This window comes from Felis catus, chromosome B2 (assembly GCF_018350175.1).
Source record: "Felis catus isolate Fca126 chromosome B2, F.catus_Fca126_mat1.0, whole genome shotgun sequence".
Lineage (NCBI taxonomy): Eukaryota > Metazoa > Chordata > Mammalia > Carnivora > Felidae > Felis > Felis catus.
In genome coordinates, this window is record NC_058372.1 from 16,767,603 (window position 1) to 16,911,781 (window position 144,179).

The window sequence follows — 144,179 nt, forward strand, 5'->3', positions numbered from 1 at the left end:
GATAACTAAGTCCAACATGGTGGCTAGGATGGAATCCTGGGATAAAAAGAGGACGTCAGTGGAGAAACTTGGTGGCATCCAAATAAGGTCTGGAGTTAACAGCAATGTACTCTCAGTTTTTAAATATTTATTTTATTTTTGAGAGAAAGAGAGAGAGAGAGAGGTAGAGGCAGAAAGAGAGGGAGACAAGAGGATCTGAAACGGGCTCTTCACTGGCAGCGGCCAGCCCGGTGCAGGGCTCGAACTCGTGAACCTGACCTGAGCCAAATCATGACCAGAGCCGAAGATGGACACAACGGACTGAGCCACCCAGGTGCCCCTGTACTCTCATTTTTGACAAACGTATCACGGTCATGTAAGATGTTAACAACGGAGGAAACTGGCTGAGGGTGTGTGGGAGCTCTCTATATAATCTTTGCCTATTTTCTGTAAATCTAAAATATTCCGAAGCAAAGTTTATTTAACCAAAACAATAACTCGCTTATTACAAGTACTGTTGTTATCCACATGTTACTGAAAAAAGGAAGTCAGGGTTATAGAGGTTAAGTAACACGTCCAAATACAACCACGGATGGCCTCACAAGGACCCTCACTGCCTGCAGAAAAGATCACATCCTGAACGTCGAGACCTCCCCCGCCACCTCCCTGTCTTCCCTTTGCTCGCTTATCTGCAGCAGCATGGAATCCGGGGACACAGGGGGGGACTGCCACAAAAATATACTTGATATTTTCGTAACTGCGCTTTGTAATTCAGGCTTAAATATACATATCATATTTACGTATGTATGGTGTATATTATATATAATCTCTAGCAATTTTTCATTTTGATAAGGGTCATGTCTATAATTATGGGATTTCAGCATCGGCACAGAAGTACACTAGGTGTGTAAACCAGGTTACAGGACGCGATTCAACGGCACATTAAGAGAATGTCGCCTTTCCCATCGAAATCACTGGTTATACGTAGCCTTTTCTTTCTGTAAATAAACTGCTGACCCCACAACTCCACTCCCAGCTTTACAAGTGCCCTCTTTCTCCAAACACAGCTTCACTCCCAATGTTTACTTCCTACACTAATGTCCCTGTTACCCCAGATCTGACCAGGTCCCAAACTCACCAGCTTCTGGCTTTTTTTTTTTTTTAATTTTTTTAACGTTTATTTATTTTTGAGACAGAGAGAGACAGAGCATGAACAGGAGAGGGGCAGAGAGAGAGGGAGACACAGAATCTGAAACAGGCTCCAGGTTCTGAGCTGTCAGCACAGAGCCCGACGCGGGGCTCGAACTCACGGACCGTGAGATCGTGACCTGAGCCGAAGTCGGACGCTTAACCGACCAAGCCACCCAGGCGCCCCGCTTCTGGCTTTTTAAATACGTCGTTGGGCTCTCAGAAGTTTTCTCTAGATACCTGTTCACTGAATGAAATTTTGCAATTAAATTGCTTCTAGTAAACAACCCTTAAACCCATGATTTTTTTCCTTCCCTCCACTCAGGGCCGTACTATTCTGTACTGTTTCATTTAAGTTTCTGTTGGCGAGAGCTCGTGGTTTAATTTATGATTTTGAGGTTATCGGTTATCTCGTTTTCTTGGTGGTTCCTTTTATGCCAAGATGTCTCTGGGCATCAGTGTAAAGGAACCCAAGAATCGAGAGTCAAAGTCCGAATGGGGGCAAACTGGAGAAAGAGCAACAGACAACGAACTTAATAGAAACGAAGGAAAACGAAACTAATACTAATATACAAGTTAAGAGATAAGTAAGTGAATGAAAGATAAGAATAAGCCACGAATAATAGGACAATAACGGCTCACGGTAAACTTTAACATGTTTTGAATGCCTTGTAAATTGCAACTATTTTCATTTTTGTAAGAGGACACAGAGATTCGTTTATAGTACATAACTGGATATGCAACAAGGATTATAATAAGGCATCTAAATAAGGCTATATATGTGTGTGTGTGTGTGTGTGTGTGTGTGTGTGCATAGCGAAAATCAGCTAACCAGATGGCTGTCTAACCTAAAGACAGCGTCGATATTATTTGTGAGATTTTTTTTTCCCGTTAATGGATTTTGCACAGGAGGTTTTGTAATTATAAAAAATATTGATACAAGCAGGAAATCTTGTCTTGGCACAGTCGTGCTGTGTGGTGCTTAGAACAGGAGGAACAGGACACACACATTTATCTTCTGCTTTGCTCCTTGTACAACTGTCGTTCCCAACTGTTGTGGAACCTTCTGGTTGCAAAATTCCAGCCCTCACATAGTAACAAGAGAGTCAAAACAGTCCCTCCCTCCCGAGCTCTAATCACACAACAGTTTCGTAACCATGTTCTCTCAGAAAGTTCCATAGTCCACCCCTCTGGAACAAAATGAAATGATTTCCAGAAAGGTAAATCAGACAGTTCTCTGACGGTAACTGTTCTCTTACTTGTCTTGTTCTAAAAGCATAGTTTCTATTACCCTGCAGTCCAAGTGGGGGAAGGAATGTGGTTAGCTTCGGAATACGCTTCAAAAATATTTTTTAGCAGTCTCAATAACCATTTCTCTTAAGCATATGTTCTAAGCAACTGATGATCTTGTAGGCATTCTGATACCACTAAAACAAATCCACACAATTTTTTTCACCCAGACCTCTAATGAGATTTCTTATCAAGAAATTTTTTATGTCCTTATTTAGGAAAAAAAAAAAAGGATTGTCCCAAACGAATGAGTATTCAAAAAAGTTTTCGAACATCAGTTCTTTTATGACGTGACCTGTGATTCATATTCCCAAAAGGCCAAGCTGTTATTCTGCAAAAAAAAAAAAAAAGAAAATCACCAGAAACTATTTGTGTCTGTTCTCACAGACTCAAAGAAAGCCAGAATAAATTTGGGCGACACTTAAATAAGAAATTCTAGGATGGTGCAGAAATATCAGCAAGTGACTCAATAGTATGGATTTCTTACTACTCCAATTTCCTTGACGCTTGCCCGATTTTTCTGGTAACGTAAAACATATGACGGTGTTGAGGTACCATGATGGAACACTGACCAGTTGTGTGGCAGATAAGTCCAAGGAAACATTCTTCTGGGTTAAACTAAAGACCCTGCGTGGGGGTGGGGAGGGTGGGGAAAGAAACGATCCTGTTTCTCATCGTGGCCAAATTACACCTCAGATACATTGCTAATTAGCAAGCTGCGATCCATGCGCTAAAATACTAAGGAACAATTTATAGTATCCTCATCTGTAAAATGGGGTGATAGCCATGACATGTTTTCTAGGGATGCTTGACAGGAGAACAATGAGAGCCTGTTAAGTCCTCTGGATGTATCTACTTCTATAAAACTACCGAAGTAGCTCTTTCTCTTATCCTTTCACTATGCGCAATGTCCCCTTTATGCTGTCCTTCGGTATCTCCTCATTATACTTCCTCTCCGTCTTCACTTCCACTGTGACCGGATCCTTTTAAGCAAAGATTTATTTCCATACTGGTAACTGTTCTCCATTCTGCTGCTCTATTTTCTTTCTCTTCTTTGCTTCTGAATTTGAAGGTGAATGGTTTGTTCTTAAACCCAGAACAGTATTATTTTTGGGTGCTATGAAGTCCGTGAATTGGATACCTGTCCTTTTTCTTCTAGTTTGCGCTGCCCTGACACCTGGGTTTTTGACTATAGATTCTCTAATGAAAATCAGATTAGCTCTTTACAACTACCCATAGCCTGCGATTTTGACGTCATTTCCAACCACGTTTTTCCAATTCCCTCAATTTTTTTTTTTTTACCAACAACCCCCTGTTTTCCCAGCACCAACATTTAGAAGACTTGGGATTTCATTAATATTACCCTAAGATGTAGAGGTCAATGTCATAGATCTAAAAATATTTTCCTCACCCTTCTTCAAAAGATTGCCAAAGATGAAAAGCAAGCACGCTGTATATTACATTAAATAAAAAGCTGCTCAGTAGTAGGTTAATCCAGTGGTACTCCACTGTTGCCAATATTAACATTGGAGGGTGTCTGGAGAGAGAACACAGTTGTCCACCAATGCATCAACTTGGAAAAGATAGGGCTACAGTCCAAACATTCCTAGCTTCTCTTAATCAGGCACGCCACCCTAATTATCTCCTAAAAATAATGCTTTGAGTGTGTAACTCTCTTACTGAAGAAAGCAAGCAGCCCACTGCTAACTACAAGATGAAGTCCATATTCCCTAGCGGCTTTCAAATCGCAGTGTGATCCAAGCGTACATTTTCACCGTTACTGTTAGCTGCCTCCCCAAATAAAGTCCTCACGGTCAGCTGAATGGATCCACTCACTGTTTCTGCAAAAAGCGTCCTTTTTTCCAATCATTGTCATCACACGGCATGCCTGCCTTCCTCCTCTTTGCTCATCCAAACCCAACCAGTTCTCTAAGATCTAGTTAAATTGTCCCTTTTCTGTGATCATTTCATGAAGCGGTCCAACGGGCTCACGGAAAATTGGCATACTCTCAATCAGATAGGTTATCATGCCTGAAACTTTAAGTGCTATTATTGTTTTACTCTTTCTAGGTCTCTATTTCCTGGTCTAAACTGTTAGGAATAGAAAACTCTATCTTATTATGCTCTATAGCCCTCTCTTTAGTCTTCATCATTAATCAAAATTAATTAACAGCTAACTCTGGGTGTTATCCATAACATCTTTGCAGGAAAATGAGATCTATAGGCTATTTTACTTGGTTTTTTTTTCCTTTTTGATGAAAAACACAGTTAAGTATACCTTTCATCACTAACACTGACATCTCATTGAATTTTAGTTTCTGTTTGTAAAGTGACTCTGTTGGACTAGTTCACTATAGTCTGTTGTAGAGTGAAGAATCTATGATTTTGTTGGTTCTTCTTCCAAGGCTGGTGAATTTTCTAATCAGGTACATTGTGGTGATGTAAACTTTAATCACGGGCCTCACCTATTTTAGATGTTCTTTGACACGTTCTCATACTATGGGCTCCTTCATTTTTTTTCATTATGACCTTCAGGTGGCATTGTCCAAATTGCACAGCATTTCCGTATAGACAAACCTTCGACAATCCTCAGTTACAACATTTAGATTATGTATTCCAGGCTCTCTCCAATCTGAGATTACAGCAAGATGTAGTGGCACTCATGGTACAATATTGATTTGAAAACAAAATTAATCTGTGCATTTGGCCCCTTCCTTCGGTACTATATAATTTTGTTATACCTGTAAGAATTATGTGATCATTTCTACCAATCTTACCGCATTTCAGTAAACATTAAAATTTAAACAATCTCTTCTCATATTATTTCTCTTAGAGAATATTGAGCTATAGAGACTACCGGTTGGAAAATTTCCTAAAGGTAATACAAACATACAAAAAAAAAAAATCTTTTCTATGATTGCTTTGAAGTCCTGGTGAGAAGCAGTAACACACATGCAAGATCTAAATGTTCATTTCATCCCTTGTGAGTTTTCCTCAAATGTTAAAACATCAAAATTATCTTAGAGGTGATATAATTAAAATGGTAGATTATGGGACGCCTGGGTGGCTCAGACAGTTAAGTGTCCAACTGTTGGTTTCAGCTCAGGTCATGATCTCATGGCTTCTTGGGTTTGAGCAACACATCAGGCTCTGTGCTGGTAGCTTGGGATTCTCTCTCCCTCTCGATGCCCTTCCCCACTTGTGCTGTGTCTGTCTCTCTCAAAAATAAATAAATAAATAAATAAATAAATAAATAAATAAATAAATAATAAAAACTTTAAAAAAATTTCCCAGCGCTTCTATAAGGTGCTAATATTATGTGTATATTTTAAAAAGATAGATTAAATGCTGTGGGTCCCCTAAAACTGTACAACACGAGGAAGGGAACACTCGTGTAAACTATGGAATTTAATTAATAATAACATATCAACATTGGTCCATTAATTGTAACACAGGTACCATACCAAGGCAAGGAGGACGAGTAGTGCTCTGGTAAAACTAAAACTACTCTTAAAAAATAAAATCTATTAGGGATGCCTGGGTGGCTCAGTCGGTTGAGCCTCTGACTTCGGCTCGGGTCATGATCTCGCATTTGACAAGTTCGAGCCCTGCAGCGGGCTCTATGCTGACCGCTCAGAGCCTGGAGCCTGCTTCGGATTCTGTGTCTCCCTCTCTCTCTACCTCTCCCCCGCTCATGTTCTGTCTCTCTCTGTCTCAAAAATAAATAAACATGAAAAGAGTTAAAAAAAAATCTATTAGGGATGCCTAGGTGGCTTAGTGGATTGAGCATCTGACTTTAGCTCAGGTCATCATGGTCCGTAAGTTCAAGCCCTGTGTCCGGCTCTGTGCTGACAGCTCAGAGCCTGGATCTTGCTGCAGATTCTGTGTCTCCCTCTCTCTGCCCCTCCCCCCCCCATGCTCTGCCTTTCTCTCAAAAATAAATACACATAAAAATTGTTAAAAAATAATGAAATCTATTAATTTCTTTAAAAGCTATGGGTTCTAGTTAATGTCATATATGATAAACCTCTGATGAAACTGTCCCTTTTATCCTCTTGTCATTTATCCTGTGATATCTTTAAAGATAGGGTAGTCTAGGGGCGCCTGGGTGGCTCAGTCGGTTGAGCGGCTGACTTCGGCTCAGGTCATGATCTCGGGGTCCGTGAGTTCGAGCCCCGCGTCGGGCTCTGTGCTGACAGCTCAGAGCCTGGAGCCTGTTTCAGATTCTGTGTCTCCCTCTCTCTGACCCTCCCCTGTTCATGCTCTGTCTCTCCCTGTCTCAAAAATAAATAAAACGTTAAAAAAAAATTAAAAAAAAAAGAAAAGATAGGGTAGTCTACTTTTTTTCTGTCTTATCATCTTATCCAGTGCTTTACTTTTTGCTCTCACTTGAGATCCTGAAAGGCCTCTTCTCCAGAGATAATTTCTCTCTCTCTCTTCTTTTTTTTTTGCAAATCTTTTGAAACTTAAGCATTTTACTGTAAACTCATCTTCCTTTAATTTGATGATAGTATTTTAATTAAGAATAAGTTAACATTAAGCACCCCTGCTTTCAAACATCTCCTAGCAAGAGATGATTAACTATGGAAGCACTGGAAAGTAGGAAAGATAGCAGTAAGATTCTTGGACAACCATAAAATTCTAACTTCAGTATATTTAATACCTAATTAGCATTAGATGATCTGTTTAAAAATTTCTCTTCCCACCCAATTGTTAGGAAGTTGTGCTTGTGCACCATGAGCACAGGCATTGTATAATACCAACCCAAACGATATCTTGGACTGTATCTTGGGCAATATCTTGACTTTATCTCCGACTTGTGAAGCTTCAACTTTCTTGCTGACCAAGGAACTATTCAAGAAAAAAAAAAAAACGCCTATTTCATAACTTCAAGAGAATGATTTCCTCCCACCAGTGAGCAAATATGATTGAAATTTTTATAATAGGAGACAAAAACCTACTTGCCCCGTCATTTGGGCAAGTTATTTCTTTCTCACCTTCAGTGTTCTTATTCTGTGATATGGTGATTGCGTATGAAGACCAATGAGATCAGGGCGCCTGGGGGCCTGGGGCAGCTGAGTGCCCTTGAGTCTTGGTTTTGGCTCAGGTCATGATCTCAGAGTTATGGGATCAAGACCCAAGTTGGGCTCTGCACTGAGCATGGAGCCTGCTGAAGATTCTTCCTTTCTCTCCCTCTGCCCCCTCCTCCACTCGAGCTATAAATAAATAAATAAATAAATAAATAAATAAATAAAGACTAGTGAGATCATGTTTTTATTTTTATTTACTTATTTTTAAAACCAGAGCTTTTTTTATCTTTAAAAAAGAATTCCTAATGTTTATTTTTGAGAGAGAGAGAGACCTCGTGTGAGCGGGGGAGGGGCAGAGAGAGAGGGAGACACAGAATCCGAAGAAGGATCCAGGCTCTGAGCTGTCAGCACAGAGCCCACGACACAGGGCTTGAACTCAACAAACCCGAGATCATGACCTGAGCCGAAGTCGGATGTTTAACTAACTGAGCCACCCAGGCACCCCTGTTTTGTTTTTTGTTTTTGTTTTTGTTGTTTTTGTTTTTGTTTGAGAGAGAGAGAGAGCACAAGGTGAGACAGGGCAGAGAGAGAAGGGGACACAGGATCTGAAGTGGGCTCTGTGCTGATAGCAGAGAGCCCGACTCGGGGCTTGAACCCATGAACCATGAAATCATGACCTGAGCCAAAGTCAGACATTTAACCTACTGAGCCGCCCAGGCACCCCTGAGATCATATTAAAAAAAGAAAAAAAAAAAAGAAAAACACACAACTGTTCCAAAAACATACTATGTTGAATAAACCGTAGCTGCAATATATTAATATTTTTCTTTGGTCTCAGCGAGCTTGTGTATATTTACACTTGATGGTCCTTCTCATAGTTGGGTCTCTATCCCTGCCCTTTTGACCGGAAACCTATCTGCTACTTTCAGACTCCTAACTCCTCCCCCGACCCACCGACTTAACCTCGCTTTTAGCAGAAGTCCTTGACTAGCTCCTGGAGAAAGTTAAGGCTATTAAAACAAGACATCCTTACCCCTTACAATTTCTTTGCTACTGCACCTCTGCCCTTCCACTCCCCTCCTCTTGAGGAAGTGGAATCTATTCACTTAAAGGCAATGTGCTTCCCCGATACCAACTGAGCCACCCAGGCGCCCCCAGAGATGATGTAGGTTAAATACACCTATTACTTGTCTAGCTCTTCATAGTTTACACAGTGCTGTCTTCAAATCTTGCGAATCATAATGGATTTGTAGCTTCGTTCTCAGCTGTGTTTCGTGCCCCCAGTCTTTTGGGTTTTTCTTCTTTTATCCTGTTTATGCTGCCTTCGTGCATTTACATATCCTTGAAAGGTATCTGATGGGGCGCCTGGGTGGCTCGGTCGGTTAAGAGTCCGACTTCGGCTCAGGTCATGATCTCACGGTCCGTGAGTTCGAGCCCCGCGTCGGGCTCTGTGCTGACAGCTCAGAGCCTGGAGCCTGTTTCAGATTCTGTGTCTCCCTCTCTCTCTGACCCTCCCCTGTCCATGCTCTGTCTCTCTCTGTCTCAAAAATAAATAAACGTTAAAAAAAAAATTAAAAAAAAAAAAAGAAAGGTATCTGGTACCCTTTAGACAACAGGTAAAGGATTATTTTTAATTCCTAATTTTCCTAATAAAGAAACTGTTATTCATTACAGACTTGTTCCCATGACTTCTCACGCTCATTAAATGATAGAGAACAGGATTTAAAGTCAGATTTCCTGACCCCAAACTTGGTATATTTCTACAAAATCACGGCTAGCTTTCACAATAACTGCTCTGTGTTTCTTCCTTTCTACGTTAGTGGCTAATGGATATCACTCAGACCTTTATTTTTCATTTCTTGCTGCCAAAATTGGCATCTCTCATGTTTCCAATCTATCCCGAATTCAGCCATCAAAATTACAACCACGATAATCCTCTCCTCAAATATTTTATTACAGTCTAAACTCTAAGCGCCTTAAATGGCATCACAGCCGTCTGTTAACAGCTCCTAACTTAGCTTTCCAATCTTATCAAGCCATGCACAGGGCAAATGTTTTTGAGTATCTATTATGTGCCAGGCAATGTTCTAGATTGTTGAGGTCAAAATGGCAAGTAAGGCACCCAAGATCCCTGCTGTCTTGGAATTGACATCGTCATTCCTTGTCCTGCATTATGTGGAATGATTTGAACCCTCCAAGCTTACTGAAACATTTCCTTTATTCACGATTTTGCTCACGTTAGTACTAGTTACCTTATCTACCTCTTCCTTTGATACTCAATTCAGTTTGTTCCATCCGACAGGCAAATCCCTATCCCATTTCTTTTATGTTGTAATATGTAGTTCCTTTGCCTCCATATCCGTCATCTATTCATGTAAACATGTAAAAACGTGTTTCATGTACCTTTCTTATTTGTTTGCCAACAACATGAGGAAGAAAATCACACTGTAGTCTTCCTGTTTACTTTTTCCATGGTGTCTTACATGATATCTTGCACGGGTAGTCATTTAATAAAATGTCCATTCACAGCTTTACTATATGGATGAATCAAGAAATGGACAGCCACCTGGGTGGCTCAGTCAGTTGAGCGTCCTACTCTTGATTTTGGCTCAGCTCATGATCTCAGGGTCCTGGGATCGAGCCCTGCGTCAGGCCAGGCTCCATGCTGAGTGTGGAGCCTGCTTGTGATTCTCTCCTTCTCTCTCTCTCTCCCTCTGCCCCTCTCCCCCCACTTGAGCTCTATCTCTCTTTAAAAAAAAAAAAACTTTAAAGAAGACAAGTTTGATCTTTGTGAGATAAGTTATCCACCTTAGTCATATCTCCTGAAATGATTTACTCAAAGCTTTTAAGAGTACATGTTGTAACCTGAACTAGTTTCGTTTTTAAAAAATTACTGTCCAATTTTTCATGGAAGTTTAAAAAGTCAGGCGGTTTTAATGCATGTTATGAACGAAAGCTGTTTCCTACCATCTCCATTTTTCCCACGCCCTAGACACAAATATTTTCAGTTCAATGCTTTAATATTTACATTTGTAAACACATATAACATAATCATGTTGCCAATTTTTGACTTTTCAATTTAGACACAATTTAGACACTATCTATTGACTTCTAACTCTGAAACAAGTGGCTTTGTGTCTTTCCCATCCTCACGCCTTCTATCCTGAAGTGACAAAAGTTACAAGGCCATCCCCCTAGGTGCCCCATGTAGGTTATAGTTTTGCTTGGATTAACAGTGTTTATGTGTATGTTATCACCTTGACCACATGTATTACTATGAACACTATTCATAGCTAAACCATATAATGCTTTTTCTTCATTTCTCTGGTGAAAGTAACTGACTGATTTTTATATTTGCTTGGCTCTCCACGTACTTATTAATTCAGTCAAGAATGGGTAAATGCCATCTTAATACATTCAGACTCACTCAATATCGTATAGGTTTGCTCTCTCCTGGAGCGGTTAGACTTGCATTCTGAAGAGTAACCCCTTAGGCTTGACATATCACTGTTTCCATGGGGATCTCTTTCCCACCATTCTGGGGATTGCAGTCTCCTGTTTCTCAGGTGGGACACCATTTCCTGTACCCCATGCTTTCCTCTTGATTTCCTCCCATATTTTGGTGGCGCTTCATCCTCCAGAGGCTTCCTAAGAAAGAGTTCATGGAAAACAAAACAAAACAAAAGCCTTGAGACTCGAAACACTCGAGAATGTCTTTATTTTACCTTCACACTTGACTTCATCCTTTGTCTAGATAAGAATTCTAAGATGGAAGTAACATTTTTCCTCAGAATTTTGAAGGCATTAGTTTATTGTCTCCTAGCTTCCAGCACTACTATTGAGATATTTCATGCCATTCTTCTTATGGAGTCTCTTCCTTCTAGAAAGCTCGTAGTATATTCTCTTTCTTTCCAGAGTTCTGAAATTCCATAATGATGGATCCTAGTGTAGATTTACCATTATCTCTGGTGCTGGATCTATTTTGATCTGAAGATTTATGTCTTTCTGTTTGGGAAAGTACTGAGTTCTTCCTTTAGTGATTTTCTGTTGACCATTTTCTCAGTTCTCTCTTTATGGAACTCCTATCATATGGATGTTGGACTTCCAGAACGTGTCCTCTGTTTTTCTTATCTTTTTCCATTTGCCTTTACTTAGGTACCCCTGGGTTATTATTTTCAGATCTTTTCTTTTAGGCTGGTCAAATTCCATAAAGACTTCCCGTTACTGGCTAGGACGTGTGGTGTGTGTGTGTGTGTGTGTGTGTGTGTGTGTGTGTACCAGTGTTCTTGAATGGAAAGGGCAAAAAATACTGGGAATCTTAGCATTCATTATGTAGGCTCAACCCTTCTGTGCATCTGCCTACAGGAAATGAGTCTCTTCAGTCATCTGCTGGGGTATGTAGTTGGCCTATTGTGTGGAGTAGGGGAAGGTATCTGGAGGTGTAGCTCTTTTTTAAATGACCCCACTTGTTAAAAATGTTTGTTTATTAATTTTGAGAGAGAGAGAATCCCAAGCAGGTTCTACGCTGTCAGTGCAGAGCCCGAAGTGGAACTCAAACTCACAAACCGTGAGATCATGACCCAAACCTAAATCAAGAGTTGGATGCTTAACTGACTGAGCCACCCAGGCACCCCATAAACAACCCCACTTTCAACAGAACTTCCAGAGGTACCGGTGATGCCCATTCCTGGATCATTATTTGAAAATGATCCCAAAGATCAGGCTACTGCTCAGCTTTCCCTGCAGCAGGCTTAGAATTTAGAATTTTCCAAATTTTTGTTACTGTTATCATCACTTTCACTTATCTTGTCTTTGTTGGTTTGTACCTTTTGAAAAAAAAAAAAAACACATGATTTTCGTTTGAGTGGAGGAAATGAGTTAAATGCCAGTGGTTCGTCTCCCACCTTTAATGAAATGTCCTAGGGTATCTATTCACGATGGAAAAAGATCCAGATTATTGTTTAATAACGAATTATTTTTGGTACACGAGCTTCCATAAAAACCGAACTTGAAGTGTTGTTCTTCTTATAATTCGTATTTCCTCGGGGAGGCGGGGGGGGGGGGGTGGTGAGGTGGGTAGTGGGACCTGCTAGGCAGTTACCATACATGAGTACATTAAAAAAAATCCCCCAAATTTGAGAACTTTTTTTTAAAAAGCCAAGAACAATTTTTTTTTTTAAATCTTCAAGTGTCGTCATTAATAGTTTAACAATATGCCCTGATTCTTATTTTCGTTAACCTGTTCCCTGTTTAACTGGGCCTTCTGAGCTTATGGCCTTTCAGCTGGCTGGCATTGCTATTCTAAAATATACCTGTGCCTCTGAGGTTCCCGCAGGTTAGTTTTTGCTGCTGAGGAAACTGCCATTACTCGTGCTGAATTTCAATGACTTCCTGCAGGCAAACACCTGGAGGCAATTACCTGTTCTTGTCTGCCAGCAGACACAAATATGCTTTGGGATAGGAAAACTATATGTCTGATTTTCTTTAAAAAAAAAAAATGAGTCCAGCTCCTTTGCGTAACATTTTACTTGTGTCTGAATGAGATGCTAGGTTATCCAGCCTCAGAACTTACCCTCTGACCTGGTACGTGTTGAGCAACCCATTTCTTTAGCATAGAATTTCTGAATATGGGAGATTTCCTACTACCCTTCTCCTCCATCTAATGTCAGAACTCGTTTTTGCTCTTCCAGGATATGGGTCAGGGACAATGAGTGAAGAAGAAAAATGAGTAGCCTAGATGTTATGAAGAAATGGCAAGACATTAACTTGAGATTCCTTACGAATAGACTCCCCAGTCTGTTAGCAGAAGGGAGAATTCCAGGAAGGAGTCAGAGAACATGTGAAACTGTATTCCCTCTCTATGTATTTTCAGTTTGTTTGTTTATTTATTTATTTATTTATTTATTTATTTATTTCGAGAGCGCGTGAGAGAGTGTGTGTGTGTGTGTGTGTGTGTGTGCATGAGTGGAGGAGGGGCAGAGAGAAAGTCCCAAGCTGACAGCGCAGAGCCCCACGTGGGGCTCAAACTCATGAACGGTGAGATCACGACCTGAGCCGAAATCAAGAGTTGGATGCTTCACCAACTGAGCCACCCAGGCGCCCTTCACCCTTTATTTTAATATACACTTGAACTTAGTAATATCTTATGTATCTAGAGTTGGTCTCCAAGGATAATCTTGGTGACCACCACTACTTTAACTAAACCATGCAAGTTTTGCCCTTGAATATAAATGTAGATTTCAACTATAGGTGTTAGAAATACCTTCAAAATAGGTTTTAGAGTATTTGAATATATGTTTATGGTTTTGTAGACTGCTACAGTGAGAGTAGACGCTTAAATCATTATGTATGCAAATGGGTCTCCGTGTTTATTCAGTGTAACTTCTAAAGTTTCACTTCTTTCTGAGTTTTTTCTTATTCAGGCAAAACGAAAGATGATTAACGAACTCTGAACTTCCTTTTTTAGCATGACCAAATTTCAAGAAAAATTTCATTCCTTTTTCTCATTCTTCATTCTGTAATCTGTCATTTTTTACACTTAAAGTATTTATTATTATTATTATTATTATTTGCTGTTTAGAGGCACAGCTTCCTACAGCCTTTACTCCTTATTTCATAGATATAGTTAATAACAGTTCAGGTCCAAAATACATTTTCTAAATTTTTACCGTACACATTACTAATGCATAGAGTTGCTGTTTTGTTTATCACAGGGCCTTCCTAGAGCTCCTGTGAAGATATATTGTTGGAAGGCAAACCATATTTTCCCATAGTCTTAGTGTTCTAATTAGCTATTGCATTCCCAAACAAGGACTTGACGTTAAATAAATCAAGAATGGGACCACCAATAGGCTCTATGACTGAAACTATGAGCACAACTCTCTTAAATGATTTAAAGTACTGCAGTGTTTTTTTGTTCCAAGCCTGGCAGGATTTTAGAACCAGCAGAGATCTTAGAGATCATTGACTTTCACAGGTGAATTTCACAGGTGAAAACGTGGACACCAAGACTTCGGCATTCCCTGGTAATACAACTAGCTAGTTATCCACTGTCAGCTTGGTGTTCTCAAACTCCTTGTTGCCTCCTAAATAGAAGATCGGTTGATTCTGACATAAGGTTCCCTCTTCAGTGTCCAGGCTGATGTCCCAATTCTGAGATAGACTCCATTTTCTTCCCACCTCTCACTGGAGTCACTTGTGATGCAAATTCTGTTTTCCCTTGGAGATCAGATGATGCTCCTTGGATGAAGCATTGACTGATCCTGCTTGCGGATGGCATCCGTCACTTGTGAGGGTGTAATACCAAGATTAAAATACTTGCCTCACTCCCTCCTAGTCAACTTATTTCCTGAGGAAAGATCCTATATCTGAGTTATTTTGGTTATTTTTACATCCAACTCTTGATTTGGGCTCAGGTCACGACCTCACGGTTTGCGGATCTGAGCCCCACCTTGGGCTCTGTGCTGACAGTGAGGAGACTGCTTGGGATTCTCTCCCTCTCTCTCTGCCCCTCCCCTGCTTGCTCTCTCTCTCTCTCTCTCTCTCTCTCTCAATAAATAGACATTTTTTAAAAAGGTGAAAAAAAGAAAAAAGCTATTTTTCTCTTGGGATGTTTCCCAGGCCACCTCCTGTCCAAATGAGAACCCAACACTGGCCATTTCTCTTGCTGTTGGCTTGAACAATTCTTTAAACTTCTGTGGTCTCATTTGATCTTTCAGATCACTGACAAGGTATAGCCTCTGCAGAATGGTCTGCTGGTTCCTTGGTCCAGTTTTATCTCCATATGTACCTTGCTGGGACTTCACACTATGGGTATTTACAGAGGGCAGGGGGCTTTCTCTGATCGTAGCGCGGTGGCCACAACAGTGTAAAAACAGTCTACTGGCTCTTGGACTTTCTCCTTATTACCACTGTGTTATTGCTAGTTCACACCAAGCCCACCAAGACTTATTGAGCAGGTAGTACCATGCGGCTTTAGCCAGTTGGTGAAACTCTCCATCCATATGACTATCTTCTCACCTCACAGATTGCTAGACCTTTCCGGCCATCCAAGAAAAACATGAGAAAAGCTAAACTTTTTCTTTCTCCTTTCTTCTGAGTCTAAAACTTTTTGATAGGGACTTATGTCAGTTAACTTTTGATGCATAACAAACTACCCCAAAATGTAAGAGCTTAACATAATTATTTAGCCCACAATTACACAGGTTGTCAGTTGGGTGGGCTTATGTATGCAGTTCTTCTGGTCTTGGCTGGGTTCACTTGCGTGTATGGTCAGCTGCAGGGTTGGCTGGGAGCCGGGTGATCTAGGATGGCCTCCGCGGGGACGCCTCATCTCCTCACATGGCCTGTATCCTCCAGGAGGCTAGCTGGGTCTTCGTTTGGCGGTTCCTCCAAATTCGAGGGAAAGAAAAAATGTGCAAGAATTCATGAGCCGTTGGCTTGGAACTGGGACACGACTGCTTGTCAAAGCAAGTCAAAAGGCCAACCTAAATTGAGGAGTAAGAAAATAGACCTCAAATCTCGATAGGAGAAATTGCAAAGTCGTATGGAAAAAGGATGCACATTCAATGACAGAAATAATTGTTTCCAATTTTTGTAATTTATCAAATCATACATCTTATAGGTAACTTACAGTTTACCAGAGCAACTCACAAGGCTTCCAACAAAACTTGTCTAGATCACCAATATCAGAAAAATACATTCGTCCATAGGGAAGAGCTAATAAGGAAGAGTAAAAATCCAGACATAGGAAAAAACTTGGAAGTTCAGAAAAGGGGGTGAATTTGAGATAATAAAGTAAATCCCTCTTTCTCACCAACTTCTTTATTTACAGCAAGAAACAAAAGGCCGTTTTTAAAAATCTCTGGCCTGCATTCTCAGTGTGATCTGAGAATATATCATATCTATTCAAATAAGAGCAGGTAATCATAAAAAGGGAAGTGTCTGAGAATAGGGCAAATTGAATTAAAATGTTCTAATGTTCTTGCATTGTCCTGAAAGAGAAGACAAGTTATAAGTTAGTATTAGAATTTGATAAGTCAAGAATGCCTGAGCTAATCTCTAGGTTAATCTCTAAAAGAATAATCAAGGAGTGTATTATTTCCAAACTAATAGAGGAAAAGTCAAAGAAAAAGACTAATCAACCCAAAGGAAGTATAAAAAAAATGGAGGGTAGAAACCTAAAGTAGATGGGCAGCTAAGAAAGCACTCAATAAGGCAGTGGATTTGAAAGAACGTACTAGTAATTAGATCAAGTGAGACAGACCAAATAATCCAATTAAAAGATAAAGATAGGAGACTGAATAAAAATGGAACTCACAGCTGCTTAGATGAAATACATTTAAGCCATAAGGTTGAAAATAAGATAATAGAGAAAGATACACCACATGAACTGTCAACCCAAACAGCTAGTGTCCACAGAACAATATCGGTCAAATGAAATTTTAAGGCCAAATCTAATCTCTTTACTGGACACGAGTGGCACACTTTAGTGGTCACATTCCAACAAACAAGGAGGATCTAAAAAATTTAAATTTACATGTACCTGATACTGCCCCAAAATATGTAAAGCAAAATTGGCAGAACTAGAAGACAAACAAACAAACACACAAATCTCTTATCTTACTGAGAGATTTTAACATGTCTCTCAATATCTGATAGAACTGGTTAAAAGCCAACAAGAATATAGAAAATTTGAGCAATACAACTGAAAAATTTCATCCGACGAACACATATGAAACACAGGATCCGACTGCAGTTGGCCCATTTATTTCGATTACATGTGGAACATCTGCAAAACTTGACAATCAGGTGGGCCATAAAGTAAGACTTGAGATATTTGGCTTGAAATCGTGCAATGAAAATTTTCTCTGACTCAGTTCCATTAAATGTAACCACCCCAAAAGATAAACAGAAAGTTTTCGTGTGTTTGGAAAACTAAAAAATTGATAATGTGAATCTACATGACACCTGGATCAACAGAGACATCGCACTGAGGACTATAAAATCAAAATAAAATACTATGTATCTAACTTGGGGGATGCAGTTAAAGCTATAATTAGAAAGATCTTGATGGCTTGAAATAAGTTAATTAGAAATAAGCTAGGCTGAAATCAGTAAGCTAAACATCCCCTACAGAAGTTAGACTAATGGGGACGCCTGGGCGGCTCAGTCGGTTAAGCATCTGACCTCGGCATAGGTCATGATCTCACATCTGTGAGTTCGAGCCCTGAGTCAGGCCCTGTGCTGACAGCTCGGAGCCTGGAGCCTGCTTTGGATTCTGTCTCCCTTTCTCTCTGCTCCTCCCCTGCTTGCACTCTGTCTCTGTCTCTCTCTCTCTCCCCAGAATAAATAAACATTAACAAAATTAAAAAAAAAAAGAAGTTAGACTAATGAATAGTAAGCTAAACAAACAAACAAAAATAATAATAATAATAAAAGGGGGGTGTAGTTGGGCAGTGATAAAGTCATAGAGGTCATGAAGAAGATTTGTTTGGTACTTGTGCAAACACAAAGACAGGATCGACTTCTAACCTTCTTTTTTTCTCCAGTGAAGAGGACAGTCAGTGCCCACTCTAGGGTTGGAAGGTCTGCTACTTAAAGAATCTTTCCTTGGGAAGACTGGGTGGCTCAGTCGGTTAAGTGTCCGACTTCAGCTCAGGTCATGATCTCACAGTTTGTGAGTTCGAGCCCCACGTCGGGCTCTGTGCTGACATCTCAGAGCCTGGAGCCTGCTTCACATTCTGTGTCTCCCTCTCTTTCTCTACCCCTCCCCTGCTCATGCTCTGTCTCTCTCTGTCTCTCGAAAATAAATAAACATTAAAAAAATTTTTTTTTCTTAAAGAATCTTTCCTGGAGCAAGCCTGTTTTGCTTAACCTTTGGGGGAAGGACAAGAATCTACTTTTATGGAAGTAGATAAAATATGCCTAGGCTACCCCAAACTCTGTCGATTTCCCCTACTCTTCCCCTTTGTGAATGAATGACGAGGAAAGGTAAATCTTCCTTCCACAAACAGATTTGGGTTGGGACTGGTCACAAGGGTAAATAAAAGCCCTTGGATCCCACTCTGTCTTTTGTAACACTGGATCAGTCATCATTCCTCGCCTTCAGGATTTCATAATGGTTCCCTAATAGCCCAGACCCTAAAGGTCACGGCAGAAGTCCAAAGTTTCAAATTGCTAGATAGTGGCCTGCCTTCCCATGAGCCTCTCCAAATGGAGATAGACTGCAAAGGAGGACTCACAGCAAGCTGGCCTGATCTGGGGGGAGGGAGAGTGAGAGAGGGGGAAATACATAGCAAGCAGCCCATCCCTTGGTCCCATGTCCCTACAGGCTCCATGGTATTCCTTTGAAGGTGTCCTTGTCCCTTCCTGTCCTTACTTTCTCACTGCCACTCTTGAACCCCATTCCAAGACCCTTTCCCTGGAGTTTCCAGTATAATTGCTTTTAAAAAAATGCATTGTTTATCTCTAATGTCATTGGGCCTTTATTTTCAGGTATTTTTTTATATTGAATTTAACATTTTGCTAAAAATAAAATTAGAGAGAATGAAATAACAAAAGAAAACGCAGAGCAGATATTAATGATAGAATAAAAACATGCTATAAAGAAAATCGGCAAAACTAAATATGCTTTGATTAGGAATAAAGGAGAGAGGGCAGATTTAACCAAGGTCAAGAGCAGAAGGAAAAAAAAAGGATAAAATAGTTTAATACTGAAACATGACAATGACCATGAGACCATTAAGAAAAGCATTACCCCAACCCTTTTGAAAATGTAGAGGAAATGGACAAATTCTTACAGAAAACAGGAAATATACACAAGGAGAAGTAAAACATCTGTGTAGTCCTTTTTCTATTAAAGAAATCAAACTCATAATCAAAAGCCTTCCCACAAGGAAAACTCTCAAAAACTTAGAAACCAAATGACACTGGTTTTTACCAAACTTTTAGAACAGAGAAAGAGGGAATATTCATGATTTTATGAGACCAAAAGAACCTCAATTAAAAAAACAAATACCCCCTCCCCCCAGAAAAAGAGCAAAACATTACAGGCCAATCTTACTCATGCATGTAGAAAAATACAAATTCATTTTTAAGGAAATTTCTTATAAAACTGAAGTAGGTTACGTACTTTCCAAATGTTTAGCAGGGAAAAAAAATCACAAAGAAAAGTTGTTCAACAAAAAAATTCTAAGAAAAAAATCAGTAAATATCAGATGCAAAGCAGAAAGCATAGAAGAAGATGGCAGGAACAAGGGAATATTTATGAACGTCAAGATAAAAATGTGAATGGATTAACCTATTTTGTTAAAAAGAGAAAAAAAGCAAAGATTCTCACATTGGGTAAAAGCTAAAACGTAATCTTTTATTGTTTGCAAGATATCTGGAACACAGTGACTCGTTAAAAGTGAAAATAAAGAAATGGGTCAGTATATTCTAGGCAAAGATCAATTTAAAGAATACTTGTTGTCAGGCACCTGAGTGGCTCGGTCAGTTAAACTTCGGACTTTGGCTCAGGTCATGATCTCACGGTTCAGAGTTTGCATTTGAGCCCCGCATCAGGCTCTCTGCTGTCAGCGCAGAGCCCCCTTCAGATCATCTGTCCCTCTTTTCTCTTTGCCCCTCCCCCCCCACAGTGTGTGTGTGTGTGTGTGTGTGTGTGTGTGTGTGTCTCTGTCTCTCAGAAATAAACATTAAAAAACGGAAGAGTACTATTTTTCAATAAAAAGGCACAAAGTACGATAAATGCTACAGTATGGTTAAACTTCAAAACCATTGTGCTCAGTGAAAGAAGTCATACATATTGTATGATTCCATTTATATGAAATGTCCAAAAAAAGAAAAAAGACAAATAATTAGAGACAGAAACTGCATTAGTTGTTGCTTAAAACTGGGGGTGGAAATAGGGAATTCTTAGCATGAAGTTTCTTTTTAGTACAATGAAAATATTTTAAAGCCAAATGTTGGTGATGGCTAAAAAACTTGGTAAATGTACTAAAATTCACTAAATCGTACACTTAAAACAGATGAATTTTATGATAATTATGTCTCAATAAAACTGTTAAAATATCAATTTAAGACAATAAGCATAGGATGAGATCCAAATAGATTATTTTATGCTGATACAATAAAACTTTCAAAGTCATAGCCCAGTGCTGAGCCCAAAGGGAGGCTCGATCTCATAATGGTGAGATCACGACAGTGAGATAATGACCTGAGTCAAAATCAAGTCAGGCATTTAACTGCCTGAGCCCCCCCAGGACAACCAGTCGTAAACTTTTAATTGTAAATAGTGTTGCATAGAATGTACGCATAAAAAATACCAGGGGGCACCTGGGTGGCGCAGTCGGTTAAGCGGCCGACTTCAGCCAGGTCACGATCTCGTGGTCCGGGAGTTCGAGCCCCGCGTCAGGCTCTGGGCTGATGGCTCAGAGCCTGGAGCCTGTTTCCGATTCTGTGTCTCCCTCTCTCTCTGCCCCTCCCCCATTCGTGCTCTGTCTCTCTCTGTCCCAAAAATAAATAAACGTTGAAAAAAAAAAATTAAAAAAAAAATACCAGAAAAATTTGTCTTCAAAGCAAATTGTGGAATTAATATCTATAGCATATTCCCATGGAAAAAACACTCAATATTCATTTGTACGGATTTGTTGAAAGAGAAAGATGTGGAAGAACATAAGAATATACCCTGAACTTCTGACATTGAGTTCATACTTCAGGAGGAGACAACTGAAGGGGCTGAAGTAAAGACGTTTACGTTTTCTATTATCTCTTATGTAACTTTGACAATGAGCTTTATTACTGTTCTAATTAAAATAACATTTTCAGCTTGGTCTTTGAGTTGAGGCAAGCAATACCATCAAGCAGGCAATAATGCTAAGTATGAATATGAAGGATGTAATAATATAATTAGTAATGATTTAATAAATATAAATAAAACTTCGTTCCTTAGAAACAATATCCCTACTTTACTAGTACTTGAAGAATGGCAAAGCATTTACATCAGTCATGGTGAAGCTGGTCCAAGCGGTCTGCTATGATCCAAGTGGTCTGCTAAGAAAGAAACTGGGCTTGTTCAGTCAACACGCAAACCTCTTTCTCCCAGGTTGGATGTTAGGCAAGGAAGGACCTCAACTACTCCACCCCGATGGCACAAAATAGACCAAATAAATAATGAAATAAAAGTTACTTTTGTAATTAATTCACAGCATTTTTGAGCAGGTGTTTTTGGAGAGTTTGTATTTTTATTTCCCTTAGCAAAGCTATTTTTGAGAATATTCGTGCCCTGTGTAGGCTGCATTGTGGATGTACTTACCACCTCCCAGGTCACTCTGTCCCTGATCACTGCTGGAGAGGCATGATCCACAAGTGGGTGAGACAATGAATTGGTACCATCACTTCTGTGATACTGGTCACCAATATTTTAGCCCATTCCCCCACTCTCCACTGACTCTGCAGAAAACAAACCTGGCCTAGTAGGCACAGGGAAGATGTCTGTACTGCTGCTCTGTTCTGTTCTGTTTTGTTTTGTTTTGTTTTGTTCTGTTTTTAACTAGTGACGATTCCAAGGAAATCAGGGGCTGTCTCGTCCTGTTCTAAGAAGCAGAGGAGCCCATGCCATCGCTGATTATGTTTTTGTGAGTTTTGTCCTTTGGGAATGCAAGTTTTCTTTGAGAAGGATCTCAATAAATTATACAGCAACTAATTTCCATTTTGGCCATGGAACTTTTTTTGTTAAGAATCGTGCCACTCCTAGACCTAGTGAGAAAGAACTACAGATTAAATCCCAGATTCAGAACCCATGACAACCTTTTTCCCAATCAATAGCTGAGAACAGTTTTAAACTCTCCAAAGCGGAAGTGATGTAGGTAGACTTCGTGATGACAGTGCTAAATGTGTAACTGAAGGTTTACAATTGGAAAAAAAAACCCCAAACCTTTCTTCCACTAAACCCAACTACGTGAAAATATTAAACCACCTTTCTAAGTGGCATTTCAGTAAAAGAAAGAAAGAAAGAAAGAAAGAAAGAAAAGAAAGAAATCAAATATGCAATTATAGATTTAAACATTATTAATTTATTTAGACATTGACCATAATGAAACATTTATCATCAGGACAATGGAAGCTATACTCTGAGAAGAAAAAGTCGTCTTTAATGCTTCCCACTCCCAGCCTTATTAAGATATCATTGACCAACAAACATTCTATAATTCTTAAGGTCTATATTCTATAATAGTTAAGGTCTACAATGTGCTGACTTGATATGCATATACAGTGTGAAATGATTACTCAATCAAACTAATTAATACATCCATCACCGTATGTACATTTTGTGCATGTGTGTGTGTGTGTGTGTGTGTGTGGCAAGGACACTTATGATCTGCTCTCTTAGGATTTCAAGTATGGAGTACAGGATTATTAACTATAGTCACCATACTAAACATTAGATTCCCAGAATTTATTCATTTTATAACTGAAATCTTAACTGCTTTTTAAATCACTAAACCACAAAGACTATAACAACAAATAAATAAATATTTAACTCTGGAAGGTAATAGCACAACAAAATCAACCCAGGAAAATGAACAGAAATAATTATTAAATGTAAAAGTGTAATAATAATAGGTCAGAAGAACAAAAAACTGACCAATACAACAAATTATTTCTTAAATAGTCCAACCAAATGGATAAGTATCTGACAAGATCAACTGAGAAAAATATGAACAGAAGTACAAATACCTAAAATTAGTAACAATAAAGAACGTTCTACTTCTGAAATCAATATTGGCCTGTTTGTGAACTAAAAAAAAAAAAAAAAAAATGATGCTAGATGGGGGATGGGTATTAAGGAGGGCACTTGCGATGAGAACTGGGTGTTGTATGTAAGTGATGAATCACTAAATTCTACTGAAAACAATATTACACTGTAGGTTAAGTAACTAAAATTTAAGTAGGTAGATAGATAGATAACTATTTAGCCACAGATGAAAAGAGAAGGCTCTGCTCTGTGAGTTTAAAGCGATGTGGATGCATCCAAAGAAATGCATCTAGAGTGGTCGGCAAATAAAATAATGGAAAACCTACTTTTATGTTTTTTATCTAAAGTTTTGAGAGTAAACTTTCCTAACACCGAAGCTTGTAGTTTACAGCGGCCCCTCACTTAATCTGATGTCAGACCTGGGTCCCCCCCTGGCAGGTTAGAGGAGGTCACCGTGTTACCATGCTGAGGTGTGGACACGGATGGCTTTTCTTTGCTTTCAGTGCGTGGGCACATATTTGGTTAGCATATTCTTAGCTAAATTGTAGTCAGACTAAATTATTTAAAATAATACAATCTTTACAATTCTTGGAAATGTGCTGAGGAGTTCTTAGGAATGTATTTTGTTATCCACAGAGAATCCCCCCAGTTGCCTTTTGGCAAAGTATTTAAAAGAACCTTTTTCTTTTTTTAAACCAAGAGTCTTCACTCTGGGCTAAGCAGAGGCTTTTTAAAGGGGATACAATGTGACTAGTTTAAAGGACACAATATACAGAGGACAACTTTGTTATATTCTCTACCCTGGTGTAATGTAGGTTTCTCTTTTCTTGTCTCCCCTTTCAAAATAGCCTTGTCCCACTTTACAAAAGACAGTTGAATTGGTCAGGATGGTCTGGGAAACTTCAGAATCTCAGTGGCTTAGAAACAGATGTCTGTTTCTCACTGATGCTGTACCTTCAACCAGGGAAGGTCTGGGTCTTTGTATCACGTTGTCCTCGCTCTGGGGCCCAAGTAGCCAATGGATGAAGTGCTGCTAATCATTATGACCAAAGGAAAAGAGACCTCAGGAAGGTCTTGTAGTGGAACTGAACGCTCCTGTTTGCAAAGGACATACATCATTTTCCTTTATGATGCAGTGGCCAAAACTAGTCTATTGGTCTGAGTCTACCATGAGCATGGAAAGTAGAAAGCCTGGACAAATCCAGGGAACAGCATTACGACTACCCTGAAAGATTTACCCCCCTGGCAGTGCATGGCCCGTAGTCACGAGGTGCTTCCAGGACATCAAACAAAGGGACTTCTGGAAATATTGTCTTCCGGGAAGTCTCCTTTTTTGATGAGTCTACGAATCAATAAGTCTACAGGATTTCTAGTCTTTTCCTCTCTCATGCATACTTCTTTAAAAAAAAAAAAAAGTACAGCCAATGTATCAGAAACAAGATTCTTTCTCACTTGGGAGATTGTTTTGAAATCTCACCTTTCAGGGAGAAGAGAGTGATGGATATTGGCTTCTAAAGTCTCCCTTCTCACTTCTAACAAAGATGGTCAGAAAGTGCACTGCTCTCTGAGAGGGAAGATTAGAGCGGGGAAAGCAAAGGGGACATTGGTTAAGCCCTATTGTTGCTAACATGACTCTTTTTGCTTTCATTTGTGTAAATAACGTGAACAATTTTCTCCATCTATTCTCAACCCTCATCCCTAGGACTCGCTAGCTAGAAAGTAATGCATATATGCAAAGAACAAGTGTGCATTGGCAATACTCTTTGCTTTAGAAGTAACTGGGGTCCTTGGGGCGCCCGGGTGGCTCAGTCGGTTAAGCGTCCAACTTCGGCTCAGGTCATGATCTCATGGTTCGTGGGTTCGAGCCCCGCGTCAGGCTCTGTGTTGACAGCCTGGAGCCTGTTTCAGATTCTGTGTCTCCCTCTCTCTCTGCCCCTCCCCCGTTCATGCTGTCTCTCCCTGTCTCAAAAATAAATAAACGCTAAAAAAAATTAAAAAAAAGAAGTAACTGGGGTCCAAATTTTTTCTGTGACACTAATTTTTTTTTTTTTTTTCATTTTGGGTTGGGTATCTATTACTCAATTATTGGTTGGGGCTTGTTATGTCAAGTCATATCTTAAAAATCATTATTTGTCTTCCAGATTTTTTTACTTCATTAAAATTTCAAAGTCCTAAGATAGCTCCTAAAAGAATGGATTTTTTAGCAGTATATAAAACCTTGTTCCATAAGATGTGGAAATGCTTGTTTATAATGTGAACAAAATTAATGAAGCTGTTTTTGGATCTTTACACATGATTTTTCGTTAATGATTCTAGAAGCCAAATGTCAATGTCCAAACACATGCATATATGCTCCATTTAATAGACACCATGATTTTACTGTATTTCTCCTTTCATAATGACATCATTTTAGCTATATACCACGCTGTATTATTAGAAATTAAGATATTTAAAAGTGTATAGACTTATTTTTATTTTTAACTCGTAAAGTAGATACATTTTTCATATTGAATCTACACAATTTTAATCTTAATCACATTTAGTAAACTATATTACAAAAGACAACCCATAATTTACTCTGCAGTGTTTTTTTTAAAATAACATTTCTTGAAGTAAATATTAATATTTTTATTTGAATGGAAAAATGCAGTGAGTATTTTTCTGATGCAAAATAAATCTAAATCTGATTTACTTAGTAGATCTGAAAACAAGGAATAGTTTTGCTAAGGAAGTTTCATAGCAGACTTCTCCACAAGTTAAATGCCCTCAATCTATAGTTCTAGAGGTATTCATAAAATACACCTTTAAAGGCTGTGATATGGTAAAGATAAATTATACAATTTAAAAATACAATACAATTAAATATATAAGCAATACAATTATAAAAATTTTGTATTGAAAAAGGTTCTGAAATGAAAAAGAATTTTCTTGGGGCACCTGGGTGGCTCAGTCAGTTAAGCATCTGACTTTGGCTCAGGTCATGATCTTACAGGTCATGGGTTCAAGCCCTGCATTGGGGTCTGTGCTAATAGCTCAGAGCCTGGAGCCTGCTTCGGATTCTGTGTCTCCGTCTCTCTCTGTCCATTCCCCACTCATGCACTGTCTCTGTCTCTCAAAAATAAATAAATGTTAAAAAAAAATTTTAATAAGAAAAGAAAAAGATTCTTTCTCAACTCCTCATTCAAAAATAAACTCTTATTTAAAGTATAACATACTTACAAAAAAAGTGCACAGATCATGAGTGTGCATTTTAATGAATTATCACCAGTTAAACCCACCTGTCTATTTTTTTTACCACCCGGATGAAAAATGGAGCATTACCAGCGTCTCAGAAGCCTCCCTATGCCTTTCTTAGCCTATTAACCCTTTTTAAATTGTTTTGAACCTGATGCCACTAAGCAAAAACCGAATCCTAAACAAAAACAAACAACAAAAGAATAGGCATGGCAGATTACATTGGTCAGGAAGTATTCACTCCTCTACTTGATATATCATCCATGACAAGACTATTCATCCCACCGCAATGAAACTGGGCTTGGTCATTGGACTGTCTTTGGCCAATGGAACGTGGGCAGAGGGGCAGTGTTCTAACTCCGAGCTTAGGCCTTAAGATGTGCACATATCATGTTCACTGACACGAGGAGACATGCCCACTGTGCCTTCATTCTGGACCCCCGAAGGCGACCCATGGAATAGACCAGAATTGCCCCAGGTGACCTACATACTTGCCAGGGACAGAAATAACCACTTTTTGTTATATGCCACTGAGATTTTGTTGGTTACACAGCAAAGGCTGACTCACATAATAATCATTTGGTAGATCTCAATAAAGCCCAAGTGAATGAACTCTAATGACCGGGTAACACATCCATTCGTTGCTTTCAACAAAATGGAAGACTGAATTAGAATTGTCAAAAGATAGACTATTAAAAGTAATTTCATCAGTGGGTAGCTTTTTGGCATATGATCCAGAAGTGGTTAAACAAATTGAACAGCCTTGCTAAAATAAAACTTCCATTCCTATCTATTTATATGAACAAGGTTTCACAGGGCTTATATCTAGAAACATGAAACATATAAATAGAATTGTGAGCCCTGTCTCTTTCAAGGCACAAGCAATATTTATCTTTAATATGCGAAAATAACCCAAGTTTATTCATGTAATTAAGAACTTTTTTCCCCAATCATTAAAAAAAATTGTTTAACGATTATTTATGGAAATTTGTAATATAGTTAAGTTGTTTTGACCAATTATATACTACTAACAATTGTAGTGATAGCTTTACCCAAGAGGCAATTAACACAGCCTTATGCTCATTCACAGGTAATTATAAAGTTAAACATTCAATTTATGTGCATATTTTTATTATAGAAAATAATGGTGATAAACATAGATTTCAAAAATAAACATATATTAAAACAAATCCTCTGGGGGAGGAAAGAGTGGAAGCAGGAGACAAATATAAATCCAAAGAGAAAAGGGATGAAGTACAATTTCCCGCTGTTAAATAAAATCTGATTCATATATTTTAAAAAATGGATAGTAGTAGGGATCAAATTGTTGCGGCATTGGGTTGCCACTGGGTGTAATGGGATTTGTTTCATTTTTAAAATGTCAGTAGTTACCAAAGTCCATAATCATATCTTTGCAAATCTATACGCTGTTGATGAAGATGAGGAGCTCAAAACTAATGCGGTACCTGAGATTTCCTGTCTACCGAGAGGGTACCTCAAAATTTGGAAACAACCAGTTTAAGCTATTGAGTTACGCACGTTTCCTTTATAAAGACGAGTATTCTAATTCATGACGATTTCTGTGAAGGTAACTGTCAGTCAGTTGTATCCACTCAGGAGACACTGTATTAACACAATCTACCATTTAAAAGGAAAGATGAAGGGCACCTGGGTGGCTCAGTCCGTTGAGCGTCTGACTTGGGTTCAGGGCATGATCTTGCATTTGTGGGTTCGAGCCCTGCATCAGGCTCTGTGCTGACAGCTCAGAGCATGGAGCCTGCTTCAGATTCTGTGTCTTCCTCTCTCTCTGGCCCTCCCCTGCTTATGCCCTATCCCTCGCTGTCTCTCAAAAAATAAAATAAAACGTTTAAAAAAAAAAAAGTAAAGATGATATTTTTTACAAGAACTAGAAAGTGACTGTTTTTTACAGAAACTTCTACAATGGAGATAGTATTTTGAGGATCAGTTTGGAAAACATTTCTGTCATTATATGATTTTGTTGCTGAAAACGGATGTGTCACTTAAAAACTCATATCTGCACACTCTGAAAACCTAGATGCAAAATGACCTCATCTACTTCTAAAATATTAAAAATATGCAGTCTCCATGGTTTTTAAAATTCATTTGTTAAAAATGCAAAAACTTAGGGCTCCTGAATGGCTCCAGTGGTTAAGCGTCAGACTCTTGATTTTGGCTCAGGTCATGATCTTGAGGTTTGTGAGATGGAGCTCTGTGCTGACAGCATGGAGCCTGCTTGGGATTCTTTCTCTCCCAGCGCTCCCCACTCACACTCTCTCTCAAAATAAATACATAAAGACGTTAAAAGATATATACTCGTAAAACCTGACAAGTCCTGATTATTTTAAAAGACCAAACTAAAAAAAAGAAAAAAAAAACAAACCGATTGGCTTCAGGATGGCCATTTCTTTTTTTTTTTTTCCAATGCTTATTTATTTATTTTTGAGAGAGAACAGGGGAAAGACAGAAAGAGAGAGAGAGAGAGAGAGAGAGAGAGAGAGAGAATCCCAAGCAGGCTCTGTGTTGTCAGCATAGAGCCTGACACAGGGGTCAAACTCACAAACCGTGAGATCATGACCTGAGCTGAAACCAAGAGTCAGACGCTTAACCCCCTGAGCCACCCAGGCGCCCTGGGGAAGCCATTTCTTAATACTTCCAGAAATATCTATATAACTGACAAGTGAAACTAAAAAAAAAAAAAAATGAATATGATGATTTAATAAGCCTGCCATGATTTGTTTATTTTTCCCAGTTTGAACCTATGTGTATTTGTGAGGTTATTTTTATAACTGAGACAGCTTTTTAAAACTATCAAGATAAATTGAATTTTGAAAAAGTTCTTTGATCTCTGGATCACAATGTATTATATGAAGATTAAAGTATAATAATAAAGACTATTTAATCACATGACTCTTCCTAAAATATTAACATTGTTTCATGCCAGGAGGTAGGAGACATGGAAAGATGTAAGGTCAAAGAGTATAAATTTCCAGTTATAAGATAAATGATTTCTGGGGGTCCAGGGTACAGCATGGTGCTTATAGGTAATATGGTATTATATACTTGTACGTTACTAGTGAGTAGATCTTAAATGTTCTCACTACAAAAAAAAAATGGCAATTTTGTGATGTGATGAGGGTGTTAACTAATCATTTTGCAATGTGTGAGTGTGTAAAACAAATCAGCACATGGCACAGAAACTTACACAATGTTCTATGTCGGTTATATCTCAATAAAGGTGGAAAAAACAGACTGTTTTAGAGGAGCCAAAAGGTTGTTTTTACTAGAGAAGCTTTTTTATTGGGTGACAAAAATAGAAAATTACTTTTAAAATGTTTATTTCATCTTTATTTTATCCTTAAATTTTTTCTTTTTTTTTTTAATATGTGAAATTTATTGTCAAATTGGTTTCCATATAACACCCAGTGCTCATCCCAAAAGGTGCCCTCCTCAATACCCGTCACCCACCCTCCCCTCCCTCCCACCCCCTATCAACCCTCAGTTTGTTCTCAGTTTTTAACAGTCTCTTATGCTTTGGCTCTCTCCCACTCTAACCTCTTTTTTTTTTTCCTTCCCCTCCCCCATGGGTTCCTGTTAAGTTTCTCAGGATCCACATAAGAGTGAAACCATATGGTATCTGTCTTTCTCTGTATGGCTTATTTCACTTAGCATCACACTCTCCAGTTCCATCCACGTTGCTACAAAAGGCCATATTTCATTTTTTCTCGTTGCCACGTAGTATTCCATTGTGTATATAAACCACAATTTCTTTATCCATTCATCAGTTGATGGACATTTAGGCTCTTTCCATAATTTGGCTATTGTTGAGAGTGCTGCTATAAACATTGGGGTACAAGTGCCCCTATGCCTCAGTACTCCTGTATCCCTTGGATAAATTCCTAGCAGTGTTATTGCTGGGTCATAGGGTAGGTCTATTCTATTATCAAATTTGTTGTATAAGTAATATAATCCATCAATATAGCAGAAAAATATGTGAAATTATTAAATCAGTATATTGGGGTGTTTACTCTGATATTTTTACTTGATAGGTTGCAAGGATAAACCATTGGGAGACACTTCTCTATAAAACTTGATGCAACTGAGTTAGAATATCATAAAGAAATAGATTGTCAGCATGGAATATATAAATAACCAAAATTGGCTCAATATGTTGAGGACCCATCATGAATAAAATTGAAAAAGATAATTATCCCCCCAAATTTGCCAAAACCAGATGATTTTATGGATGTTATTTTAAACTCTGAAATTATAGAGTTCTTTGCAATTTAAAATGTCCCAGAGCATAAAGAAAGATGGAAATCTTCCCAGTTTATTTTAACCTTATACCAAAACCTGATAAAATTATCACAATGAAAGAAAACTACAGCTAAATTTCACTTATGATTATAGAGGAGAAAAACTCCGAAATAAAATATCATCCATGTAGATGTATTAAAAGAACAACAAATTACTACTATAGTAGAGTTTATTCTTGGAATCAAGCATCATTTAGCAAGAAATCTATTAATGTAAGAGGTACAAATGATACAATATATCAAATCAATAGATGCCCTCCAAAAATATCCAGTGTAGTTCAACATCCATGTTTGATAACATATTTAAGGAAACTAGAAAGAATATTCCTTCAGTGTTTCATATAGACATATATTCTTTCACACATACACAAATACAAATGCAAATAAATATGTAGATATGGATACGTAGATGGGTCCTTCTGTGTCTCCTTCCCTTCCTCCTTCCCTCTCTCTCGCCCTCTTTCAGAGGCATTTCTATATAGTCATAAATACTGATGTAAACAGTTAACGGCTATTTTGTGATGTTGGAATCTTAGCCAATATAATGAGAAATGCTAAATAGGCTAGAAAATACTCAGATGAAAGAAAGTATCAAGTGGATAACAGTTTGCAGTTGAAAAATTACTAAAATAAATAAGAAAGTTTAGTAAAATGGCCATTCACAAAACACGCAACACAGACATATTAACTGCAAAACAGTTTTCCAATAATAACCAATGATAACCAAGCAGAGAACCCTTCACAACGCCAACAGCAAGTGTGAATTACCTAGACATATACTTAATTAGAAATGCAGAGGGTCCGTAGGAAAACATTTACAACATTTTCCAAAGGCAACAGCAAAAAAAAAGTGATGTTGCCAGATCAGAAGACTCAATAATGTTATCGGTTTTGTTAAATTACATACAAATTTATCAGAATTCTAGTGGGCTTCTTTTTATAATACATGGCTGAGTGATATCAAAGTTCAACAACAAAAATAAACAAATTACAATAACCATGAACATTTTGGAAATTAAGCATAAGAAGAAATTTTTCTTTCATGGCTTTCAAAACATATTATCAAAATGTAATAAAAGTGGAACTGAAATAGATAGAACAATAAAACAGGATAAAAATCCTAGGATTCCAAGCATACTGAAACATTTAATATATGTGGAAGTAATCTTTATTAACAATAGGAACACAATACGTATTTTTTCAAAATTGGTGTTAAAGCAATTGGCTAACCATTTTGGGGCAGGGGAGGCAAATTTCTCACCTCATCCCATAATCTAAAATAAGTTTCAGATAGATTAAAGGTTTTGAATATGAAAGATAAATTGTTTCTAGTCAAAAAGAATTCTCTAAACATGGATCCAGGAATTGGACCTAGGTTTTGTGGGACCCAATCAATTTTAGAGTTTTCATTAAACTAAATAATATAAAAATGTGAATGCAAAATTAGAAATAATGGATTAAAATTATTTATAATTATTCATTAAAAAATACATGTTAACGTTTGGTTGCTGTTAAAATTTTAAATTATTTTGCTAATTTGCATTAGTTTTTCCCAGCTCTACTGAGGTATAATTGACAAATAAAAGTGTAGGATGCTTAAAGTGTATACATGATAATTTGATATACATATACATTATGAAAGGATGTCCCCTAATCGAGATAATTAACATATTGTTACCTCACATGTTTACTGTTTTATTTACACAGTGCATTATTTTTTTTTCTTTTCTTCTAATTTTTAAAAAAAAATTACATAAAATTAGTTAGCATACAGTGCAACAATGATTTCAAGAGTAGATTCCTTGGTGCTCCTGACCCATTTAGCCCATCCCCCCCTCCCACAACCCCCCCAACAACCCTCTGTTTGTTCTCTGTTTTTAAGAGTCTCTTGTGTTTTGTCCCCCCTCCCTGTTTTTATATTATTTTTGCTTCCCTTCCCTTATGTTCATCTGCTTTGTCTCTTAAAGTCCTCCTATGAGTGAAGTCATAGGATATTTGTCTTTCTCGGACTAATTTCGCTTAGCATAATAGCCTCCAGTTCCATCTACGTCGTCGCAAATGGCAAGGTTTCATTCTTTTTGATCGCCGAGTAATACTCCATTGTATATAACAAGTGCATTATTTCTCAAGCAGCATGCATAAAGTAGTAAACTCTGCCAAAATGATGTTTGAACTCATTATTCAAAAACGATGTATAGTTAATATGGAGTTTCCCAATTACTCAGTTTGAAATAAAGAAAGCCAATTAGCATAGACAATAACACTTCCAAAGAGAAGAGGAAATTGACAAAGTCACAGAGAGTGGATGAGGGAAAATGCAATTCAGGGAACATGCAGAAAAAGACCATCGGAGACTGGGAAATTGGAGGACGAGGAACATGTGTGCAGCAACCAACCTGATTACTTGGCCAAGACAGGTGTGTCTGACAGTGGGGGTGGGGGGGTGGGGGAGACAAGCCTAACCGAGAGTTGTCCTATGATATGTATAAGAAAGGACTTCATACAAAAAAAAAAAAAAAAGGAGAGGGGGCAATTTTGGAAAAAGTAGGACCAGCTAGAGTAAATGGTTGCATAAAGATAATTCTATTTTTCCCCCATCGATACTTAAGTTATTTCTTTTCTTGAAATTTGCTTTGTGTAAATCCCTGATACATTAAAAGCTTGGATTGCGAGGAACGTGTTCTGTGAGCGCTCCACAAGACGAGCAAACATTTCTAAGGAATTTGAATTTGATAAACGAGCGACGTCTTGCAATGCGAGTAGTGCATGATGCCGAACATCCCATGATCACCCTGAGCCAATGGTTCTTGAAATTCGCTTAGATATACAGGTGCTTTGGATTGCAAGCATGTTTCTGGGATGAATTATGGTCGCAAACCAAGGTTTTACTGTACTTCCTCAGGGTTTCTCTTTTTCCTACACGTCATTTGATGTTGCATGCAGTACAAATGCTGGAATTTAGGGAGCTGAAGTAGGACTTCTTTGATAGTTCATTGTCCACCATCTCTGATTCTGATGATGTTGATAATATTGCTTCACCCCACAGGGGCTGAAATGCTTGAAGAAAGAAAAACATCAGGCAATGCATCCTTCTTTGATCCAATTAGTTCCATCCCATTCCACAGACGCTTACTGAATCTAAGACGTGTCAGGTCCTTTGCGAGTTTCTGGGGATAAATAAGAGCCAGTCCATGCGGTGACCACAGCCGATGACCACAATGCTGTATGCTAGGAACGATAATGGAGGTATCTGACCACTGATACGACAACTGAGGTGAGGGAACTGAGAATACTTTCCAAAGGGCCAAAATGACAAAGGGATAAGATATCACGCGTCCACTGAGGAGGGAGAGAGGCATACGGGAAGCAGAAAAGTGGGGAGAACACCGAGAAATGGATGGTCATGCTACACTCAGGGCATGATCTGGTGTGGATGAAACAAAAAACAACAGCGACAACAACAAAACAACATGGGGCCAGTCTTACTGTCATCTGGAGCGGTCGTCCTCTGGACTCCTGCAGAAACCGTGGGCTCAGTGAAGCTCCCTCCGAGAAACATTGAGGCCAGCTAGAGCACAGTGTTTCGATCTCGGGGTAAAATCTCTTAAGTTAGCTTCTATCCTGGGGCAGAGGAGCAAGAGAGAGAAGGAGACTGTCATTTCCTATCCCCAACCTTCTAGGGGTTTTCTTTGCCTTCAGAACACAGCCTTCTGAACACATCATCCAAATCCTTTCATAATAGGAAGCAAGTGCAAGGTTTATTTGCTTTTTTTTTTTTTTCAGATTTGTTATGGCAGGAAAACCATCATTTCCAGAACCACTTGGCGGGAACTGAGGTAAAAACAAACAAACAAACAAAAACCTTTTCCATTTGGACAGGCTTGTCTTTAGCCTGTTTTTCAGAAGTCAAGACACTTGGCAACTTCAGACTTCTGAAGTGACTGAAATTGGAAATGCTCAGGACAAAACTGCCCAGCCTGCTCTCAGAGGGGGACAAGCAGGCAGCCGCTGGGCACTCTCGACTCCCTGAGCAGATACGAGAGCGCTGTGGCTGCAACAGGTCCCACGGAGCGCTGTGGTTGATGGTGAACTCGAGCAAAGAACAGAACTAGTATCTGTTCCTGTGTTAGTTTGGAGGCCAAGAAACAATAAAGATTTGGCAAGGAACTGGTCAAGAAAAAAAAAAATTATAACTCCTTGGAGATCCTAAGAGGTAAATGGTTGTTGCTTTAGTCCTCACAGGAACTTAAAGGTGGTCAGAGAAGCAGTAAATAGATGGTCCTCTGACCACAGAGAAGAGGACAATGTTCCATGAACACAGCTGCCTTATGCTCTCAGGGGACCAGCAGCTACCTGTGCCGAAGTCCAGACACAGCAGCCTTTGGACGGAAGTAATGGGGGAATGTGTGTGTGTGTGTGTGGGTGTGTGTGTGTGTGCGCGCGCGCCCACGTGCGTGTGTGTGTGTGTGTGCGCGCGCGCCCATGTGCGTGTGTGTGTGTGTGTGTGTGTGTGGTATACGAAAGATTTCATTTTCATTTTATAACAATAAGCCAAATGCCAAAAATGCACGCTACCATCAATGACTTTTTTTTAATATGTCAGTTTTAGGGACATTTTAAGGCGATATATTCCACACCATCTTCATAACCATTGATATCAACTCATAAATGAACTCATCACCATTTGCTTAATCTTTGCTTCTGGTGGGATATTCCTATTCCCATCTCTCAAATGGCTACATGGTAACTTGGGCCAGAAATCCAGGAGTCATTCTAGATCCTTCTCTCAAGTGTACTTTGACTGTGACCTCCAGAATATTTAACTTCCTTTCCCCCTCTCTCTCTCTCTTTATTTATATACCACTTCCTGTAAAAAATTGATAGTATGTTTCCCCCATTGGAATGTAAGCTCACTGAGGAAAAGCCTAATTCCCATTTTTGTTCTTCTAATGCTTAACGCATTGCCTTCAACACAAAGCAATAGATGCCATAAACACTCAAACAGTTTCACATTATGTTTTTTATGAAGGTCAAGGATTTAAAATGTCAATACTCAGGGGTGCCTGCGTGGCTCAGCTGGTTGAGTGTCTGACTTTTGATGTGGGCTTAGGTTATGATCCCAGGGTTGTGGGGTCAAGACCCATGTTGGATTCTGCTTGAGATTCTCTCTTTCCCTCTGCCCCTCTCCCACTTACGCGCTGTCTCTCTAAAACAAAACAAAACAAAAAACTAAAATTTCATAAAATGTCAATACTCAAAAGTTGACAAAACTGGCCTTCTATATATGAAGGTTTGTTCCCTAGTGGCTGTCCAGAGTCAAGTTCTACAGGACTCCTTCTCTGCTATCCCAGCAGGCTTCGTTCACTGGCCGGTGATCCCTCACAATGTGGTCCCAACCCACGGAAGGTGCCCTCCCAAACTGGGATGTGTTCAGAGTATCCACATTCTCATGTACATTCAGTCCAATAATTACTCAGCACTGCACATTAGAGGGTCAAATTAATCAATAACTCTTCAAATTAGTGCAAAGAAAATCGTTCCCAGATGTATACACCAAATGTCACTGTGTTTCATGTAAGTAAACCACAATCCTTCTGCTCAATAATCTTCTATCTTAAATATAGATAAGGCTGACACACCTAGAGATAGATAAAACTGTGGATAAACAAAACGAGTTCTTCTGACTTCATTCCAAAGGAAACATCTTAAACTAAATTAAGAAACGCCTAACTTTCCTCCTCAGAGCTTTGTTTTTTTGTTTCACTGTTGTTTATGTGATTATTGTCATGGAAGGCAGAGAGTCATTCATTTTGACTTTGGCTTTTAATTAATCCTATTCTTCTCTCACAGTTCTTTTTCTTCAATTATTGTCATGGTAGGAGGAGATTTGGGGAAATTTCTCAGTGCAAATGATGCTGTGGTAATTTTCCATCTAATTTTGACTTAAAAAAAACACTTATGTTATCACTTGGAACCATCCCATATTTTAGTTGTCTTTGTTTCATTGTTCACATGTTCCCCTTGAAACCAACTTATTTTGAGAAAATGAAAGCACTAAATTTCATTCTGGAATCCCTTTACTGTTATTTGGTTTGGGTAGTTGTTATTCGTTTGTGAGTTTCTTGAGCCAAATTTCATGTGTTTGGGCTTCCTGAACCATGCAAGCGCCTTCTTTCTCATGCTATGTGAAGGTTTGGATGCCAGGTTTCTGTAGGGTGAATTGCATATAACGGCAGGGTATTTGCTTGATTGTTTAAGATTGATTAACTTCCGATTAGTCACTTAGACTAGAAGCAGCTTCTCAGGACTGTGACAAAATAATGTTTTCATCCTTTCCTAATGAGTTCAATGTGGTTATTTTCCGTTCTGATGGAGTGAAATGTTTCTTTAATAAAATCAATTTGCACCATGCATTTACTGTTTTATTTTCCCTTGAATGCTTGGTCTAGCTCACTAGTAGTGTTCATGGGAAATACACGGAGACCCATTGTATAACCACTTATGGTGCGCTTAGTACCAGAGAACACAGACCCACAGGTGGCTTACTCAGACAGAGAGGAAATGATTTGCCTTTTAGATTTGCTCAGCTTGCATTTCGTTTATTCTGCAAAGAGCCAACAATGACACATACACTTTAGTTCCAATTTACTTTGCGCTGTTTGTCGTTTAAAATGATACAGTGTTGGGGCGCCTGGGTGGCGCAGTCGGTTAAGCGTCCGACTTCAGCCAGGTCACGATCTCGTGGTCCGGGAGTTCGAGCCCCGCGTCGGGCTCTGGGCTTACTGCTCGGAGCCTGGAGCCTGTTTCCGATTCTGTGTCTCCCTCTCTCTCTGCCCCTCCCCCATTCATGCTCTGTCTCTCTCTGTCCCAAAAATAAATAAACGTTGAAAAAAAATTAAAAAAAAAATAAAATGATACAGTGTCTGTGCTGTTTACCAGGGACCGTTGTACAAGGCTGACCAGTTCCTTCTGAATTCTGCACTTCCATGCTTTAGTGAACTAGCCCAGTCGTATTTGCCCAACAGTCCCCTGGTCAATGCTGTGCATCCCTCGCTACTCCAGTGAACAACTGGTCTGAGGACGCAATTCTGTTGCAAACGACAGCAAAAGCAACCAACTGGGCAGTAGCCGGCATTGTAATCCCACTTTCATGTTTGCTAAATGTCTTCCTTTGGGTTCCCTAGCACACCCCAGAGAAGAACTTGGGAGTCATTTACTGAGTCATCCCAGGAGGTGCAAATGAGGGCACGGGGAGAGGCAGAAATGTAGCGGGAAGGAATGGGGGAGGAGTAACGCCTAGGGGAGCTAGGGCATTGCATCCCCTTACTGTCACCCCTGCTGGTCGGGCATTGCCCCAGGGGTGTTACATCCCCAGGGTTCCCAGCTGCCCTGCGCGCTGGTTGGACAAGCTCGCAGGGTTTGGGCGACCAAAAACCAAAAACACTCAGGGCAACTGAGAGAAGCTGTCAGGAGCCTAGAAACTATCCGTTGCAGATAGGAACGAGCTCGGGTGCATGGAGGATATGGCGTGTACCTGCTGCACTAACGGCATCAAGCTTCCTTGAAAAATCTGGGGAAACCTTGTCTTAAGATGACTGCTTTAAAGATACTGCCAAATTGGATGTTGGCATAACGAGGGTACTGGAAACACATCTATCTTGTCTCCAAGAGATGAAATGGAGATTTGGAAGAGAAGATCATTGCATCTCCGGCAAATTACAGACATTATTGCGGAGCCGTGTGGTCTAGTGGTTGAGTGCAGGTGGAAGGGTCTGACCAGCTGGCTGTGGGTGCCGATGATAACACTTGCTACCTGTGTGACGTTGGGTCAGTTACTCAGCCTTTCTGGTTTTACAGCCCTGTGTCCTCATCCGTAACATGGAGGCAGTCGTCGTATCCGTCTCTAAGGGCTGTTATCTCTAAGGACCAACCGAGATCCCGAATGTAAAACTCTTAGCACATTGAACAGCCCTGAAGTATATGTTCACTATTGCCATAAGGACAAAATAACGTCCTCTGTTGCTTCTTAACGGAAGGAACTGGTGTTATTATCAGAAGCATATTGTTAGCCAGTCACGAAAAGACAAAGGCTTTATGATTCCACTTATACAAAGTATTGAAAGTAGCCAAACTCATTGAAGTATGAATGTAGGACGGAGGTTGCCAGAGGGTGGGGGAGGGGAAAAGTGGAGGGGGGGGGGAGTTGTTCAATGGATACCGAGTTTCAGATTTACAAGCTAAACAAAGCTCTAGAGATCCCTTGTGCACAAATGTGAATACATTTAACACCCCTGAACCGTATAATTATGGTTTTTTTACCACAATTAAAAATAAGATATTTTTAAAAAGCATGGTGTTGACAAGCTCCGTCACTTATCTCTATGAAATAGAGGCCTGTCCTCAGCCTTCCTCTTCTGTTGTAGTCATCGACATCAACATTGAAATCTGGAAGACATTTCGGATCACTCGTCTGTTTAGAATGCATGTCCCCCAAAATGCCGCTTAAATTATTCATCGTGGGCACCCCAGGGGAAGACCGTAGCCAGTAAGAGAGCTTCGTTCCCCTCCAGAGATATCAAAGCAGTTGTTTCTAATAGAAACACTGCCTCTAAACAGCAGGCTTCCAATAAGTTCAGGAGGATACAAGAAAAACATAATTCAAAGGTTTTGCCGATCGACACAGATCACTCTGCCTTCAGCTCCATGGGGATAGATTCAATTTTCTGATTGCACATTCCAGGATGTGGAAAGCGAATTCGTTAAGAAGAAAGACCATTGTGCAAAAGAAGACTTTGTATGAATCACCTGGCGTAACGTCCAAAAGTTGCATTATACCTGCCGGTCCCAGAGTGAGAAGTCTCAAGGTATTCCAGAACACTACAGTGGCCAAGAAGGAAGTAAATTTCAGTCATGGCCCACTATTATTTTTTTTATAAAATTTTTTATGTTTCTTTATTTGTGAGAGAGAGACAGACTATCTGTTTTTATTGGCAGTAGTAGATGAACGCCAACAAATTCTTGATCTCTATTAGAATACCCTGTTGTTAAGCTCCGGTCAGATTATCTTCTCTCTTAACACCTTTGTCTAGATGAGGTTTATTGATGAGGCTCCAAAGTTCACAGTTACAATCATATTCCTTCCCTGCTTTCTTCAGATGACTCTGACAGAGGCTTTTTGAGCTTGGAACTTACCCAAATTCTCCAGCCACGTATTTACTGGAAATCTCTTGGCTTATTTCTGCTGATCCCCTCCAGGCCAATCGGTCTACTTTCACTTTTAAAGGGGAACAAGTCCTTAGGATACCTCGCTTAAGATTTTGAGACTACTTACACAATGGAGTACTATGTGGCAATGAGAAAGAATGAAATATGGCTCTTTGTAGCAACGTGGATGGAACTAGAGAGTGTGATGCTAAGTGAAATAAGCCATACAGAGAAAGACAGATGCCATATGTGTTCACTCTTATGTGGATCCTGAGAAACTTAACAGAAACCCATCGGGGAGGGGAAGGGAAAAAAAAAAGAGGTTAGAGGGGGAGAGAGCCAAAGCATAAGAGACTCTTATGAGAGAGAGTCTGAGAACAAACTGAGGGTTGATGGGAGGTGGGAGGGAGGGGGGAGGGTGGGTGATGGGTATTGAGGAGGGCACCTTTTGGGATGAGGACTGGGTGTTGTATGGAAACCAATTTGACAATACATTTCATATATTAAAGAAAAAAAGATTTTGAGACTATGTAGCGACCATTCTGAAGTTTGCAAAGGCTTTCGCCTAGAGCAAGAACAGCAAGGCGTAGTCGTGAAATAAGAGAACCGTTTTGTGGTCTATGGCATTTCTGGCATTGGCACAGTGTCTGAAGCACATTCAGTATGCCCGGGCATTCAGTACAGGCATTCAGTACGCCCGATATGTCTTTACTGCTGTTACCACACTCATACAGCTCACAAAAATCCCCATTCCCCATGCGTGCAACTCTATGATGAGCTCGCACTAGACCATGGATGACAGAGCCAAGAGAAGAAGAGCTCAATAGCACTGTATAGAGTCCCTGGTCTGTAATAGGTGGTCCAGAAATCGTCATCGAAGAATGGAGTATAATCGTCATGGACTCGGTGGTGCCTCTGTGAAGGGAGGAGCCATCAGGCAGCAGCATGGCCGGGTGCCGCCAGTGGAGGTCACTTAGTCCGAATCCTAACTCTGTTGTTTTGCTACACGTATGATCCGAGAGGAGTCATTTATCCAATCTGAGTGGTGTCCATTTCTGCATGTGTCAAATGGAGCTGGTAGCAGTACCTGATCTCACAGGGCAGTTGAGAAGAAAACGCATGCGCAAAACCCACGCGATGATACTTGGTAGAACGGAACAACTCCGGAGTCACAGGTTCCTCACCCTGACGGTCCCGTGGTGCCCGGTGTGTTCGGCTTTGCCATCCACTTGTTGTTAGACCCTGACATGCCAATTCAGTAGCTCTTAGCGTTGGATCCCAATTTGGCATGCCACCCCTCCACCCCCACCCCATTCTCATTCCTCCTGCTTGGTCTAATCCAGCCCTGGCCTCTCTTAGCCACTTATAGAGATTTTGAAGTCCTATAGCCAATCTTCTCATGGTGTTTCCTGCTCAAGTTCTACCTTCCCCTTCTGAGCATCTCGCTGATATTGGCTGTAGCAACTTCCTTGCTATGTCATTGCCACAGCTCAGCACTAGTAACTGCTGAACCAGCAGTCTAGAGGCTTCTCTGCTGGGTCCTGTTGTAGGACAGCCCAGCAGGATCAGAAAAATCCTTAATTTTATAATTTTGGGATTACTAAATCTATCATTTTAGGATTTTATGAATATCTAAAGATCTATTTCTAGATATAGAACCTGAAGAATTTCTAGGTCGTTTCAAAACATCAGATATTCAAGGTAAAGAAGATAAATTGAATTTAGAACATCCAGTGTCACCATTTTGGGCTGTCACATCAATGCTGTTGGTGTTAATTCCTCTCTAAGCAAGGAAGAAATGAACCTAGTTCAAATACCCAGGTTGGAGCTCCAGGCCTCACGTGGCTACTGCGTATTTGCAGCGCTTTCCTTCCGGGAAAGTAAGGCTTGACCAGTCCCAAAAACCTCCCCCACTCCCAAACCCATTGTGCTGTGTGCAGACTGGGATTCAGAGTTTAATGAACATTAGTCTGGCTCTGAGGTGGGGAAAGGAGAAGGAGGGTAGTTAGTGGCAAGGAGCTAGATTGGTCCTTGTGTGGAATCGAGGATAAGTCAAGGAGTAGCAGCATCGATGTGAGAAACCAAAGCCCACACATGTCAAATGTCCATCTCAGGTAACAGTCAGAGCAGCAACGTAGAAGGGGGAGGGTTGACTAAGGAAAGAAGACCACAGTGACTGAGAGCTTGGAGTGGAAGATAAAGGTGGAATCTGCCTTTCTCAGAGGCTACAGGAACATTCTATAGCTCCTCTCCATAGGCTACCTGTCTTGTCTGGATGGGCATTCTTTTTTTTTTTTTTTTTAAGTTTATTTACCTATTTTGAGAAAGAGAGAGAGGCAGAGAGAGAAAGGGAGAGAGAGAATACCAAGCAGGCTCTCTACTGTCAGCACAGAGCCCGATGTGGGGCTCGAACTCATGAACCATGAGATCGTGACCTGAGCCAAAATCAAGAGTTGGTCGCTCAACCAACTGAGCCACCCAGGCGCCCCTGGATGGATATTCTAAAACCCATTTACCAAGGACCTGCCGCTACTGGCCCATGACATTTCCACTTGTCTGCTGTTAACATGTAACAGATTATCACAAATTTAGGGTTTTAAAACAATACCCATTTATTGGCTCACTAATCTGTAGGTCAAAATTATGGCACGACACAGCTGGGTTCTCTGCTCAGAGACTCATGAAGCTAAAATCAATCAGCCAGACTGAGCTCCCGTCTGGAGGCCCTGGGTAAACATCTGCTTCCAAGTTCTTACTTGTTGTTGGCAGAATTCGTTTCTTATGGTTGTAGGACTGAGGTCTCCAATTCCTTCCTGGCTGTCAGCTGGGGCTCACACGTAGGTTCTAGGAGCTGCCTGCTGCTCTGAGACGTGGCTCCCTCCATCTTCAAGCTAGCAACAGCCTGTCCGTGGAGTCTTTCTTGTGTTTTAAACCTCTGAATTATTTCAATACCAACTGGAGAAATCCATCTCATAGCTCCAGAGATTATGCGGGGTGCAAACATTTAGGAAGGAGTGGGAAATGTGAGGGGCCATCTTAGAATTCTACCTACCACAGCATCCTATAGATTTGTTTCATCAATAGGGTCCTTTCAGCTGTTACTGGTTTATGAGCCTGGGCTACAGTATACTAAACAATTATATATATGTTATCAGTGGTAATTCACTTTGCTGTTTTGAATTTGTTTTCATGGCAAAATCCCAGTTGTCACTGAATGTATCTACTCCCTTCTTGATGGGTGATAAAGAATATCCAGGCTAGTGCATTAGCCAAGTGAGCCAAATCAGGGACTCAGTTTCAAAGAGCTGGAAATAGGTTATGTAGCTCAAGCCAGCCAGGAGCTAAGGGTGGGGGGGTGGTGGTGGTGAGTCCTAGCCAAAGTTAGTAGCAAGTATTAGAATCCTACCAGGATCCAGAATGCAATGCCAATTCCCAAGGCCCAGAAAAAGGGCCAAAGTCTGAGATAAAGACAAAGCAGGAGCTTGGTGGTATGGAATGGGTAGAAGTAGGTTAGAAGCCAAACACAGACAGGGTCCCGGATGATTGCTTCAAATACCACTGGGGCGTCTATCTGTCTGGGGGGGGAGGGGGTTGATGTGGAAATATATATGCCCCTCGCCTTTTCATGAAGGAAATGGTCACCTACGGAACTGATGTCTCTCCACGTTAACAAAGGAACATTTGAAGTTACCAAGGGACAAGATTCACAACAACATTTTCTTCTGCCTGCTCTGGCCCTGTAGAGGCAGCCAGCCTTTCTTCAGTGTCACAGGGAGCACGTCAAGTGTTACAGATGGCACATTTCTGCATGTTGTTACTGCCTTTCTCCATAGCTGAACTAGCCAAGCTCCTATGTGAAGACAACCCTTCCTCTCCACTAAATCCCACTTGCTGTGACCTGCTCCAGCAATTTTCTCCTCTCTCTCTCTTTCATCAGCATTTCCCCTGCTACTGGGTTCTTCTGCTGGAATTCCTCCTAAGGAAAGACTTCTCTGGTCCCTATGTACGGTCCCATTTATTTGATCCCCTTGCAGCAAAAGTCTTTGAGTTATTGTTACTCACTGTTTCCCACTACTCTCCTCTGGTCCCCTCTCTAAACCATCCAACCAAGCTTTCATCCCGCACCCCTGCTGAATCTCCTCTTGTCGAGGTCACCAGGGGTGGCCACACTCCTGTCCAGGGCCCAGGTCTCGGCTCATCTGACTTGTTGTCCCAGCAGCATTGGACACTATGGATCACTCCATCCTGATATAGTTTCCTCACTTGCTTTCCGGGATCCCACACTCACTTGTTTCTTCCTTCCACCTCCTGATTGTTCCTTCTTCATTTCCTTTGGTGGGTCCTGCTCTTCTCCAGAGTGCTTCCTGCCGGGATGCTCCCAGGATCAGCCTTCAACTCTGTCCTCTATTCAACTCTCACTCCCTTACTGATTTCATCCCATCTTGTAGCTTCACTCTCCACATGCTGATGGCTCCCACAAGCAGAGACTTATTATGACAAATGCCTACTTGACGTCATTACTTGGATGTCGAATAAAGACTTTTAGATCAACATGTCCAAAAATGAACTCCCAATCTGTACCACAAAACCAGCTCCTCCTTCAGCCTTCCCCATCTTAGTGGGTAGCATATCCTTTTCTTTTTTTCACTCCTCACATCTGATTATTCAGAAAATACATTTGGTTTTATTTGCAGAAAGTATCCAAATTCTGAACGCTTTCCACCACCTTCATGGCCATCACCAAAGTCGTGCTATCACCCTTTCTTTCCTGAATTGCTCATTAGCTTCCAGACTGATCTCACTGCTTCTGCCTTTGCTCCCCTTATAGTTTTTCCCAACCTGGCAGCTGGAATGATCCTTTAAACAGGATCTAATAGTAGATTAACACGTATTTTACATGTTCGTATTATATACTGTTATATATTGTATCCTTACAACAAAGTAAGCTGGAGAAAAGCAAACGTTCTTAAGAAAATCATAAGGAAGAGAAAACACACCTATAGGTCTTACTATATTTATTGAAAAAAAATCTATGTCTAACTAGACCCACGTAGTTCAAATCCGTGTTGTTCATTGGTCAACTGTACGTCTATAGATCTCTCCATCTCTCTCTCTGACTCCCTCTTTATCTTGTTGGTTCTGTTTCTCTGATAAACTCTGACTGATAGGCTTGTGTATAATGAAGTTGTGGCCAATGGTTCAATTTGAAAGCACCTTCAAGGACAAGGCTTATGGTTTGTTCAGACACAACATTCCACCTCTTTCTTGGAAACTTGAATAGAAGTAGCTGACATTGAGGGTTAGATTCTGAGGAGGCCTGGTTAATAATTGATGGCTCGAGGGATAATACGACTCAGATGTTTGAGGCTCATAGACTTTGTGAGAATGTTTCAGTCATTCATCCTTGGGCAATGCCTCTCCTTCATCCTCTGCTTTGAAGTGGGATATTCTGGATCAAGTTGGGTCTAAGGGAGGCCAGTAAAAGTGTAGCACCATAGACTCATCCAACGTCTAGTTATTTCAATGGGTGGCTAAACACAATTGTTTCTTACCTTGGGTCTACATTTCCTTTAGATATGCAATCATGTATTCACCCATTCGGTCATTCAACATATTTCTTCAGTCCCTGTTATTTTGGGGGTTTTATTCTAGGTCTACACCAGTCTAAGTGAATGAGAGAGAGATTCTCTATCCTCACAAAGCTTCATTCTAGTGATGATAGGTGGGGGTGATAGGTAAAATACAGGTAAATGGAAAAGATAAACAAAATGATTGTACGTTGTGGTAAGTGCTGTAATGACACCAAAACCAGGCTGGGACGGGAATATTTCAAAAGGAGGATTAGAGAAGTTATCTTAAATATGCAAGCAAAAATCTAAAAAACAGGAAGGAGTTGTCCATGTGAAGGATTGAGGAACAATTTTAGCAAATAAAACAGGAAAAGCAAGTTTTCAGGAAAGAAAACAACTTATTACAGTGAAGAGTCTTGTGGAAATAAATGAAGACCAACCAAAAGAGAATAAGCAAAGGTCATTTATTCCAAGCTTGCCATAGCAAGGGAGTTAGCCATTGCCACTTATGTTCTGGCAGGGACTCAAAGGCTATCAGTTATTAATAAGTCCTGGCCATTTTGGTCCAATTGTTGAGGGGTTATTGTTTGGTTTCTTGGATCAGTTGTTAGAGATAGTGGCCTGACTTCCTACAAGTCTGACTCATAAGAAGCAGGCTGGTTTCCTTGGCTGGTTACTGTAGATAATGAGTTTGTTTCCTGGGCTGGTTGTTGCAGGCTGTGGGTCAGAGTTCTATTTTTACATATGGTCTGGCCATTGTCCATTTGTGTACTCAGTCTGCCAATCTGAAAGCACACCAGTGTATTGGGACATCTAGAGGGTTGGGGAGAGGGGCATCTGATGAGATTGGAAACGTGGCAAGGCTCAGAACACACGGGGCCAACATGAATAGGGAGCTGGATTTCTTTCTAAAGTAAAAAGAAAAATGGAAGGGTTTTAAATAGAGAGAGGTGATTGGATGGATGTTTTTAAAGAAGCACTTTGCTGCTATCTGCTTAATAGATAAGTGTAGAGAACAGTTGGGAGGCTGCTGTAAGGATCCAGGAGTAAGATAAGGGCGACTTAGTCTAAAATGATAGTACTTCAGCTGCATAAGTAATTTGTGCCCAGGAATCTTTTCTGAGCTGTAGTTATCATTTGCATATAATTTAGCTATCTATCTCTCTCCTATAGGGAGTTATTTAGCTAAACAAAGATTGAGGATCAGGTTGACTTGACAGTTGTATTTTTTATTATAGATTAATGAGTCAGCATTGTAATGTACACATAGAACTGTCATAGGTTTGGGGCGCCTGGGTGGCTCAGTTGGTTAAGCGTCCGACTTCAGCTCAGGTCACGATCTCACGGTCCGTGAGTTCAAGCCCCGCATTGGGCTCTGGGCTGATGGCTCAGAGTCTGGAGCCTGCTTCCGATTCTGTGTCTCTCTCTCTCTCTGCCCCTCCCCCATTCATGCTCTGTCTCTCTCTGTCTCAAAAATAAATAAAACGTTAAAAAAAATTAAAAAAAAGAAGAACTGTCATAGCTTTATTCAGTATGAGTCAGTCATTAATCACCATAGGTTCACTGACAAAATCATTCTAGATCCAATAAGTGAAGGGCAAACATGATGGCCATGTTGACTTCCCAACACACTGTGTGTCTGGGAAGCCATTTAACATCCCTAGAGGGCCCTTTATCTATCCTTATATTATCATTTTCTATCTTTAAATCACATGACTACTATCTATTTCTATTAATCTTTACCTTGTTAGGCACTTCTGTCCTATTAAAGTATTTCCGGACATGATGATGCTGGGTTTACCTATCCATTTACTGAACACCTACCGCATACCAAGTGCTGAGAATATAGAGGAGAACAAGATAGACATAGTCCCTTCCCTCTTTGAATCTATACAGTAGGGGAGAGGATGTACATTAAACAGGCATACACTAAAATTAATATGTAATAACACATTTCTGTACATACTATGGAAGAAAAGGTCTGAGACCAAAATGGTTGATGTGAGGGCTGCTTTAGATCTTGTAGTCAGGGAAGCATCTATTGGTAAATATCATTTCAGTTGAGACTTGAATGATGAGAATGACTCCATCAAGCAAGAACTTGGGGGGAAAAAGTATGATGGACCTGAGAAGGAACACAGGGAGAGAAAGGAAGCAAGACCGGCTTAGTGAACAAGGAGAGTGAAGATAGTGAGGGAGGTGGAGTAGGGAAGGCATGGTAAGTATCATGTCTTGAAGGTCACCACAGGGCAGGCCTGGAAAGTAAGGACTCATTAAACAGAATAGGACAGGACTATTTAAGTTTTTAAGAGATCACCCTGGTTGTTATACGAATGAGTTGGAAGAACACGAGGGCGGACTGAAAGAAGGGTTAGGAGTTCACTGTGGTTGTTCTGGGAAGATGAGACAGTGGTGACACCAGAGTGGAGGCATGGGAGGTAGAATGCAGTGGCAAGGTTTGAAAGATACTTTGGCAGTTGGATGGATGGAGCCATTTTTCTTGTGATGATGGAGTGGATGTAGAGGTGAGGGAAGGGAAATATAAACAATGACCTCCAGTTCCTGGTTTGAACAATGGGTGGATAGCTGGGAAATTATGCATTTCAATATTTCCTCCATCAGTTGACTCACATTATCAGAACTCAAATACGTGTTTTCAAATGGCGTGACTCATAGTTTTAGCTTTCGTTCACTGCTTCTCGAATATCCCCTCTAGCTTTACGTTGGCTCTGTACTCTTGCTCTCTAGTTTCCATGTTACCTAGCGGTTTCTCTACACCTGGCTTTGTAGACCTTACATCTGCTTTTCTTCTTTAGCTCAACATTTATTTCCATTAAGCACAGGAAATTTATTCAAATTCATTTGAACAAATTCATTTGGACAAATTCATTTTTCTGTTTCTTTTCTCATTGAGTGGACGCTAGGAGTCAGGCTATACTGTTCCCCAACACACACTGTAAAAATAACTAGGCTATTAGCCATAGCTGGGTAGAACTCTAAGCCCTCTCTCCATGTTGTACCCTTCAAAATAAAGATGCAATTTACTTGATCTATAATTCAATGAGTTGTGTTTAGAATGAAATCATTCACATTTTCAAGATTTACCAAGAAAATCTATTGCCTGGTTTAATCCATGGAATACATATTTTTGGTTCCACATTCTACTTTTAGCCCATTTTTTCCTTGTAAGTGTGACCTTAAAAGTTGGACAAAATAACTATATTTACATAGAGTTGCTCTAAATCATAAGGAATCTTATTTTTTCACTTTACATTTTTAGCTACATGTGTCATGAATGAATCGATTCTCAATGTAAAAATTCAAACCAAGAATTAGATGAAACAAATACAGAGTAAAATATGTAAGTTCTCTACCATCTACTTACATGTCTGCATATATATTATATATAAATAAAAGCATATTGTATCAATTGATTATGCAACTTGCTTGTCGTCAAATTTCTTGAAGATCTTTCCATATTTATATGTAAACACTGCCTCATTCTTTTTTAATAATTGGAAAGTATTTTGATGTCTGCATATTTTATACTTTTTGCCCATTCCCCTTTTTAATTTTTTTTTTCAACATTTATTTATTTTGGGGACAGAGAGAGACAGAGCATGAACGGGGGAGGGGCAGAGAGAGAGGGAGACACAGAATCGGAAACAGGCTCCAGGCTCTGAGCCATCAGCCCAGAGCCCGACACGGGGCTCGAACTCAGGGACCGTGAGATCGTGACCTGGCTGAAGTCGGATGCTTAACCGACTGCGCCACCCAGGCGCCCCTGCCCATTCCCCTTTTAAGGAATATTGAGGTTTTCCTAATATTTTGTTGTTGCAAACAATTCAAATGGTCTTTCCCATACATGCTTCCTATGTACACATTTGAGTATTTTTGATAGATTCATAGTAATTAAATTACCAAATCAAAAGATATGTGTGTTTCATTACATGGACAGCTTACTTCACATCTATCTAACCATCAACATTGGACATTAATAATCTTCAAAAATTTTCATCAGTTTGGCAAAAGTATGAAATTATTATTTCATTTTGTACTTATTTTTTATTATGGAATTGAGCATATAATATTTGCCATTATCCTTTTTTTGCATGTACAAATTGCCAGTTCATATTCTTTTCCTGTTTTTCTGTTGTCTCTGTATTTATAGGATCTCCTTCTATATATGTAAATCATCTTTATATAAATTTAAATGTTTTTCAGCCTGTCCCATGTCTTTTAGCTTATTCATGGTACCTTTGATCATGCAAAAAATTTAAATTTTATGAAGTTAAAAATTTCCATTTTTCCCTTATAGCATATAGATTTTCTATCCTGTGTAGAAAGGTCTTCCCCAACCCAAGATTATAAAAACTATTTTTCTGTATTTTATCTTACCATTTTTATAGATTAAAGCTTATAGGATGTGTGGGTGGCTCAGTCAATTAAGCATTTGACTCTTGATTTCAGTTCAGGTCATGATCTCATGGCTCATGAGTTTGAGCCCTGCCTCAGGCTCTGTACTGACATTGAGGTGCCTGCTTGGGATTCTCTCTCTCTCCCTCTCTCTCTGCTCCTCCCCTGCTTGTGCTCATGCTCTCTCTCTCTCTCTCTCTCTCTCTCTCTCAAAAATAAACAAATAAACTTAAAAAAAAAGACCTACTTAGCTTATTACATTGGAAATCTGTTTTTTGTATATAGAGTTGGTTGGACATAATTCCTATTTCTAAAACATGCAGGCATTTAGAAAACAATAAGGAAACACAGCCTTAGGTGACACATTAAATCACAAGGACTTAATAGGTATACACAGAAAATTCGATCCAAAGCAGTAGAAGACATTTTTCTGAAGTTCATATGGAACATTCTCCAGGATAGAACACATGTTAGGTCACAAAATAAATCTCAATAATTTAAAAAGATTGAAATCATAAGCATCTTTTACAACCACAATGAAACTAGAAATCAGTTACAAGAAGAATACTGGAAGAACCACAAAAATGTGGAGATTAAGCAAGATGCTACTGAACAACAGTTGGATCATTAAAGAGATCAAGGAAAAATAAAAAAAAATTCCTAGAGACAAATGAAAACAGAAATATGACAAAAATCTATCAGATACAGCAAAAGTGGTTCTAAGATGAAAGTAAATAACAATAAAGGCCTCCTTCATCAAACAACAAAAATATCAAATAAGCAATCTAATTTTACATCTAAAGAAACTAGAAAAAAAGGACAAATGAAACCCAAAGTTAGTAGAAGGAAGGGAATAATAAAGATCAGAGAAGAAGTAGATGAAATAGAGACTAAAAGACATAGAAAGATCAGTGAAACTAAGAGCTGTTTTTTGTTTTGTTTTTGTTTTGTTTTTTTACTGTTTATTTATTTATTTTGAGTGGGGTCAGGGGCAGAGAGAGTGGGGGAGAGAGAATCCCAAGCAGGCTCCACATGGAGCCTGAAGTGGGGCTTGATCTTACCACCATGAAAACACAACCTGAGCTGATATCAAGAGTTGGATGCTTAAACTACTGAGATACCCAGGTGCCCCAAGAGTTGGCTTGTTGAAAAGATAAACAAAATTAACAAACCATTAACTAGACTCATCAAAAAAAAGGGGGGGGGGCAGGAATAGGGCTCAAATAAATAAAATCAGAAATAAAAGAGAATTTATAACATACCACCAGAAATAAAATGGATCATAAAAGACTAATATTAACAATTAGACACCAACAAATTGGACAACCTAGAAAAATCGGTTAATTCCTGGAAACATGAAGAAATCAAGGAGAAATAAAAAATTCCTAGAGACAAATGAAAAAAGAAATATGACATACCCAAATCTTTGGTTCTTCCAAGATTGAATCATGAAGAAATAGATAATCTAAACAGACCAATTAGTAGTAAGGAGATTGAATAAATAATCAAAAACCTTTAAAATTTTTTTTTCAACGTTTATTTATTTTTGGGACAGAGAGAGACAGAGCATGAACGGGCAAGGGGCAGAGAGAGAGGGAGACACAGAATCGGAAACAGGCTCCAGGCTCCGAGCCATCAGCCCAGAGCCCGACGCGGGGCTCGAACTCACGGACCGCGAGATCGCGACCTGGCTGAAGTCGGATGCTTAACCGACTGCGCCACCCAGGCGCCCCTCAAAAACCTTTTAACAAGCACAAGTCCAGGACCAGGCAGCTACTGGTGAATCCTATCAAACACTCAAATAAAAATTAATACCTATCTTTCTCAAACGTTTCCAAAGATATTGAAGAGTAAGAAAGACTTTCAAACTCATTTTACAAGGCCATTGTTACCTTGATACCAAAACCAGACAAGGATACCACAAAAAAAAGAGAAAATTACAGACCAATATCCCTGATAAACATATATGCAAAAATTCTTAACAAAACATCAACAAACCAAATTGAACAATACATGAAAAGGATCATATGCCCTAATCAAGTGGGATTTATTCCAGGGAAGCAAGGATGGTTCAACATCTGCTAACCAATCAACATAAATACCTCATGCTAACAAAACAAAAGATAAAAATTGTAATATTATCTCCACAGATGCAGAGATAGCATTTGACAAAATTCAACCTCCATTTATGATAAAAACTCTCAATGAAATAGGTATAGAGGAACATACCTAACCATAATAAAGGCCATATATGACAAAACCAAACCTAATATCATACTAAATGGTGAAAAGCTGAAAGCTTTTCCTCCAAGGTCAGGAACAAAGACAAGGATGCTCACTTTCCCATTTTTATTAAGCCTAGTAGTGGAACTCCTAGTTGTAGCAATTAGGGAAAATAAAGGAAATAGAAACCATCCAAACTGGTAAGGAAAAGGTAAAACTCACTATTTGCAGATGACATAATATTATATATAGAAAACCCTAAAGACACCACCAAAAAATTGTTAGAACTAATAAATAACTTCAGTAAAGTTGCAGGACATAAAGTAAGTCTACCAAAATCTGTTGCATTTCTGTGCACTAATAACAAGATACCAGAAAGAGAAACCAAGAAACCAATCCCATTTACAACTGCATCGAAAACAATGAAATACCTAGGAATACCTAGGAATCAATTTAACCAAGGAGGCGAAGACTCATACACTGAAAACTATAAGACATTGATGAAAGAGTTTGAGAAGACACAAATAAATGGCAAGATACTTCATGCTCATGGATTGGAAAAATTAATATTGCTAAAATATCCATACTACCCAAGCAATCTAGACATTGAATGCAATTCCTATCAAAATTCCAATGGCATTTTTCACAGAACAAATAGTTCTGAAATTTGTGTGGAATCACAAAGACCCCAAATAGCCAAAACAAATTTGAGAAAAAACGAAGCCGAAGGTATCACACTCCCTGATTTCAAACTATACTATAGTCAAAACACTATGGCACTGGCATAAAAATAGACACATAGATCAGTGGAACAGAACAGAGAGCCCAGAAATAAACCCATGCTTCTATGGTCAATTAATTTATGACGAAGGAGGTAAGAATATACACTGGGGAATGTACAGTCTCTTCAATAAATGGTGTTGGGTAAACTGAACAGCTACATGCAAAAGAATGAAACTGGACCACTATCTTACAAAAAAATGACTCAAATAGATTACAGAACCTAGGACTTGAAACCATGACACTCCTACAAGAAAGCCCCCTGACATTGGTCTTAGTGGTGTTTTTTGGATCTGACTCTAAAGGCAGGGGCAACGAAAGCAAAAAAGACACAAACATGACCTCATCAAACTGAAAAGCTTCTTTCAGTGAAGGAGACCATCCACAAAATGAAAAGACAAACTATTGAATGGGAGGAGATATTTGCAAATCATATATCTGATGCTTAGGTGTCTGTTAGCCTGGTGCTTGGCACGGAAAAGTCATTCCATAAGTATTTGTTAAATGAATGTCAGTATATGTAAAATCTGTAAGTTGTTACAACCATATTATTTGCCTGGATTTAAACATTGGAATGATTTCAGACTTACGGAAAAGTTGCAAAGAAGTCCTCTATGCGTCCACCCAGCTTCTGGAAATAGCTTACCCAAGCAGAGCACAATCACTGAAAGGAGGAAAGCAACACAATGCAATACTGATGCAATACAATGAACTATGTCACCATCCTCTTTCAAATGTCATCAGTTTTTTTCACTTGGGTCTATTTTTGGTCCAGGATTCAATCCGTAAACGCGTATGTTATTTAATTGTCGTGCCTCCTTAGTCTCCTTCACTCTGATAATTTCTCAACGTTTTTCTCTTTCTCACGACCTTGACACTTTTGGAGGGTACTGGCCAGTCATTATTTAGAAAACCCCTCGATTTACATTTACCTAGTATTTTCACTGGATTAGATTGACATTATGCATTTTTGGTGAGAAGGCAGAAGTGATGTTGTGCCCTTCCCAGGGCATCATATCCGGGGATACATCATGTCAGTATATCTTATGACCGATGATGTTGACTTTGACCAATTGGTTAAGGTGGAATCTGCTGATTTCTCCATTTAGAATTAGGATCTCTCCCATTTTAATTAGTATTTATCTTGTTAGGAGATGCTTTCAGGCTATGCAAATATTCATCTCAGTTTCTATCGTGACCGTGCCCACTGATTTTAGCATTTGTCCATGGTTCTTATGTTTGCCTAAATGGTCATTTTCTCTTTTCCTCACATCTTTCATATTTATTACTTGGAATTCTATTGTAAAGAAGCATAGTCTCTTCTCCTCTACTGATTGATTGATTGATTGATTGATTGACTGACTGATATGAATATGGACTAGTGGATATTTATTCTATTCTACAGGTTATAGTCCAATACTAGAGTTTGTTTTCTCACTCAAATTATTCCAGGTTTGGCATTTTGGAAGCACTCCCAAATTGGCTCCTGGGTTCTTTTGACATTGCCCCATCATTTGCAAACAGGCCTTTACTTTCTGGCACCAAAAGATGTTCTGGGCTTATCTTGTATGTTCCCTCTCACAGTCCTGAAGTCAAAACTTTCTCCAAGGAGCCTTGGCTCCTTTTACTAGAGGACAGCATTTAGAACTGATATCTGGGCTCCGAGCGTGCTAATTGCTTCTAGGTCCTCTCAGTAGACAAAGCAGGAAATATATACCTCTATACGAACCCATGTAGATATCTGTATTTTGTGTCTATCAATCTGTATATGTATTAAAAACCATGAATTCATACTGACAACCTTTAGTTTCAATCCAATGCCAGAATTTATTCTATTGTCCCCCTTTCCTCATGTATAACTTTTTCCCCCCAGAAATGAGAACCCAGCTCTCAATACCCACAACATCTTTATGCATTTGTGCAATCCTAGTATAAATACAAGTAGTACTATGAACTTTCTCAGAAAACTTTTGGATATTACCTGGTATATAATTCCCTCGTTTTACAAGTGAGAAAATCCAGGCCCCTAGAGATTAACTTGCCAAAAGGAAGGAGCACATTAGTAGAAGAAAAAAATTATAAATGTCAGAAATTTAAAATTTTAACCTTGTGTTTATTTCACAGGAGGGTGTAGAAAGGACAGGAAATGTAATGTCAGGTAACTGCTAAGAAGCGTGAATTCACTTTTGTTTCACCATTGCTGTATGAATGATTGCATTCTGGCTTAAAGAAATGGGGCATTTGGTCAGCGTGGGTTCTGTATATAATATGGCCCAAAGCCAGAAAAATTAGGCACACTACTCATGTGGTGTTAAGAAGGCCTCCGGAAAATAGAAGAACCAAGTGTTCCGTTACTGTGTCTAATTTCTACAATTATGGACACAGTGAAATCCTCTGAGGTCATTAAAGTTTATAGGTCTTCTTATACAAAGTAGACATAAAGGATTTTCTTCCTTCTTTCTCTCGTAAATATATTCAACCTCTTGTCATTTTGTGACTGAATTTCAGTCACAGAGGCTGATATTTCCAAAGCTGAGATGAAGAGAATATTAAGTATCCTGGAAAATCACTTATTTTTTGAGCCTGAAAATTCACTGTTATATAATACCATATGTTTAGACCCGTATCGTTACACCCCTTCTGTGTTTAGTCTGTCCTCTGTGATACAGAGATTTGGGAATCTCTGTTTTAATGATGTCTTGGGTTCTTTTCTCCTAGTGGCCCAGTGCTAGACTGAAAAAGCGGAGCATTTTGCTATTGTTGTCAAGATGGCAATGGGAAAGCTATGCTCACGGCATCTGGGAACTGAAACTTCTTTTGGAGCTTCCTCCTCAGTGAACCATGTCATATGCTATGGTCAAGGTCTAAAGTTTGTTAGCGATACAATGTATGTACGTCTTGGGTTAAAGTCTAAATTCCACATACAGTAAAACCTTGGTTTGCGAGCATAATTCGTTCCAGAAGCATACTTGTAACCCAAAGCACTTGTATATCAAAGCAAACTTCCCCATAAGAAATAATGGAAACTCAGGTGATCTGTTCCACCGCCCAAAAATATTCATATGAAAATGATAACAATACAGTGATAGGATATAAAATAATAAAGAAGATATAAAATATAAGGAAAAATAAACAAATTAACCTGCATTTACTTTGGAAAACCTTCGTGGCTGGTGTGAGGGAGACAATAGAGAAGAGGGTTATTGTGTAGGACAACTTTCACTATCACTAGTGGAATCACTGCTATCTGTTGGCTCGAGGAATCTTTTCCTTTTCTTGCAACTTTAACAAGGAACCTATCCAATGACCTAGAACGCAGCAAATCGTTCCTAAGCTTCCTCTTGTATGGAAAAGCAAAGGACTGTCCATAGGTGTTTTGAAGTGACAAAAAAATACACTAGTATTTCGAGGGTATCTCAATGTTCTAAAAAATCACTGATTTCTGCCAAACACCATGGCCTGAGACCAAGCATCTGAGCATGGGAGAAGACCACCCACAATCCCACAGAGAGAGAGAGAGAGAGAGTGAGAGAGAGAGAAAGAATGAGAAGAACCTTTGGCTTTTGTGCATTTGTGATCAAGTGACGTGCCACATCATGTACTACTCATATTACGAGACATCACTTGTCTATCAAGTTAAAATTTATCGGAAGTGTTTGCTCATCTTGTGGAACGCTCGCAGAACAAGTTACTTGCAATCCAAGGTTTTACTGGATGATGTTAATTCTGTGGGAAATATTTCCAAGCAATCAACTCGGAACTTACCTCATGGGCTAGTGACATTCTGTTGAGTTCCTGTGTCTATAATAGGATGATACAGCTGAGAACTAGAATTTGTTAGTTCCTAAGTCTTTATTCGGACTCCCCAGACATTTCATTCTTGCCTTGGCTCGAACAAGCACTAGGAAATGGCAGATCAGGTCACTGCCTTGGGCTTTAAAATGGAAGCTCAACAAAGCTGCCCAATAAGTTCTGATTCTTCTTCTCTGAGAGAAGCATAGGGGCCCAAGTGAAGTCAGAGACTTCATACATTTATAGTAATCTCACAGATCATCCTTATATTCTTCAAAATGACCACTTATCCCCAGTTTCACAATTTCCTAGTTCTGAAAATTCCCTTCTGAAAAATTTCTCCTTCCATTTCCACTCCATATACATTAACGTCATGTCTTTCATAATCAAATATTTAAATGGAGATAACTATTTAGAATAATTGTAACCAATACCACAGTCTAGGGACATGAGTTGGTCACAAATCTTTATCCAAATTCAATACATATTTGGACATTAAATTAGAGATTTGGGAAATATACTCTTGTCTTGTGTGATTTAAGGAACTGGAAATTATTTCTGAGTTGTTTGATTGAAAACAGAATCCATAAAATTGCCTTCTTATGAAATGTTGAAGGAGTTATTGTTTAAATAATTAGGAAATAAAAATTTTTACCACTGAATGAGCAGTAGCCTCCATAAAGAAAATCTTCATAATGCCAAAGACATTGCAATAAATCTTCTTCAGAAAATATAGTAATTTTTTGTATTTGGAATTCTACTGAACACTTTTTTCTTATTTATAGAGGACAAACAGTATTTCTCAAAGGACTTCTTTTCTTTCCAAAAAATGTTGGAAAATGTTGCCAAAATGTTTATAACAAGAGAAATAAGCCTGAGACAAAAAACAGATATGTTATGTTGAGAAATCAACCAAGAATTGTGATGGATCGGTAAAAAAATGGATTCAAACCCATACATTTGCAATAAGAGTAAAATGAACAGAAAATTGTCCTCCAAATAGATTACATTTTGTCTTTTCCATATCTGTTGAGAAAGTTTCTCTTTAAATTTACAGGGATCCCAACTGAGTGAACTGTTTCCATAACTAGCATTAACATCAATGGGCCTCATGGTGAGAAAAGAAAAGTCCCCGGAATATGTCTAAATGACATTCTGAAATGGATCCTATACATTTGCTGCATGACTAATCTTCTCACTTTGACCCATTTCATATTTGAAACAAGGAATTAAGTTATGGTAAAAAAAAAAACAAAAAACAAACCTGTAAAATCAGCCTACCTGTCACTGAAAAGCATAGAACCTTAAAAGACTTAGAGCTGCTAAGCCACAGTCAATTGAAAATATTCAGGAGGGTAAGGTAAATACAATTTCAAGTTCTGAAAGGAAAAAGAAAAATGGATGCAAGAATTAAAACCATGGGGATGAGAAGTCAAATGAACAATCTACCTTTTTATTATATGGTCTTATTTAAAATGTTTCTTAGAAAATTGTTCTCTGAAATAGACCTAAGTGACTGAGCCTTATCCAGTATCTATCGAAAAGGACTTGCCAAGATTCTAGCATATCTCAAATTAAATTTAACTCACAATCATAATTTTCTCCATATTTTAAAATGGTGCTTTCTTGGGGCTCCTGGGTGGCTCAGTCGGTTAAGCGTCCGACTTTGGTTCAGGTCATGATCTCATGGTTTGTCAGTTCGAGCCCTGCGTTGGGCTCTGTGCTGACAGCTCCGACCCTGGAACCTGCTTCCAATTCTGCGTCTCCCTCTTTCTGCCCCTCCCCTGCTCACGCTCTGTCTCTTCCAAAAATGAATAAACGTTTAAAAAATTTTAAGAAATAAAATGGCGTGCTCTGAAAATATGTATAAACACACAGGGTTAAAATGATCTATGAGAAATCATTCCTTAATCTGTGGATATTTTCTTGGGGGTTCAAAAGTTGTTTTGTTTTGTTTTGTTTATTTATAAGCATCACATTTTTATGTGTGCTTATTTAACTGATACTGGAAAAAGTGACTATTCAATTACATTTGGATGACTTTTTTTTAATAACTAAATATCCTATGTTAACACAGTGTTTCTGTTTATATTTAGGATCACATTAGAGCCAAGTAGTTCTTCTTTGATCATTAAAAGCAACTGAACAGAGGCAGTAGATGATGTATTCAAGGCATGTGAAGTCCAAGTTGTACATGAGGAGGTTTCCTGAGATCCGGAGCCTGGACTGAGTCATCACTGATCCACGGCAAGATAGGCATGCAACAATCAAAAGAATCTTGCATTTTCTGAAGTTGGTGGGCAGAACATACCTGAAAGCCCGTTAAGATGGCAGTAATGGAGTTTAGATAAAACATAGTCCTCAACCTTCAACGATAGAGAACAACACTTAAGGGACAACATTCGAGTTAAGTTTTCTCAACAAACCTCAGAAAACGTGACGAGGAATGTTGACTGATGATGGAAATCAAGAGCAACTCTCGCCTAAAATGCATGCAGGTTTTGGCATGAAGGAGGCTGAGAGCGAAATATAAGGTGGGTGATCGGCCATCCCAGTTCGTTTAGGACTGTTTTGGTTTTATGGCCCCAAATCCCATGTCCCAGGAAACCCTTCAGTCTCAGGCAAACTGGGGTGGCTTGTCAACCTAGCTGAAAGTGTAGGGTATTATAACTGAAGTTAATATATAGATGGATATATAGATGGACCTGTTTCCTGTTTCCTCCCTCCACAATTGTGCCTTTATTTTTTAAAAAAAAAATTTTTTTTTCAACGTTTATTTATTTTTGGGACAGAGAGAGACAGAGCATGAACGGGGGAGGGGCAGAAAGAGAGGGAGACACAGAACCAGAAACAGGCTCCAGGCTCTGAGCCATCAGCCCAGAGCCTGACGCGGGGCTCGAACTCACGGACCGCGAGATCGTGACCTGGCTGAAGTCGGACACTTAACCGACTGCGCCACCCAGGCGCCCCCACAATTGTGCCTTTAAAACAAGAGAAAAGAAATACACAAAATTTGGCTGATCCTTGTGTATTAGACGTTTGGGTAATTTTCATTGGTTTTATGCCTTTCGGTATTTTATAATTAAAGGAAACTGATTAAAAGATATAATTGTTATAATATAAACTATACTTGTGCTTATATAGTAAAATAAATACGTTTGGTTACATACATTTTTTATTATCTATGCAATACACATTTTTACAGTAAATGTAATGAAATTACTTATGAATATGTAATCGTGATTATATATGATTCAATATAATAATATCAAAATGTTCAGAATCGAGCAAAAAGGCAATCTTGTGCCATAGCAGTTAGTCATACAGTCGTGTTACAAGTGACAATTAACCTAACAGTGTGCTACCTCGCAAAAGTATTCCAATTTTAATTTTATGGATGTTGCATTTTTTGTGTGTATGTAATTACTTTCTCTTTCTGGCTTCATAGATGAATTCAAGATATAAACCTTAGGGCTTTATATGTGCTTTTATGTCTAATGATTAATAGACATTTATAGACATTTATAGACTGTTACACACCAGAACAGTACATTTGCTAACTCCCAACCGTGGTTGGATTAAACTGTGGGTCACAAAAACACTATTCTTTTTTTTTTTTAAGTTTATTTATTTATTTGTATGTGTGCATGTGTGTGTGAGAGAGAGAGAGAGAGAAAGAGAGAGCGTGCACACGGGTGGGAGAGAGGGAGAGAGAGAATCCCAAGCAGGCTCCACACTGTCCACACAGAGCCTGACACGGGGCTCGATCCCCCAGTTTGTGAGATCGTGACCTGAACCGAAACCAAGAGTCAGACGTTTAACCAACGGAGCCACCCAGCTGCCCTGCAATGACACCATTCTTTAGGAAATAACCTACCTTTGGAGGGTCGTAGTTTCTATTATGAGATGTAAGGCAATCAATCACAAAATGCACCCAAGAGACAACACAAGAGTGAGACAGTCAGAGGCTACACCTAACGAACATTGACATTCCATAGTTCATGTTGGTTTAAGAAACTGGCTGTCAACAAGAGATTGCAAGTGTATACATTTTCTTAATAGGAGCTTTCCTAGACATCCTCAACAGACCTCCAGCCTGGAAAACCAAGCAGTCTACAGTGTGTTACATTTTGGTCCACGTACTTAGAGCAGATCTAATTGAGACAAATTCGTCTAGGGGGCTGGCAGCTTAAAATAGTGTGATTTTGACTTCTAGGTACCATTTAATATTCATACATTCATTTTTTCACAAACTTGAAACGATTCTCTGCAAACTAAGACTCACCTAGGTACAGAAACAAAATCCTGGGAAGGAATTTTATAACCTGCTATCGACTGAACGGCGTCCCCATAAAATTCATACATTGCAGCCCAAATCCTTAATCCCCCAGTGTGACTGTCTTTGAAGATAGGCCTTCTAGGAGGCAGTTAAAGTTAAATAAGGTCACAAGGATGGGGTCCTAATCCGATTGGACTGGTGGCCTTATAAGAAGAGGAAGAGAGAGATTGGGAAAGCATTACAGTCATGTGAAGGTGGCTGTCTCAGCAAGAAGGTTGCTCTCTGCAAGCCAGAAGGCTCTCACCAGAAACTAAATTGGATGGAAATTTGATCTTGGACTGCTGGCCTCCAGAGTTGTAAGAAGTAGATACCTGTTGCTTAAGCCACCCAGTCTGTGGTATTTTAATATCGCAGCCCGAATATGCTGGCACACCTTCGTTAGCCATATTTTCAATGAGTGTTCTGAACCGGATGTGACTTCTGATAGATCTGACCCTGTTTCTACATTTCTGTGCAAGTCACAGCTGACACTGTAGGGCCCAAACTGTGATGCAGGCCGAGTTGGATTTTGGAACAATGAAACTCCAAGTTCTTTGACCTTTTGCCTCCACCGTGTTCCATCCCCATGAAAACATGCAGAGTTCTGCTACCAACAATTTCCACCCGAGTACAAGTAGCCTCACAATGTTGTTTTCATTTTATATTTCTTAACTCCAAATCTATCACGGAATACTTGTGCCAAGTATCATCCTAGGTCAACAAAATGGTAGATGGTGGATTGGTGGATGTTCTTTTTTTTTTTTTTTTTTTTAACAAATCTGGGTAGTTTTCCCATTTGTTATTACTGAAATACCACTCTTACTTACAGAAGCAACTTAAGGTTAATCCATAAGATGTTTTAGAGTGATGGGGGCCCTGGGAAGGGGGCGGTCAGAAGAAATGGTGCACAGTTCCATATGCAGCTCTGCCTTTGCTCTCCCTGGGAGAATAACTTTGGATCTATTAGCAGGAGTGACTGGACTATGGAGGTATTGCTCAATGTTTCATCTGTTTGGTTTTTTCCTAATTCCAGCCTCAGGATTCAGAGACTTCCTTACCTTGTAAAAGTCTTCCTGGCCTGCCAGACTTTTTAAAATCTTTCTTCCCAAGCATAGGACCAGCAACCTCCTTTTGCGTTCATTTCTTTTTCTTTTTCTTTTTTAAAACAAGTTTTAAAAAGCTTATTTGTGTTGAGAGAGAAAACGCTGTGTGCGTGCACGTAAGTGGGGGAGGGGCAGAGGGAGGGAGAGAGAGAATCTCAAGCAGGATCTGTGCCGTTAACACAGAGCTGGACGCAGGGCTCAGTCCCACAAACCATATTATGACCTGAGCCAGGATCAAGAGTCTGACGCTTAACGGACTGAGCCACTCGGGCACACCTTCTGTTCTTTTCTTCCCAGACTCAACCTCCACCCATTAAAAATCCAGTATTTTATTTTCTATTCCTTCTTCCTTTTTCCTCTTTACAGCATAGAGTTATTGCTGCAATTATTGCAATTTTTCAGGAAGCAGATCATCCATTGCCTCAAGCCTAGACATAACAAGGACACTGGAAAACAGTTCTGCCTGGATGATGCTAACTTATAATTTTTTTAAATTTCTTTTAGTGTTTATTTATTTTTGACAGAGAGAGAGAGAGAGACAGAGCATAAGCAAGGGAGGGGCAGAGAGAGAGGGAGACACAGAATTCGAAGCAGGCTCCGGGCTCCGAGCTGTCAGCACAGAGCCTGACGCAGGGCTAGAACCCACGGACCGCAAGATCGTGACCTGAGCCGAAGTCAGACGTTCAACCGACTGAGCCACCCAGGTGCCCCATAACCTATAATGTTTTTAAGGAAAAAGCCTAAGCGTTACTGATTTTTCTAGATCGAGAGTTATGGTGCATGGCTTGTAGGAAATATTTGTTGACTGGCTAGTGGAATGACTGATGACTGAATTAAAGTAAGTGGGTTGGAAACAGACAGATGCTAACCAAAGATCCCCAGCAAGGAGGTGGAAATTGGGCAAACAAAAATAAGCTGAATAAATATGAGGAAACGTAAGATCGAACAGCTCTGGAACATAGGGTATTGGGGGTGAACGGGATTTTGATAGCTATAGAATTATGTAGGACGTCAGATTTTTCCAGGAGTGTGGCTATGCATGGATGTGTCCATACACCTTCTTACGGATTGTACTGTATACAACAAGAAAGTAATGAGTATGCAAAAGTAATTAACCCTAACAAAATGAGAAGAGAGAAACTATAAATGTTGCTTAGGTGAGTTAAGCGTTATAGTGATGATAGCTACTTAAGTCTCTCGTAGTCTTGAAGCATACTATTTACGGAAAGAGGTGATTTTACTGTAACTGAAAGAACACTAAATTAAGTACAAGAATGTGTGATTTTATCATGTATTGTGCAGGTAGCATAATTCCATACCATAAACTAAAAAAATTTTATGTGTAAGACTACTGATAAAATTTGCCTCACGCACAGTAGGTCTTCTTAATTATTTGCTGGTGAGTGACGTTGTAGGTAATTATGCAGAATTCAACTGTGAAATTACAGTGTCAATGAACTAATTGTATGCTCCCTTATACCCCTAACAAATCACTTGGAAAACATTTACATTAGAATTGGTACATTTTCTAATATGATTTTTATTTTTATCTTCTTGTCTGTGACAAATCCATTTATACACACATTTGTATATATACATTTTTTTAAAAAGGACAAAGCCTGGGACATGTGGGTGGCTCAGTTTGTTAAGCACTTGACTTTTGATATTGGTTCCGGTCATGATTTCTTGGTCATGGGATCAAGCCCCACATTGGGCTCCATGCTGGGCGTGGAACCTGCTTAGGATTCTCCTTCTGCCCCTCCCCTGTTCACAGTCTCTCTCAACGGTAAAATAGAAAAAAAAAAAAGGGATGAACTCTGATGATCATTATAAAGCAGGAGTTTGTTTTGATGATCACCAACGGTGATCCAAAGAGGGTGTGTGTTTTAAAAATACGCAAGTGTGTTACTGCAGTGTGAGAAATCCTTGTCGTTCTTTTCAATTTAAGTCAGAGAACGAATGTTACCAAAAGTCTACTAAGTGAAAGGTGAATATAAATTAATTCCTGTGCTCAAGCCTGAGTCAAGAGCACTGAAGCATATGAAAAATGAACAATAGGTAATTGTTAAATGTGAAGGGTTGAAGGTTCATATTGAAGGTCACGTCTGAACCCGAGCAGTGGAAGTCAAGTCCATGCCAGGACAGTAGGAGTATTGTAACTGACACAAATGGATCGACAGCCCCAGACAGCAGGAAGTCTACTTTACAGGCATAGTACTGAGTCACAGAATTTAAAATCCTCACCACTTCCTGCTTTCTCTTAACAGATGACCTTCCTTGTATTCTACTCCACAGAGGACAGCTCCCATAAGAGATCCTTCAGTGCCCTGTCTAGTGAAATCATGTTGTGTTGCAAACAAAATGACTGAAAAAAAAAGAGACAGATATCATGATAAAAATTTTAAATTTCACAGATAAAGAAAACCAATTCTATAACCATGGAAATGGAAAAAACAAATTCTAGGTAACTTGCTGTATTAGCCAGGGTTCTCCAGAGAAACAGAATCTCTCTCTCTATCTCCACCTATATCTACATCATCTCTATATCTATCTATCTATCTATCTCTATATCTATCTATCTATCTATTTATCTATCTATCGATCATCATCTATCTATCTATCAAGGAAAACTCATAAGGAAGTGGCTTAGCATGATTACGAAGGTGACGGAAAGCTGATGTTCCATTTTGAAGGCGGTCAGACAGAATTCTCTCTCTTTCGGGAGAAAGCCAGCCTCTTGTGTTATTCAGACCTTCAACCGACTGGATGGGGCTCACCCACAGCAGAGTGGGCAATCTGCTTTCCTCAGTTTACCAATTCAAATGTTAATCTCATCAAAATACCCTCATAGAAATGCCCAGAGTAACGTTTGTTTGACCAGATATCTGGGGGTATCCCGTGGCCCGGTCAAACTGATGTAAAATTAACCATCACACGTGCATATTCTTCTCCACTACACTATCAGAAGACACTGTGGATTTGTGAGGGAAAAGTTGTGGCCCAAGAATTCTACATCCTGGCAAGATGTCATTCACATGTGACGGCAGCAGAAAGGATAATTTAGTTACACAAGGGCTCAGAAAGAACCCCTGTACGTGTCCTGAAAAAACTTACTCAAAGATGTATCATGGTCAGCAAAGATGCAAAAGTCAAGAGCCCAGAAATACGAAACATAGGGTAAAAAATGACCGTATGAGTAAATATACTGGGTAAATAGTTAATATCTTCAGGGCACAGAAAAGACTTTGACCGTCACCAAGGATCGCACTAAATCCTCCAAATGAAACAAACTGTCCATAAGACATGAAGTGATTATAAATAATCAAAGAAAGGCAGATTCAACCAAAAAAACCATTGTTATCTGTCAAATGGGAAAAATTAAACTATTGATAATTCCTCCCATTGTGAGGCAAGACCCCTCATTCACTATTCACAGGCACCTCCTTTTTGGGAAAACGGCTTTGCGATATGAATTAAAAGCCATAAAAAATGTTCCAATCTTTTTATTCAACATTTCCATTTTTAGCAATTTTTCTTAGGATTTAATTTAAGGTACGCAGAGAAATATGCACAAATGGGCATGTAAAATGAAAGATTAACACCAACCAAGCTCCCAATACAGGAAGGGAGATTTAGAACGGCTCGCTCACGTAAGGGAAAAGTCACGCGTGCAGTTTTTGCAAGCCATGTTTTGAAGCCTAATGATCTGATAGCCCACTTGCTCTCATATGAAAAAGACAAAATAGAAGTCCAAGTGCAATAAGGTCTCAATTTTCTTAAATACATTTAGAAAGAGAGAGAGTTTAAGAACTAGAAGGATATGGGGCGCCTGGGTGGCTCAGTAGGTTGAGCGTCCGACTTTGGCTCAGGTCGTGATCTCGCAGTCCGTGAGTTCGAGCCCCGTGTTGGGCTCTGTGCTGACAGCTCCGAGCCTGGAGCCTGCTTCGGATTCTGTGTCTCCCTCTCTCTCTGCCCCTCTCCCATTCATGCTCTGTCTCTCTCTTTCTGTCAAAAATAAACATTAAAAAATAATAATTAAACAAAGATTATTTATCAAGGATTACTTATGAAAATGTCTATTACAATTTTACTCTTTTACAAAACCAGCAGAGATGATAAAAGCAGATAGTTTGTCCTACTGATCAATCTACAGAGAAACTGAGAACATTTTACATTGCTACTGGAGCAAAGGAAGAGGGCATAAATTAGCAAAATTTTTGTGGAAATCAATTTAAAAGCGTGTAAGGGGCGCCTGGGTGGCTCAGTCGGTTCAGTGTCTGACTCCTGATTTCAGCTTGGGTCATGATCTCATGGTTTGTGAATTCAAGCCTGGCATTGGGCTGACAGTGTGGAGCCTGCTTGGATTCTCTCTCTCTGTCTCTCTCTCTGCCCCTCCCCCCCCAAGAATAATTAAAAATAACACTTAAAAAAATAAAAGTGTGTAAAAGATAGCTTGCAAAGAATTTATTTTGACTCAGCAATTTAATTTATTGGACTGTTATCTTAAAGGCATCGAAATGCAGTGAAAGATTTATTAATATGGATGTCAACTGCAAAGTTTTGGGAAAAACCCAACTGTTAACAGTACATGAGTGGTTGAATAAAACATAGGGGATTCATTTGCTGTGATATTGGTCACTCATTAGAGATCATATTGTCAAAAGTTATTTAATGACGCCGGAAGATAATCACAGACTACTACTCAGTTAAAAATAATGGCTACATGGGGCGCCTGGGTGGCTCAGTCGGTTGAGTGTCCGACTTCAGCTCAGGTCACGATCTCACGGTCCGTGAGTTCGAGCCCCACGTCGGGCTCTGTGTTGACTGCTCAGAGCCTGGAGCCTGTTTCGGATTCTGTGTCTCCCTCTTTCTCTGACCCTCCCCTGTTCATGCTCTCTCTCTCTCTCTGTCTCAAAAATAACAAAAATAAAAAAATTTTTAAAAAAATAAAAAAAAATAATGGCTACAAAATCGAAATAAAATACAAATTTTATGCATGTGTAAATAGTGGAAGTCAACACCTCAGAGTATAGTTAGTAGTCTCTCTGGAGAGCGAAATTGTAGACAATTTTTTAAAAGACTTCTGTTTATTTTTTTTAAAGTACATATATAAACATAAAAGCGAAACCTAAATATTTTAAACACTCTCAATGGCTTGAAAGATATCTTCAAATTCCATAACATGTTACACAGATTTGTTGCCAAATGCTCCAAACAACGTCTAGACGCATTCGCTAACATTGACCAATGGTGCTTGGTACTGTATGCGGGCACACTTGTCTCTGAGAAACTTGGGTTCCCCTTTTGCATGCCTTTGTGCTAAATTGTTTTGCTACCAAGACGAATCTCACTCTTTTTCAACCCGTTCGAGTTAATGGTTAAATCAGCACATCAACATCAGATTAAGTGCCACCTTCTAGGGAAGCTTTCTAGATCCTTTCTGAGAGGTAAAATGCTCTTTCGTACTCTTGGCTCTGATGTTACAGTCTATGTTATAACTCTTGTCGCACTGTATTGAGATTGTTTTTGGTCTACTCTCACTAATATGTAAAAGCTTTGAGCAAGTAGGACAAGGATCTTCCATATACCCTGCAGCAGTTTATGGATACTGTAGGTACCCGGTTGTAGGACCTCAATTAAGTAGTTATGAATTAACGGATTACTGGTTGCACACACTTTAAGTTCCTGAAAACATAACCACCCATCCAGCCAATCACCAACAAAAACAATTCACAATTATCCCTTATTCTATTAGACATTTTTACCATATGAACTACAATTTACCCTTGAACAACACAGAGGTTGGGGTGCCAAACCCACTCGAAGTTGAAAATCTGTATATGACTTTTGATGTCCCTAAAATTTAACTACTAATAGCCTATTATTGACCAGAAGCCTTACAGATAACATACCAATTTACACGTATTTTGTATATGTAATATATACTGTGTTCTTAACAATGAAGCGGGTCAGAGAAAAGAAAATGTTATTAAGAAAATTAAAAGGAAGTGGGGTGCCTGGGTGGCTCAGTCAGTTAAGCATTGGACTTCAGCTCAGGTCGTGATCTCGCGGTCCGTGAGTTCGAGCCCCGCGTCGGGCTCTGTGCTGACAGCTCAGAGCCTGGAGCCTGTTTCAGATTCTGTGTCTCCCTCTCTCTCTGACCCTCCCCCGTTCATGCTCTGTCTCTCTCTGTTTCAAAAATAAATAAACGTTAAAAAAAATTAAAAAGAAATAAAAAGAAATTTAAAAGGAAGAGAAAATTCATTTATAGTGCTGTATTGTATTTATTGAAAAAGATCTGCCCGTAAGTGGACCTGTGCAGTTCAAACCTGAGAGGTTCAGGAATCAACTATGTATTTACCAGCCCATGCCATATTCTGTAATGTCACTGAGCTATTAACATGAACAGGACTAACTTATTGAACCAGAAGGACTAAATAGGATCCAGGAAATAAGAAACTTTACTTTTCCTCACTACCGCTTCTGCAAACCTTGCTCTGTGGATCTGTCTTCTTGCTCTTTGGAAAGATACCGGCATGCCCCAGAGCTTTTACCTTCTGGAGTGATGGTGACGAATCCTCTCTCAGATGGTAGGAAGTCCAGCCACTGTGATGTCAAAATGCCAAGTTTTCAATTCGTTTCGAACTTTTCCTTCTTCCCTAATTCAGGTCTGGTTACTCAACCAATATGAAACCCCTCTTCCTCCCCCAGCTGAGGTCTAATGTAGTCGGAGTCGTGCAGTGTAGACGAAAGTTTCTCCGCGGTCTTCCTTCTGCCTCTCTCCTCCTGCTGCTTTTTGAGCTCCTCCAGAGGAAGGAGCATGAAAGCTGCACTAGCTTAGTACTCTTATCATCTGTTAGAGAGTTCTGGGTCTAATAGCTTCCAAATGCTGATTCTTCCACTTAGGGGTTGTTCATTGAGATTGATTAAAGATCTCCTCACCTCCCACATCTGTCTGTTTCTGAGAATCACTCCCCAGTCCCTAGCCTGCGTGATAGCTTTTCCAACGGACTTCATGCTTCTTCCCTTAGCTTCGGCATCTCACGATTTGCTTACAGCCTCGTTTGCGCCACGATTATCTTGTTCCCGGAAGGATGTGCTCTTAGGCAGAGTCCTTTCAATATAAGCCATGGCTTGAGCTTCTGCAGGTTCCACATCTATCTAAGGGACACACACACACACACACACACACACAGCCTTCAATCTATACGTACACCCTCCTACGGCAGTCGTCTACTCTGTCAGGCCAGGGCTTCTCTCTTTAACCATAGGCTCTTTCCTTTATATGTTTTAGGGCATGGGTCAAATGTTAGTCTCTGACTTTACCAAACTCCAGGGGAACATGCTCTTCGCTCAGTTCTCTTTAAGGCCCCCTTACTTGGCTTGTGGTAAAGGGAAGCATTTTCTTCTTCTCCTTGAAGAGGGAAACACATGACACACCAAACACTGTCTCCGGGGAAAACCACCCTGTTGGCCTCTTCAACCAGGCAATGAATTCTTGGCGTCTTTACATAGCCTGAAGGTGCTAGAAGCAGCAGTTTCAGGGCCCTTAATATACCTTCACGTGTCTAGCACCTTGTCTTAGCACACGGATGTTTGGCAACGATTGCGTTTCGCTCTGCCTTTGGAGTCTTTCTCTAAACTCTACCTAGAAAAAGTTACATTTAATATCTTGCTACCGACGCCTATCCTTCGAGTTACATGTCGGTGTTTTTGGTGACAACCACCCTCGGGGATGATTTCACAATCAGGAATCAGAGGGGGAGCAGATGTGACAAATACACCTTATAGCCCAAACCCATACCACCAAAGTGGGCAGCAAGGAGAAGCAGTGAGCAGATTTTAACGTCCTGCTTTTGTCTGCGTCTCCATCGCTCAAGACGATCGCGAGAGCCCTTTGCAACGGTTATGGTTGAGGATATATGAGCATTTCCTGGGTGGTAGGTAGTGAACCCACGTGGACAGAAACAGATCCCCTTTACTCCGGGCAAAATCAGGACAGAAATTCAGAGATAACAGTTTATTTTTGAAATAGGAGAGAATGTGATGTTGTAGAAATAGCAATTCTTACTGGAGATGGCACGCGCTTCTCTGCGCTCCCCAGCCTCACCTGTCGCTGGGTTTTGGCTACGTGACAAGTGCTGGCAAATGGGCTGGAGGCAATTAAGAGTGGTGGGAGTTGTCCCCGTGCTTTCTTCCCCTTGTGCAGCTCCACGTTGAAATGGCAGCCTCGGAAGACGGTGGAACGCTCTTACTGATACCTGAATAAATCTGTGGAACAGGGTAGTTCCCCTGGCGATGCCGCATGAACAGGCAATAAATCCTTGGTGTGCTAAGTTATTGGAATTTGGGGGATTACATGTAACCGTGGCTACCTTATCCTGTCTTGACTAATCAAGTAGAACTAATGAATTAGTCTTCACTCCAAGAGTAATTAGCTAGAATTTGTCTTGCCTGTGTTCCCTCTGTTTCCTCCCTTTTGAGATTGCATTGGCTCATCTTCTTCTCCTCCATGGTTTTCTTGGTCTCAGAACTCTAATCATCAAAATGTATAAAAATTCATATGAACCATTCCAACTGTACCCCACTATCCAGGCTCACTGTTTACAATCTTTTTTTAAAAAATCATAATCCCTAGACATTCCTAGATCATATCTAGATATTCCTCATCGTTCCATTGCCTTGTTTATCTTGTGTATTGTACCGTGCAACTTTGATTATTTGCTTAGAAACCTATCACTCGTGAATGTAGCGTGAACTCTTCTCAGGGTGACGTTCAAGGTCTTTTGTGTCAGTTTCCAGTGCTCTTTGCGGCTGTAACTATTGTTATTTCCCAGCATGCCCCTGCGACTTCAAATCAGGCTGATCCGCCTCCCTGGTGCTACATCATGTTATGCCTTTGCTCCCATCAGATGCTCTCTGGCCAGCCTACACTGGCCACCCTTCAAGCCCAGCTTGGGTAGTACATCCTTCCAGAAGGCACCACTTGCTAGGTCTTGGTGGTCTCTCCTTCTGAATTCCTCTAATGTACAACGTAAAGCACTTGTTTGATTGCTCACCTGTGTGCTCCTTTTTCAAAACCTGCCAAGGAAATTGTAGCTTCGTCTCCAATGTATTCTTATGGATGTCTGCATTCAGACTCTAAGGAATAATCATTTCATCAATCCTCGGCTTTAATAACAGACTCAAGAAATAACGTATGTAGATCAAATCTAATTTTCTCATCTGAGGCATCAATCAATGACTTTGAAAAGGTGGAGCCTGAACAATGATACTGAATTGTAAATGCTCATTATAAAATCCTATTTATTATTTTAGTTATGAGTGCAGTTTTTCTTTTAATTGCTCTATAAGATACCTAAAATTTCAGTCCGGTCAAGAGAATTCATGAGTTGATCTTTCTGATTAACGCCAAGGCCTATGAGCTTATTTAAAATTCACTTGTATCATTGACAATTTAGTAAGTGAAGTGTGTTCTCGAAGTAACCAAGAGTTGCAGGTTGAATTGTGTACCCCAAAAAGATTTGTTGAAGCCCTAAACCCGCAGTCCCTCAGAATGTGACCTTACTTGTAAATAGAGTCACTGCAAATGTAATTAGTTACGGTGAACTCATACAGGAAGGAGTAAGGTGGGCCATTAATCCAACAAGATCAGTCTCCTTAGAAGACAGAGACCTACAGAGGAAAGATGGCGGTGTGAAAACAGAGGCAGAGACTGGGGTGACGCATCTACAAGCCGAAGAATGCCAAGCACTGTCAGCAGCAATCACAATCTGAGAGAGAGGCATGGAACACATTGTCTCTCAGAACCTACACGAGGACCCAACCCTGCCAACATCTTGATTTTGGCTTCTGGCTTCCAGAACTATGAAAGAATAAATATCTGTTGTTTTAAGCCACACAGTTTGTGGTACTTTGCTAAGATAGCCCTAGGAAACTCATACACCAGGTAGTCAACATAAATACATTTAACAGTAGGCAGCATATTACAGGGCCCAGCAAACTATGGCCAGCATACCAAATCCTGTCTATTACCTGATTTTATAAATAATACTATTGGAATACAGCCATACTCTTTACAAAGCATCTGCCATATACGCCTATGGCAGAGTAAAGAGACTATCTGGCCTTAAATATTTACTGTCTGGTCCTTTCCAGAAAAAGTTGGCCAATTCTTGCTATATCCTACTAAGCTTTTCCTTAGAAGTTTGAAAATGTGTAACAGTCTTACTACAGATTTTCATTGAGCTCTCAGGACCCAAATCCATTATTATCTATATGAGTCAAAAGGGGCTATGCTGCAGTGACACACATTTCCCAAATCCCGGCACTTTAACATGGAAAACATTTATTTTTCACTCGCCTAATGTCCCGTGTGGGTCTGGAGATCCCGCTACACAGCGATTTGCATTGTGGGTTACTTCAGTTGGCATCATTGCACACTTTTCTGCAAACTCCGTAGACTTACAGATAGTGGAGAATTGCCAAAGGTCTTTCCATGGCTCTAGCTGGAGGCGACATACTACATTTCCTCTTACATCCATTGTGTGGCTCTAACTGGGAAAAGTAGGAGAACAAATAGGATATTTATGAGTCCTACTATGTCTATCACATACTCAGACAGTGTTAGTCTCATAGGATTCACATTTAGTGACTCCTGGAACAAAAAGCAACATAGACTCTCATAGTCAATATTGTTGAAGATTCACAGATGGGTACTACTTACAACAGGGAAGTCTTTAGGAATCTCTAGTATCCATTCATAAACTTGCGATCTTTCTAAATGGTGGGACCTTGTGTGAAACACCTTGTGTGATTTTGTGCACATTATAATGAATAACCCTAATAAAAAAAAACCATAAAAATCTCAATATATACACCCTGGTACCAGGTTATATGCATATGCAAGCATTATTATTAATCTCTGCCTTCTTCATACATATAAAAGGACCCGGCTCCAGAAGTCACACAATTTACTCATATCTGCAGACAAAGAAATTATGTAGGTAGGCTTTCCCATGTGGGTGTGTAGGCTTTTTTTTTGCTGGAAACAGGCAAGTAAATTAAAGAAAATAAAATACCACATAAAAGTCAGTCTTTTCCATCCCAGCTGGAAGAGAATCAAGGAGTGAAATGAAGGGTCAGTAGTGTATTGGTCCGTCTACCCTCTGCCCTGTAGAGAGAGTCATCAGGAAAAGAGGCCAGGGGATGCTTGAGAAGGAAAGGTCCTCAGACAGGGTTTATGGCCCACGACGTTCAGATACCATGACTGCTGTTTCTGCTCCCGCTTTGGCGACAAGGCCTGGTCAGATGGTCTGAGGCCATCTTCAAGGCCATCTTGAAGACAATTCTTCATTCTCTTGCCTTCCCCCCATTAGCACTCTCAAACCCTTTACAGCCTGTTCCCGTCCAATTGCTCGTGGATTCTTTGTTCTTTCTGCCAGCATGGCGGACGGGGGAAGAAAGCGTGGTTCTCTCACTGCCATTACCAGTGCTGCTCTGCTTAGGACACCCACGGGAATGGATGAGCCTCTTTGCGATCTTTGCCTTTACTTAAAAGGTTTGTTTTTGTATGTCTACCCTGGCTGATTATTTCTTTCCAGTCACCTCGGTGACATCTAAGCCTTGAGGTTTATCTGAAGTGTGATTGTTGCCGATCGATCGCTTCTAGAGAAGCTGACGTAGCCATCCGAAAAGTTCAGAATCAGGTGTTTGTGTTTTGTTTTGTATCCAGGATGGCAAACCAGGTAACTTGAAAACATAACTCTATACACCAATTTTCCTCAACAAATCGTGGTGTGGTCACTTGAACTATTGACCGACACAAATGTGCTTACCCAGACGAAATGGAAATAAAGTCAAGAAAATGATAATCTAGAGAAAGAAGTGGAACTTCATCACACATACAACAACCTGTGTGATGAGAAATACCATTAAGTCTGTAGATAAGACACTGCGAATTCACCCTTCTCACAGAAAGAGCTTTTAAAATATAAAATCAAGTTCTGTAATAAGTATCGCGATACAGATTTCTTTGTGCCACCAGACTCAACAGGTTTTCAAAAACGGGACACATTTATGAAGCAAGAGAATATTAAGTGGATTTCAGCAGCAGGTGAAGTAGCTTTACATGAATTTGACTAATTGTACATAATATGTTACGAAAAATCAATCACTTCCCAACTGACAGACAAACTGATGTCAATGTTGGGATCTATAGGACCAAAATGGTGTCTTTCTGTAGTTTGTAAAGTCTGTCTGCACGCATAATGTCATCGATTTGCACGGATCCCTACAATAATCCCATGAGGTAGGTAGTATGATCTTTATTTTGAGGCTTGAGAAACTAAAGCTTCATCGAGTGAACGACCACCTGTTAGGTAGTCTGTTAGGCGGCATTTGGTTCACAGAACAGGAAGCGATCTTGGGGTCCAGGTCTCTGACTCCATGTACGTGTTTAAGAGGCTCAAAGAAACAGGGAAAACAATGCCACTGTCGGTTCTTCATTAGTAAGCAGAGCTCTGAGTTCATTGAAACGTTTCGATGTTTTCCTCATTGGAGTCTCCATAAACGGCTCTGTTCACTGTTTGCTGAAAATTCTGCAAATCTCATTTACTCTTGGGGTCAGTCTGCCTGACTATACCAGGCATTTTCGTCTTGTTCTGAGGTATGTTTTGTTGGTAGAGGGTTGGGGAAGGCTTTTGATTTATTTTAGGCACATTTCGTGCGTAAAGTTTATAAAGTGAAGTAATTTGATCATTTCTTTTTTATTAAAAAAATTTTTTTTAAGGTTTATTTGTTTTTGAAACAGAGAGAGACAGAGCATGAATGGGGGAGGGTCAGACAGAGAGGGGGAGACACAGAATCCAAAGCAGGCTCCAGGCTCCGAGCTGCCAGCACAGAGCCCGACGCGGGGCTCGGACTCACGGACTGTGAGATCACGACCTCAAACCGAAGTTGGCTGCTCAACCGACTGAGCCACCCAGGTGCCCCAGTAATTTGATCATTTCTAAATGAGAAGGGCTAAGGAAGTTTCATTTGGGAAAACATTAGCTTTTATTTTTGTCATAAGATTATTTGATGGCTTCCATTTTTCTACAAGTACCCAGTGGGTGCAAAAATAAAAAAAAGTAATTTTTCTGTGGGATCAGTGTTAATTATCTCAAGAAAACATGGAGGTATTATTGGAAGATCCCTGAAATGTAATTAAATAATAACAAAATATTTATTAGTAGCTGAGATGTATTAAAACCGAGGACCCAACATCTCTGAATCCATAATCCCTATTTCTGATGTACATTGAGCTTCCTGATAGCCAGAGTAAAAGAGAAATTTGCCAACGTACAGATTTCCCATCTCGTAACAGAGGAGCCACCTCAACAGAGTTTTGTTGAATGGAATATTCCTTCATTGATTGATGCCTGACTAGGAAAATAATAAAGTGTAAGACCTAAATACATTTAAAAAAATTTTTTTTCAACGTTTATTTATTTTTGGGACAGAGAGAGACAGCATGAACGGGGGAGGGGCAGAGAGAGAGGGAGACACAGAATCGGAAACAGGCTCCAGGCTCTGAGCCATCAGCCCAGAGCCCGACGCGGGGCTCGAACTCACGGACCGCGAGATCGTGACCTGGCTGAAGTCGGACGCTTAACCGACTGCGCCACCCAGGCTCCCCAATACACTTTTAAAAATAAAGCTCAAGAGAAAACAATAGTAGATGCTAAAAATCTGGGAAAAGATGTAATTAACCCTAGAGTGATTTCGAGAGGGACAGAACCTGTGGTCTTCATGCTGTCACCGCCCCACAGTGACTGCGGGATTCAGCAGCTGTGGAGTGCAGACCACGCTGTGGTGTTCCAGGGTCCCACTCCCTGGAAAGGTTGTTTATGAAATAGACCTGATGTAGTGAAAGGCATCTAATATCTTCCCTTTCCGCAGCAAGCCAAGGAAAAAGGAACTGTACAGCTCATTAAGCATTCTGCAACCCCGCAGCCCATCTTCCGCAAGGTCCGTACGAGGTAAATAGGTTTTGTTTTTTCCTTTCTTTTCCCGTATTATCTTGAGAGGAAGGTGAAGGTAAAGACAGAGAAGAGCTTTGCAGAGGCACTCTACAGATTTGGCTAAAATGAATTCCTCCTCCCTCCACTCGTTTATCAACGTTGCCCGGGGTACAAAGAAACGCGCTCTTTGCCACACGCATTTCAACTTGTGAATGTGTTGCAAAACACGAGGAAGACTTGCTAGAGAGGTCTCGCCTTGTGCAATAAAATTAAGTGAAGGTTGAAGGTACTCAGGCAACCAAAAATGGTCCCGAAAGATCAGCTTTCACCCTGTTCGCCCTCTCTCCCAAATCACACTCATCGTTTGCTGGAATGAAAACGGTCAGCATGGGGGCGCCTGGGTGGCACAGTCGGTTAAGCGTCCGACTTCAGCTCAGGTCACGATCGCGCGGTCCGTGAGTTCGAGCCCCGCGTCGGGCTCTGGGCTGATGGCTCGGAGCCTGGAGCCTGCTTCCGATTCTGTGTCTCCCTCTCTCTCTGCCCCTCCCCCATTCATGCTCTGTCTTTCTCTGTCTCAAAAATAAATAAACATTAAAAAAAATAAAAATAAATAAAAAGAAAACGGTCAGCATGTGAACGGTGTAAATGTTCACAGGGCTTTGGGCGAGAAATGTATCCCAGGAAAGAGATATCGCGGCAAATCCCTCTTTGAAAGAAACTTGGAATTGAGGACGAGTGGAAAGATGGGAGAGTTCACCCCTGGGTGTAACTTAAAACTGTTTTGCATAGAAGCTTCACTGACTCTAATGTGAGGCACTAAAAGCCAAGAAAAGATGTGTAAAGGCTCTAACCATGTGGCTTGTTTCTGGGGGTGTTTCCTATGATGTGCCGCACCATGGGTGATGGTAAATAACCAGGCATAGAGCATTCTTCCTCTGCCTTCTGCTTCCCCCTGACTGAACCAACATGCAGACACAAGGTTTCCTTCTCCAAACAGACTGTGTAGCTGAAAAGCCTTCAGATCTGATCTTTCCCGTGTCTACTTCACTGCTTTATTTATACCGTCTTTCCGGGTCTTTTGTACGTGATCCCTCTTTCTGGCTTTTGACGTTCTTTCTGGTTATGTTTTCTGAGGATCTTCATCAGAGCTGGACTACTGGGCGCCCGTCAAGTCTGCTTTGAGGCTCAGGGCTTAGGGCTGGCTGTCTGCAAAATCATGGTGGGGAAGTGATGGTTCAACCCCAGGACCCTCACTCCTGGAACTTTCCTCTTCTTGCTCTGATACTTCCTTCCCCACTTTACCTCTCCTTTCTCTTCTCCATCAGTCACCATTCCAAACCCAAATACTCCCCCGCAAGGCTCTAGGGCACCTGGCTCACCTCTCCTCTTGGGCTCCTGTGTGCTCGGGCACTCCATCCAGGTCTGGCCTCACAGGTAGATGTCAGGTGCTGCCCCAGCCAAGTGTTTCCTTCTGTCTCAAGGCACGTGTTGACTGCTTGGCGCCCCTGTGAAGAGGCGACGTACATCAGGCCCTCCTTTCTTTTCTGGGCGACCTGCACCCTAATCACAGTGGCCTCCTGGAGACTATCGAGGATTATGGAGGGAGCTTGTCAAAGAGGACAAACATACTCCCCTCAGCTCCCTGCTATTGATTCCTTAGGTCGAGACTGGAGCCCAGAAACTTGGTATTTAAAACAAATTCCAGGGGCGCCTGGGTGGCTCAGTCGGTTAAGCGTCCGACTTCGGTTCAGGTCACGATCTTGCAGTCTGTGAGTTCGAGCCCCGCGTCGGGCTCTGTGCTGACAGCTCAGAGCCTGGAGCCTGCTTCAGATTCTGTGTCTCCCTCTCTCTCTGACCCTCCCCCGTTCATGCTCTGTCTCTCTCTGTCTCAAAAATAAATAAGCGTTAAAAAAAATTTAAAACAAATTCCAGGGGCGCCTGGGTGGCTCAGTCGGTTAAGCTTCCAACTTCAGCCCAGGTCATGATCTCACGGTTCGTGAGTTCGAGCCCCACATCGGGCTCTGTGCCGACAGCTCAGAGCCTGCAGCCTGCTTCGGATTCTGGGTCTCCCTCTCTCTCTGCCCCTCCCCCGCTTGTTCTCTCTCTCTCTCTGTCTCTCTCTCTCTCTCAAAAATGAATAAACATTAAACAAAATTAAAAACAAATAAATAAAACAAATTCCAGGTAATTCTTACGCAGTCGTAACAAATACGTAGTTTGGATGGCTGCTTTGATTCCCAGGAGAGTTCAAGCAGGATGAATTTTAGACGGGCAGGCAGGAAGGTGGAAACCTGTTAGAGGCATTTATTTAAACTGCTAAAGTTTCAAGGAGGCCCAGGACCCGGGGCAGTCTTTTCCAAGAATACTATGTTGTGGGACCCAAAGGGGCGACAGAGGATGTTAAAGATAAGGTGGGGTGCAAGGCAGTCCAGGTGCAGTCTGCCGATAGCCCATCCAGAGGCTTCTAAGTGGAAAACTCCCCTCGGAGTCACGAACACATCTTTGGAAACATTGTTGTGGGCAAAGAGTCAGCGTCAGATGCTTAACCCACCAAGCCACCCAGGCTCCCCGCCTCGATTCCTTTTTTAATCCCAGAAGGTGCCATCTTTTTGAAATAAAATGTTGCCCAGCAAGAATAAACATGAGACCAATTCAATTTGTAAAGATTATTTAAGATACATTTGCAAAAGAAGACTTCCTATGCAGCTTCGGCACCATTTTGAAACACGGTTGCGAGCAAAGATTTTTAGGGGCGAATACTCACAAGCTGACAGGTACCCACCCATTTGCCTAGTTCAGCCCTCTTCAAACCTTTTGGTCTCAGGAAACCTCTGCTCTTAAACATGACCGAGGACCCCCAAGAGCTTTTTATTTATTTATTTATTTTATTAAAAAAAATGTTTTTAACGTTTATTTATTTTTGAGACAGAGAGAGACAGAGCATGAACAGGGAAGGGTCAGAGAGAGAGGGAGACACAGAATCTGAAACAGGCTCCAGGCTCTGAGCCATCAGCCCAGAGCCCGACGCGGGGCTCGAACTCACGGACCGCGAGATCATGACCTGAACCGAAGTCGGACACTCAACCGACTGAGCCACCCAGGCGCCGCCCCCCCCCCAAGAGCTTTTTAATTGTAAGTCGTATCTGTCAATATTTCCTATACATGAAATGAAAACAGAAATATTTTTTAATATTTACTTACAGATGCGTTAAAAATAACAATAGGGAACCACTACACTAACATGAGTCACATATGTTTATGAAAAATAACTGTATTTTCCGAGACAAAAATGTAGAGGGAAAATCATAGCCTTGTTTTCCGTATTTACAAATCTCTTTAAGGTCTGGCTTAAGAGTCCAAAGTTGGGATTCTCATACCTGCTTCTGCCTTCAGTCAAGTGAGTAGGTTGCAACTATCACAGGTCATGTAGCCTTTGGGAGATATCACTGTCACACGAGGGACAATGAAATTGACAAAGGTGAACACCACATGGGTCCTCTTATCGGAACAGTTTTGACTTGGTGGCTCCTCTGAGAGGTTGTGGGGATCCTTGGCACACACTTTGAGAACTGTCCTTCTCCATCTTGTTTCTTGATTCTCATACGGACAGGATATTATGTAGAGATATATTGAAATAATTTTCTTTGCTAACAAAACTTACCAATAGTGGTTCTTAATACCGCTCTTATGAATGTTCAAGGAGAAAATGGAGTTGAAGCGGCATAGGAAGTCTTCTTTTGCAAATGTATCTTAAATAATCTTTACAAATTGAATTTGGTCTCATGTTTATTCTTGCCGGACAACATTTTATTTCAAAAAGATGGCACCTTCTGGGATTAAAAAAGAAATCGAGGTGGGGAGCCTGGATGGCTTGGTCGGTTAAGCGTCTGACTCTGGATTTCAACTCAGGCCATGATCTCCATGGTGCATGAGTTCGAGCCCCATGTCAGGCTCTGCACTGACAGAGCAGAGCCTGCTCAGGATTCTTTCTCTCCCCTCTCTCTGCCCCTACCACACTTGTTCTCTCTCTCAAAATAAATAAATTGAAAAAAAAAAAAAAAGGAATCTAGGAATTGGTACAAGTGGTAATAGCATGCATGACACATGTCATGTGTCCGTGACCTGGCGACACGGTTCACTTGGGGAAATGGGCAGTTTTGATTAACCATTGGGGACGGTGGGTCATGGAACAGCAGTTGGATTTAGCTTGTTAAATAAGTGTCAGATATGGACGAACATCTTTTATGGAGAATGCACTGAAGATGAAGTATAGAATGGTTAAAGACGTCTGTGGTTGACCTTGTGGGTAATATAAGACGGTGCGAGTACACAGTGTGTGCATGAACGGCATGTGTGTGTGTGTGTGTGTGTGTGTGTGTGCGTGTGTGCTGGGGATAACGATACAGTGGTACACAGTATTGTGACACCTAAACAGACACGACCTTGCAATGTGGGACACACAGATTACATCGCTGTGGATGTCACTGTTGGCAATTATGTCTGCCCCACTGTCACCCACTCATACATGTCTGCAGAGTATTAAACAACCTAAATTCTGCTCCTGCCCTGGAAGTGGGGGTGTGTAGCTGATGATATATCCTAGAGCAACATAAAGCGAGGCAGCGATCTTTGCGAAGTGGGGGAGGTTATCTTCTTCAGTTACAACAACCATTTTGCAGAGTAAACACTGCAGGCTAATGAGCCTCCTTGAATTCCAACATGCCATGGACTTGTACAGTTGCAAATTAAAAATAGTATGTAGTGCTATAGAAAACCCAGCACAATGCTTAGCGTGTACCCATTGAGTTCATTGCCTGAAAAAAAAAATCTCTGCGATTATTTTATCAGCCCGGATACAAGGAAATGACTATTTCAGTCCAAAAGAGTGTAGTGGGTGGACCAGAAGAGAGAGAGAGAGAGAGAGAGAAGAGAAAACCAGGATCCTCAGAAGATGATGGGGGGTCAAGATGACAAGGGGGAAATGAGGACATAGTTAGGACCCAGCTAGGGACTCAATCATTCTGGGGTAAGGATTTTGCCCATGGCATAGCACAATACACTTTTTAATTTAACAATCTGTCCTAAATGTGGGTTGTTGATTGTTGCTTAGTTTATTGAGCATTCACTTCGTCTGCCACACAATGCATTAGACTTGGGGGCGGGGACAAAGGTGCATCAGAGGTCACTGCTGCCATCAGGGAGTGCTGGCCCATCAGAGGGGACACACTATCACAGTGTGATGCAGCACAGGGACACTCACGAGGGCCAGGAAATGAAGGAGGCACCTCATTCAGCTTGGGAGTTAGGCTGATGGACAGACGAGGAGGCCTCAGGTGGGGGTTGGCCAGACGGAGGGCAGTGACAACGGTCAGGGGAGGTGTGGGCAACCTGTAAGCAAGCTCATGCTGCCGATGTCTGGGGTATGAAGCAGGAGAAGTGGAGGGTGGTTGGGGCAAAATTGGCCGCATGACCGAGACAGGTGGCGGGGGGTGGGGGGGGGGCAGGTGGCAAGATGGCCGGCCTATGGGACTGGGGATTCCAGCTGGTGTACCCGGGGAACACTGATGATGCGACAGGTTGAGGCAGGGAGAGAGGAGGAGTGACAGGGGCGTGTGATCATTATTTTGGTCTATTTATTAACATCTGTGATAAAATAACCCTTTGGGGAACAGGTAGGTAGCATATTCCTTACATAAAGGTTACAGAAAAACCAGATCTGAAAATTAAATGTGATAAAGTCAAATCACAGGCTCTTGTGTTAGTAGGGAAATATCATTCCCAAAGAATTAAACTGAAAAAAAAAAAAAAAAAAAAAACCTTAATACTACTTACCTTCGAGATATGCTCCTTGATGAAATTCTTTTTTTCCCCTCCTTCATGATTCAATATCATCAAGGTTAAATCTAGTGAGTGAAAAAAATCATATTTGTGGTTTAGAAATCTTCATCCCTATTGTATCAAGTATATGAGAATTAATTTATGTATCACTATCAATTGTCTTTCTTTCTCCCTTCCTTTCTCCCTTCCTCCCTCCCTTCCTTCCCCATTTCCCCTCTTCCTCCCTTTCTTCCTCCCTTCCTTCCCCTCTTCCTTCCTTCCTTCCCCCCTTCCTCCCTTTCTTTCTCCCTCCCTCCCTTCCTCACTTCCTTCTCCCTTTCCTTCCCTCTCCCTCCCTTCCTTCCATCCCTCTTCCTCCCTTCCTCCCTTCCTTCCCCCTTCTTCCTTTCCTCCTTTCCTCCATTTCTTTCTTCCCTCCTTCCCCCCTTCCTCCCTTCCTTCCCCTCTTCCTCCCTTCCTTCCCCCCTTCATCCTTTCCTCCCTCCATTCCTTCCTTCCCTCCTTCCCACCTTCCCCCCTTCCTTCCCCCCTCCTCCCTTCCTTCCCCCCTTCTTCCTTTCCTCCCTCCCTCCCTTCCTTCCTTGCTTCCTTCTCTCTTATTCTTTCAATTATTTGCAGTAGGGAGACCACTTCTTACATTCTTTCTTCTGAACACTGCTATGCTCTGGTATTCTTTGTCCAAAAAAGGAATTATATATTACAGATATATATGTATATAGATACAGGTGACATACCCCGTGTACTTGATCTCATTTCCCTCCTTTTCCCCCCGGATGTAAGGAGTTCATGCTTTTGTTTCTCTTGTACATTTTTACACTTCAGCGACAAGTCTGTGTGCACACTCAATACTATTTTTGCTTTATATAAATGCTCTTAGTTGGGCTTACCATCTGTAGCTTGCTTTTCTTCCTCAGATGTTCTATTTCTGATATCAACCTATATTAATCCAGGTAATTTATTCCTATTAACTGCTGTATAATATTCCATTAAATGAATACACTGAAATGTTTTCATACCTCTAATCTCAGTACCTATTGGAACATTACAAAATGAGCTTTCACGAGCATTCCGGCACATATCTCTTTGCACACAGAGAGGCTGGAGTTTCTCCAGAAGCATTTAGCTAGGAGTAATATTGCTGGGTCCTAGGATATGAGCATCCTCAACCTGACTCAGGACTGCCACATTATCTTTTTTTATGTTTGTTTATTTATTTTGAGAGGGAGAGAGAGAGCTTGAGCAGAGGAGTGACCGAGAGAGAGAGAGAGAGAGAGGGAAAGACAGAATCCTGAGCAGGCTTCGTGATGTCAGTGCAGAGCCCAACTGAGGGCCTCGATCTCACGAACCGTGAGATCATGACCTGAGCCGAAATCAAGAGTCAGATGCTTAAACGACTAAGCCACCCAAGCGCCCCATGTCACATTATCTTTAACTCAGTTGATCTGGTTACACTCCCACCAGAAATGTATGTGGGTCCTCTTTAACTTAGATGGTTAACCTATGAGCATAGTAGCAGTCTGATGGCCATGAAGGCTTTTGGATTCTTCCACTCTTCTTCATTGTTCCTTCAGGCAGCTTTCATCCATTCAGAAGGGTTTTTTTGCATCTGAAAAAAACACACACCCAGGGCAAACAAAAGCAGGCTAGTATGTTTGCAAAACTGATACACTCTTTCTCTTACAGCTAAATGCAAAGTTCATTTTAGTGTCCAAATGCTATATAGTGCATTCATTTTGTGACCAATTATTGAAACAATGTATCTTTGAGTATGCAAAGAGTTACCTTGCAGTGAGGCTTTTGCATGTTTCCAAAAGATGGGAAGATGTATTCTGTAAGCCCTGCCTTCAGTTAAATGTAAGTATGTAAGTATAAGCCTTTCTGTGAAACATCATTTACTGCAACTAATTTAAGTTAGGATACATTGTGCAAACCTGGAGGACAATAGGGTATCCAGGAATCTGTTATATAGCAAGTTGAATAACTATAAGAGGAGTTTTGAAAACCCCATGGCCTCAAGCCACAAGCGGCTACTGAATAATAACCAAACCAACTTGGGGTAGTAGCTACACCCAGAGAAAGAACAAATACATCAGCAACATAGCAAGTAAAAGGATACTATTCCCAAAAGAAGAGGGGGCTGTTTCCCTAACTCTGGGCTGTAGAAGATCATGTCAGAAAATAAGGAAAAGGGCCTTTTATTAAAGAACTAGTTGCTGTATACGTCCCCCTAGCTAAAGTTGCATCGTGGATAACAATTGGTCAGCAATTTCATATCTGATTCCAAGGGGGGAAAAAAAATCACAGGCATTAACTGTACCCACATGGAAGATACCTGCATCATTACCTGCACACAAAAAATTAGCCACTTTAAAGCAAAAACAAAAAGTGAAAACCTTAAAATAATGTATGTATAACTACGGGGCATTTAACTGCCTTTTCAAAAGGAAAGGCAGAACTAAAGATTAAACGCTCACATAATTCTATTCCTTGTTAAATATTTCCGTAAGAGAAAGCCTTAGAGGTTCTTAACTATAATGATAACTTCTACAATGAAAAAGCAAGACGAGTATTGTGAGGTAGTCACGGCTCTTAACGGGGTAATCACCACCCGCCCGACCCATTTTAGCACGCAATTTACACACATGCGAATGCACACTCTGATAGACCGGCACGACGGGCACGTCCACGCATGCGCGCGCGCACACACACGCCAGTGTAATATCTCTAATATTTTAGAGGCGAAAAGCCAGCAAATGGCTGTGCAAATTCTGTCACAAGACTGGTACAGCCAGAATGGTGAGCGAGTTTACTCAGCTACCACTGCGCATCTGTTATTACATCGCACAACTTACTGCAGGGCATTTTTCGAAAATTGCTAAATAGATTTCATTGCTTGACATTTCATCAATTTTCGCTCGGCCCGTCTTGTTCTGCACTCCTCTTCCTCCCCCCGTTGCGTGTCTCATCCGTCTCAAATTACTTTTATTTTCTTTTATGCTCACCGTGCTTTCGTAACATTATACTTTTTACTTTCTATCATATTGCATTTTAAGCCCATGTTTTCCCCTACTAATGACAGATTTGATTTTCAAGCTCAAACGCGTTGCCCGCTGTCCTAATGTAAAATCTACACAACGATGCTCAAAAATGCCTTCTTTCAATTAAAAAAGATTAAACCTAGTGTTTTTAAACTCGGAATGAAAAAGCAATGTCTTCTACGGACTTTTCCTATGTGATATTTTAAATATACATACATTTCATCCACAAAGAATTTTTATATATGGTTATGACAGAACAATTTTGTCTAATTTAACTGATTTCCTACTGGGCAATCAAGTTGGTGTAATTAGTTGTGCTTTAGGATAATTTTGTGTAGCATTCAGAAAGATATGAAATATATACATGCACATATGTATTTATATACACTCATCTTTATAAATCTGTTGGCTACAGCCAAAATTAAATGTTTCTATAAGAGTTCCTTATGCAAAAGAAAATTATATTATTCATGTTTCTCTTTTCAGACTTCATAAGATGTAGAAAATAAAGTTACCAAAGTAACCCATGTAATTAAAATAATAATATGGTGTTTTAAAAATAGTTCCAATGTGAAAAAACTTAGGCTGTTTTATAAACATTATCAAGATCCATTTTTGCGCGAAATTGAAGAGCTAAAAATCTCACCCCCAGAAGAGAGATAAGAAACCAAACAATAAAAGGAGAGACAGAGCTCCCAAAATACCCAATTGTGTAATCTGAGAGACTGCTGAGAAAGCCTAGGGAAACCAGGGAAATACACAGAGAGGGCTTTAGAAGAGATTGGGATAAACATCATCCCAGCAGATTTAAATTGACTGGTGTACTAATACAGCTTAGGCTGGAGAGCCTCTCGCATGGGGGGGTCTCTGACTTCCAGTAACCCTAGGGTGTTCCCACTGCCTAAATGGGGTCTCTGAGAAAAGGGACTCAAATCTTCAAGTCTCTGGTAATTTGCCATGGTCTCTTTTTTCTCATTCTAGTAAGCATTCACATTTGTTCTTTTTTTAAAAAAAAATTGTTTTTGCTTTTTTTTTTTTTTATGTTAGAGAGAGAGAACGTGCACATGAGTGGGGGAGGGCCAGAGAAACAGAGAGAGAGACTGAGAATCCCATGCAGGCCCCATGCCCAGCACAGAGCCTGACATGGGGCTCGATCCCATGACCCTGGGATCATGACCTGAGCCAAAATCGAGAGTTGGACACTCAACCGACTGAGCCACCCAGGTGCCCCTTCACATTTCTTAATTCTGTATTCATAATTTTGTGCCCTTTTACTTAGAGTGTTCTCTAAATACGGTTGCCAGGTATATTAGTCTGCTAGCACGGCCATAACCAATACTACAGACTGGGGGACTTAAACAACAAACAAACATTTATTTTCTTACAGTTCTGGAGGCTGTAAGTCCAAGATCAAGCTAGCTTCTTCTGAGGCCTCTCTCCTTGGCTTGTAGACACCTGCCTTCTCCATGTGTCTTCCCGCGGTCTTCTCTCTGTACGTATCTGTGCCTAAATTCCCACTTATTGTACGAATACCAGTCTTATTGGATTGGGGCCCATCAAATGACCCCATTTTAACTCAATTACCTCTTTCAAGGCCCTACCTCCATTAAAGCCACATCCTAAAGTGCTGGGGGCTTAGAACGTCAGCGTTTGAATTTGGAGAGGACACGATTCAGTCCGTAATACCAGATTTAACAAATAAAAATACAGGACTCCCAGTTAAATGTGAACTTCGGGTAAATAGTAAATAATTGCAGACTATATATATATATATATATATAGCTCTAACTCATGAATGGCGGGATCATGACCTGAGCTGAAGTCAGAAAGTAGGAGGCTTAATTGACTGAGCCACCCAGATGCCCCTGGGTCTGCTTCTCCAAACGTATGTGGAATTTGGCACATCTTCTTTCCCTCCATAATTTTGTTTTTAAAAAGATAAGTATGTGGGTTATTGTCTCTCTCTCTCTCTCTCTCTCTCTATATATATATATATACACACATACATAGACACACATATATAATGTATATATGTATGTGTATATAAATGTGTGTGTGTGTATATATATATATATGTATATATATATATATATACACACACACAAAAAAAACCCCTATTCATTGTTTTCCTGATATTCACATTTAACCGGGAATCCTATATTTTACCTGGCAGCCCTATCCCCAAATTATATTAGCTTCAGGCAGGGAGAACTACTCAGGAGGGAGAAATACTTAACAAGGAACCATTTAAATGATTTCACTTTAGGCCTGAAAGAAACTTCAAGGAACCTGAGCACGCTCCCCTTGCCTAGGACTCGGCCTCTGAAGCCTGGGTTGCAGCAGGGCTGGGAGCCCCTAGGCCCCACTGCCCCCACCCCCGCAAGCCCCGCCCCCGGGCGAGCCCCGCCCCCCCGGGCGAGCCCCGCCCCCCTCGCAGAGAAAGTTGCTGGCGTCTTCGTTTGCGTGCCCCCTCCAGGGCAGTTTCCGGAAGCAAGCTGCGTGAGTCAACAGGGTTGGGCTTGGCTCTCCACCCGTCTGCTCACACAGCCTGACACACCAGAGCACCCAGGGCCCTTGAGGTTACTGGCCGTCCACCCACTCGCCCCCGCCAGCCGGAAGGCACTCGAGGTCTCTCCCCGGGCCCCGGGTGAATTCCCGTACTTGAAGCCGGCTGTGCAGGGCTGACTCCGGATTGCTGTCTCCTTCACAACCCTTGGTTAATGATTAAGCCCTTGGAGAATCCAGTGAAAGCTACCGGTCTTCTGGCCCCAAAGCACACAAATTCACCGGGACGATCCTGCATCCAGTTTCAGGAGACTCAAAGAGCTCGTGACGCCCCGGTTTTTGGACACACAGGCGAAGCACCCGCGCATCACACCGTGTTGGGGCGCCAGTGTCTACGGGGGGGGGGGGGGGGGGGAGGAATGCTGCTTCACCGAAGCCACGTGCACACATAGCCTCACAGTGACGTGTGTGTCCTGAGGAGCCCGGGGCACTTCGTTCAGGATGGGGCGTGTCTGGGAACACAGTCCATTCAAGGGGTGAGGAGGCCCTACGAGCCACTTCTGGAGCCGCTAAGTTGCGGTTTTAAATAAAGAGCAATTTTTAAGAAACCAGAGAAGTTCTCCAAGGAGGGCCTTCAGGCAGCCAGGAGGGCTCGGTGGGAAAGCGGCTGCAAATGGGGAAACTCTCCCCCCCCCCTCCAGCGCACGTCACATCGGGATCCCCCCAACACCGCCTGTGCAGGCTGCTGATGGCGACCATATTCACAGCTGGCATTCAAGGACTTGCGTGACGTCACTCACAGGCACCACCGTGCAAAGTACTTTGCCAATGCCCCTGCCAGGCAGATAGATACGAGTATGGTATATATATAATTTATTGTCAGATTGGTTTCCAAACGACACCCAGTGCTCATGCCAACAGGTGCCCTCCTCAATGCCCATCACCCACTTTCCCTTCTCCCCCACCCCCCACCAACCCTCAGTTTGTTCTCAGTATTTAAGAGTCTCTTATGGTTTGCCTCCCTCTCTCTCTCTAACTTTTTTCCTCCCCTTCCCCTCCCCCCTGGTCTTCTGTTAAGTTTCTCAGGATCCACATAAGAGTGAAAACCTATGGTATCTGTCTTTCTCTGCCTGATTTATTTCACTTAGCATAACCCTCTCCAGTTCCATCCACGTTGCTACAAAAGGCCACGTTTCGTTCTTTCTCATTGCCACGTCGTATTCCATTGTGTATATAAACCACAACGTCTTTATCCATTCCTCAGATGATGGGTATTTAGGCTCTTTCCATGATTTGGCTGTTGTTGAAAGTGCTGCTAGAAACATTGGGGTACAAGTGCCCCTACGCATCAGCACTCCTGCGTCCCTTGGGTAGAGTATGGTCCTCTTTATTCAGCTGGGGACGCGAAGGCTGAAGGAGTTTTAGAAACTCGCCCCGAGTGGAGCCGGTTCATTCCCCGGAGGGATGAAACCCAGTCTGCTGGCTTCCACAAGCAATCCACAATCATCCCTTGCAGGTTTACTTGTGGCTGTCCCAGTTTCCAGCTGGCGGGTGGCTGGGTCTGCTTGGCCCACTCGCCATCCTCCTCTCTTGCCCTCTGGGAAAACATCTAGCACCTGGGAAAACTCCAGTGGCCACTTTAGGGCACTCGTTCTCAGAGCATTCTGGAGAGGGTTTAGGGAGCCGCTCCAAGGCCTGTCACAACCGAAGAGTTCAGGTCGCCTTCTTTTTTAATTTTTTTAAATGTTTAGTTTAGTTTCTTTCTTTTTTTTTTTTTTTTTTGAGAGACAGAGCACAAGTGGGGAAGGGGCAGGGAGAGAGGGAGACACAGAATCAGAAGCAGGCTCCAGGCTCCGAGCTGTCAGCACAGAGCCCGATGCGGGGCTCAAACTCAGGAATTTCAGGATCACGACCTGAGCCAAAGTCGGACGCTTAACCAACTAAGCCACCCGGACGCCCTGGGTCTGTTTCTTACAAGGTATGTGGAATTGACACAGCTTCGTTCCCTCCATGATTCTATTTTTAAAAAGATAAATATGTGGGTTATTGTCTCAGTGACCGAACGGAATGATCAAGACCCAGCATTTCAGAGCATTTTTCTGTTTTTTATTTTTTATTTATTTATTTATTTATTTATTTATTTATTTATTTATTTATTTTTGGGACAGAGAGAGACAGAGCATGAACGCGGGAGGGGCAGAGAGAGAGGGAGACACAGAATCGGAAACAGGCTCCAGGCTCTGAGCCATCAGCCCAGAGCCTGATGCGGGGCTCGAACTCACGGACCGCGAGATCGTGACCTGGCTGAAGTTGGACGCTTTAACCGACTGCGCCACCCAGGCGCCCCTGGTTTTGTTTTAAATCACACATGTTCCATTTTTGGATCCAGGGACAGGAACCACTGGTGTAGGTGACAGAAAAGACTAAATTAACTACAACTGGTCCTCTGGACAAGAATGTAATCCAGCAGTAAGGCATTTCCAATCTAGCCCTGTTGAGCCAACCCACTTCTTACCTTTCTCTCTCCTCCCAGCCACTGGCCTCATATATTATGACCTTCTGCCGGACTTCTGCCTCCTGTCAGTGTTTGAAAACCCAACCTCTACTCGGGTTGCTCACAGTTTTAAAAATTTATTGCTTAGTGATTTTTATTTGTTTAAGTTTATTTATTTTGAGAGAGCGAGAAAAAGTGCAAATGGGGGAGAGGCAGAGCGAGAAGGAGGGAGGGAGGGAGAGAGAGAGAGAGAGAGAGAGAGAGACAGAGAGAGAATCCCAAGCAGGCTCTGCACTGTCAGCACAGAGACCCACATGAACTCATGAACCACGAGATCATGTTTTGAGCTGAAGTCAGGTGCTTAATTACCCGAGCCGCCCAGGCGCTCCCAGGTTCCTCACATTTTTAAAAGAACAGGTCTTAAATCTCCTCAGTCCTTTGAGGAGTTCTCTGCTCACCCCCCACCTTATGGTTGTTCCCATGTACACGTTTGTGAATTTAAGCCTATTGTACATTTAATGTGGTCTAATGAGCTTTGCTTAGGGAAAGAGTGTTCTTGGGTCACAGAACCACATTCGTGGCTGTCACCAGCCGGCTTTTAATTACATGCTTTTGATTACCAGGGCAACGAGGGGAGAGACCGGGTCCTCTGGGTGACCTCATCGCCACCAATAGAAAAACAAGGAAAATAACAGGTGTTCCATATGAGATGGAACATTACTTTCCTCCAGTAGGACGGCACGTTTGCAGAAGGACTTTATCTTGATCATGCTGCTGGATTGGTAACTGTTTGCTGATGGGAAGTCAGGCCCCTTTTAGACTTTGAGCTTCTTGAGAAAAGAGTCTATATCCTTTTCTTTGGAAATCTTTGCTCAGCCAATAGACACACACACACACACACACACACACACACACACACGCATGCGCATGCACAAACACATTCCACATTACCTAATACACAACTTGCTGCTGAGTTAGGATTTATTCCTCCTTAAGCCGACTGACATAGAAATGTTCAATGTTTCAGGAAAGGAATGTGCAGCCTAGAAGCTTCGAGGATCAGGTGTAAAGCGAAGGCAGATTTTAATCTCCAGGGAAGCAAGAATTTGCCTGCAACACAGAAATCACAGCTGGCCAATGGGAAGGAACGAGTTTAGACAGCAGAAGCAGTAGAGATCTCTGGATTGGGAGGAAATTTACAAGACCCGCTTTGCCAGAAGGTCTGTGATGCCCTTGAGTGAGAGTATCCGGGCCGGGCAGAGGCTGGCGTGGCTGGGCCTCACCTGTATCCTGGTGTCTTTGCCACCTCAGCACACACGAGCTTGACCTCCGTAGGCCAGAGAGCCTGCATTTCTTTCTCTGGAGCTTTCTCTGAGTAGCGAAGCCTGCTTTGCCCACCTATGAAACAGGCCAGAAGCTCAGGAAATTAACACCCCTGGGAATCACTCTCAACCAAAAACCCACTGAGGTTTGATGTATGCATCAGATAACTATGCTTCCTAAGTCAGTGCCCAGCCACTATGTAAAGCAATATCTATCTATCTATCTATCTATCTATCTATCTATCTATTTATCTATCTATCATCTATCTATCTATCTATCTATCACCTGTTTGTTTATAGATATATTTGTTATTGCTCGTGATTTTGTAGGTAAGAAATTCAGGCAGGGCTCAGTCTGGGCAGTCCTCAGTTCCACACTGGGTCACTCACCAAAGTGCCTTCCACCAGCAGCTAGAGGGCTGTGACGCCAAGATGCCCCCCTTCACGTGTCTAGCACTTGACCACTCCTCAGCGTGGCCTCTGTCTCTCTACACGTGCCTCGCTATTTACTGGATGAGCCTAGATTCTTTACGGGATGGTGGTTAGCTTCCTCAGCAAATGTGAAGGTGGAGGTTTCTGGGTCTCAGACCGGCCCAGGACTTGCCCCGCGTGGCGGCGGCGTCGCTTCTGTCACCTTCTGTCGGTACAAACAAGTCAGCAGCCAGCCCTGAAGAAAAACAGACCCTGCCTTCCATTGTGAGGAAGGGCCTGTTCCCGCAAGGGACATCTCCCACAGAGTGTGAATATCTAGCTCTCTCTCCAGTTAGAGAGGCAGGTTGGCAGGTGGGATTACTGGGAGGTGACTGGGCAGTACGAGAAGGGTGGGAGCTGGCTGGCATCTCCTTTCCTGGCTCAATGCCTCAGTCCCTTGACCGTGGTCCTGGGGTCTCCTCCTCAGTTAGACCCTTGAACTCAACGCCTTTCCTCAGGGTCTGCTTCCGGGGCAGCTCAAATCTAGAATCCCAGGATGGAGGGTATTGAGGGCATAAGTGAGAGGTGTTCTTCTTTCTCGTCCATTTTCCTTTTGAAAGCTGGGAGAGGAAATGGGGGGGGGGCAGGTGAGGGACACTTAGAGCAATTTGCTCTTTCCCCCAGTTTCCCTCATTTTTTTTTATGCTCTCAGGATACACTCAACAGGTAAAGGTGAGGATTTTAAAAGAAACAAAGCTGCCTCTGTGGCATCCCATTGACAGCATCCTGGGAACTAGAACCTCAGCAGCACCGTGGAGAGGATCAGCTTTGGAAACAGGGCATCGTGGGTTGCTCTCCACGAAGGGGCTGCGAAAACGTCACTTCAAATGCTCTTCTCATCTATCTTTGGACCTGTCCAGAGCAAGATGACTAATGACTTAGTTGATGCTGGTGACAGGGGCTCGCTTTATTGTTTTAATCCCTGAATTGGAGACGGCAAGTAAAATCCAATGGTACTATGCTTAAGAGACTGTTGTATTTTTCACATTCGAGCAAACTTTTATATAAAAATGAACCTCGATCCTGACAAAACTAGCTCTGAGTAGATCGCGGCTTTGTTTCCTTCCCAGCGTGTTCTCAGAGTCAAGAGCCGGATCCCAGGACGCAGTAGACACTCAGTAAATATTTGTTAAAGAAATGACTCCCTGTATTTTGAGGGGGGTGATTAATAAGGATAACACCTCCATAGCTCCCTTACCACCCCTCCCCACATCATTTTACCCATAATATAGCAGGAAATAAGAGTATGCTAGGTATAGGAATAATTATTTTCTGGTTTGGAAGGAGGACTCACAGTATAGAAAAGATTGATACCTACATTATTGAGATGCAGGAAATAAACTGTTAAATAATGTAACAACATTTGGAGGTAAAAAAAAAAAGACTATTTTCAAAGATGATACACAGCGACTACAAATCTCAAAGGAGGGGCAGCCGGGTGGCTCAGTCGGTTGGCTGTCTGACTTCGGCTCAGGTCATGATCTCACGGTTTGTGGGTTTGAGCCCCGAGCCCCGCTTCGGGCTCTGTGCTGACGGCTCAGAGCCTGGGGTCTGCCTCAGATTCTGTGCCTCCCTCTGTCTGCCCCTCTCCTCAAAATGAGTAAACATTAAAAAAATTTTATAAAAGGAAAGTCATGTCCCACCATTGTTGAATAGGGGCATATTTTCCGGTGACTTTGACCTTTTGGAATTCTACTCCGTAAAGTTAATTCACTGGGCTTTTTGCAGCGGAGGGATAACTGTTGTGTCCAATGATCCTGGCAGGAAAAACTAGAAGTAATGTGTGAAGAGAACGTGACTGGGGTCTTGGAAAGACCAGGATGATCTACATCTCTGTCAAGTAGTTTAAACCGAACGCAAAATTGTATAGCAGGTTACTGCACTGTGAGATGCTTCTTTCCACCAGACTCTTTTTCTCAACTCCTCCCACTTTGTGAACGTTTCCTCTTTGCCTAGGTTCCCATTCATTCTACAGTGACTCACGGAATGTCACTGAGCTCTTACTACGTGCCAGGCGTTGGGCCAGGTGCTCTTGGGAGCACCCACTTGGAACTTGTTAACTGGAGGGAAGGGCAGAGAATAAATGGTCACAGCTGTAATAATATACCAAATATACCAAAGAAATAGCTACTGAGGCACCTAGATGGCTCAGTCTGTTGAGTGTCCAACTCTTGATTTCCACTCAGGTCATGATCCCAGGGTCATGGGACTGAGCTGGGTGTTTAGAGCGTGGAGCCTGCTTGAGACTCTCTCTCTCTCTCTCTCTCTCTCTCTCTTTCTGCCCCTCCCCCTTCTCAAAAAAAAAAAAAAGCTACAAACTGTGATAAGTGTTGTACCTGGTCATGAGGTGCTAAAATAATTTGCTTTCAACATTTGAACAACCTTGCATTCTATATGTGCTAAATTACAAATAACACTTTACATATTAAAAAGTGCGTATATATTTTACAAAACAGTCTTGGCTCTACCTACCTGCCAACGTAGCTCTCCAGCAGGCGTAGCCAGGTAACACCCAACGAGTTGGCCATTATCGTTCAACCTCGTTAAATATCTGTTTTCTATCCCGGTGTCCAGATATTCTATTTTCTGATCTCAGACCTCTTGATGAGTCATTGCCGAGGGACAAATAGTGGTCTGAAAAGAGGGAGCGCGAACTTCCCAAAGGATTTGCTTATGTGATGTCTCTGAGGGTGATCTCTCCCACCGTAGTTTCTACACGACGAACCTGCCAAGGCATCTTAGGGGAAGTCTGACTGCCTGACAGAGCTCGGCTGCAAACTTTGCCAGGAACTACAGAATACAGACACATTTCACATTTATTCTTTGGAAATCCCGAGGCAAAAATACTCTTCTTCCTTCCTTGGGGCTCGATGAAACGTTCTATTTGACTTCCTCCCCGGCAAGCTGTCTACCTCACACTTTTCAATTCACCTCTCACAGTCGTTTCCTCCAGAAAGCGTTTCCTTGGCTAAGATAAACTCTCCTGAGTTGTGTCAAACCATGCTCATTACCAGTGTTGCCCTTTCAGATGTCAGGTAGTATTTCTCTCGCAGAAGTGGCCCGGAGTGCCCAGTGTGATCTGCTTGGAAGTCCTTTCATGCTTGTTTGTTCGATTGCTGCTTGAAATACACATATTCCTATTGCTTTGAATGGTGCAGCCTTGTGTGTTGCTACTCTCGATAAATTGCAAATTAATGTTTTTGCTATCAGACGAGATTATTATGCAACTCCCCCATCATCGTCATTGTTATCTCTGAATGGAGGTGTAATCAGGGGTACCCTCATGAATTCCTCTGCCTCATTTGCACTCACGTGTAGTTTCTTATCATGTTCTTTGCTTTTTAAATAGCTTTATTGTTTTTGTCAAATTGCTGAATGGTCCTTGTAAAAATTCAAGCAACATGGAAAAGGACAATCCAAAGAGGATGAATTATCCTAGATTTTATCATCCGGAGAAAATTATTATTAAAATTTCAGTGAACATTCTTCCAGATGTTTTTCTGTTTCATATACACACGTAGATATAAGCTTGCAGCTTTACATAAATGTAGCATAACTATTTATGCTGTTCTATAAACTCTATCTGTGGTCGGTATTGGACATCATTCCATGTCAATATGCTTCTGGATACCAATCATAATTCTTAATATTTTCATAGTGTTGGGGCGCCTGGGTGGCTCAGTCAGTTAAGTGTCAGACTCCGGCTCACAGCCCATGGTTTCGAGCCCCGCGTCGGGCTCTGCGCTGACAGCTCGGAGCCTGGAGCCTGTTTCAGATTCTGTGTCTCCCTCTCTCTCTGCCCCTCCCCCTGCTCATGCTCTGTCTCTCTCTCAAAAATAAATAAGCATTTAAAAATTTTATCAAAAAATTGTTCACTGTGTCATTATGCACATGTCCTAGACGCAACCCTTTGCTATGAGCATTTATGTGGTTTGACGATTTTTCCTAATCTGAACAGTGCTATAGGGAAGACTCTTGGGCATATGACGTTTTGCACTGTGGTATCAGTTCCCGGGGAAGTTCCTAGAAGCGGAAATGACTGGGTCAAAAGGTATCTGCAATACTACATCTTGATACCTTTTTTGATACACATGGATAACTGGTTGTAATCACTTCACACCAACAGCACGTGATAATTTTTTATCGTGTCTTTTCTCATAACATCTTCACGGTGCCCAAGAATATTTTGAGGGCGGGGGGCAGGGGGGCTGCTAATTACGAATCTGAGTGAGTAATAAATGAGTAGCAATCTTTAGACATTGTTTTTCTTGTCGGCAGCGTGGAGGTTAGCACCTCCGCTCTCTTGTCACTATTCTGCTCCTCTGTTTTCATCATCTGAACGAGATGATTTCACTGAATTATCAGACACAAGGGCTTTATGACAGTCAATTTATATGAGCACCTGAACCCATTATACAGCATCATTCATATTTGATATAAAGTGACAGTTGCTTGCAGTTCGCATTGACATGCCTTTAGAGAAGACAATTGCTCAACAGGAATCGTTCTGAATCAATTAATCGAGCCACAGCTCAGCTGCAATGCTGTGACATTCTGACACCAGGAGAAGAGAGCTACTTGGGCATTCCTTGCCGGATCTTTGCCCACGCAAGTTTTATACCATTGAGCTCGTTAAGGTCATTAGATCCTTGACAGGAATCTTACCTGTCCAACACCCGCAACTTCCTGCAGTGGATTTGATTTTTGTCTGCTGAAGTGGGCTCAGTGAATTAAAAAAAAATTATATATATATATATATATATATATACACACATATATATTATAATTATATAAGTATATACATATTTCTGTGATATGAATATAATTGCATGAGGGTATGCTTATTCATGAAAAATATAAAATCTATTTCTGGTGTGATCATGACCTTGGGAAATTAGGATGTCTTAATGAGCTATCAAATATGCCGTAAGAGTCTCAGAAAATTATATAGAAGCAAGGCGATATTTTGGAGATGATAGTGGGGGTTGTAGTGAAGGCAATAGACCAAGATCTCTAGTTCAATAGATTTTTCTCCTCTTATTTTCAGATCTCATTTCTTTCTTTAAAAAAAAAATTTTTTTAATATCTGTTTTTGAGAGAGAGAGAGAGAGACTGAGCATGAGCGGGGGCGGGACAGAGAGAGAGAGGGAGACGCAGAATCTGAAGCAGGCTCCAGGCTCCGAGCTGTCAGCACAGAGCCCAATGCGTGTCTCAAACTCATGATCCATGAGATCATGACCTGAGCCGAAGTTGGATGCTTAACTGACTGAGCCACCCAGGCGCCCAGGACCCTATTTCTTCTTAATAGTTAGATTTGCCTCTGCAATCTTGACCATAATCTTTGCTATGGTCCTTGGCTGGCTAACTCATACCTACGGACCATCCATAGTTCCAGTACTAACATCTGGGTCCCACCCTCAGAGATTCTGAATACACACACTGTTCCGGAGTGTGCCCTAGGCACCCAGCATCTTAAAAAGCTGACCTAAAATCAAAATTAACAACAATTGGCTTAGATAAAGAAAGACATTCCAGATGAATAATTAGGTGGAATGTATTTTTGAAATCCCTTCGATGTCGTCTGTATCTCACTCAACTTCAACCAGTTAACCACCCCTCCCCATTGTTATCATTACTTACATAACTTTTACATTTCAAGGTAGTTACATTACTGGTAAATTAGGAGAATAGACATCTCACAGCGAGAGAAAATTATCTCACAGGTCATTTTGCTGATGGATAAATCTAGGGGAGGAGTCCTGAGACTTGATTCTGCATATGAATCACCTGGAGAGCTTATTAAAGTTGAGTTTACCAGGCCAAATTCCTAGAGATTAGGATTTCAAGGCCGAGACAGAGCTCAGTCATCTGCTCTAGTCACAGGAACCCCAGGGATTCCAACGCCAAAGGTATCTTGAACCACACTTTGCAAACACTGAACTGTGGGGGGTCTAGACCTGTGGTAAACCTAGTCATGGTCTCTCCCTTCAGCCGCCTTTCTGAAAACTTGGTGAAAACAACTCAAGAAATGTGAAGGCTTCAAGACACGTCCCTTTGTTTTCAGCAAACAGGCTCCCACATAAATTCTTAGCTGTTCTTTGTAGGTTTCAGGCACCTGCCTAAAGCTCACTATCAAGGAAGAATTAGAAATAGAGAAAAAAAAGTCAAATACAGCTCAAATTTTGAAAGGGTAAAGTACACGAGAGCAAAGGAAATACTATAAATAAATACAGTACATGTACATTCATTAAAAGAGATACAGGGAAAGAGACAAACAAACTTTTTTATAACAAGAGAGAGAACTTACAATAAATAAAGCCTTCCTGGTCCTCAAACCCCAGAAAATAGAAATTGGCATTTCTGTTGACATTTGGAAGCATGAAATGTGCACAGAATAATGAGAAGTGCTTATGTGTCAAAGAAGAGAGGTTTTTAGAATCCCTGCATACCCCCTGCTCCCTCAACCTCCCAGCTTCCAAACCTTTCCAGAGGACGATTCAAAACAATGCATCTTCCTCATTTATTTTCAATGAATCTCTTTCAAAAGTGGCTGAAGCCTAAATCAGCCCATTTTTACGGGTTTCTCCATCCACTTGTAACCATCTTTGGGCCCTCTGTCTTCAGCCCATCTGCATCGCTTCTCTTTGGTTTTAAAAATGTCCTCTTGCTAATGAATTCTACGATTTTGTTGAATCCGTTACTTGTTTTAAGAACGATTTGGAGAGACTTACTGAACTATGTAATTGTTTATACCTGCTGATGCATTAAAAGAGAACAAGATAACAGCAAATGAAAGTGATCTAGTGAAACAAAAGGTAGCATCGGGAAGTAAAATGAAACCCAAGGAGATGCCATGCTGTAATAGGTGGGCCAGCTCTACAAGGATTGGCACAATGTTCAGAAGACCATGGATGGGACCCTGAACTTTCTAGCAGCCAACACAGAGAGGAGATGTGATTATTTACCTGAATCATAAAATACTTACAAGGTCAAGACTCAACTTTTTCCGGTTCTAGGTCCCCAAAGAATTTCCTCCCGTGGGTCCTCGGCAAGAAAAGCCTGTGTGTGACACAGTGGATGTGGGCCTTGGTTAGATCAAGAAAGTTATGTCTAACACCAAATTGCATAGATTTGCTTCTCACAAGCACATATATGCAGGTGGATGCCATAATCTCAAAAAAGTGTCTATAAAAAGCAGTTCTGTGATGCTAAATGAGAAGAGGGAGAGCAACGAAGTTCAGCCTTCTGATGGTTTGTCTTAATCCTGGAGAAGGTCCCTCTTGGACAGGAGGAATGGCATATTCTTCAGGCAAACCCCGGGAAAAATTACTGCTCTTCCTGAACTTTTGATACATTGAGTAGCAGTGATTTCGAAGTCAGCTCTGCTGTTAACTCCCCATAAAAGTCCTGGAATATCTTGCTTTTTAAATATAGGCAATGAACTTTAAAAGATCGCCTAGTTGGGGGTTGGATTGATATCGTTTATGAACTATCAGAAGTCCATTGAAAAGGTGACTACTTAGATTCAGTCTACTTCTGTGAGCCCAAATAGCCCTTGGCAAAAATTTGGAGGTGAACTTTTTTCTTATTGAAATGAGCTTTTTTGACAAACTTAAAATAAGTTTTTCTTATGTAATTCATGAACTTTAAATTCAGTCTGCAAATCTTATTTTATTTATAAGTCTAGCAAATTTTATCAGCAACTTTGCAGGGAGTTTTGAATTCACTTTGGTTATGTTTACAGATTTATATACAATGTTTAAACATTCAAACATTTCACATTGCAGTTATAAATTCGACACGTCTGATTTTGTTTTAAAGTATATGTATTTCCTTTGCCCTGACAGCAACCACAAAATCTTTCTGAGCACTTAACTCTTACACATCATAAAATTTCCAATCCTAAACTAAACTTAGTGAGATTTTAGTTTAAAATCAGAAGTCTTCCTTAGTTACTTAGCTACATATTTTAAATTCGAATTGCAAGGTTGTCATTAGGTCAAACTCTCTTAGACATTACATCAATGTGAAATACAAAATACGACAGCATATTTCTCAATCTGGAAATACTAACACTATAATTTTATTGTTTAAAAACTTTATATGCTTTTTTCCAAGCTTAAAAGATCCATATGCCCTAAAGAAGACAACTATAATTCTGGTTAACTGAAATTATTTTGGCTAAAAGTTCTGACCAGATGTTTACCTCTAAACTACTCCCACTCTCATTTTTCTTCTCAACATATTAAAAAGATTTTCAAACACAATGCAGAATTAAAAGACTTGTACAGCGAGCATCCATATAGCCACCCGGATTCTACTATCAGCATTTCACTAGACTTGTTTATCCCATATTTATCTTTTAACCATTTCTCTCTCCATCAATCAATCCATTTTTGTCTTGGTAAATTTTAAGGCAAATTGTAAATATCAATGGACTTCCCCTAAGTGTTTCAGCGGGTGTAACATTAATTAGAATTTCCAGGTTTTGGCTATTATGAATAAAGTTGTTGTAAACATCCTTTTATGACTCATTTCATTGATTATTGAGTTCTTTTTAAGATTTACTGTGTTGTGGGATGCAAAGCTTGAAAAGATATTGGTCTTCTAAACACGTATTATGTGATATCTGTGAACTCAGAGAAGCCAGCAACTTCTACCCAGGTTGACTAGGTTTTGCATTTCCTTAACTTCTATGATAAGTTTATATAGTTCCCTTTAACTGTAAAGATACCTGAACTTGATGGAAAACTACTTTAACTAAAATGTAATTTGTGTCTGATTTAAGGGGATCTCAAATTCTTTCATATTCTGAAAATATTACAACTCATAAGGATATTCAAACTGGAATCCAATGGCTATATGTGAACTGGGCGTCATGCCCAATAAAACATTAATGAAAATACATAGACTTCTGGGAAAAGAAATATTCTATTTTTAAAAGGGTTAAATGCTACTTACTTTCCCTTGATAGTAGAGGGATTTCACGTTAAAGATTGCTGTGGGGGCACCTGGGTAGCTCAGTTGGTTGAGCATCCGACTCTTGATTTCAGCTCAGGCCATGATCTTGTGGGCATGAGATCCAGCCCTGTGTCAAGTTCTGTGCTGGGTGCAGAGTCTGCTTAAGAGTCTCTCTCTCCCTCTCCCTCTTGTCCCTGCCCTGCGTGCTGTGCTCTCTCTCTCTCCCTCAAAAAAAAAAAAAATGCAGTTAAACTGTCAGTATCTGTTTTTCTTTTGTTTCTCAAGGATAGAACTGATTTTTAGCTGACCCAGGGCCACCCAGAATACAAACTACATTTCCCAGTCTTTTTATATCTAGGTGCTTTGACGTGATTACATTTCGATCAGTAGGATACAAGCTGAAATGTTGTGTGCAGGTGTGTGCAACTCCAGGGAAGAGAGAGCAAACCCAAACAGAGCCAGCTAGCCAAAGTGGAGGAGACAGAAATCAGTGTTCCAGAAAGCTGACGTGGCCGTGGTTTGTGAATCAGAATACCGAAGAGGGAGCTGCACACAGAAAGAGTTCCAGAGTTCCACAGAGCATGGCACTTGAGCCATTTGCTGAGTTCTGTCCTACATATGAGCGGTGGCCAAACTCCATGAGGCCAAGAAAAGAGCCACTAGAAAACAGTTAGCCAAGGATTTCTGGAGGTCCCACAGGGATGGGAATAATGTGCATTCTCACCAGCCAGGATGTAGAGGTCTCATAATACAAGGAGCATTTGTTACAGTCCTCAGTCATGATTTGGTGGAGTGACCAAATTAGCCCTCAGGTAAAGCTGCTCTCAAGATCTGACTCAAAAGAAAAAAAAAAAAATCTAACTCAAAGGCTTAAAGAGTCTAAATGGCTAAAACTGATGTAAACAGCAATATGCCAGAACAAAGTACGGGACTCTTTAAAGAAATAACACGGGGGCGCCTGGATGCTCAGTCGGTTAAGCATCTGACTTCAGGTCATGAGCTCACGGTTCATGGGTTCGAGCCCCGCGTCGGGCTCTGTGCTGAGAGCTCAGAGCCTGGAGCCTGCTTCGGATTCTGTGTCTCCCTCTCTCTCTCTCTGCCCCTTTCCCCGCTCGTGCCCTGTGTCTCTCTCTTTCAAAAATAAACAAACATTGAAAAATTTAAAAAAAAAAAAAGAAAGAACACAAAATGTAGGATTCAAAAATGTACAAATCCAAAATCCCTAACATTCAACCACAATTTACGAGGCGGGCAACAAAACAGGAAAATGTGACCCATAGCCAGGACCAAAAGTTGATCAATGAAAGCACGCCAAGAAATGACAGAGATGATGGACTTATCAGGTAAGTACTTTAAAAAAGGTGTAATAAATAATTAAATATTGTAAACATTCTCAAAGATGTAAAGAAAGGCATGAAAACAATGAGAAGAGAAAAGGGATAAAGCAACAAAGGCCCAAATGGAACTTCTAGATATAAAGAATACCTCTCTGAAAATAAAACACACTAATTTTATGAAAGTCATGATCAAAAATACACTGGATGGGATTTTTTTTATTTTATTTTTTTATATATATATGAAATTTATTGTCAAATTGGTTTCCATACAACAGCCTACGCTGGATGGGATTGATTAAACTATGCCTTCCCCCTAAAAAAAATTTCAGTGGGTTTGAGGACATAGCAACAGAAACCATCCACACTGAAGCAGAGAAAGAAAAAAAGATTAAAAAAAATAAATAAACAGAAGCTTAGTGACTTGTGAAAAAACATCAGGAAGTCTCTTATGTGTATATGGGTTCCTGGAGGAGCAGGACCATAGCGGGAAAAGGAGCAAAGTTTTTTAAACAAATAACTGTGAAAAATGTTACAAATCTGATGAAAAATGGAAATCGACAGATGTAAGACTTAAACAAAAACTGAAGTAGAATAAGCCTAAAAATAATTACTTTAAGCACATCGTGCGCATTTATGAAAAAACAGCGATAATGAGAAAAATCATACGAGCAGCCAGAGAAAAACAAAGGCACATAATGTGCAGAGGGATAAAGATCAGAACAACAGCTGAATTTCAGAAACAGTGTCAGCCAGCAGGTAGTGGAACCACATTTGTGAAGAACTGCAAACCCAAAATGAACACCTATCAGAGTAGAAATTTAGAGCCAGTAAAGAGCAAGCTGCAAATCAGGGGTGTTACTGCAGAGAAACGTGCCTCTGTCTCTGTCTCTCGCTGCAGAGCAGAAACACAGAGGTTTTGCCCAGGGGAGAGTCAGACCATAAGAATAGACAAGCGCTACAGCTCTCATTGAGGGAACTGACTTTATCCAGAACAGAACACACGGAGACTCAAGCCTAAGGGCGCTGTTGAAATCAACACGGATTTTGGTGGTAAGCAGTTAAGAGGAGGAAGGGAGCCCCATGATAGCAACATCCAGTTAGAGGTTTCACAGAGAGAGGCTGGGGAAAGAAAGACCTAACAAGAACCCTCCTGGGGTTGAACAAGACTCAATGCCTGGGCTTGAATACTCCTGAAAAAAAAAAAAAAAGGCCTGAATAAGAACGTGGAAAAGTGTGTGACCCCAAATGTTGTGGAGAACAATAGAATAATCAGCCAGAAAGTGGTGGAGGCTAACTGCTGTTGTAATGTCAGTAGAGGCAGACAAACCGGAAGCTTAACAGGGAGGTCAAGGAAGAGACACCTTCAAAAAAGAGAGCCCTGCTAAACCACTGTCATCCCAAGGTGACTGAATGCATGCCCAAGGCTGCATCCTCTGAGAAATAGCAGAGGCTGCACATTGTAGAAGAAATGCACTCCACTGAAAGGGTCCAGCCAAATCAATAAACAAATAAAGAACTAAATGAAACAACAAAAGTCCTGGGGGTGGTGTGGTAGCCAGAGTTGCCAAGGTATAGTGTCTAATCTGTCCCATGTTCAGCGAAAAATTACAGGAAATGCAAAGAAACAGGAAAACTGTCACCCACACTGAGGGAAGAAAGAAGAAAACAGAAACTGCATTTGAAAGGGTCCAGATGTCAAAGACTTTGAAGTAGTTATTACAAATACATTCAAAGAACTCAAGAAAACCATGCTTAAAGAAGTAAAAGAAAGCATGATAACATCTCAGCATATAGAGAATAAAAATAAGAGGATAGAAATTATTATTATTTTTTTATTTTTACTTTTTTAGAGAGAGAGAGTACAAAGAGGGGAGAGAGGCAGAGGGACAGAGAGAAAGAATTGGAAGCAGGATCCACACTCAGTGTGGAGCCCGACACGGGGTTTGATCCCACAGCCCTGGAATTATGACTTGAGCCGACATCAAGAATCGGATGTTCAACCAACTGAGCCACCCAGGTGCCCCATGGAGGATAGATATTATTAAAAAGAACAGTAGAAATTCTGGAGTTAAAAAATGCAATAGCCATAATGAAAAAAATCCATTAATTATTATTAATGGCAAACGCAGGAAAAGAGGGAATAGAATTTCATAGAAATAACATTTCTATATCTCACTGGAATTATGTTAGTAGAAATCTAAAGTCAATTCTAATAAGTTAAGATGTATGTTATAAGCCTAGAGTAGTCACTAAGAAAAAAGCTCAAAAAATGTGAAAGATTATGAAAGGAATCAAAACGTTACACTAAAAAATAATGCAAAAGAAAGTAGCAAAAGAGGAATAGACAGGTAAAACCAGAGAAATATAGAAAATGAAAAACAAGATGGCAGATGTAAATAGCAAAATGTAAGTATCGACAATGACATTAAATGTGAATAGGATAAACAATATAAGTAGAGATTTCCAGACTGGATTGAGAAAAAAACAGAACAAAACAAAACAAAAAACCCAAGATCCAACTATTTGGTGTATATAGGAGACACATGTTAGATTCAAAGATACAAACAGGCTGAAAGTGAAAGGATAGAAAAAGAGAACATCACACGAATAGTGACCATAAAAGAGCTGGAGAAGCTATATAATCTCAGACAAAATAGACTTTAAAACAACCTATGTAATAGAGATTAAGAAGAACATTAATAATGATAAAAAGGTCAATCTATCATGAAGATATGACAATTACAAAAACATATGCCCCTAACAACAGGGCCACAAAATACGTGAAGCAAAAACTGACAGAATTGAAGGAAGAAAGAGTCAATTCAACAGTAATAGTTGGAGCTTAAATATTCCACTTTCAAAAATGGATAGAACAACTGGGCACACGATCAAGGAAATAGAAGACTTGGAATAATACTGTAAATAAACTAGATCTAATAGACCACCCGACAACAACATAGCATAAATCTTCTAAAGTATGCATGGAACTCCATTGTCGATGGGATTTTAACATGGTGCAGCCACTTTGGAAACAGCCTGGAAATCCCTCAAGAGGTAAAACATGGGGCTACGAGGTTAGCATATGGTCCAGCAATGCCACTCCTATGTAGGTATCCAAAACATACGTCCATACAAAAACTTGCTCATAAATGTTCATGGAAACTTTGTTCATATTAGCTAGAATATGAAAATAATCCAATAGAATATAGTCTATCCATACAATGAAATATTATTTGGCAAACAAACAAACAAACAAATTGAAGTGATGATTTGTGTTACAAGATGGATCAACCTTGAACACATTATGCTAAGTGAAAGAAGCCGGTTACAACACAAAAGACCACATGCTGTATGATTTCATTCATACGAAATGTCCAGAATAGGCATATTTATAGAGACAGAAAGTAGCCTACATCTTAGGGAGCTGGGAGGAAATAATGTTTACAGAGTCTTTGGTGTCGTGATGAAAATGTGCTAAAATTGACGGTGATGACGATCACACAATTTTGCGAGTGTACTAAAAACCATTAAATTGCACAAAGTGAGTGAATTATATGGCATTGAGTGATATCTCAATAAAGCTGTGAAGAAATATTTAAAATATCTCATTCTCCTGGACCAGCCTTATGATGAGGTATTGGCTAACGAGGTATAAGGGGTTTCTTGTGAAGGACTTTATTCTCAAATAAAATTATAAAACTCCTTCAGAAGAAAGCCTGTTTCCTCTAAGAGTTTTTCCCTGCCTTGAATTTTTATGTGATAGCACAAGCTGCAGCAGTCACCTTGTAACCATGAGGCAAGAAGCATGACGATGAAAGCCAACCCACTAGAGATAGTGGAGGAAAAGTGTAGAACCTCAATGAGTAGCTCAATGAGTAACTGGGCCAGAGCCTGATACCTATCTCCATTCTACATCTTGTTATGTGAAACCATCCCGAAGCTGGTTTTCCTGTTAGTGGAAGACCAGTGCATTCCTAGCTGATAAGAGAACAGAAGGTAAAAGGTTTATGTAAGGAAATGGGTAATACCCACTGAATAACTCCATTAACCATATAAATAGGAAACTAACGTTTCCTCAATATGGACTTCATACCAGGGACTTTTACGTATGCGGAGGTTGTTCTATTTAACCTTTACAACAATCACATGGAGTAGTTATAAATATCTTCCATTTATAGATGAAGAAGCTAAGGTCCATAGGGATAAATAACTTGTAGAAAATCATAGCAAGGAGCAGAGAGCAATTTAAACACTAGTTTGTCTGACTCTAATGGCTATGCTATTTCTATTCTTGTATGCTTTTACTTTGTGCTACTGTTAGGCTTTGTTTTGTGCACAAACCAAGGTCTCATCACTACCATGTTCACCTCTCAATATTTATCCGTATTTTCTATCAGGATTTTTTCTTTTTCTTTCTTTTTTTCTTTTCTTTTCTTTTCTTTTCTTTTCTTTTCTTTTCTTTTCTTTTCTTTTCTTTTCTTTTTTCTTTTCTTTCCTTTCCTTTCCTTTCCTTTCCTTTTCTTTCCTTCTCTTCTCTTCTCTTCTCTTCTCTTCTCTTCTCTTCTCTTCTTTCTCTTCTCTTCCCTCTCCCCTCCCCTACCCTCTTCCTTCCCTTCCCTTCCCTTCCCTTCCCTTCCCTTCCCTTCCCTTCCCTTCCCTTCTCTTTTCTTTCCTTTTCTTTCCTTCTTTCTCTTCTCTTCTCTTCTCTTCTCTTCTCTTCTCTTCTCTTCTTTCTCTTCTCTTCTCTTCCCTCTCCCCTCCCCTACCCTCTTCCTTCCCTTCCCTTCCCTTCCCTTCCCTTCCCTTCCCTTCCCTTTTCTTTTCTTTTCTTTTCTTTTCTTTTCTTTTCTTTTCTTTTCTTTTCTTTTCTTCTTCTCTTCTCTTCTCTTCTCTTCTCTTCTCTTCTCTTCTCTTCTCTTCTCTCTCTTCGCTTTCTTTTCTTTTGAAAACCCTCTCCAAATTTCTGCCTCATTTTTAGTGTCTTAGCTGAGTCATATAAACTGGTAAGTCAGTACCTTAGCAACCAGCTCTACCACAGAATCAAATATAAGATCACTTATGTTACAGAACTTTGAGTATTAAAAATATTCACTTCCAGCAGAAAAAAAAATTTAAAATTCACCATCTCTCCTAGAGGAGACTATTTCCAATTAAAATTTAAACGGAAATTCTGGCTTTTGTGACTCAAAATTTGATTTGAAGGCAAATTTTATTTTACTCCAGAAAAAATTAATCTCTTTATTAGACATAAGTAAGATAAACTCCTAGAAGATTTAGAAACTACAAAAAGAGTAGTCTAAAGAAAAGGTTTACTCAAGTTTTCACCTCTAACAAATAATGTTTTAAAATATTTTCTTCTCATCTTTTTGCTCTGCCATGCTTAAATTTGTATAGCTGTGATCCACAATTTTCTAACGTGTACAATTTTGCACGCCACTTTATTACTGTTTATTATTTGTCATATCATCGGTATGTTTATATATGGCAAGTTTATACAAGATATCCATTCTTTCTTTTCTTCTTTTAAGCTGCCAAAACACTTCCTAAATATTTAAGAATGAATGGGAGTCTTCAAAATGCTTGTTAAATAGGAATACTTATAAATATTTACTTATTGACCACAGCTGATAAACTCCTCTGTCTGAAGCTTAGATATTTTTAGCCATCCTTTTTGTTTAAACGGCTTTGTATATGTTACAAAGGAGAAAACAGAATGTAAAAAAGGAAAAGGAAAATGGACAGTTAACGGAGATTTCTCCTGCAGTAACTTTGAGTACTCCTTCCCACAATTGGACCCCAGGATAATTACAGGAAAATGGTTGAGGCTGTTTTACCTATTGCTAGAATCACATAGAAAGGACAACAGAAGGTTGAGTCACAAAATAATCCTTCTTTAGAGTATGAATCTTCCTCCATTACCCCAAAGCATGTAGATTATAATTTAGTCATGGTGCATAATGTTGAATAAGGAACATTATGATTTCCTAACTGGTGTGGCATGATGTTGTGGAAATTTTTAGAAATTTTTTTCCTTTTTTTTTGCAGAGCGAGATGTTTCTAAGCAATCTGGAAAGAGGATTGAATATGGATTGTGTTTGTATATAGGTGTGTACGCATACCTGTGGGCATTCCTGCACGAATTGATTTGAATGCCGTAGGAAGTGGTGACGGAACCCCCTTTCTTCTTTGGCATTCACATGTGGGTTATAATCCGGAGATGAATGTTAATGACATTCTAGAAATTACCCTTTCAGTTAAGAAGCTTACATACATACCTGTGTGTTTTTCTAGATGTCATTTTTCTAGATATATACACACCTATATATTTAAATATAGATAATTACACACATAATTATATGTGTATTATATAATATATGCTACATGTAATTCATGCTATTTCAATTATATCGTACTGAATTTTAAAAGTTAGTCATTGCTACCCTGTCACAGAATCAAATTAACATGCAGAAATTTGGGGATAGACATGATCTTGACTTACTCATAAACAAGGAAGTACTTGAGGGGAGTATGGCAAGTCAGGCTGAAGAAATTGGGTGAGGCAATAAACCCTAAAACAATAGATATTATTTATCAAACTGGTTTTTAAAGATTCATTCCTGTATCTTTTTTTTTTTTTAATTTTTTTTTTCAACGTTTATTTATTTTTGGGACAGAGAGAGACAGAGCATGAACGGGCGAGGGGCAGAGAGAGAGGGAGACACAGAATCGGAAACAGGCTCCAGGCTCTGAGCCATCAGCCCAGAGCCCGACGCGGGGCTCGAACTCACGGACCGCGAGATCGTGACCTGGCTGAAGTCGGACGCTTAACCGACTGCGCCACCCAGGCGCCCCTCATTCCTGTATCTTTATAGTTACCATGGCCAAATAATCTTCTGAATATCTGCAGACTCCGGGCAGATAAAAGGCAAGGGTAAAGAAAAGTTAATAAAGAATAACTTCCGGCTGCTCAGAGAGGAGCAGTTGGCAGAGAGTTTTCATCACATGATTATTACACTCAGAAGGTCCATGTTCCTTGTCAGCATTCCCACTAAAAAGGCTAAACATAAGGCAGGGCATGGGAGGGAGGAAGGAAGTCCTCTGTGCCATACCATCAACCTCCACCCATTTCCCACCTTCCTCCATGATCTCCTCGTGTCTTGTGATGGTGATTCACCTGTTTCTGGTGGGCACTCCCATAGTTTTGCTTCAGTTTTCTTTCCTATCTTCTACGTATCAACTTTCCCCTTAGAGCTCTGTATCTGCTTCTACTTCCAAGGTAGGTAAGTAGTTAATGGAATACACATATCTGCATTGATCTCTTAAGGGGACTATGATGGCAAGATTGCCTCCTGCCTCTCATCATCTGAATTTGAAACCAGTCCCAACTCCTTTTTCCCTTTAGTTATCCTCACCCTTGATCATTCATCACATCTTTTTAAAATTTCTCTTGACCTTTCCTCTTTCACCATGGCTTGTTTAGAAGTGCGTTGTTTAGCTTAGGGCTCTTACATATTTTGATATCTTGTTTATTGATTTGGGTTGATTCCCTTATGGCTAAAGAACACACCGTGTGTGATTTCATGGTTTAATCACCTCCCATTCATCCCATTGGTGAAGGAGGGACTCCTGCTCTAGGGTTAAGTTGATAGCCAAACTCATGACACTAGACACTGGACGGATGAGAAGGTGAGATTGACAGCAGTTTGTTAATCACATATACTCACAGCCTGGAGGAGAAGGACACCGGGGTTGCATTCAGGAGCAGTGTAAACAACCAGTGGCTGTGGGAGGCAGGCTTTGTAGTATCAAGAGGATGAAGTGCTTCCCACAGAAGAATGTGATTGATTGAAAGTTATTGTTTGAATAATTCCATTGTGGGCAAGGAACTGAAACCTGCCACTCAGGGATATGCAAGAGCTGCAGCTGTTCCCCTTGATAAGAATGGTTGTTTGGCTAGGCGATCTTATCCACAATAACACAGTGGGGAGGGGAACTTGTGGTTAGGCCAGATGAGGCTTTCTTGATTTCACCAGATGTCAAAGCAGAACAGAATATTGGGCCTTAATTTTAGGCCTGACACCACATTTTGATTACATTTGTTGAGGTCTGTTTTATGGCTCAGGACATAGTCTATCTTGGTCCGTGTTCCACAGACACTTGAGATGTGTCTTCCACTGTCATTAGGGAAGTGTTCTATAGATGTCAATCAGATTCTGTTGGTTGATGGTCGATGGTATTGCTGAGCTCATCAGTATCCATGCTGGTTTCCTGTCTAGTTGCTATATTCAATGTTGAGATAGAGGTACTGAAACTTCTACCTACAACTGTGGATTTGTTTCTTTCTCTTTTCAATTCTATCAGTTTTTGCTTTACATATTGTGCAGCTCTGCTTTTTGGTGCAGACACATTTAAGATTATTATGTCTTCTTGGGGTGCCTGGGTGGCTCAGTTGGTTAAGCATCTGACTTCAGCTCAGGTCATCATCTCACAGTTTGTGGGTTTGAACCCCGTATTAGGTTCTGTGCTGACAGCTCAGAGCCTGGAGCCTGCTTTGGATTCTGTGTCTCCCTCTGTTTCTGCTGCTCCCCTGCTTGCACTCTCTCTCTCTCTCTCTCTCTCACACACACACACACACACACACACACACAAACATTTAAAAAAAGATTATAATGTCTTCTTGGTGGGTTGAAACTCTTATCATTATAAATATCCCTTTCTGTGTCTGGTAAATTTATTTTTTATTTTTTATTTTTTGCTCCCCAGTCTACTTTATATGACATTCATATAGCTACTTCTTCTTTTTAAAAATATTTACATGATAAATCTTTTTTCCATTATTTTACTTTCAACATGACTAACACTGTTATATTTGAAGTGAGTTTCTTATAGGTAGCATATAGTTGGGTGAAGTCTTTATTCATTCTGCCAGTCTCTGTCTTTTAATTGGTAGACCTTGACCATTTACATTTAATGTGATTGTTGGTAGATTAGGGCTTCAGTTTGGCATTAACATTTTTGTTTTCTGTTTTCTCTCTCTCTTTCATTTCTGTGTACTTTTTTCCAGATTCCTGTGGGAATTGAAACCTTTTTTTGAATTCATTCTATTTATAGTATTTATAGGTATATCTCTTTGTAGTTTTTTTTTTCAGTGATTGTTCAAGGTAGAATATTACACATATAAAACACATTACTGGCATCACCATTTTACCAGTTTGAGCGAAGTGTAGAAATCTTCTTTGACATTCCTATACCCATCCCCATTTATAATATAATTATCATAAATATTTCCTCTACAAGTGAACCTATGCCATAATTTTTGCTTCAATGTCCAAACATGATTTAAAGGACTTAAGAGAAGAAGTCTATTGTATTTGCCTCTGTTTTTACTTACTGCTTTCTTTCTTCCTCCCTGACATTCCATGATGCCTTTTTTTATTTGCTCTTTGTTTAGACGGTTTCTTTTAGCCATTCTTTTAGGATAGGTCTGCTGACAACAAATTCTCTTAGTTTTTCCTCAGCTGAGACTGTCTTAATTTTCTTTTTATACCTTAAAATATTTTCACTAGAGATAGGATTCTGAGTTGACAGTTCTTTACTTTCAGCACTCACAAAATGTGCCAATTCCTTCTGGCTTCCTTAGTTTATGGTGAGAAATGTACATTCATTCCAATTGTGCTTCCCCTGTAGGTAAGGAGTTGTTTCTCTTCTTTGGAATCTGTAGGTTTATGTCTTTTGCCAAAGTTTGAAAACTTGCAGCCATTATTTCATTGAGTATTTTTTCAGTCCCACCTTATTCTCTTCTCTTTCTAGGATTCCAATGCCACACATGTTAGATCTCCTGTAATAGTTCCACAGATCCTTGCTTTGCTCATTTTTTTCCCCCTCAGTATATTTTAATGCTTAAGATAGGGTAATTTCTTTTTTTTATTCAAGTTCATTGACTCTTTCTTATGTCCCTTTCATTCTTCTGTTGAGCCCATTCATTAAGTATTTCTTATTGCAGTTACTATATTTTCTGTTCTAGAATTCTCCATTTTATATCTACTTTATATCTCCTGCTTCTTTGCCGAGACTTTCTATTTCTCTGCTGATACTATTTTTTTCATTTGTTTTAAGCATGCACTTAATTGCTGGTTGATAAATTTTTATGATGGCTACTTTAAAAACTCTGTCAAATAATTTTAACATCTCTGCCATTTCAGTGCTGGAATCTATTGATTGTATTTTTTTTTTTAATTCAACATGAGAGCTTTCTGGTTCTTGGTATGATGAGTGACTTTATATTGTAACTGAAAGATTTGAGTATTACGATATTAGGGATCTTTTTTAAACCTTTTATTTTAGCTGGCTTTTTCTGACACCACTTTGGAAGGGAATGGGGGGGGTGTCCCTTGTTACTCCAGGTGGTATAGAAGTCCAGGTTTTCCACTCAGCCTCTATTGACACCCAAGGGAAGAGACTTCTCATTATTGCTGGGTTGATGGGAGTTCTGGCTTTCCGCTAGTCTTCTACACATACCATTTTGGTTACTAGCTGAGAGGAGAAGGAATGCTTCATTACTGCTCCCCATGAGATTTACACGGCCACCCTGGATGGGAGTAGTCTCATTCGCGCTGGGTGATAGTAAAATCCTGACTCTTATCTGGGGCTCCCTCTGACACCACCCTATAAAGAAGGAGGAGGAGTGCCTTGTTACTACAGGATAGGATTGGAAGTTCAAGTTCTCCATATGGTCTACACTGGCACCTCAAAGAAGGCACTCACTAGTGACCATTGGGGATGAAAGTTCTGGCTCCCTACTAAACCTTCTCTGCTATGACCCTTGTAGGTTGTTGGAGCATTTCACTATAGCTTGACAAAGATGGAAATTTAGGTTCTCAACTTAGCCTTTTCTGGTGGGTATGGGGTGTGGCCACAGTTTTTGTTCCACCCTGTGGTATTTGGCTATAGTAGAGTGGTTTTTTCCTAAAAGTTGTCTATATTGCTAGAGTACCTCTTTTCTGATCCTTTGGAACAAGAGACTAGGATTTTGTTGGGGCTTCAACAATTTTGTTCAATGACATTCCTGGGTTATTGGCTTTTCTAGTGCCCAGTTTGGGACATGTAGGGCACAAAGAAAACCTAGGGAACTTACCATCATGTCATTTCTCAGGTCCTGATTCCTAGCTAGTCTGCCTCTTCTCTCCACCTTCCAGAGTCTCCTTATGTTTGTTTCATATATAACGCCCAGGGTTTTTAGTTGTATTTAGTGGGAGGAAGAAAGAAAATATGTCTACTCCACCTTTGGGGGGGAAGCATCCCATCAAGTCTTTCTGATTCTACCACCTAATCACAGGAAGTCTTTGATTATCACAAGCATTTGTACGAATTCCCCAGTTCTTGAGTACATAATAATTATAAACACAGCACCCTATCAAATATATCTAATATTTTAACATTTGAAGTATTAGGTATTTTATGTAACATATTTGTATTAGCTACAAGATACCATAAAACGTAGTATCTATTCTTTATTGCATATATATATAAAATAATACAAAATCCACTATTGTGGAAGTCATGAAAAGGTGTTGCTGAGGTGTTCTGCACCCAGACAACATGATATCTGAGGGACCCCACTGATTCCCTCTGAACCCACTCCCACATTTACAACCAAGGCCATGTTTCCTGTAGGCTGCTCCCAGACATTGATTGAGCACATGGGGGATACTAACCAATGCAGACCCATTCCTGTGATACTTGGGACTCTCCTGACTGGTGATGTTGACTCAAGGAGTCCTTATCAGCCTGGCTGAATGTTTCCTGGAACTTTGTTACACTCTGAGATTCTTCTTACTCGGTTTGCCTTCCTTCCCTCTCGCCTTCTCAGGTGTCATACCTGCACTGTTGGAAGACTCTGCCTGTCCACCCTCGTTCTTTTCCCCTTTCTTGTTCACGGACATTTCCATCATGCATCCTGGCATACTTTTTTTTTTTTTTTTGAAGGACTCTGATGTTTTATATACCTAGATCTAAATCTATAATCTAGGGGTGCTTGGGTGGCTTAGTTGGCTTCTGACTCTTGATTTAGGCTCAGGTCATGATCTCCTGGTTCGTGAGTTCAAGCCTGGTGTAAGGCTTTGCATTGACAGCATAAAGCCTGATTGGGATTCTCTCTCTTCCTCTCTCTCTGTCCCTCCCCTGCTGGTGCACTCTCTCTCAAAATAAATAAGTAAACTTAAAAAAAGTCTATAATCTAAATCTAGATATAGGTATAGAAATAGATGATCTCTACATACATAATACGGCACAATACATAATACTGTGTATATATATATATATATATATATATATATATATATATATACATGTGTTATGCAGGACAGTTCCATAATCACCAATTATCATTGAGATGACAGTTTTGGAGGGAGCAGCAGGGACCATATAGCTCACCAATAGCCAAGCAACTACTTCTCATATATCAAACCACAGTATGGTTCAAATTAATGCTCCTACAATACTACAAATTCTTGTGTCATCAACTTCACAGTTAATCATAAAGTTTTGAAACAACAAAGGCCTTCCTAGCTTTGCCCAACAGAAATTCCTGCAAATGTAGATACATCCTTTATCTTCACTGCCCAGTAAGGTAGCCACTAGCTAGGTATGGCTGTTGAACACTTGAAATATGGCTAGTGGGGCTAATTGAATTTTGAGTGTTATTTAATTTTAATTCATTTCAATCTGAATTTAAGTAACCACACGTGGCTCATGGCTACCATACTGAGCGGTGAAGGCTGTAGTATTTCACGGATACTTACTCTGCCTCCATCCCAGTGATCAGCGACTGAGGTCAAGGCCTTCATCCACACACGCCTGGACTATTCAACGTAGTAGCTTTGTAAATCTTGTCCATGTTTCCCCTCTCCTAATGCCCACTTAGTTGCCAGTAGGGTGTTTGTTCTAAAACACAAAATCACGTCACTTCCTTAATACAAAGCTAGGGAGAGCGTGCCTTACTCAATTGCTGCTTTCTCTCCCTTTGTGCTACACCTGGGACTATACACACCCGGCAGCTGTTAGGCCTGATAAATGTCTGTTGGGAGAAGAATGAACATATTTTACCAGCAGGGCATTCTGGAGATAGCTTGCCTTAAATTACCTTAGTTTTGGGGACTTGGGGACATGTGGCAAGATAATGAAGGTGTATTTTTAGCAGGTGATCCGAACAGGTGCCTGCCTCCAGTGCCCTCACGCTCACTGTCAAAAGCAGAATCTTTATGTGACTTATTACATTCTGGGGAGCAAATCATCTTCCCCAGCCTCCCCCAACTGTCATCAACGCAACGGTCAGGGGGAAAGACAGGAATTTCTGGACCTCTCCCAAAGTGACCCTCTGTGAAACACCACTGTGGTTAAATGCTAACAAATAAGATCCTCAAGGAGGAAAGATCACACTTGTGAAACATTCGATGCCACTTTTCAACCCAGTGAATCACTGTATCAACAAATCCACTGTTTTTCTTAGTAAAGCTCTTTCCTGTCTTCCCAAGGCAAAACACGACTAGAAGGAAAATCATCGCAGGCAAAGCTTATTTAATTCAAAGGTGATCTTTGTCATAAGAAATATTTTGAGTATTGTCAGTATTCCCGCGTCTCAGAGACAAACACACGCACCCAACCAGCTTTGAACGTCTGTTTGAACATAGCAGGTCTCAGATGCGCACATGCGTTTTTTCTCCCCTCCTCTCCTCCCGCAGCCTCCTGTTTTCACGCTATCAGTGGATCTTCCCACCAGACAACACTCCCTCCCTCCGATCACAGTCTTCTCTATGGGAGATGCACTTGGTTTCTCAGCTCAGTGAACTCTCCCTGTTTCGGCGAGGAAGATTTAATTGCAGGGTTTCACATTTTCAGAGAAAATGTTTAGACTGGGAGGGATCAGCCATATTAGAGAAATGTGGTTTGCTCAAAAATAAGTGGCATAAACCCCCTGCCTTTTGCTGGCAGGCAACTCAGGAAGGAACTCTGGCTGTTATTGAAATAATCCGTAGTGGATTACTTTTTTTTTTCCAAACAAGTGCTCGATTCACTTGGAATCTAGTCGTTAGGCTTGATGCATGGTAAAATAAACCTCCAGTTGCATTTGTGGTGCCCATGCATGTGATAAGATAATCCCATAACTTACTTGCTGTAAAGTTGGCCCCTATATATTTTTGCACGCAGCAATAACCTCAAATTATTTCGCGACTTACCGTTAGGACTCCGACTATTCTGAATCCTTGGCCTTGTGTTACCATCAGTGACAAAGTCGTACTGTTTTTTTTGTTTTTGTTTTTTTTTTTAGATTTTTTTCAACGTTTTTAATTTATTTTTGGGACAGAGAGAGACAGAGCATGAACAGGGGAGGGGCAGAGAGAAAGGGAGACACAGAATCGGAAACAGGCTCCAGGCTCCGAGCCATCAGCCCAGAGCCTGACGCGGGGCTCGAACTCACGGACCGCGAGATCGTGACCTGGCTGAAGTCGGACGCTTAACCGACTGCGCCACCCAGGCGCCCCAAAGTCGTACTGTTTTAATTCAGCTTAGACATGAAAGATGATCTGATGGTGATGACGATGCTTGTCCTTTCCTTGACCAGACGCTAAGGAAGTCACTTGTCTAATAATGTGAACTACCAACTACAGGAAGTAAGATGTCACCTGCAGTGGCCTGTTTATGGGGAACACATACCATCTGCCATCATACAGCAGGCTTTCATCTTCCGTGCTGGTCCATCAACACTGTGTGCACATCACCACCCTTATGCTTCAGTTCAAAGCACAGAGTCCCCCAACTTGGTTTCCCACTGTCCTTTAATTTTGTATCGTGGCTGCACAGCAAAGCCCAGGTTCTCTTCTGCCTTTAAAAAGGCCCAGTGGAAGTTCCTTTCCTCCTCTGTTAGAAACCGGATGTGCTTATTGGCAGGCTGAAGCATATAACGCAGCCGTGTATACATTTATTTCCGACGTGAATGTCTTTACTTGGTGCGTTTTGAAGCGAGCAAACTGTTGCACCGGGCAGATTAATGGTTTCCTTGTCAATGGGACAGTGATGTAGAAGGTTTGTAATAAGGGCAGATGCATAAAATCCCTGCATAGTTGAAAAAAGCCAGATACGAGAGTCATACTCTCTGATTCCATTTGTACAGAGTTCAAAACAAGGAAAAAAGAACCCCAAGTGTTGGAAGTCGGGGTAGTCGCTCCTCCTGAGAGGCTAGCCCTGGAGAGGGCATGGGGGAGGGTCTTCTGGGTACTGAGACTGTCCTGTTTCTTGATCTGAATTACAGTCACCTGGGCGTGGTCATTTTGTGACAATATATGGAGCTATACACTTACCATGGGTGCCCTTTGTGTTTTTATGATGCACTTTTAAAAATTGTTTTTAATTTAGTTTTAACGTTTATTTAAACATTTTGAGGGAGAGACAGAGATAGAGCGCAAGCGAGGACGGGCAGAGAGAGGAAGGGAGACACAGAACCCGAAGCAAGCTCCAGGCTCTGAGCTGTCAGCACAGAGCCCATTGTGGGGTTTGAACCCATGAGCCGCGAGATCATGACCTGAGCCAAAGTCGGACGCCTAACCGACTGAGCCACCCGGGTGCCCTTTTATGATAACACTTAAAAAAAAAAAAAAGTTTATTTATTTATTTATTTATTTATTTGGGTTTTTTAATTAAAAAAAATTTTTTTTTTAATTTTTAAAACTTACATCCAATTTAGTTAGCATAGAGTGCAACCATGATTTCAGGAGTAGATTCCTTAGTGCCCCTTACCCACTTAGCACATCCCCCCTCCCACAACCCCTCCGGTAACCCTCCCTTTGTTCTCCATATTTATGAGTCTCTTCTGTTTTGTCCCCCTCCCTGTTTTCATATTATTTTTGTTTCCCTTCCCTTATGTTCATCTGTTTTGTCTCTTAAAGCCCTCATATGAGTGAAGCCATATGATTTTTGTCTTTCTCTGACGGATTAATTTCGCTTAGCGTAATACCCTCCAGTTCCATCCACGTAGTTGCAAATGGCAAGATTTCATTCTTTTGGATTGCCGAGTAAGACTCCATGGTATATATATACCACACCTTCTTTATCCATTCATCCACCGACGGACATCTGGGCTCTTTCCATACTTTGGCTATCGTCGATAGTGCTGCCGTAAACATGGGGGTGCATGTGTCCCTTCGAAACAGCACACCTGTATCCCGTGGATAAATGCCTAGTGAGAGTGCAGGCTGGGGAGGGGCAGAGACAGAGGGAGACAGAGAGTCACAAGCAGACTCCACGCTGTCAACGCAGAGCCCGACGTGGGGCTGGAACCCACCAACCGTGAGATCATGACCTGGGTGGAAATCAAGAGTCGGACGCTTAACCACCTGAGCCACCCAGGTGCCCCTCTTATGATGTACTTTAACCAGAGTTGACATTTACACTAAAACATACCAAAACTATGCTGCAAATGGTCTCCGTCCAGGTCATCAGAATAGCATTTGTGGCTTTGGATCGAAAAGGGCCTGGGTTCGGAGCCCAGGACGCTATTGCTGTTTTTGACTGCTGCAACATAAAAATGCGACACTCTGAGTGACCCGTCACCGTACTTTTTCTGAGAACATGAGCCGATTGCTTGTTTTCCTGGCATAGAAACATGAATAAAATGCGATGAATTCTCTAAAAAGTACTCTACGGCTCAGATAGCTCCAGGAAGAAACACCAGGGCCTCTGCCTACCAAGAGAGCCATTTTAAAGAATACTTACAGCCACCCTCAACCCAACTGCTACCAAACAGTTGAGCTGGAGGGGAAAAACCCACGCGCACTGCAAAACCCAAGAGCAGGAAGTCACAAAGCATGGGTAATGATATTTACTCAGAGCCGGATTCACATCCTACTTAACTCCACGGGAATTCTCAACAGTTGGTCTCGACAACTCCAGCAATTTTGAGGCTCATTAACCTATTTGCAGGTGCTCGGCTCTCTGAGCCGCCTGCGTTCAGAGAAATAACATTCTCAAAATTCTCTGACGCAGCCTGCCATCTCAGTCCAGAGGTAATCATGACGTTTCTCAGGCCTCTTAGCCGGGAAATGAAAGCTCTGGGTGATTCTGAAGTGGCAAGTTTTAAAATGAGTAATCCCATCTAACGTTTCATGTGAACCCCCACGGTAATCGGAGAGGAGCATGGGTAAATAGTCCTCTTGAATGATTGGGTAAGCCATCCTAGGCTTTACTGAAAGAATTAGGCTGTGCTAAACCCCCCAAATATCTAAACCGTTTAGGGTAGACGAAAGAGAATTGGAGCATTTCATCATGTCCTTCTTTATTTCTTAGGACACATGTCTGTGTTTTCCTGCTGAATCGCAAAGCGGGATCCCTGAGTTAAATTGTTCTGCCCAATCAGGCTAAGCCCTGGGGAGCCAGGCAACTCTTGTTCAGTGGATTCTATTATGGGTTGTCTTTGAGAATCACATTATTTCTAAAATGCAAGGGCTGCAAAATATTTTGCTGGGTCTTCTCCTTTTTGAGACATTTTAGGATTTGCAAATTTCTCTAAACCCCTTTTGCTACAAACAAAGCCTTGAATTCACCCTTCATGGTGGGGTCTCTGCTGCACTATAACTTTGTTATAACAAAGTCTTCCCCAGGATTCACAGGAATGAACTCCCTGGGCAGAGGCCAACACCAGCCGGCCTTACACGAACGTCCATGCTGCCCAGGGAAGGGTTGGAGGCAGTCTCTTGAATATTAACCGCCATTCTGCTCTGTTTACAAGTCCGTCCTTTCTGAAAATCGCCTTACAAATAACCGTTCCCTCAAGATTATTTAAGAGCTAACTATTTTGATGTATTGAAATCTAGAGTTTGACCTGAAAATGTATGGGCAGAAGTTTAGAGTATCCGGGACAAATCATTGGGCCATATTTTTGTGGCCTGGTAGGGAGGGTGGTCAACCATACTGTCTTTTCTTCTGGGGGGGAAGAGGTATTCTCTTTCTTAGCTGAGCAAGACTGGGGCATAGGTCTGCTGATGTCTTTCTGGACATGCTGCCACCAGCTCCGATCCCGCCTTGTCGCACACTTACTGTGGCAACTTCTAGCGCTCTTCTGGAAGCTGGAGTAAATAATTGACAAATCTGGGCAGTCACAGGGTTACCGAGGTTAACTGCAGTAATACATATAAAGGTAGCATTGTATGCAGTCTTACAGACAATGCTCTGCTAAGATTCCTTGCTGGATTAACAGAAACGTTGAGACGCTATTATGCCTTCATGTTGGTTTTCTTATTCGTGTAATACTGAGCCTACGTCCTGTACAGCTTTTAATATATTTAGCAGCACTAATTAAAGCAAAGGAGATGGAAAAATGTTTATCGCACTAAGAGAGATAGCTTTTGTTTTGTTCTAGAGGACAGTCTGAAATAGATTTCATCCAGTTTGCATCTTATTGGGTAGAATTGGACGTTGATGGTGCGAACAGAGATTCCGTTAAGCTCAGGATCCATGCCAAGGTGAAAATGACCACGTATATAACAGGGCTGCCCCGCTTAGGAAGACAGAGAAATGATGTACGTGATATTGTAACTGAAGTTGCTGCACCCAAGGAACAGAAGAACCGAGGCTACCCACCTAAGCACCCAAAGACGTGCGTGGCTGAAGGAATCAGCATTCCTGTCTACCAAACTCACTGCCTCCTATGTGGCATAAATAGAACGTTTGAGTCTTTGGCTACTTGTAATGTAGACTAGTTATTTTCTGTCTATGGGACCCTCTGAGTATGTGGACCTATCTGAAGTAGGGGTACTCTGTTAGATAAAAAGTAAATTAATCATTGCCCTCAGATGAAATAACTTTGGTTTGAAGCTAAAGCAAAACCTCTCAGGCCATAAAAAATAAAGACTTACAGGGGGCCCCTGGGTGGCTCAGTCAGTTGAGCACCTCTTTGTTTTAGGTCAGGTCATGATCTCCTGGTTCATGAGATGGAGTCCTGCTTCAGGCTCTGGGCTGATAGCACAGAGCCTGCTTGGGATTCTCTCTCTCTCTCTCTCTCTCTCTCTCTCTCTCTCTCCCTGCCCCTCCCCTGCTCGTGCTGTCTGTCTGTCTCTCTTTCTCTCTCAAAATAAATAAAATAAAACTTTAAGAAAACCACCTTAAAAAAAAAATAAAGACCTACAAATGGAATATAATCTGGCCCTGGTGACCTTCCATCGCTTTCTTCCATGTTCTCTCTGTCCCGGCAATCAGAGCACCCTTATGGGTCCTTTAACACCCTAAGCATGTCTTTCTCCAGGGTTCTAGTTGCCTCTGATGTTGCCCCTGCATGGACTTTCCCCTGTAGCCTCCTTTACTTACCTGGCTCATTTTTTTCACTTTCTTCAATGCTTTGTGCACATGTAACCTCCGTGAGGGCTACTCTGCCCACCTATTTTGAATTACAGAACCTCCTTCAGCATATTCCGCGTCCCCTACTTCCCCATTGGTTGCTCTCACCTCTGTGATGTGCTCTTAATTTTTCCCCGGAGCACATCCCGTATTCTAAAGCAACATAAAACTTAGTCACTATGTCAGCTTTAAATTGTTTACCTGTTCCCCACTCGAACTGAAGCTGTCAAAAAGCACAGATTTTGGTTTGTTTTGTCCACCGATGAGTCTGTAGGAACTGGTATGGTGCCCCACACAGAGCCGTTACTCAGTACATATCTGTTGAATGAATGAATGAATGAATGAATGAACAAATGGGTGAATATTTTGGAGCATTGGTGAGGAGTTAGGTACATAGAAAACTGAGCAATGAAAAAGTGAGCTTATCACTGTCATTGTCTGAAAAAGGAAAACAATCTGGGCTCAGAAATGAACAGTATTTATATAATCAAAATAATGTAAATGCTGAATATTGATTAAATATTTTATTTTTTAAACTTATTTATTTTGACAGAGAGAGAGAGAGAGAGAAAGCACAAGCAGGGGAGGGGCAGAGAGAGAGGGAGAGAGAGAATCCCAAGCAGACTCCACGCTGGCAGCACAGAGCCTGACCCGGGGCTAGAACTCACGAACTGTGAGATCATGACCTGAGCCGAAATTGAGTTGGTTGCTTAAGTGACTAAGCCAAACAAGTCCCCCTTAACCATTTTATCTTACATTTTATCTTTTTTTGGGAAAATGAGATAAGAGGAAAAGGTGAAGTTGACATAAGGGAGCTAATCCTGAACTACTGTAATAGAAAGGCAATAAATTATTCTAAAATTGATAAATGGAGAAATCTCAGAGAAAGCATGTTATTCAGCAATATGAATGTAAATACCAGAGATAACAATGAAAAAGTTCGAAGTATTGTCTCTTGGGGTTTGGGGAAGAGTGGTGTTCATTATAAAATGTATTACTATTTGAGTGTGTATATATTACCTTGATAAACATAAAATGTCATAAAAAAGGAAATATTTCCCATAAGCACCTTTTACAGAAAGTACTACATTTCTCTCCAAATTCTTTTAAACTGTTCTCCTTGAAGAACACTTTTAGATAATTATTCTTATTTATTTGATGAAATATAAAATGAGATATCATGAAGTATTAAAACGATTGGATTGGTAAAACTTACAAAATCGGGGCACCTGGGTGGCACAGTCGGTTAAGCGTCCGACTTCAGCCAGGTCACGATCTCGCGGTCCGGGAGTTCGAGACCCGCCTAAGGCTCTGGGCTGATGGCTCGGAGCCTGGAGCCTGTTTCCGATTCTGTGTCTCCCTCTCTCTCTGCCCCTCCCCCATTCATGCTCTGTCTCTCTCTGTCCCAAAAAAATAAATAAACGTTGAAAAAAAATAAAAAAAAAACTTACAAAATTATTCTAAGTCAATTTCAGAGAGACTGGTCAAATATTTTTAATGTGGGATGGATGTTTAGGTTTTTAAAATAATGTATTTATGGGGAAAAGTTTCAATTTGCTATTATTAGCGGAGATGCAGCTTAACATCCAAAGAAAGGAAAAGTAGATGAAAGAAAATCAAATACATCAGTTTGGAAAACACAAGGATTGCATTTTGGCTGAAAGTTACAATATCATTTAGGCCAATAAATTACTCATATTAGGCATACCTCTATACCACATATAAAGAGCTTTATATACAACAAAACAAGCAATAACAATAATAAAATAAAAGTCACCACTCACAAATATATGCATAAACATAAATATGAAAAGAATTCATATATATTGTACTAAAGAATGTGTATGTATATATAGTACTAAAGAATATATATACGTATATATATATATACACACATACATATCTATGTATATAAATTCTTTTGTACATCGATTTCGAGCACAGAAGACTAATACTCAAATTCCCCATTCAGAAGATATCCACATGGACCATGAGAAGACCTTGAGAGAGTCATCTAGAATGTCCGATTACCTGCACACACACTTTGGATGTGCTCAGAATTATAAGCCATCTAACAAATAGCATATTAGTATCAACTGAGTCATTTAAATGCTTACTGAGGCCATGAAAATGACCTCCAAAGAAACATTATATATTTACCTATTTATAATCATCTCTAGGGACACCTGGGTGGCTCCGTTGGTTACGCTTCAGCTTTGGCTCACAATCTCACAGTTCTTGAGTTCGAGCCCTACATGGGGCTCTCTGCTGTCAGCACAAAACCCATTTTGGATCCTCTGCCTTCCTCTCTCTCTGCACCTCCCCTGCTCTTTCTCTCTCTCTCTCTCTCTCTCTCTCTCTCTCTCTCTCTCTCTCAAAAATAAATAATCATCTCTATATGTGTGTGTTGACATAGTTTGATTTCTTTCTAAATATTAGGCTAAACACATATATATGTGTATATATAGATACACAGGTATAGATATGTGAACATGATTATGGAAATATTAGGATACACATACATGCATATAATACCTAAGTATATTACTTTTAGTTGTTATCTAAGTAGTAGATTGGCATGACATGTGACAGCTTGTAATTCAATCAGCCTGTGAGCATAATTTACGTACATAGATGTACATAACAGAGAATACAAATTATTTAAGATAATAAATTATTTATGATGATTTCAATAGGTAGTTACAGGTTATTTTGTTATAAAATTAACATTCTTAGTTTTTAGCTTAAAAGGTATGGTGAGGTCTTTCAATTGTAGCCATGTGCTTATTCCTAGCAGAGCAACTATTGCCTAGTATTGCAACTGATGCTTTCTCAGTGCCTGACTCCTAAAAGGAAGGGAAGAAGGAGAAAATGAAGGCTATGAGGGAGTGAGGGCAAAGGAAGGAAGGAAGGAAGGAAGGAAGGAAGGAAGGAAGGAAGGAAAGGAGGGAGGGAGGAAGAAAGGCAAGGAAGAAAAAGAAGAAAAAAATCAGGACGATATTCAGAATGAAGATTTTGGGCATCTTATTGAACGAGATGAGAGTCACACGGCTAATAGGAAACAGAAAATTATTACCTAAGTCTGTTGTTTTTGAGTAGCATACTGTCCAGGTCGTTAGTAGAAAACCCAAGTGAGGCACACATTTTCTTCTTCTGGAGACTTACAAGCTGACCTTTGCATCAAACAGAAAGTACATAGAGAATCAAATTAGAATGATTCAGGGAAGGCTACCGCAACAATCTCTAAAAGGACTATATAAGTCCTAGAGGGACAGTCGAAAACCTGACTTCAATTTTTTTTCATCTTTATTTATTTTTGAGAGAGACAGAGACAGAGTGCAAGTGGGGGAGGAACAGAGAGAGCGGGAGACACAGAATCCAAAGCAGGTTCCAGGCTTCGAGCTGTCAGCACAGAGCCCGACACGGGACTTGAACTCAGGAACCATGAGATCATGCCCTGAGCCGAAGTTGGACGCTTAACTGACTGGGCCACCCAGGCGCCCCAAGCCTGACTTCAGTTTAATGGGGCACAAATTGACGAGCACTGTGGCATCAGGCAGACAAATCTGGCATAGAAGGAACATCATACATTGAAGAGGGATTGCTGAGTCCCTTGTCAAGTTCTTAGTGTGAGTGCTCCTATTTAACGTTGCTGAATTATTTAAACTCAGGATAAACCAGGAGTGACCCATTCTGGGACTCCACATGTCCAACTTGCATTTACTCTAAACAGATGAGTGAGAGAGTCCACCAGTCTTTCAGGAGTTGGGGAGGCATATCCTGGAGCCTGAAGGCCAGTGTGGCAGTGATAAAGGACCCAGCCCAAGTCTCTGGCATACAAGGAGTCAGGAACCTGGAAGAACATCCATGTGAGAGCAGAGCAAAGTGACAGTGACTCCAAGGTGAGCAACCAAAGCCTCCAGGTATCTCCATGTATCTTCCCATGGCCTTGATGGTGCCTAAGAACCCTTACCCTTACCCACGGACCCTTACCGTGATGGCAAAGCGGACCGACCACTTGGCCAAGCATTGAGGGGTGAGAACACCAGGAAGAAGCTCTTCTGAAAACTGGACGGTCGCGATCATCTTCCAAAGTGAAGAGGGGGGAGCTGCGGAATCAAGGGGACCTTATGCTGCTTTTTAAGGGTTGTCAATTTCTTTCAGTCTGTTTTTCCACCCACGATGAGTAGGAATGTAGACCCATCTATAGTTGTAGAGAAGCTGAACCAGATGCCCCAGGCTTAAAATACCAAGGCTTCATGACCGTTTGCTTGCTTTGCACTTGGCCCAGCAAGCTGGCTTCTGGGAACTGGACCATGCAGTTCTCCCTCCTATTAATAGAAGATCCTCTTTCTGTGGTATGCCTTAGACTCTTTAAGATGTACGAAGGTACCCCGTTAGATAGAGTACAGGCCAAACCCCACCGCAGCGAAGTCTCAGAGAATGTCCTAGAATTTGGTTGCATCAAATATTTCTTGAAAGAAGAGGGCCATCAACTGAAGATCAAGAATCTTATGATGATGTGATGATGACATCTATTGTAATGCGATTTGTCCTGTGTGAATATTGGTGATTAGGCAGAGAAAATCTTAAAGATGATTTTTTTTTTTTTTTATGCCGTCATGTATTGAGCCGGGCTAAATTTAGCTTTATACTTCCTGCATCTGGGACTGGCACTTTGGCTTTGGGTCGGATTTTCTTCCCAGTTTCTTGGGCACTGGCTCCATGCTGTAGTGTTTTGGGTTGCAAATATTGCAAGGGAAGGCTTTAACACAAACAGAATATCTCACCGATTAAATGTCAGAATGTGGTTTGCTTGCTGAAACTCAGTGAGGGGAGCCAGAGGCCTGGGCTCCAAGCCCAGCTCTTCCATTGACATTCAAGGTGACCTTGGGGGGGCGGGGGGGGGGGAGGATGATTTAACTGTTTCCTGCCCCATGGCTGTGACACCGGGGGTGTGGGAGGGCATTGCAGACACAACCCTGGGGTTGGTAGGTTCTTTGCGGATTTTTGACAAGTGACTGCATGGGCTCTTCTCCCTTGTCTCTGTCTGTTAGTCTGTATGCGCACGTGAGGCCCTCTGGGAAAAGTGTTCACAGGGGGTGCCAGATATTAGGCAGTTCTGGGATTAATGATGTCATTAGTGACGGGATAAACATCTCTGAGAAGGAAAAGCAACGCGTGAACATATACAATGCTTTTTCTTGTAAATATCATTTTCAACCAATTTGCGAGAAAACCTGTTTTTCCTGTAAAATAAGACAAACAAACCTACCCATGGCATGTAAGAAACACCATTTGTCCATCTCCTGGGGTATCATATAGTGAACTGAGGAAGAACTTGGACTCGAGTCAGACTCCCTGCATACCTTTACTTTGGCAATTTACTTAACTTCTCTGTGCCTTGGTTTTCTCTCTGGTAAAGCTGTACCCACAGCATGGGCCTGCTGGGAGGACAATTTATCTCATACACCTAAAGTTCATACGTTCCATCCCATGCTTGGAACCACGCTTGGGTCTTAGTAAGCACTTGGTAAATGCCAGCCCTTATTGTTGTCATTCCTGTTGTCATTCCTCTATCTGGCCCTAGGACAGAGCACATGTGCTTAAATTCAGAAAACTCGATTCAGAACATTTGAATTGGTTGTCCAAGGTTGGACGGAGCAAGAAACTCCATGACAAAAGGAAAGGTGTTGCTTTGAGTCAGGAGAGGGTTGGGAGAGGCAATGGATCTTGGTCAGTCGGTGGAGTGGGAATCAATCTCGGGCTAGATGCCCTCCAAGAGTTGCACGGACCCTGTCAAACAGCTCACGATATTACCTAATTCCGTTCGCAACGCAGTGAGTGTCTCCCGCTGTGCTGAACGCAGGAGACCTCAGGTGGGACCAGGAGCAAAGGTTTAATTCAGACCAGGGCTGAAGTCCGACCAGGCAGGGGCTCTGGGTGCTGTGTGCCAGACCCAGGAGCCCCCAGACGCCCCGGCAGCTGGCCAGCCCATCGCCTGATGCCTGCCACACTCCAATGAGATCAGGAACGTGTGCAGTGACTTTCTCCCTCAAAGGAGCTTCCCTGACAGGCTGGGTCGGATCCGATGCTCAGAACTGCTGCCTCTGGATCCATCCACAGCCCCAAGTATCCCACTGCTCGACATCTTTGTTCTGTGTTCTTAAAACGGTAGGTGAGTGCGTCTGAATGTTGTGGGAAATCTGGGGTTGCATCCTGCTGTCGACAGAGACGGAGGCTGCTTCAGAGCTCAGGGGTAGTTTAAGTGGTGGGATCACTGGGGGGTTGGGGAGAGAAGAGACAAATTAACGAACTTGTCAAATTGTTTTATTCTTGCACAACTAGGCAGTTTCCCACGGTTGCCCAGTATCCATTTTTTTTTTTTTTTCTTCTCTTCCTGTTCCAATTTATGGTTCTGGAAGCACTCAGGAATTAGCCAAGCCTTTTCAACAGTGGCACTTGGTGACTAAGAGACTTTTTGCTATGTTAAACAATACAATCCATATTATTTTTAGTTTACGTAGAGCTCTAGAGGTAGCCCAGGTGTTATCAATTTTTTACGTTGACAACTAGATGGATGTCGAAAGCTACGATTGTGAGCAGTTTTCATAAAAACATTTAATAAATTTAAAATGTCAGTTTTAAGTAGTTTTATTTAACAATTTGATATTGATTAATGGTGATTTCTATTTAACTTTTATTATACTGTTTTTCTTTTATAACTCATAACTTCTATTCTTCTTTTAAATTTTGATAGATGATCTAGAATCATTTAGAAGAAAAATAACTTAAAATGCGGGAAAATAACTTTAAATTTTCAGCTGAAACATTTATTTCAATTTGCGTTCACATAAAAATATATTGATACTTTGCATACATGGCACACAATTACATTTTTAATCCTTTGGCTTATTCCTGGATGTAGAATAAATTATATGAAATTTTTGTTATAACAACATTATAAGTGTCTTCGCTGAGATGAAGGCAAGAGAAAGAAAGCATATAGGATACATGTGTGATAATGCATGAAATATGCATGTTTTCTTCTTAATTTTTTAATGTTTATTTATTTTTGAGAGGGAGAGTGAAGGTGGGGGAGGGGCAGGGGAGAGAGGGAGACACAGAATCTGAAGCAGGCTCCAGGCTCCGAGCTGTCAGCACAGAGCCCGACCCAGGGCTTGAACTCACAACTGCAAGATCATAATCTGAGCCAAAGTCTCACACTCAACTGACTGAGCCACCCAGGCGCCCCTGAAATATGTATGTTTTTATGGCTCATCCAAGCATTACCAGCCTATCTATAGCATACCAAGACAGTTATGAAAACCTGAATTTCATTTTCTTTGATATTTCTTTTGACATTTTAGGTAAACGTTTTTAGACATCTAAGACCCATAGTTTTGCACGTCGTCTTTTATTTTGTCATTGTGACTGTGTATTTGTTAAGGTATGAAGTTAGTTCAGTAGACTCTTATTATTTACGATAGTTTTATTCTGTAAAGTCCACTGGGTCACTGAATTAGCAAATACCGAATTAGTGCCCTTGGGGAAAGATATGGTTAGGGTCCTGCGATCCTCTGCTCACACTTTCGTCAACCTACCAATATACAGTCTTGTTTTCCTTGTGTTTCTGTTGAAGGACACCTTGTTTAATGTACATTGTTGATTCATTTACATTGAACTTCCGGCCCACAGTACTACCACTCGGGCCTGAAAGACGTCCATCGAAGCTCATGTGTAAAGACACGTCACATCCTTCTTGAACTTAGGAGCCCTAGACAACACTTCATCGCTATGCTTGGGAGCCATTTTAAACAGGGAAATCACCAGCAAAAGGCACACACATGCGAAAAACATGACGCTAATTAGACGGCCAAAAGGACACTCGTCTACAGTACGAGGTGAAACAAAATGGCCGAGCATCACCCTGTTCAGTCTCAGCAGGGAACATGCACGTCAGGCAACTCAAACTTTCTGCCTCTCTGTGCACGTCCACAAATACCTGTGAAAGCACTGAGAACATTGGTTTGGGGCTACAAACAAATGCTAGTGGGCAAACTGGCAAATACAGAGTGTGCAAATAATGATGACTGGATGCACACATTTTATGTAATAGTTTTCCAGCTTCACTGATAATTTTAAATATTTAGTCATATCGTATCCAAACTTCTCTTTGGGTCATGGTCCCAGGGTCGTGGGATTGAGCTCCGTGAGGGGTTCCGCACTGAGTGTAGAACCTGCTTAAGATTCTCTCTCTCTCTTTCTCTCTCTCTCTCTCCTTCTGCCCCTCCCCCACTTGCACCTCTTTATCTCTCTCTAAAAATAAAAAAGTCTTCTGTTTGTACTCTTTAGCCCCATTAATTTAAAAATGGGACTGAATTCACAGAAAGTTTCTAGATAAGGGAGTTATATAAAGAAAGAGAAGGGGGAGAAAGTGTTCATTGTGTGGGAGGGTACCTCCTGAGGAAATCCTGGCAAATCCCTTTATGTGTTACTACCATATCATAACAAATGGCTAAATACCAGGATTAGGCAACTGGAAATACAACATTCGTTGCTGAAGTTACACATTTTGGTCTGTTTGAGAAATTTAAAGAAATATCGTAGAAGAGATCATTCATTTTGGAATAAAACTTTTAAAAAGAGATTAATTTAAATGCTAATGAAGATCCGCTGCAGCCAATGCTCTAACAGAAAAAGTTTAACAAGAACCAAAAATTCACTTTGCTGTTTTGCTGACTCCATCATCAATTTCAGCACTAAATGAATGCGTCTCTTGACACCGGTAAAATAAGTGAGTGTTTTGTACTCAGAGCAGAGAGACATATATTAGTTCCTGCATTTCAGACAATTGTGAAGAGTTTTGTGGCAGTGGGTGAGAGAAAATAATTCTGGGTGCACAGAATGGACACAGGAGATTAGGCAAAGATAACAAGAACCAGGCAACTGTTTAGGAATGGCCTCCAAAGCTGGCCCCAGAGAACCCCAATTTCTCAGATGATAGCGGTGAAGAAAGGGAGTTATAAATCAGCTAGCTGTTTAGAGGCTAGAGAATGTCATAACCATGGTAACCATGGTAACCATGGATGAGCGCGCGTGTGTGTGTGTGTGTGTGTGTGTGTGTTTGAGACAGAGAAAGAGAGAGAGAGAGAGAGACTGTAGATGGATAGAGAGACCGATAGAAGGTCTGCACAGGTTGATGACCGGACAGACATCATTTAAGAAAAAAGTCATCTCCAGTCCCATTTGTCTATTTATGCTTTGTCGCCGTACTTTCTGTGTCGTATCCAAGAAAGCTTCTGCACATCAAAGGAAAGAGTCAACAGAGTGAAAAGGCAGCTTACAAAATAGGAGAAAATATTTGCAAATCTTCAAATATCTTATAGTTAATATCTCCAACATATAAAGAACTCATACCACACAACCACAACAAAACAATCTGGTTAAAAAATGGACAAAGAACTTGAAAAGACATTTTTCCAAAGAAGATAGTCAAATGATCAACAAGCAATATAAAGATGTTCAGCATCACTAATCATTAAAGAGATGCAAATCTAAACCACAATGATATATCACCTCACACTCATCAGGAAGGCTTTATCAAACCAAACAAACAAACAAAACATGACAAGTGTGGTTCTGGATATGGAGACATTGGAATCCTTGTGCACTGTTGGTGGGAATGCAAAATGGTGCAGGCACTGTGGAAAACAGAATGGAAGTTGTTCAAAAAATTAAATATAGAATTCCCATATGACCCAGCAATGTCACTTCCGGGTGTATATCTAATAATTGAAAGCAAGATCTTGAAGAGATGATCACATGCCTATTTCCAGTGCAGCATTATTCACAATAGTCAAGAGACGGAAATGACTTGAATATCCATTGGTGGAGAAATGGGCAAATAAAATGTGACATGTACATACAAGGGGACACTAGTCAGCCTTAAAAAAGAAGAAAATCCTGACACATGCTACAACATGGATGAAACTTGACTACATCATGCTTAAGTGAAATAATCCAGTCACAGAAACACAAACACTGTCTGATTCCATTTATATGAGATTATCTAAAATAGTCAAGCTTGTGGACGTGGACACTAGAATCATGGTTGTCAGATTTGGAGGGGAAGGGAAAAATGGAGCGTTGTTCAATAGAGTTTCTATTTTTCGAGATGTAAAAGTTCTGGGCTTCTTTGCACAACAAGGTGGATATACTTAACACTATACGCTACACTTAAAAATGGTTATGATGGAGAATTTTATATTATTTGAGGGTTACCACGAATAAAAAGAAAAGAACTACAGAGGAAAAGAAAAGACAGTCATCTGTAAAAGACTGGTTAGTATTGGTCCACTTTTCATCCTAGTCTTCATGAAATGAAATTTATCCACGGAGATCTTCACCCTTAAAAATATTACCCTTGGGAAAGGAAGGAAGAAACAGTTTCAGTCAATATAATCAAGAGCCGAGGTGTGGTTGACGATAGATGATCACACATAAACAGCCTAAAAAGATCAGTTAGAAGGATACTTGTAATAGGGATTTAGTCATAGATAAATGATTGAAATATATCTGGTTTTCAAGATCTACACCATCCTAATCTATAACAGTTCCAACTTTTCTTTGTGTTTTTTTCCCTTCATTTTTTGGTGTAATGTTCACAGAGTTTCCTAATACTAACTTATTCTTCGTAATGACCCCAAAACAATGCCAGTTTATTTAAAAGGAATTTAAAATTGCCCTACAATATCGCAGTCTGCAATGGCTTACTACCAACACAATACTGTGTTCTTCAGAGAAAACCTCCAAGTACTTATTTAGGTCTCTGTTATCTGGAAAACACTGAAACAAAACCAATAATTAGAATTCTTGCCTGTACTTAAAATAGTGACATTAAGATCATCTAAAGTAACTCTCATACTTGGAATAAGTTTCATGAAGCTAATTTTGATGTGATAAGAAAATGCAATCCTAATGACAGAATCAGGAGACTCTCATTTGACTGGCTATTTGTAAGAATCTAATGTTTCAAGAGGGTCAGTGTTAGTTCTCTTCATTATTTGTCCTCATCCTTGGTGGTGTTAGCAATCTATTGCTGCATATCAAATTACCACAAATTTAGCTACTTGAAAATAACACTTATTATCTCAATTTCTATGGGTCAGGAAGTCCTGGTTCATAGCTTAGCTGAGTTCTCTGCTTCAGGTTTCTTAGAGGGCTGCAATCAAGGGGTCACCTCAGACTGTTGCATTCCCAAGGCTTGACTATGGGATGATTTGCTTTCAAGATCATTCACATGATTGTTGGAAGGATTCAGTTCCTGGCTAGCTTTTAGCTGGAGGTGTCCTCAGTTTTTGGCATCAGAGCATCTCACATGGGCACTGGATTCATCAGAGCAAGCAAGAAGACCCTGAAAGAAGAAGTCAGTGAGATGGAAGTCATAGTCTTTTATAAACTAATCTCAGAAGTGTATTCTATCACTCTTTCTGCATTCTGTTCATTAAAAGCAAGTCACTAGGTCCAACCCTTCAAATAGAGGAGATTACAGAGCGTGAGGACCATTGGGAGCCATTTTATTTACTTAATTTATTTTAAGCTTATTTATTTATTTGGAGAGAGCAAGTGGGGAGGGGAAGAGAGAGAGGGAGAGAGAATCCCAAGCAGATTCAGTGCTGTCAGCGAGGAGCCCAATGTGGGGCTCGATCCCATGAACTGTGAGCCGAAATCAAGGGGCAGACACTTAATCGACTGAGCCACCCAGGTGCCTGGGAGCCATTTTAAAGACTACAAGCTTCTACACAGGTATATTTCATTTGAATCCCAAAGGCAAATAAAGAGATTTGTTGATAGGTTGGTGGAGAAGTAGGAATATAATCAAAGATAAATCCATAGAAATGGGCTACAGACCCAACAAATGCTGAGAGAGAAGAGCTTGAGGAGTTACTGGAATTCTGGCCACCAAACAGATAAGGTTCCACAGAGGAGCTTTAGGGCCTTGAGAAGAGACATTTTTTGGGAGGGCTATATTAAATACCAGAATGATATCATACAGAAGAGGAATTATGTTTCCTGGTTCCAGAAAATAAAAGCAGGACCAATGGGTAGGAGTAACTGAGACAAATTTCTGCTCAACTTTAGGAAGTACTTTCCGGCCAATGGAGATGTTGACCAGTGGATGGGCACGACAATGGCAAGGTGTCCCACTGCAATGGAACTGTTCAGGGTCGCTCTGGAAAGGGATGGGTACAGGTGAAATTGGGAACCCTATTCCTACCTCCAGTCCCTCTGCCTTTCAGCTTCCCTGCTATGGGAGGTGCCCACATAAAAGAAGACAGCAAGATAAAATGAGAGATTAATTTGTTAGTGGCTGAGCAAGGACCCCACCATACCCAAGGGTTTGCTCTGACAAGTCATCTTAAGCATGAAACGTACAAGTGTCAGCCGTCCCCTTCCTCATCTTCCCCGCAGACAGATGGTTAGGACTGCAGGGCTGGCACAGTGCATTTCATTAACCAGCTCCGTGAAGATCAGAGTTGAGAGCACTTCTCTGGAGGTCAGAACCTGTGAGTCTACAAATCAAAATGAGGGAGATATGGATCTACCTTAGTCTTAACCATTGCTGTTTAATATTCTGGTGTGTGGATGCTTAATCAATCCACTATTGGTGAAGGTGTTTTTAAAATATTGAGACGAAATAAAGTAATATTTGCATGTAGAAAAAAAATCGTATTGTAGAAGGGATCCAAGAAGAAAACCCAGGTCTTTCCTAGAATGTATTTATTGATCCTATTAGGTAATTATGTAATATGTAATTACACAAAGGTGTACTTGGAGTCATAACCGTCCTAGCCCTGTATCTTTTACCCTCCCTCCTGACTCTATAGGGAGCTCTATCTCTTTGTTGTGGTAAATTTTCAGAACATAAAATTTACCATTTTAACCATTCTAAGCATACAGCTCAGTGACGTTAAGTGCTTTCAGGTTGTTGTAAAACCAAAATCAACATCCGTCTCTAGAACTTTTTCATCATCCCCCAAATGAAATTCTGAACGCATTAGATAATCAACCTCCATTGTTCCGTCTCTCACAGTCCTAGCAATCTCTGTTCTGCTTTCTACCTCTATGAATTTGATGACGCAAGGAACCTCATATATGTGGAATCCTTTGTGTCTGGCTTATTTCACTTGGCGTAGTGTTTTTATTTATCCGTGTTTGAGCAGGTGTCAGAATTTCATTTATTTTTAAGACTGAGTAATATTCCATGGTATGTGTATACTCACATTTTGTTTGTCCATTTATCCATCAATGGACATTTGAATTGTTTCCACCTTCTGGCTACTGTGAGTAAAGTCGATATTAACCTTTGTGTACAAATACCTGTTCATGGGGCACCTGGCTGGCTCAGTGAGGAGAATGTGTGACTCTTGATCGTGGGGTCGTGAGTCTGAGCCCCACATTGAGCATAGAGATTACTTAAAAAAATAAATTTAAAAAATAGTCAAATATATGTTTAAGTTCTTGCTTTTAATCCTTTCGATACATACCCAGAAGTGGAATTGCTAGATCATATGGCAATTCTAAATTTTTGAGGACTATGGGTAGCCACTTTTATTATTCTTTTTTATGCTTCCAGTAATTCTTTATGCAGATAGAGCAAAAACAAAAATGTGTAGTCATCTCCCCCTTTCTTACACAAAAGATAGAATATTGGATTGATATACTACTCATAGTTTCTGAAGACATATCCGTATCAGTACCCAGAGAGCTTCCTTGTTCTTTTTTTCTATTTTTCTCTTTTGTTAACTGCATAATATTCCACCCAGTGGCTGTTCTATAGTTTATTTAACCTGTGCTTCACTGAATGACATTGTTTTGCCCTTTGGCTATAAAAGAAATGTCTCAATAAAACATCTTGTAAGTATGTAAATATTTAAATATGAGGTGTCTGCGTAGGGTAGATACCTAGAATTTGATTACTGGATCAAAGAGGAAGTGTATTTTTAATTTTGGCAGATGTCGTCAAATCACTCTCATAGGGGATGTGCAAATTTATGTTCCTCACTGGCACAGAATACGTTTCTACTGTTTCCCATATTGTTCATAGATTTTGGATTTTTGCTGATCTGCTAGATGAAACCTGGTAACTCAGCATAGTTTTAACTTGCAATTCTCTCATTACTGGTGAGGCCAAACAATGTTCCATGTTTAAAGGCTGTTTTTATTTTCCTTGTGAATTTCCTGTTCATACCCTCTGCCCATTTTTCTGCTTTTTACTGTCCATTTTCTTACTACCAGCTAGGAACTCCTTATACACTTGGGAGATTAACTGTTTGTTCTGTGAAATGAGTTAGAAATATTTGTCCCAGTTTTAGTTTATCCTGTGACTTTGCTTGTGATATTTTGCCCTAAAAAAAGTACTGATTTTTATATAGTTAGAATTATGTATCTTTTGTGTGTATATGTGTGTGTGTGTGTGTGTGTGTGTGTGTGTGTGTGTACCTGGATTTTGAGTCATAGTTGGTTCAGAAGAGTTTCTGAATTCCAGCTTTATAAAAAATATTGTCTGTGTTTTCTTTTAGTACTTTAATTGCTACTTTTTTAAAACATTTTACTCCTTGGTCTTTTGGGAGTTCTCTGTAATGCAGTGAGTCATATGGATCCTTGTTTACCTCATTCCAGATGGCTAGTTGTTGTCCCTAAAATATCTGTTAAAAAGTCTTCTTCTACTCCAGAGGGTGCTTGGCTGGCTCAGGTGGTAGAACATATGACTCTCAACATCAGGGTCATGAGTTCAAGCCCCATGTTGGACATGAAGCCTACTCAAAAAAAAAAAAAAAAAAAAAAAAGAAGAAAGAAAGACATTCTTCTTCTACCCCATTCTTTTGAGATACTATCTTTACTATGTGCTAATTTTAGGATATTTTTTTGACTATGTATGGGTTTCTATTCATTTTGTCTGTCTGTATTCATGCCACACCACCACACTATTTTAATTATTGAAGTTTTATAGTGTATTTCAATACTTAGCATGAATAACTGATCCTCTTTATTGGAGTTTTTCTGGATAGCTGGTACTTTGATTTGGATCCCGTTACATTTGTAAATTAACTTTGGTGGAACTGACATCTTCATGGTACTGTTTTCATGACATTGAGTCTGTCCATTCGTTTGTTTTTACTTTTGTTATTTTTTACTTAAAAACTTTTTAATGTTTATTTTTGAGAGAGAGGGAGAGAGACAGACAGACAGAGTGTGAGTGGGGAAGGGGCAGAGAGAGAGGGAGACACAGAATCTGAAACAGTCTCCAGGCTCAGAGCTGTCAGCACAGAGTCCCACGTGGGGCTTGAACTCATGAACCGTGAGATCATGACCTGAGCCGAAGTCAGACACTTAACCAGCTTAGCCACCCAGGTGCTTCTGTTTGTTTTTACTTTTGTATCCATCAGGAATGACTTAGAATTGTTCTCATAAATGTAATACATATTTCTCCTTAAGTTTTTTCTTGGTAATTTATCTTCTGCAATTTTCATAAATACTGTGTTTTTATGCTTTATTATGACCTTTGATTTCGGATATTTTCTACTAATTATTGAACTAATTTATTGTTTGCAACAGTTTTTCAGAAGATTCTCTGGAGTTTTACAATTACGTAAACATTATGTCTACAGATAATGACAGTTTTTCTACCTCCTTTCCAATTCTTACCTCTAATTGTCTTATTAAATTGCATTGCTTAATAGCTTCAAATATTAAGAGTAATAGTGATCATGGGGATCTGTATCCTGTAGTTCTGTACTTCTTGAATTGTCTATTTTAGACAGTATCTATTTGATTTCTTTTTTTTAAAACTTCTTTTTTTTTTAAGTTTATTTATTTATTTTGTGAGAGAGAGGGTGAGCACAGGAAGGGCAGAGAGAGAGAGAGAGGGAGAGTGAGAATCCCAAGCAGGCTCTGAACCATCAGTGTAGAGCCTGATATGGGGCTAGAACTCTTGAACCAAAAATCATGACCTGAGCCAAAACCAAGTCAGACACCTAATCATCTGAGCCACCCAGGCACACCAAGATGGGATCTACTGATTTCTATTACAGAACATTTAAGACTTTTGCTAAAATATACTATCTTGCTTACCTGCACCATTTCATGACTATCTTTTGATTAGCCATATAATCTTTTATTTTCAAAGTTCGTAACATTTAAATTCAATTAGTAATCTTTAATTAAGACTTACATGCTTTGTTCTTAGACATTTGTGCTATTTTTTTAAGTTTATTTATTTATTTACTTTGAGAGAGACAGAGAGAGTGCATGGGAGGGGCAGAGATAGAGGGAGAGAGAGAGAGAGCTGTCAGTGCAGAGTCTGATGTGGGGCTTGAACTCACAAGCTGTGAGATCATGACCTGAGCCAAAATCAAGAGTGGGATGCTTAACCGACTGAGCCACCCAGGTGCCCCTAGGCATTTATTCTGGAAGAGTATTTAACTATTATGAGTATATAAAAGGTATTCATAAAGGGATCCACAAAAGAGTAACATGATCCTTTGCCACTAACCTTTGGTGCTCCAAAGAGAATGTCCAATTGACATATATTTGATTCTTCAACATTTTTTTTTTCAGTCTTGTTCACCTCTTCTAAGTCACACTTCATCATTATTCCTTATTATGTCTTGTGTTATTCTATTTTGAAAATCCCTTTATTTCTGGAGCAACCCTCAGATAATATTTTCATGTAAGTTGTTGAGTAGTGTACTTTTTGCATCATTGAAAATCAGGAAATGTTTTTATTTTATCTTGTGCTTTACTGATTATTTGGCTGGGTATAAAATTCAAGAACCAAGGTCAGTTTCCAGCAGAATAAAGATTTACCTCACTGGAGTGTACTGTTGCTAATGGAAAGTCTGAAACCTATTTGCTTTTCATCCCTTGGCATATGGTCAGTTTTCTTCCTCTCTTGAGAAGATGTTAGAATTTTCTACTTATTTGGGATGCTGACATTTCATCAATTTGGGTCCAAGAATGGGTTTTTGTTTCTGTTTCTTCCATCGATCTGCTTTACCCTCAGCAGATATTTTCAATATGAAGACTTCTAACCTTTTTTTAAAACTCACAACAACTCTGTAAAGTATGATTGTTATTTCCAGCTTACAAATAAGGTTTCGAAAGAGAAAACAATCTTTCCCAGGTCACTGCCTGGTTTCTCCACGCTCTTATACTTGTATCTTGAAATACATCTGATAATCTTAATTAGGATCACTCATGTCACAAAGGATAAAACACTTTTATTTTAGATTTAGAAAGTTGGACAGTTACAACCTTGAAGTGTTGGTTTGTGTGACAGTAGTGATTAATAAACTGATAAGTTTATATTTGCAAGTTCTGTCTACTGTAAAAAAAGAAAAAAGAAAGAAAATACTTGAATAATTACATCCCTATGAGCCCCTTCCCTGACTATACCTCAAGCAAGTCACTTCTTTTTGGTGCCCTAGAGTGAGAAGGAAGTGTCAGGAGTGGAAATAAGATTTGCTGAAGGAAACAATAGTAGAATTTGGAGCTCATCCTCTAATCAAACTTCCCTTGTAGGTGGGGAGAAAAGGTAGGCTAAAATATGTTATATAAAGAAATCATAGTTATTTATTTATGTATGTGTTTATTTAGAGCAGGGGGAGGGGAGCAGAGGGAGAGAGAGAGAATCCCAAGAAGGCTCCATGTTCAGAGTGGACCCTGACACAGGGTTCGATCCCATGACCCTGGGATCATGACCCAAGCAGAAATCAAGGGTTGGTGCTCAACCATCTGAGCCACTCGGGTGCCCGGAAATCATAGTGATTTAACAACAATGAATTAGAATAATAAACTAATAGAGTCAAGACCCTGTGCTCTAAATATGTGACAGATTCTTAAGAATTTATGAGTCACAATATTTTGAAACCAGGGAGTTCCCTAAGGTCATGTTGCAAATCAGCGGTAGAGTAAATAATAAGTGTTTTTTTTTAAGTAACAAATTTCTTTCCCATTGTATCAAATAAAGACATATTTTCTTGCCTTCTTTTCTCCACTGGCAGTCAGGAAAGTTGCCATGACTAATAAGGAAAGCACCAAATTCCCTTTAACATACAGAACATTGTTTTAAGTTTATTTATTTATTTTGAGAGAGAGAGAGTGGGCACGTGAGCTGGGGAGGGGCAGAGAGAGGATGGGGAGAGAGAGAATCCCAAGCAGGCCCCACACAGTCAGTGCAGACAGAGTCCTACGTTCGGACACAGGGCTCAATCTCACAGACCGAAAGATCAAGACCTGAGCCGAAATCAGGAGCCTGACACTTAACTGACTGAGCCACCCAGGTGCCCCGGGGCTGGAGAATTTTTTGCCGTGAGAGGCCGTTCTGGGCATTATAGGACGCTTTGCAACAACCCTGGCCTTTATGTACTCGAAACCAGTTGTGAGAGCCACAAATGTCTCTCTCATATTGCCAAAAGCCCCTTGGGGGTGGGGGGATTCAGCCCGCATTGAGGACCACTGACCTACATAGATCCGATAGAAAGTTTTTTAGTAAACAACTCTCTGGAAAATACATAACAGGCTTTCTGAAATACTTTCTGCCTTTCACACTGGAGTTTTTGAACAGTACGTGTTAAAACGTAAACATTCCAGGCTCTGGCAAAAGGCAAAGACTCTTTATATAAATAATACAAGTGAACCCTTGGGATCATCAGATAGCAAACTGAACGACACAACAGAAAATTCTGTGTGGGCACAAGAAATAGTTTTCTGAGCAGATTATTAATCTCAGCCTTGAGTTCCTAACAGCACAAACACGGTAACTTATCTCTCGGTGCATGCCTTTATGCTACATAATGTCTAAGCATGATTGAAGAAATATATTCTTACTTTGAAAATAGAACAACTATTTGTAAAGATGATTCAGTCAGCAGGATGCTCTAGTTGGCACTCCCTAAATTCTATTTTTGCTAGAGGAGCTGTTGCCTTGAAGAAGAGATACTGAAACTTAGAATATGCTAAACCGCTTTTGCTGCACATTTTTGCTTGGATACGTTTGCTTAATGGTCATAACTTCTGCCCCGGCAGATAATCTTGTGCCAAATGTTTGGGAGGTGAATGAAGGAATTGCTAACTAGGAGGCTGAGCTAGAACAATTTCCAGAAAAGCATTTGAATCGCTTGACGGTTGCCTAACACTTAGTTCCTTCTGTTTACCGTATTGACAATGGAATGTTGCTTAAGTTGCCTATAAAAGGACTTTTCTGTTACTTTAACATTGAGCCAACCTATCTTTCCTAGGCAGGGGTGGGGGAGTGCGATGAGGATGGCAGGGTGGGGCGGAGGGTGGGAAGGGTGCAGTGATGGAAAGTGATAAAACGTGAAAAGATTTTAGTGAAAGAAAGGGAATCTTTAAGTGAAAATGGCTTCAGCGTATATAAATCAGTGGGTGTATGTGCATGTATATATACACACATATTATATATACGTATCCTATATTATAATATCATTACATATATTTAGTAATATATTTACTAAGTACTAACGTATATATCTTTCTGTTTTTCTTTAACAACACCTAGTCCCGAAAAACCACCGTTACAGAGCCCCAAGGGAGATGGTTACTGATATGGAGATGTTGGGGTTCAGAGCGAATGGTCAAGAGAATTCTTGGGACATCTTCAGTGCAACCCGGTGGTTTTATTAAAGTGCAGGGATGTGACCCGTGGGCAGAAAGAGCTGCCCTGGGGTTGTGACAGGTGACTGATTATATACTTTCAAGTGGGGAGGGGGTTGGGGATAGCATAAGTCTCTAAGGAATTTTGGAAGCAAGGTTTCCAGGCCCTTGAGGGGACTAGGTGTTGTTAGGAAAAGGTCATTTACCACCGTCCAGTAAAACCTCAGTCATGAGACCCTTCCGATGGGTATCAGTGGGCCATACGCTTGGAGGATGATTGCTAACATATATCTTGGGAGGTAGAGATAAAGGAAGTTTCCAGGGGAATTTCTGTATGTTTAAAGTAGATTCACGGGATCCTGGGGGCTTGGGCTGATGTCCAGCTAGGATTGCCTTTTGCCCGGAGCAAAGTGTCATCATTCAGGGGGGCTGAGTTCTTAGAGGGAGGTCACTCTGCCTACCTTGAGGACTTGTCAGTGGGCTGTAAGTTATAAGGAAATTTAATTTCTCCCTTTTGCCTTCGTTCCCCACATCAGATACTATTTAGTTTGTGGGGTGATGAGATTGTTCCATCACTTAGCATTTCAATAGCACCTTCCTTAACGCCATCTGCTAAATCAGACAGTCAATGCATCAATCGGTTGCCTCCGAGGGCTGGGAGTTCTGCAGTAGGATAAGACTCCTGAGCTTTCTGAAAGAACTTGTATCCAAAACTTGGAAGGAAACCCATCAACCTAAGAACCATGATTAGAAGTGCATTCTCTGGCCGGCATGTCTGAATATTTAAAGACTCTTATTTAGAGAAAGGATGAATACAAGATACATATATTACCCAAGAGAGTGCAGAAACACAAAAAGCACCTTTTTTAATAGCAGGGCCGGGAAGATGAGAAGCAAAGGAAGGAAGAAAGGCAGCCCAAAATGAAAGGAGAAGGGTGTGCCCAACAGAAGGAGTTCAAGGCTTTGATAAGATCCAAAGAACCCATTTTCAGGCATCTGCCCGGCCTAATCTGTTGGAAGGAGAAAGGGCATTTTCTTTTTTCTTGGTCGTGGCTCAGAAAATACAAAATTCAAAAGGAGACTTGAAATGAAGCAGCAGCAAAGGTTACGTTGTTTCTTTCATAACAGGCAGCGTAGGCTTCAAACGAGGCCTCGGGAAGAAAAAGGAGACATGTTTCCTAAAAATAAATAAATAACGTTTCCTTGAGATGCTCTCGTACCGAGGGAAACAAATAAAGGAAATGGGGTGTTAGGGAGTGTTCTTTCAAACCTGAGCCATGTGCGGACCCTTTCTTTCCCAGCGGGGAGGTGTAGGGGTGCGCTGGGAGGGGGCGTTGCCTTCACCTTTTAGCTTTTTCCCCTCCTCCCCACCCCCACTGCACTCTGCTGCAGCGAAATAGAAGGCACGATTCGGTTTTCTCTGTAACCCCCCACCAAAATGCATCTGTCTTGCGTGCCTCTAATATGCAGGGTGTGAAATGCTGACTATAAATACCCGCCGGAAAGGATGTAAAATGTTTTCCTAAACCCAAATGTGCTGTGCAAAGTGGAGTTATTAATATCAGCGATGATAATGCCACCTAAAGACCTGGTCATCCAAAGTTTAAACCGGCCCCGGTCGTCAGTGGGAAATGTGTCGTCTGCAAGAAACCCAAAGCTGTAGCAACATTTCTTTGCACGCTCACGTGTTTGGTGATTATTTTCATTCCTGCGGTCATTTGCGCTGCTCTAAACCCTCCCGAAGCTTAGTGGCGTCAGGAAACAAACATCCATTAGCCAACAATTTTGAAACCGATTTGGACTGGGCTTAGCATGGCGGTTCTGGCGGCCTCCCCTGAGCTCACTCATTCACCTCGGGTCAGCGGGCAGGCGGTCTAGTGGCCGGTTGGTCTAGGATGGTCCCGTTACCTGTTTGCCTATTGGCGATGACTGTCACCTAGTGTGAGAACCCACACTTGCCCAAGGGTCTCCAGCAAGCGGCCTAGGCTCCTGGCGGCTTCAAGCTTCCTAGGGTCAGCAACAGAGAAAACCCTGATCTACAAGTACTTTTCAAGTCTCTGTTTTAGTCAGAGGAAGTCGGATAGCCACGCCCAGGTTCCAGAGGGTCAAGAAACAAATTCTTGATGGGAAGCCCTACCAACTTGATGGGAACCATACTACCTCGAAGGAGTATGCATAAGGGATGGGACGAGTTTGGGGCCATTTACATTTTTTTCTTCTCCCATATGTGGCTAGCGGTATATTTTTTAGATGGAGATCGGAAGGCACATGAAAAGTTCATTCAAACCCATCTCCCATCAAAAGATTGAGTCAACAACATATCGTCAGTGGATTTCCGATGATTGCTGTGATTATTACAAGCCCCTTGCTGAGACCAAAATGTGACTGAATCCATATATTGGTCTCAGCTCTACCTTTGAGACCAGACACACAGACAGAGCAAGATCTCACTTTCTTTCTTTTTTTTTTTTTTAATTTTTTTTCAACGTTTTTTTATTTATTTTTGGGACAGAGAGAGACAGAGCATGAACGAGGGAGGGGCAGAGAGAGAGGGAGACACAGAACCGGAAACAGGCTCCAGGCTCCGAGCCATCAGCCCAGAGCCTGATGCGGGGCTCGAACTCACGGACCGCGAGATCGTGACCTGGCTGAAGTCGGACGCTTAACCGACTGCGCCACCCAGGCGCCCCGCAAGATCTCACTTTCATGTGACAGCCGTTCTGATGTGTAAGGTGGCTGCCTTGGCCCTTGGCCCGTCCCTTCAATGGGCTGCTCTTCCCAGACCCCTTCTGCTGTTTTTCATATATGGTTGCAACACCTTAAATATTCAACTTGCCCTCCGCCACCTTCACCCAACTTGAAAGTCTGATGTCTGAGGTAAAAGCAATATTCTAAGTGTGATCCGCCAGCATGCCGAGAGGGGACTCTC

General features: G+C 40.7%; 3 long non-coding RNA genes across 4 annotated transcripts; 1 reads left to right on the top strand and 2 right to left on the bottom strand.

The window, feature by feature from the left end:
* Nucleotides 1-2,291: 2,291 nt before the first annotated feature.
* On the top strand, nt 2,292-37,223 carry LOC123385296. Its single transcript, XR_006597555.1, has 3 exons — nt 2,292-2,387; nt 33,859-34,086; nt 34,596-37,223. It is a non-coding gene; the product is annotated as an uncharacterized LOC123385296 (long non-coding RNA).
* Nucleotides 33,843-61,765, bottom strand: LOC109499562. The gene is made up of 4 exons (XR_002742187.2): nt 61,448-61,765; nt 53,596-53,669; nt 34,299-34,433; nt 33,843-33,979 (listed from the first exon to the last, which is right to left on the bottom strand). It is a non-coding gene; the product is annotated as an uncharacterized LOC109499562 (long non-coding RNA).
* Nucleotides 61,766-118,375: 56,610 nt separating this feature from the next.
* On the bottom strand, nt 118,376-125,909 carry LOC109499563. 2 transcript variants are annotated; one of them, XR_002156877.2, is made up of 5 exons: nt 125,564-125,907; nt 124,647-124,743; nt 121,772-121,888; nt 118,643-118,831; nt 118,376-118,434 (listed from the first exon to the last, which is right to left on the bottom strand). It is a non-coding gene; the product is annotated as an uncharacterized LOC109499563 (long non-coding RNA). The 2 variants fall into 2 exon arrangements; XR_006597556.1 differs by lacking the exon at nt 118,376-118,434 and adding an exon at nt 118,480-118,541 and having other exon boundaries at nt 125,564-125,909.
* Nucleotides 125,910-144,179: the final 18,270 nt, after the last annotated feature.